The sequence below is a fragment of the Ursus americanus genome, chromosome 12 (genome assembly GCF_024610735.1).
Source record: "Ursus americanus isolate L20-20 chromosome 12, mUrsAme1.1.p, whole genome shotgun sequence".
NCBI lineage: Eukaryota > Metazoa > Chordata > Mammalia > Carnivora > Ursidae > Ursus > Ursus americanus.
In genome coordinates this window covers 65870694-66005028 of record NC_142138.1, presented here as the reverse complement: position 1 = coordinate 66005028, position 134335 = coordinate 65870694, and the positions used below count along the sequence as shown (strand labels likewise).

The 134335-nt window shown below is 45.3% G+C and overlaps 1 protein-coding gene across 3 annotated transcripts; it reads left to right on the top strand.

Moving 5' to 3' along the window:
• The first annotated feature begins 27596 nt into the window (after positions 1 to 27596).
• Positions 27597 to 130212, top strand: TBX15 (T-box transcription factor 15). 3 transcript variants are annotated; one of them, XM_045801395.2, is made up of 8 exons: positions 27597 to 28309; positions 83450 to 83663; positions 88033 to 88134; positions 89858 to 90029; positions 91097 to 91264; positions 102014 to 102078; positions 116110 to 116207; positions 127505 to 130212. In XM_045801395.2, the coding sequence occupies exons 1-8, from the start codon at positions 28105 to 28107 to the stop codon at positions 128287 to 128289; spliced, it is 1809 nt and encodes a 602-aa protein (XP_045657351.1). In that variant the 5' UTR covers positions 27597 to 28104; the 3' UTR covers positions 128290 to 130212. The 3 variants fall into 3 exon arrangements, with proteins under 3 accessions (XP_045657351.1, XP_045657353.1, XP_045657352.1); XM_045801397.2 differs by lacking the exon at positions 27597 to 28309 and adding an exon at positions 31141 to 31277; XM_045801396.2 differs by lacking the exon at positions 27597 to 28309 and adding an exon at positions 71878 to 72112.
• The last annotated feature ends 4123 nt before the right edge of the window (positions 130213 to 134335 follow it).

The following is a 134335-nucleotide window of genomic DNA, read 5'->3' as shown; positions in this document are numbered from 1 at the left end:
TTGGCCCACCAGGCTTAACAGGCCCCTGGGTGTTGCAGGCAGGTTAAATCCTGTCAATCTTCAAGAACCTTCCATGAGAGAGCTTATGTGGCCCCCAGAAGTCTCTTTCTTCTTTCTTCTTTTTTTTTTAAAGATTTTATTTATTTCTTTGACAGAAAGACAGCCAGCGAGAGAGGGAACACAAGCAGGGGGAGTGGGAGAGGAAGAAGCAGGCTCCCATCGGACAACCCTGATGCAGGGGCTCAATCCCAGAACGCTGGGATCACATCCTGAGCCAAAGGCAGACGCTTAACGACTGAGCCACCCAGGCGCCCCCTCTGTCTTTCTTGTAACTTTCTAATCTTTTCCTAATTTAACACATGGAGAAATATTTGGCAAACTATAACCATGTTACATCTTCACGAACCCATATAGAGCATAAGAATTGTTATCCCCATTTTACAGTTAAGTATTCCCTGTGTACCTTGGCATTAATTAACCTATTAATTGCACTTGAAATTTGCACCATAAATTACCATTCATTTATTGTATGTGTACTTGTTTGTAAGTGCCTTTGAGGGCTTTGCAAATTCAAATGGTTTCACAAGACAGATAACTATGTAAATTCATTAAATAACTTCACAAATATTTATTCAGCACTTACTATGTGCCAGGCACTGCTCTAGACACCAGGGATACAGTGGTGAATAAAACAGACAAAAATCCCTGCCCTCTTTGAATTGACATTGTAGTGAAGAGAGACAAACAATAAATGAACAAGGAAAGTAAATGTTAGGCATAAGGTGAGGAGCGATGTAGAAATATAAAGAAAATGAGGCTAGAGTGTGCTGTGGACTGAAATGTGGCTCCCCCCCCCGCCCCCCGAAACCTGAAAATGCCTATGTTGAAGCCCTAACCCCCAGGACCAGAGAATGTGCCTTTACAGGGAGACAGGCCTTTAAAAGGGTAATGAAGTTAAAATGAGGCCGCTAGTGTGGGCCCTAGTGCAATCTGACTGGTGTCTTGATAAAAAGAGATTAGGACAACATCAGAGGTGCTCTTGCACAGAGAAAGGACCATGTGAGGACATAACAAGAAGGTGGCCCTCTGCAGGCCAAGGAGAGAGGCCTCAGAAGAAACCAAACAGGCTGACATCTTGATCTCGGACGTCTGGCTCTACATGTTTTGCTGTTCAGCAGTTGGTGGCTTCTTATTATGGCAGCCCTACCCTACTCATACAGAGTGCTTGTTTTAAATAGGCTGATAAAGGGTGGCTTTGCTGAGGTCAAATTTAAGCAGAAAACTGAACGAGGTGAGGAAGACAGCAAGGTAACATCTGGGGTGAGAGCAGTCCAGAGAGGACATCCAATGCAAAAGCAGGAGTGTGCTTGACTTGTTGAAAGAGTAGCAAGGAAACCATTGTGGGTAGAGCAGGGTGAATGAGGAGGGGAGTGGTAGATAGGCTGGAACTCTATGCAGCCAGGGCCTTCCAGGCAATCGTAGGCTATTGGCTTTTACTTTAGGGCACTGGAACTGGAAGGCCGTTGTAGGCTTAAGTTAGAAAAGGTTCATGCAGGCTATTATGTTGAGAAATCTATTATAGGGGTCAGAGTTGGACATGGGAAGAGTAGTTAGGGGATTATTTTAATCATCCATATAAGAGGGAAGCCTTGGAGTGAGATCATAGTGATGGAAGGAGTAAGATGTGGTCAAATTTGGGATACATTTGTGAAAGGAGAGCTAACAGGGTTTGCTGATAGATTTGTTGTGATATCGAGAGAAAAAAAAAGAAGTCAAGGATACCTTCAAGGTTTTTGACCTGAAAAGTTAGAAGCATGGAGTAGCTGTTTACTGAAATGGGAAAGACTGTAGGGGAAGTAAATTTGGAAAGATCAGGAGTTTGGTTTTGACATGTGGAGATGTTTAGCGGGCAGTTGGATATTTAAAATTAGAGGTCAGGGAGAGGTCTAGGCTAGAGATATTAATTTGGGAGTCACCAAGATAGAGACAGCACTTAAAGCCACGAGTCTTGAAGAAATCTCTGCATATATGAGTGTGGACAGAGAAAAGAGGAGGTCCAAGGACTGATCCTATTTCAAGGTAGAAGGAAATGAGAAAATATGCAGCAAGGAGCCTGAGAAAGAAAGGCCAATATGACAGAAGAAAAAGCAGAAGAGAGTGTTACCCTGGAAGACAAATGGAAAAGTTGTTTTCCACAAAAGGACTAATCTGTGTCAAGTAAAGTGAAGGCTGGAAAGGACAACTGGATTTAGCAAGCAATGTGGAGGTCATCGGTGACCTTGATCAAAGCAGTCTGGGTAGATGGAGGGGTCAAGAGTTGAATATATTTAAGAGGAAATGGAAAAAGGGAAATGAAAGCTAGTGACCTTGACAACCCTTGCAGGAGAAATGCTGTAAAGAGAAGCAGAGAAATGGGACAGGAGGATAGTGATATGGAATCAAGGGGGGAGGGGCACGGAAAATTGCATGTGTGTATGCTGATGAGAATGGTCCTGTAGAGAATGAAAATGTGTGCTGCAGGAGAGAGAGAGGACAATTGCTGAAGGAACGTCCTTGAGTGATAAGGGATGGGATCCAGAGCACTTGTGAACAAGCTGGAGTTAGATGGGAGAGGACAGAAGAGGAGGAAGGATCGATGGACACAGACGCAGATGGATTTTTACGTGTGGTAGAAAAGCAAGTGGTAGAAAGCCTCTGTGTTGCCTTAATTTTCCTAGTGAAATAGGAATCAAGGTCCACGGCGGAGAATTAAGACAAGGAAGGACATGTTGGAGGTTTGAGGAGGGGAGTACAGTCGTGGGGACAAGGAAAGGGAATATACCAGGGAAATGAAATGGAACTGGCAGGCAGCATTTTAGGGTCTCTCTTGAGGCTAGGGAACATGAATTTATGAGGGCAGTCAAGGAAGTTGATTATCTTGCTCTAGCCACATTGCACTGTGTGAGTGTAGGCACAGTGCAGGAAAAGTTGGATTTTCTTTTTGAAATTTTTTATTTAAATTTAATTTAATTAATACACTGTATTATTAGTTTCAGAGGTAGAATCCAGTGATTCATCAGTTGCATACAACACCCAGTGCTCTTAATGCCCTTAATGCCCATCCCCCCTGCCCCCTCAGTTTGTTTGCTGTAGTTAAGAGTTGGATTTAACCTAGAGCTGTGCTTTGCTAGGTAATTGCAACAAAAGGTCAAAGGGGCAAAGGATCTAAGTGGGTTTAACAATGGGTTATGGCATCCAAACCAGGAGAGGGGAAAGTGAGGCTGTGAGGGGTATGGAAATAGTGAAAAGATAGCAAAATCAGTTGATTGAAGGTCCCAGAGGTGTCCAAGAATTGAAGGAGTGAGCTGGAAAGACAGGATATGTTAGTCTGAGAATCCAAGCTCATGGGCAGGTAATTCTTGGTATTGATAATCAAGTGTGAGGGACGGCCTGAGGAATGATTGCGTACATGGGGTGGAAAAGATGATCTCAAGAGAAGAGAAAGTCAAAGAAGCTAGGGTATTGTAAAGATCATTGACTTCAATGTGCAACCACAAAGACTTTGCCCAGAGAGGCACTGGAGACAGTGAGAGAGAGCCAGGAATAAAATCTTCAAGAAATGAAGAGGAGTGGTCTTAGGAGTCTGTAGGCTGATGGCACAAGTTCCCAAGCCAGGGGTTTTAGGCAGAAATGAGGGACAATGATCTGGAAATAACAATGAGGAGCAAAGGGGACACGTCCTCCACCTCCAGCTGCCAGAGTCATGTATAGGCTGGAGCACGAGATCCCCCACATTTCCAGCACCCCCTGGTAGCAGGCTTGGGCCGGGTAGCGACCACGGGTAAGTGAGCAAGGTAGTTTTTCCTCAGTCTGCACTTTGGAAGGTTACAGGGTGGGGAGGACTTTAAGCAACATGTGCTTGGCCATTGGGTTGTTACTTCTTAACTTATAAATGATCCATCATCAGTTAAGCCATCAGCAAACTTTTATAATTTCATTGTTTGGCCCTGCTAGTCTGATTCTTAGTCTAAAGCATTTGTTTTTATTGTTTTGTTTATTTTGTTTAGGGGGATAGCAAAGTGAGGGGCGTAGCAGCTAAATTAGTCCAATTCCTCTGAGACCTTTCTTTATTTTCTTTCTTTCTTTCTTTCCTTCTTTCTTTCTTTCTTTCTTTCTTTCTTTCTTTCTTTCTTTCTTTCTTTCTTTCTTTCTTTCTTTCTTTCTCTCTCTCTCTCTCTCTCTCTCTCTTTCTTTCTTTCTTTCTTTCTTTCTTTCTTTCTTTCTTTCTTTCTTCCTTCCTTCCTTCCTTCCTTCCTTCCTTCCTTTCTTCCTTTCTTCCTTTCTTCCTTTCTTTCTTTTTGAGAGGGGGAGAGAAAGGGAGGTGTGGGAAGGGAGAAATGGAGAGGGAGAGAGAATCTTAAGCAGGCTCCACGCCCAGCACAGAGCCCTACACAGAGCTCAATCTCACAACAGGGAGATCATGACCTGAGCTGCTTCACCGACTGAGCCACCCAGGCACCTCTCCTCTGAGACCGTTTTACAATATCTCAGACACTTCCACATGGGAAGGTTTTCCTGGAACAAGCTTTCTCTCAAATAAAGAGACCTAGAGGGGCGACTGGGTGCCTTAGTCCTTAAGCATCTGCCTTCGGCACAGGGCGTGATCCTAGGGTCCTGGGATTGAGCCCTACATCCGGCTCCCTGCTCTGCTGGGAGCCTGCTTCTTCCTCTCCCACTCCCCCTGCTTGTGTTCCCTCTCTCGCTGGCTGTCTCTCTCTCTGTCAAATAAATAAATAAAATCTAAATAAATAAATAAAATAAAAAGAGCCAGAATATCTGGGACTCTCCAGGCAGGCACACCCTCTTTAGAAATCTGCTCTGATTTCCTGGGGCTGCTTTGTTCTGGAGCTCTGGAGCCCCTGGTTGTAGGTGGGACTGACCCACGGTTGCTCTAGGGCTCTGCTTTGGTTGCTACATTTCTGCCACAGGGACACCATTGCGGTGACATACTTTCTCTGGGCAAAGATGTTGCTTTGTACCTGACACTCCTCGTTTTTAGAGTTACTTCCTCAATATGAGCAGCTTTGATTCCTAGAAGTGTACCCATACTAGCTGGCTAAGAGGAAAAGAATACTGGAGAAAGTGATGGTGCAGTCTTTTATGTGGCCAGTAAGCTATTTTTAAAGACGTTTCCAAAAGAGGCATTCCAAAAATGTTTTGAACAATCATTTGAAAAAGATAGAGAATCCCAGGGTATCTTCTTTGAAGGACAACTCCAATTTGAATAAATAAATTCTGGTATTTAAAAATATATATCAGCCCCATTGCTTTCTAGTCAGCTTTCCATCCTTTAATCCTTTTAAACAAATTTAACTGATCAAAGGAAAGAGCCCTGCCTTAGTGACAGTTGCTATTCACCATTGTAACAGGCAGGATGTGTGGCTGAGATAGAAAATAACTTCTGATTTTGTGGAGTTAGGAGCAAACTCAACACTGTTCACTTTCTAATTTTGCCAACAACCAATTCAAATATTTGAGACTTTTGAACATGTTAAGGCAGAAACGTAGTGAGGAATCAAAGGAGGAGCTCTTCATTATTAGGAAGGCCAGCATTTAAATGTCTGTGCCTTCTGCTCTACATCCAGGTACAGGGTATTAATGAGATGGCTCCCTAAGAAAGCAGAAAGTCTTTCTATTTGGAATGCCACAAGGAATGACCGACAACTTGACCTTGACTGCCTCAGCTTGCCATGGGGAAATTTGAAATGAAAAATACAAAAAGAGGTGGAAAACAGAAAGCTCCTTGAAAATGGGTTTTTGTCTTTTTTTATTACATGGTCTGACACAGCACATGAGCCTATGTGATAAGTTGGCTCCCTTGGGAAAATCCAATTAATCGGCACACCTTTTCCAAAAATACAACCGCCCTTGTGGATATATTAAGTGTGGCTCTTCCCCAGTTCCCTTTTGCCAAACAGCACATGTTTACCAAAAAGGCTATAAAGGACGTACTTGGAATAGGAAAAAATCAACTTATGCCCAGGTGGATGGAACCTTTGGGACTACCTCATTAGCACCCACATAAACCCACTGAGTTAACCAGTCATCTCAGTTTACAATGGAACAGCTAAAAAAAAAAAAAAAAAAAAAAGCTATGGCTGGGGGAGTGGGGGAAATAACACGGAAGAGTCATCTTCAGCTTAGCTCATTCCCTTCTCTGTTTCATAGCCTAATGTGGGAAGATAAGGGAGGAGAGGATGTTCGTTCTGGAGAGAATTTGGGCAGGAGGAGATCTGACCTGATTGGAGGAGAAATCAGAACAGAAACTTCAATACCTCTGGACTCCTATATATTGATATATTGATCCTTCAGGATACCTGGCACTGCCCAAAGGGATGTCTGAACATTAAATTTCTCTTAACATTTTCCATCTTAATTAATTGAGTCTTCTCCCTTCACCTTATTCTAAGATAATTGTTCAATATACCCAGCAAGATGTGAGATGTTGTATAAATCAAAGTATTAACCTTGAGTCTCTCATCTCAGTATGTTACAGTTTGGTAGACCAAAAAAAAAGTAAACCCATTAAACATGGTCTAGCAAACTAGTTTTGCTTTGTATGACACACTCGAGAAATGTGTCTTGGAAGAGTTTTTAACTGAATGTGGTTAAATATCTAATCCCTTTTGTGTACCTTTGTTTTATACTTCTCAATTTGTCCATTCACTCAACAAATATTTCAGCCTCCTGTTATGAGCAAGGCACTATGTTGGGCACAGAGAAAACCTTGGTAAACCTGATAACATATCAAGGATATTAATACTGATCAATAAAACCCCCTAAAAATGATTCACTGTGAAGCATTCTAAACAAATGATTTTTTAAAATGTGGTTATTGGGGCGCCTGGGTGGCTCAGTCGTTAAGTGTCTGCCTTCGGCTTAGGGCGTGATCCTCTGCTGGGAGCCCGCTTCTTCCTCTCCCACTCCCCCTGCTTGTGTTCCCTCTCGCTGGCTGTCTCTCTGTCAAATAAATAAATAAATAAATAATCTTTAAAAATAAAATAAAATAAAACGTGGTTATTATCGGGGCACCTGGTGGCTCAGTCGGTTAAGCGCCTGCAGCTCAGGTTGTGATCTCAGGGTCCTGGGATAGAGCACGCCCCCCCCCCCCCCCCCCCCCCCCCCCCCGTCAATGGGGAACCTGCTTCTCCCTCTCCCTCTGCAGCTCCCCCTACTTGTGCGCTCTCTAGCATGCATTCTCCCTCTTTCTCTCTCTCATAAATAAATAAAAAATCTTTTAAAAAATAAATAAATACAATTTGGTTATTATCTTCCCCTGCCCCTCCTGATGTGCCCTTTCAGTCCTACTATAAAAGTCCTGAAAATACTTTGGTGGAGCGGAGTACGAAAAAACCAAGTTTGCCGTGTAAAAGAGTAAATGAAATTGGCACTCCCTTCTGCTCTGAGAAACATGAGGACTTTGCCTGCTCTGGGGGCTCCTGTTCTTTTGGAAGCCCTCAGCTGGTCTTTAGCAGCAATGATGACATAAAGGAAAATTACATTCTGATGCAGAATTCAGCCCCTTCATCTTTCTCCTTTCTCTACAGCTTGAAGCTAGGGGCCCATAGAGGATCTAATATCAAAAGGAAGAGGGTAATACCACTACACGGAGAAAAAAAATAATTACCAAATTTCCTGAATAGTAAACAGCTTAAAAAAAGAAGAAGCTGAACCCTTTGATAGCTTGGCCCTTGGTCTGCCCGTGAATGCCTTAAGGATTATATCATCAGACTGACTCCAGCAGCCCGTGCTATTGTTTCAGAAGGAGGAAACAACGAAGAAAGGGAGGGAGAAAAGGGGATGGGTGGGAGCAGGTCTGCCCCTTGGGGAGGGGAGAGTTTGATTTTGAAGGTGCAGTTATCAAATGTTAATGTAGTGAGGCTAGAAAGACAAATTGAGCAATTTCTCAGCGTCTGTGGAAAGGAAGCTTCTCAGGGCCCTTTCTCCTTTTCTTGAGGGATTAACGTAGACGTTTGGATTCAATAACTTTCCTACCACAGATGACATTAGCTCAGAAGAGATAAAGCGACCTGAGGTTATCCAGAAAAGTTATTGCTGTAAACTATCACCTGGGGGCAGTCTTGTGACTGTTAAGTTTCCTCGGCCTCCTTCTCGCAAGGATTTCACTTACTATTTTCTCGATGGGCTCAGTTTCTTTAGCTGAAGTTAAGGAGTGAGAAAAAAAGGCAAAAGGGGAAGGACGCTCCGGAACGAAGCCTCACGCCCTTCTCAATCGGGCGGGAGGCGATAGCGCGAGACTGTGCAGGAGGTTGTGAACAGTCACAAAGGTTTTCCTTTGGGTCTTTGAAATGGAAAGCCTCAGAAGCCGAGGAGGCGGCGGGGTGGAGGCGGCAGACACCGGGTCCTGGGATACTAACGACCTCGGCGCGGATGGCAACAGCCAGAGGCCCGGGATTCCCGAGATTCCGGGAATTTACGGAGACCCCCAACCCCGACCCGGGCGCGCGCGCACACACACACGTACTCGCCTCCCCACCCCATCGGGCCGGGCCTGCCCGCGGGTTCCGAGACGCCCTGGCTCTAGCCCACGACCGCGCGGGGACTAGTTAGCAAAGGGAGGAGGGGGGTGTGGACTCTGCCCGGCGCTCACTGATCAACGTGGACACTCGCGCGGCGGCAGCCAGGCCTGCCCCTATCCAGCTGCCGCCGCAAGCGTTACAAGCCGTCGCTCACAAGCTAGGGCGCTACTGGGTCCGCTCCGGAGGAGCTGCCCGGCCCGCGCCCGGGCATCCACAGCCCACCACCCCCAGGGCGTAGAGCTGGCCCAGGTAGCCCGCCTTCCCCCACGGCTGGCTGGGGTCACCCGTTGCAGCGAGGAGGGATTGGGGCTCACTGGGCGCACTGTTGGCAGTCAGGGCTCGAAACTGTCTGAGCCCTGCGTGCTGTTTTCGACGGGGATCGTGTTTTAGGATTAAGAGCTCCTCCTAAAACCTTCCTGTGCTAGAGGCTAAAGTCGGTGCAAGGGAAGCCAATCGCAGCCTCTGCCTGGCGGGGGGCAGGAGCGCGGGGCCTAGACGGTTCCGTCCTTCGGCGTGCATGTGTTGGTGCAGCCCGGGAAGCAACTGAGCGCCAGTGCAGTCGGGCGTGCGAGCCCTGAGAGTGTAGAGCAAAACCTAAGAGCCCCGCGCCCGAAACAAAGCCAGATCCTGGCTCCACAAAACAGCGGTGGGGAGCCTGGGTTTATGAGGGAGGACTTCCTCGAGGCTTTACCCCCACAGGCCCACCGTGCAGGCAGAAGAAGGGGGGAAGAAGGGGGCACCCGCAAAAGTCAGGAAGAGGGGAAGCTTCCTGGAGGACTTGGCCTCGGCTTTAACCTGGAGCCGGCTCCGGAGGCCTCCTCCGGCCCAGGACCACACGCCTGTTTGCGCGGGTCGAGGTGTGCGATCCGACCCCCAGGGCACCGCCCGCAGGCTCGACGGAACTCGCGGCGCGGACCCATTTCTCCGGAAGTTGTGCCCAGAGGAGCAGGCCCTTAATGGAAAGGAGAGCGAGGCTGCAGATTTTCAAAATCCTTAAAAAAAAACAAAAAGTGAAAACTCAAGACGTCTTTTTTCCCCCTTCAGAAGACGGGGAAGAGGCATATCTGGGTTAAGGTGAACAAGGCGCCTCAGTCCTTCTTCATCTGGAGCCCCTAGAAATAAGGCGAGGGCGCCTTTTTACCCCCTCGCGGGCTGCCGTAGCCGCTTTAGCGGCCCGCCCACGTGGGGCATTAGCGCGGTGGGGTGCGTGGGAATGAGCCCCTGCTCGGAAACCTCGCGAGGGGGCACGGGACGCGGGGGAACCCGGGTTGAAGGCTCTTCGGTGTCCCTGTGGGTGTGAAATCCGCGGAAGCCTCAGTCCGAGAGGCGTGTTTGGACGCAGAGCTGGGCTTCCTACAGGGCCCTGGCCAGGCGCTCAGCCGCGCTGCTCCCCGCTCCCCCAACCTTTTCTCTTTTTGCCTCTTGCAGCCCCACCCGAGTTCCGCACGGAGCTTCCCGCCTGGGACAAAGGCAGGCGTAGCTGCCTGGTCTCCTGAATATCGCGGACGTGCCTAGTCGCACAAGGAGCTCCTGCGCTTCTCAGGGTGGGGACGGAGCCTGACCTAGAAGTCTCTACTCTCCTCCGCGACGAGTGGAAAGCGCAGAGCTGCAAAGGGTGCGTTTGGCACCCCTCCGCTTCGTGCGCTAGAGCGGCCGGCGGCCAGACTCCCTTTTCCAGCCACGCTGCAGCGCCGGTGGGCGGCTGGGGTCCTCAAGCAGCCTCGCTGCCTCTCCCACCGGCCCGCACCACTTTGGGCCCTGCCGCTGAACCCGGGCCGGGGAGGGAAGCTCGCGGCCACCCCTAGGTGGTAGCCGCCTGGCTTTGTATTTTAGCGATTCAACGCCGCAGGGATGTGAGCGTCTCTCACCTGTACAGGTGCAGTGAAAATGATAGCGCACGTTTAAGTCCGAGGCTACATTTCCAAAAACTAGGTGCAGAAATAAGAGCGATGTTCAGAAAAGGAAAAGCCGTTTGCTTCATTTGTTTAAGGTGAAAGTGAAAATGTTTGCAACTTGATATAGCTGGACGATTTTCTCTGTTGTCTGCTTCTCTAGATAAAGCTAAAGCGAATGGGCAATTAGGGAGGTCGCGTGCTTTATGCTTCCACTGATCCGTACAAGGAAAGGGTTCCGTTCGCAGTGCCCTCTCGTCGCTGCCTTCGCGTTGAGAGACTTGTACCCGCCTCGGCCGTTGGCGGAGGGTGTGCTTGAGCGCAGCCACATCTGGACGAGTTCGGGTGACGTTCAACCCCCCCCCCCCCCCGCCTTTGCGCCCCCCGCCCGTCCCTCCAGCGGCATCATTTTCCAAGGCATTTAGTGGTCGGCTTTTCTATCTTTTGAGACTTTTTATCTTCCTCCGTACTCCTTTGTCACACCCTACCCTAGTTGACCAAAAACAAAGGAGGGGGAACTTCCAAACTGAATGCCCGTATTAGTACCTCTTTGCTTGGCCTAGATTGTAGAATTCGAAGTCCCTACCCAGGAATATGCTTGTACATGCAAATGCATACACCAAGCCTGCAGAGCCTTGTTCACTAGCTCTGATACGTCTCAGAGGGTCTGAGCATTCAATACCAGGGAGTGCAGATCGGATTTTAACCGAGTATGGCACGAAGCCACAGGCCACTGGCTCATTTGCGGCTTCACGTCCAGGATAGGGCACACACTGATAAAGCAGATTAGTTAGTCAAGATGCATGAAAATGGTTGCAAAAAAAACTAAGTGGTATTTTGAGCTTACTTGCAGAGTTTCTGAATTTGGGAAGTAGGAAAAACTCTTCTGTTCCGCTTTTTTTGTAGGTGTGATTATACTGTGTGCAAATGACATTGTATGGTAATGTTACAATGTGTGTATTTGTGTGCACATGTGTCTGTGTGTGAGAGGGTGATATTGAAGTGTGCACCTATGGAAATTGCCCTAAACCAGTCTCTCTTTCTCTCTGGCATACACATTGAAAAGAAATTCTTTGGTTGCAGGCTTTATGATCCCAACCTCCTTAGACTGCTCCTGGAAGGGGAACAGGCTTTAGGAATGGAAAGCATTATTTAAAAGGGATTTAGCACACTCTGCTTCTCAGCATTTCCCCCAAAGGTAGTAGGACTGGAAGTTGGAGCTCAAGGCTGTCCCTCCCCCACTTCCACAACAGCACAGGAGGAAAAGTGTGAACTCCTAGGGCGCCAGCAGACTCGTTACCACCTCTGGCAATGACCCAAAGTGTGTGTGTATCTTGAAGTCTGAGCCCCATTGCTCTGATTGTTCTGAAATGAAAGTCTCACAAACCTACCATGAAGCGAAATCAGAGTTTGCTGGATGAATTCGTACTCAAACACACACACACAGTTTTACAAAGGAGAGCTTAGTAAAATGCCCTACACGTGGTAGACATTCCATGATTATTTGTTGAGTGAATGAATGAACTCATGTATATTTATTCTTTCCAAGGCAATTTTTAAACTAAATAAGCTTGTGTATGCATATGTAACATGTATGTAACAAAGAATTATGTGCCCAGAATATAGGGGAATTTTTGTATCTGTCCCTTTTTGTTTTCCAGTTTTCCCGAGCAACCCCCTCCCCCAAATCCCTGCCTGAGGCACAGGTCTCTGCAACTAGTTGGTAAACTTATCCGTCCCCCACCAAAGCCTGTCAGTTAGCCAGTAAAAGCAAATGCATTGCTTTGGTCACGTCCTTACTTCCCTCACAGATCACACTCATGTTTCTATAAAGGTTCTTCGGCTAATTTCATCCTGCACACCCCCACATTCCTTTATACTCTCTATAGGTGGTATAGTGCTTGGGTTTCACAGGCCTGGAAACAGGCAGGTCGCCTCTGTTAACAGACCTAGCCTCAGTCACATTTTCACAGAGTGGCCAAAGTTCCCAGGAAAGCTTTGGGTCTTAATATGGGAAAGAATTGCCAGTTCCGGGAAGGATAGAAGCCACTGTTCCCCATCTGGCTGAGACTAGTCTCATGCTCTAGGTTTGTATTATAAAAATGTGTATTTAATTGCAATTCTGTGTGACTTAGAAATTACAGACCTGCTGCCTCAGAGAAGAGAGTCCAGTGCCAGGACCTTTGAACTCAGTGGGTCTCACTACTGCTATCCAATAGACCCCAAGTCTTCATCTCTCTGAGGGAGATGGAGGATTCTCTTCTGTGCCCCAGCCAGCCTGCTGCCACCTAGAGGATGAGGATACCTTCTTCCTCCTGTTTCCCCATACCTTCTCTGAAGGGGTAGCAAGCTGGAAGGAGCAGCCAAACCAGTGCCCTAGTCACCACAGGGCAGGAGCCCAGCTAATTTCTGTTCTCTCTGAACAGAGTCTGTCTGAGCCTGAGAGACCCAGGAAAACAAGGACAAAGACTCTTCCCTTTCCCCTCCCTCATCTCTCGTTTCTTCCCTCACAGTCCCCCTAGCATTTGGAAGTCCAGAAGGTCCAGGAGGGGAGCTGTGTCTAAAGGCTTTGCCTCCAGGGCTTCTGTCTGCTTCAGCAGGAAGAAGAGTGGGGTGGGGGCAAGAAAGGAGTATTTTAAAACTCTACTAAAGCCAAACTAAAAAAAATAAAAACAAAAACCATACAAACAAACAGTGGCAGCTCTTTGGGGGACAACCACAAATGTTTCAGACCAAACTGCCAGCCCCCCAGGAAGGATATCTCCTCTTTCAATGAGATGAACAGTGATGAGGAGTTCTGCAAACAGACTGTAGAGGTGGAGGGGCGTGCAACTCATTTGTAACCGGAGCAGCTAGAAAAATGTCAAACTGTGGTTGCCTCTGGAGCTGCCCCATGGTAAGCAGGTTCCAGGAACAGGCCTGACCCAGAGCACAGTTCTCCCCTGAGGCTTTGGGCTTGGGTCAGGACGCTTGTGATCTTCTGTTTCCTCACCTGTCTGCCCCACCCACATCAGAGGCTAAGGCCCAGAGGGGCTTTGCGATTTGCTAGCGCTTTACAGTTTGTAAAGAATGAGAGCGGTGACAACCCAAAGGCTAGTCTAGCTCAGGGACCTGGGCAGCCTGCCGCCTGCTGCCTTCTTGAAGTTCTCCTGGGGCTGCTTTCTGAGTTGCCATTAAAAAACGAAATCAAACCCAACTCAACAGTGTTGAATCAGCTGCTCACTCTACCTGACCCGCCCCCGATGTGATCTACAGCCGCGATCGCTAATGGTCACCTAGGGACAAATTAAAGAATTGAAAATGCTGAGTTTGAGAAGCTGAATTCCGTACACTATCTGGGGTCGTTAATCACCCAGCAGAAACCAGCCCAGCAAGCAGGAAAAGTGGCTAGAGGGACAGAAAGACAGTGTAGGTCTGTGCGCTGGTGTTTGAGGGTCTCAGGTGGAGGGATTCCAATGTAGTTGTGCACACGTGTCCGATGTAGTTGTGCACACGTGTCCGATGTGTTTGGAATCCGCGCCACAGTTGACGGTCCCTAGGAACCGTAAAGCCCGTTTGGGCTGCTCTAATCGCCCTGATTTTACAAATAAATGTGAACTTGGTGATCAAGAGACTTGTTCATGGTTAGTTCGCGACTTGGTGCATCCGCTTCCCAAGAAAAGGCAGCCGGTTTTTTACCCGATGCGGCGAGAAGAACCGGAGATTCGCGTTCAGAGAGTCCGTGGGCCTCCTGGGAATCCACCTCTGACGGCGGGGAGGGGTTGGGGGTAGTGCACATAGCGGGAAGGCGCGTGCCTGGAAAAGTGGGACGCTCGAGCCTTGCAGACGGAAAAGCAAGTATCTGGGGGTGGAGGGGTGTAACTTCTGTTACACAAGACAAGTGGAAGCTTCACCACCCACCACTATCCAGGGTGGGGATCGCTACAAATTCAATGTCCGGGAAACCTGGCGCTTGGGCTCGGTAGTCTGGCACCAGGTCTTCCGAGGAACAAGCACTCTCCCAGGAGCCAACCGTTGCCCATCTGGAGCCCAGGAATCCAGGCGTGGACACCCCCTCCTCCTGGAGCCTCGACGCCGGCAGCGCAGTTCCCAGGCTGAGGCTCCGGGAAGCACGGGCGCTGCGCTTTTCCCTCCTAGCGGTTCCCGGGCGGTTGAGGGCTTCCGGCGGTCACAGTCCCCAGCGGGCAGGTTCCGGGCACGGGGCTCCTCCAGGGCCTGCCCAGGCCCGCTCTTGCACTCGAGCCCCCAGTTAGCCGCTCTTCTAAGTAGCTCCAGAGCTATAGGGACAATTTGGTGAAGCTCCTAAGACAATGGAAAGTTACGAGGTTTCCTGGATGTTGTGTTCGGGAGGCGGGGCCGGGACCCGCTGACGGCGGTTTCCCCAGCCCTGTTCCCCCCCCAACCCCCGCCCTGCCCCCTCAGCCACCGGGCAGCAGAAAGAGGCGGCCAGCCTTCTCCTGCCCTTCGGCCGGACGACCCACGGCTGCCGCGCCCGCCGCCTCTGCACCTGCCCGGCTGAGGTGAGATGCCCGGCGCGCGCGTTAAGGGCGATGCGCACAGGCCCGCGCCCAGCTTCGGGAGCCGCCGCCGCGACGTCCTCTAGTGACGGGCGGGAGAACGGAGTAAGAGGCGGGGGGAATCACCCCTCAGGGAGTGGGAAGAGTAAGAATTTTTAGGCGACCCGGGTAAAAAGTCCTACGTAATTTTGCCTCACAATAACTTAGGACAAATCAACGAAGTTTTAGGGATCTTGGTTTTCTTATCTAGAATTGAGGATAACATCAGGTTGTCCCCAGACCCCAGGGGAGGGACAACCCTCTGGTCGGAGTTGCAGTCCCCAGGGCGGCTGGGGAGAAGCGGAACAGAGGGCAGGGAAAAAGCAGGCGCGCTCCCCGCGGTTTAACCCATCCTGCTTTGGCAGGAAAATCTTAAATTTAAAGCATCAGAAATGGCCACGCAGGGACAACACAGATCGAGTACAATCGAGGTGACATGGCGCACTTGGTCTTTCCAGGAAAGGAAAGACCGCCGCGGTTTGGGAGCAGCCGAGTCTTCCGGCTTGCCCCCGGCCGTCGCCGAAGGGCGCGGGGAGCCCAGTGGGGACGTGGCGGTCCTCCTACACCTCTTGCTCGGGAGGTCGGTTCAGCAGACGCGCGAGAAAAAGCCCTCATCTCTGCCGCCTGGCTTCGCGATAACCTGGCGGCGAACGCCAAGAGGCGGCCGGCCCCTCCCCGGGATTCAACCCAACCGGGATTCATCCTCTTCCGCCGCAAAAATTCCCAAGCCCTGCAAACTCGCCGCGCGCCTCTCGAGGCTTCCGCCGCTGGCACCCCGACCACCCTTTCGAAATTTTGGCGTGGCGGATGCCAAGCTCTGCGCTTCACTTAAAGAAAGCGCGAGGGGGCTCAGGGAAGCTCTGGTGGCCCAATTGACCAGGCCTGAGTAATTGCCCAGTTGACCTGTTATGTAGAAACAAGTCCACAATCAAGATCTTCGCTACCTTCTGCCTGGAAAGCCTGGGACTGGCCCGAGTCCCTCGAATAATTCGAATCCTAGCCTAGTTCTCCCCAGTTCTTCCGGCAGAGCAGAAGTGACTTCCCAGCAGGAGCGAGAGGAGGCTGACAAGGAGTCGCTGGCAGCTACCTGGTAGGAACTTGGCGATTTGGTGGTGTCTCCGCCGTTTATTTGGGTATCTGGTGACCCTATGGTCCGTGATCAGCCACCCTCGCCCTCCCGCTCACCACGCCCCTGCGCAGTCCCAGAGTCAGTGTTTTGGCTGGAGCCTCAGGGCTCTGAATCTAGTGCGAGTGGAGTTGGTGAAGGAAAAGTTTCCCCACGCGCCCAGAACAAGCGCAGTTACGCGCTTCCCCACTGCGCACCCATCGAAGTTGGAAGAGGAAGAAAATTTAAAATACACTGGCCAAAATTCATTCTTGAGAATACTTTGAAGTTGGGTAACTAGGACTGCGCCACTCTGCCCCACTCCCTCCCCCACCTCCCCCATCTCCCAGCTCAGCCAGATGCACCAGAAATCGGCACTTTGATCTTGCAAAGCAGTAATTTATATTTCTTTAAAAAAAATTTTTTTTCTATAAAAAGATGATTGGACCGGGGAGAACATAATGCAGTTGCACGGGCGCGGGGCTGAGGAGCGGCTTTCCGGGCTGGGCCAGGGCTGGGCCCGGGATGCCAGGCACATCTGCTGGGCCCCGGTTTGCAGCGCATTCCTCTTCGCCAGGGTTTTTTCTTCCTCTCTCCTCGCGGACAGGTCCGCGTGATTCACCCCAGGCAGGAAGCTGGGCTTTATTTGTCTTTGACCTAGAGATGCTAGGAGAGGTGTGGAGAGGTCGGCCAGGTTGGGGGCCGGGGGAGGGGGAACGGGGGGAGGTGCTGTAGGAATAGCTCTGACTCGGGCTCCACGTTCCTTGAATTGAATTAGAAGAGAGGGGAGGAGGAGCTCAGAGAGTAAAAGCACCTCCTGCCTTCCCGCGAAGAACTCGGTACCCGCAGACCGAGGGTAAGGGGCAGCCGCAGACTCGGTGGGTGGAGGGCCAATATCAACCCTTTCCATTGGGCTTTCCCGCCACGGGGATTTACTAAATAAAACCGACGTGCAACCTTTTCTGGTACTTTGCCTAAAAACCTCAAATTGGATTAGTTTCTCGAGAATATTAAACTCCGTACAGAGCCAGTCAAACACCGCGGGCTTCACACCGACTCCTCCCACGCGCACACCCAGCAGAGAGGCCCTCCCTTTTCTGCCCAGGCGAAACCCGCAGAACTCCCACCGTTCGAGGGCCGGCTTGGAGTCTCGGATTCCCTGGGGTCCTCAGCCCGCCAGCCCTTTCGCCCCATTACTTTCTATTCGCTAATTGGAATCTCTTCTCTTTCCTCTCCCTGAGACCTGGGGACTGTGTACCCAGCAAGTCACAGCTTGAGGAAGCAGTGCAGAAGGCTTACCCATCTTCAGTCTGCAGGCGCGTTGACTAGGACACTGGGGTCTCTGTAGGAGTCTGGTTTGTTCTAAGAACCCTAAGCTAAGCAGTTGGCTACAGGGACTCTGCCTGAGGAAGACCCCATTCCAGGCCCCCTCCCCAATCCTCCTGGCCTGACTCACCCTAAATCCTACTTTGGGAAGCTGGATCAGAGTCTGGGACACTGATTTTAACCCGGCCCAGGCCAGGGTTAGGGTTTTAGGAGGTGAAGCCCTCCTGTCCTCTTTCCTTCAATTTTTCCCTTTTTCTTTTTTCCTCTTCTTTCCTTTTGTTATTTTCCCTTTCTTTTCTTCCTTTATGACTTAAGTTTTGTCTTGTCCTTCCATCCGTCCCTTCCCTCTTATGTTTCTCTGGCTTTTATTCTTTGTAGCCTTTCAGCCCTAGAAGTCCCAACCGGTTTCTCAGGCTCTGAGGGGGCCACTGTCAAGCTGCCCACCGGCGCTGCTAGGTCCTGCAGGAAGCCTGGGGAAGCAGGAGCAAAACAGAAGCTGACCATCTTAGAGTGCTAAGGACCTCCCAGGGCCTGAGGTGAAGGCCCAGGACAGGGACTGTCCCCCCACCCCACCCCACCCCCGCACATTCTTTTCCTCTCCTTTGCCCTAACACCCCCACTCACTCACCTCTCTCTCCACCCCACAGGACACATGTGAGCTCTGCTTCCAGTTACAGTGTAAAAATTCAGGAAAAATAGATGGAAAGGAGACAAGTGGGAGTCCCAGGCAGGTAAAAAAGTGAGCTGGGTCAGCTGGTTGTGTGGAAAAATGCATCTGTGGCACTGGGGGAAGCTCCCTGGCCGGAGAGATGGGGCAGACATTACCAGTGAGAGCACAAGGGAGGTTGGAGAGCAGCATGCAAGCTCCCACCTAGGGAAACAGCCACACCAAGGACTCCGGCGCTTCACTACATTGCCTCGACAGGAGTTTTCATGTGGTGTTTGCTCAGAGCAAGTCGGCCAGGGAGACTGGATTTGCCATCAGGGGGAGAGAAAAAATAGCCCAAGAAGAGAGGCTGCCAACATTCCACCAAGAAACCAAAATCAGGAAAAGGGAAAAAGGAGAAGGGATGGTCTGCCTGAGTTTCACCCTCTTCCCTCTTTCTGGATCCCACAGGAAGCGGCTGGCTGGGACCAGTGCCCCGGCCATCCCACGAATTGTTCTCTGTCTGAAAAGCTCCCTTCACTCCCACAGCCCCAACTCCCCAGGCCTGCCTGCCTTCACTGGGTGTAGGAGGAAAGAGCGAGGCTTGTGACTTGGGTGAAAGGAGGACGCTGCAGTCCCATGGACACCGAACCATGACTGGACTCTGTTTGAGTCCCACAGAGCCTGAGGGTTTCCTGGGACTTTGGTGCACCTGCTGAGGTGCACCTGCTGAGGACCCCGATGTTGAGTCTGTCTCCTACCCAAGCCTGGCTGGTCCGTGGCTCCACAGTGAGCCCTCCTTGGGCACCAGGGACCTCTGCTCTTCTCTCTTTTCCCACCAAACTAAACCAAAAAATGATTCTTCCTAAACCAAAGTATTTCTTCCGAACTCCAAAGTTCTCCCTTATGCTGGGCCTCAAGGCCTCAGGAGTTTTCCCTCTCTGTTCCGTTTTATGCGACAAATCTGATACCTGGGGCCTCAGCTACTTTGATGTATAAACTGCTGATACCAATCAGTGCTGGGGCCACAAGACCTGTTCCTTATTTGCATTTCAAACAGATCTGAGCTGAAGAAATGAGGACTAGAACATACCATGGACCTCAAAGTTGAGCCCTGTGAATATGCGTACAGGTGGGAGGGGCAAGGAGGTGGGAGGAAAAACGAAGCTGGAGAACTCACTCTGAAAACATTTGAGGGTCCACCATATGGAGCAGCATCTCCCTAGTAACCTTGGAGTTATGGCTCCTATGCCTGCCGGATGAACACACTCTGTTCTCAGGGAACTCCCAATCTGAGGGCAGAGGTGGTCTGCATGGCACTGGCTACCATCCACCACTGGGTGGAAAAAAGCCACTGGGCACGGACAGGTGTTTGAACTGAGCTGGGGCGGGGTGGGGCTCAGCTGCCTCCTAATTGCTCAGTTACCAGCCGAAAGTATTTGGGAGATCTGTGCCTGGGGGAAGGGATGGGTGATGTGCAGGCAAGATGCCTTCAGGGATTAGGTGGTTTAGGGGTTGAATCAAAGGATCCCAGCCATGTAAAACCCATGCTTCTAAAGTGAAGCAGCCCACTGGCCCACTGCACTGCTGGGCCAGGAGGGAAGGTCTGGGGTCGCAAGTCTGCAGGTAGAGGCTGGCCTGAGGCCGGTACCTCGGAAGAGCGATGGGAGCCAACCAGAGCTTAACAGCTTGATTTTAGGTGACTGAGCCCCACCAGAGAGGGCAACACCCCTACACCCCAGGTTCCCTTCTCCTGTGGCTGGTGGTGGTGTATCTTTTCTGTTCAGCACCTGTGGGGCTTCACCCTGAGGAAAGACAGGATGAAGCTCCTGCCCTTTTATCTCCTCCCTCACAAGGACCCTGCACTCAAACTGGGAAGGCCTTCTGTGTATATTTCAGATGGGGTGGGCTCTTTTCCCCCCTGTGTGAGACAATTCCATCAGTTCCTCCCCAGCCCAGCCCCCTTTGCTAGAGTCACTTAAAGGCAGAGACAACCTAAGTGTGTAAATTGCATGTTAGAGCATTTGCATGCAGAGAGGCTGAGGGTATAGGGATTAAGAATTCTGGCTGTAGAGCTATCATACCTGCACTGAAAGCTGTGAGACCCATGCCAAGTTATTTAACACCTTTGTACCTCAATTTTTTTCCTCTGTAAAATGGGGCTGGTAGCACTCGTTCTTGGTTCACAGGACTTGAAGTGGGTGGAACGAGTCAGTTTATGTAAAGCGCTTAGTACAGGGCCTGGCACAAAGTAAAAGGCTCAGTGAATATGAGTTCTTCATAAGTGGTGCTGACTAGAAAGAGAGGAGATCCAGAATGAGATTTGGCCGCATGAGAGGAAAGCTGTAGAAATACATACTTCTTAACTTTTCTGTCTGATTTTCCTGGAAGCAGGGGCCTCTGGATGGTAATGCCTCTGCTGTTTTTTGAGCTGGGTCAGAAGTTCTCATTTCCCGTGAAAGCAGTCAAGGAGAACAATATTGGGGGCAGGAGTTGGCAGTGTAGTGGCCCACCCTGGTGCCACTGCTCTTGGCCCGCAGAATTCTCAAACATCCTGGGCCTCTGGGGCTGCAGACACCACTGAGGATTGAGAGAATATGGACGCACTGATTGTTCTGCCCTGGGAATGGCCCTCATTTGCCTGGATTTGTTGACTGCCCTATGAAGTCTCTGGAAAGTGTGTAAAGTTAAGTGAATACTTTTCCTGCTTAGGGATAGATAGCTTTCTTTGCCCCTGGCTTCCTGGCTGAGGGCTTAAGTGTGATGCCCCCCTCCCCGCTGCTGTTTGAGCCCCACCAGCGTGGGACTGTCTCCCCTATTCCCAGCGGCAGGCCCTGTAACTCTAGCAATGTCAGCCTCTCCATGGACACTCACCATGTGTCTTTGTTCTGAAAGACCATTGTAGTTGGAAAACAACTATAGATATGCGTATATATGTAATTGGTTTTATATTATAGGTGTATGTTTTATGTATATAATAATGTTTTATACATATAAACATTTCAAGGGCTCATTTGCCAGGACAGCAAGGGTCCCCGTGTTGGTAATATCCCTTTGCCAGCCAATTTCCTTGTCACCAGGGATGTGATGCCTATTACCCAAGACTTCTGTATATTTTCCCACCCCTACTGATTTTGTTTCGCTCAAGAAGGGTGGAAGAAGTGGCTTATGAATTATGGACCAACACTGATGAAAAGCCTCCTGTGATCTAGCCAGCATGCTTCTTCCCAGCTCCTCCTTCCCCAGGCGGAGGGCAGAAGCAAGCACAGGTCTGGCCCCTCTAGCTACCCCTATCTCCGCACACCCAAGGATTTAATTCCCAGCCCCTCCTTGGAGCTGTGCAGTCAGAAAGCTGTTTTTCCCCTCTCTTTGTATAATGGACAATTCGTTCTTCACTCCTGAAGAGGGAGAGATTGGTCCATAAGGAGGCTGTAAACATCTACTTGTCGGCTTTTGCCAGTGCCGGCTCGGGCCCAACCAGCTCGCCTAGCTCTACCGAGGACATTTTCCTCCTGGGTGGCCGATTTTTATTAGTGACAAGTGAAATCCAAACACTTCTGGCAAAAAAGCCATCACATCAAGGCCCTAATGCGTCAAATCATTTGCCTTTAGCTGCTGGTCTTTGTGGGCAGCCCCACAAAGGTGCCCTTCTCCCCTGCCTCACTACCGCCAGCCTCAGTCCCCCATCCCATCCCCAGGAACCCCTGAGTATCCTCTGTAGGTCCCAGGACTTTGGCCCACTGTGTTAGAGTGTGGGGCCTGGGACTTTTCCCCGTCTTCACCCCCATAAGCTTTGGATAATCCTTCCTCTCAGTAGAAAAACCAAAGGGAACTCTTAACCTTGCTTACCCAAGCACCTGCAAAAACCAGCGGGAGAAGAGAGATGGAGTCACATTGAGGGGCAAACCTGGAAGAGCTGGGAGTCCGCATGTCAGAAAGAACTCAAAAGAAGGCATTGCTTGGTGTGGCTCCTGAAGTTTGGCATTCTGGCCCAAGGCAGACTGGCTAGAGGGTGGAAGGCGCTGCATGCGATTAAAAATTAAACAAGACAAAACCCCCGCTGCTCCCTCTGGGTGTCATTTCTCAATGCCCAGTCTTTCAGGCCCTGCTGGGTCTCCAGGGCTTTCTCACTCAGGCACCGGGGAGCTCTCCCAAGGGGTGAGGCCTAGAGGGTTGGTGCTCTTCATTTTCTACTTCTTTTGTCTCCTAAGAGACCTTGCCCATGGATGAAGCTCCATGCAGATGAAGGAGGAGGTCGTGGGACAGCCACATGGATTAAGCTTCTGGAGGCTGGGGAGAGCCCAAGGGAACTGTGGAGTTGGGAGAGAGATGCAATGGGCGGAATTCCGGGAGATCTCTGCAGACTTTGGGGCTGGCTGAGTGTGTGCCCGGAATGCTTCCCCCATATGGCTGTGCCTGATGCTTTGTACCCAACCCTGGGTTGTTTCTACACACGTTTGATTCTAGAAAGGCATGTTTGTACACACACAGTGCTGCACTTGGTGTGTCCACGCATGTGTATACTGCCAGACAGATACAACCATGGCTTTGTATAGTCATGCAAAATAGATGCATGAACCTTGTATGTACAAGCTTCTTATACAAGTATATAGTAGTTACTGATGTACCCACCTTATTTGGGGGTGCACGCTGGTGTCCTCAAATCTGCTGACTTTGGGTTGGGTTGCCTAGGGTTGCCCAGCAATCCTGAGCTCAGGAAGGTGCCCAAATGTTACCTTCCAGCCCAGGCACAGCAAGAGGAAGGAAAGGGGCTGGAGGGCCTTGCAGAAAGCCCTGGAGCCTCATGCCGCGTGCCCGCCTTTCCTAGCTCCTGGGTATGCAGAGGCAGGCTCCTCCCTCACCCTCAGTGGGCTCAGCGCAGGCTCGAGGTTTCGCTTCCTGCGAAGGCTGGCAGGGCAGGAGCGGGCGGCATCCATGGCGGGCGCAAACTGAAGGCGAAGGTCTGGCTGCCGGGTTGCACGATACGCCCAGGGAAAAGAGGCGCTGGGCCTGGGGGAACAGGATTTCCTCGCCTCCTGGGCGCGGCCGCTCTGGGCATGGCCGCACAAGGCCCCCTTTGTGGAGGGACCCAGCTCCTGCGCAGAGCGAAGGCAGCGAACAATAGCGCAATGTTGCCGCCCGCCGGGCCAGGCTTTCCCGGTTACACCACGGCCGCCGAAGGCGAGGAAACCGGGTGGCGCTTTTTTATAGTCACAAATATAAAATCGGGGCTTTCTCCCCTTTCGCTCGCCCCCTACCCCAACGCCGATAGAAAGCAGATAAATTTATGAAGGGCGAGCTAAGAGAATAATTACAGGGTGAAGGCCGTTAAATTTTATTTCCAGTCCCAAAGGCAAAACCTGCGATTTTATTGCAAACATCTGGAAGGACCAAGAGGTGGGCACGCTGCTGGTTTAAAATAAAAACAAAAGATTTTATTTCGCGAAAACAAAAAAACATCATTAAAGACCCCTTCGCCCCCACGGACATTTATTTTAAAAAGTGTGAGGGGGTGGTTGAACAGTCAACGACGCACGCCGGTCCCGAAGCGCCCGGCAACCTGAACCAACCCGGAGACTCGGGATGCTGGCTGCGGGCTGCGGGAGTGGGCCTGCGCAGTGTCCGCGGGGCTGGCATCGGGCAGGCGTTTCCAGAAATCGGCTCCCTCCCACGCCCACCCGAGGGCTCCAGGCCGGTTTTGCCACCCCGTAACTGGGCGCCAATTTGGAAGAAGTGAAAAGTGGGTACGCTGGCCTCATATTCCCCGAAGATTCGATCACAGCAACAATAAAACCTCAGGTCTGTTCCGCCTCCGATCGATTATCTTACCTGCTTTGCTTAGTTGTGAAGTATTTAAGGCTCCTTCATTCTGCCAGAGGGGAGACTGAGGCACAGGCCACGCATTGACTTGCCTAAGGTCACACAGTTGAGAGCTGAAGGGGACCTGTTCGCTAGGCTTCACCTGCCTTGGAGTCCGGAGGGTTACCTCCCACCCCATAGTCGCCTCATAATGTTTTATATCTAGTGCCTAGACAGGCTGAATTCATTGTAATTGCCTCACCCCCACCGGGTGTCCTGGCCACGTGTTTAAGGGCCCACTAATGTGTCCTGCTGGCAACTATTTTTAACTTTGTTTTCAATTACTCAAAACTGCAAAGTCCCAGCGTCTGTAGATCACCTTGTATCGAGGCAGTAGCAGGGGTGGTATTTAGTGTGGAGAAACAGAAGGAAGGCTGGTATGTGCAGGATGTAGGGGCTGTGTTTCCAGGACTTTCATCCTTACGCTGCAGAACTCTGTTGTTCCTTAGAAAGATCAAAATATCTGGGCATGGTCAGTTTCAGGTGAGCAGTCATTATGCTGCTTTTTCCTTCTGGGCGTTCCTCCTGTCAAGGCTAGGACTGGCCATCCATTTCCCATAGGTCCCTACCGGTAGTCAGTGGGGTCCTCTCTTCCTCTTTCCCCTTAATCCCCTCTGACTCCTCAGGTGCTCAATAACCTTCTCTTCCTCTTTGGGAAGGGCATGGGGGGGGGGGAGCTACAGCTTGTTCCTTTTCCATCAGCCTCAGGCCTGAAACAGAACTGTTGACTACACCCAAGACCTAAGGTTGGTGGCTGGGAAATCTGGGGATTGCCTCAGGAATTAGCCTCCTGCATTGGGCACCCCACTTTTATTCCCAAAGGTTAAAGGAGAGAGATACTGGGTCATGCGATTTTGAAAACCCTTTGATATAATGAGCGAAGGAAAATGAATAGCACACTCCCAGATTTCTACATTTAATCCCCCAATTCTCTTTCTTCTTCACCCAGTCACGTAAAACTATACACTTAAGTCACAGACATTAAACCATCCTGCTTAATCTTTCCCTAGACCTCCCTCCCCATCAGTATAGGGTCAGGAACCAAGGAATGCAGGCCCCTGGGGGGGGGGACTTAGATTGACCCCTACAGTCACAAAAAGAAAATGTCCCTGCCCCTCCCATTTACCTAGAGGAAAACTCCTATTTTCATGACTGATCCAAAGCAACCTGGCTTCCGACCCTCTGATTTATTTTAATGGCCTAAACCACAATTCTAAGATATGTGTATATATGGAATGGAGGTGGGGGGCAACTTATGTGTGACCTGAAGGAAGTGTGTAGGAGCTCCTCTGAGAACTCTATGCAGAGTGTGTATTTGGGGGTGAGGTGCAGATGCATGCTGTTGAAGGCAGTGCTCTCTTTTCTATGCATGTCTCTCCAACATGCGTGTGTGGTCACCTACATTGTGCAGGCTTTCTGGACCTGCATCTTGGTATGTGGGTCAACCAAAAGTCCTCTTTTTGAGAAACTTTCACAGCCGCAGGGTGGTTGTATGGCCTATGCTGCATCTACTTCGCCATCCAAACTAGGTCTGTGAGGGAAGGCCAAGGCAAGAGGCTGCCAGAGGGAGATGGGAGATACAGGCAAGGGGGAGGAGGAAAATGCTGGGAAGGAAGAGAGGCTGGCCCCATCGCTGCTATCGCACTGGGCCTGGTCCCAACAGGCCCCAGCCCCAGGCAGTGACACCAGAATCAGGAGCTGAAAGAGAGGTCCAAGCCGCAGAAAGGTAGCTGCATGCTCCTGGCCTGCCCTTGTCTCCAACTCTTTTGCTGAGGCCCTGTCGTGGTGATTGCGCTGTCATTTTCTGCCAGGGCTCCTGGAAGCAATGCTGAGTGGTGACTGAGGTGGGAGACACTGCGCTTTGCCACCCAGGTTCCTGGAGTTTGCCCCGCAGTGCAGCAGGAGACGTGGAGGGCCTTTGTGCCGGCTTCTAGATCCCAGGGTGCTTGGAGTGCTGCTCGGGGATCCCCAAGCCTGAAAGAGACTCCTGGAAGTCACCCGAGGCCAAGCCTGGCTGACTCGCACTCAACCGGTGGCTTCCATTATTCTTTCTGCCTTTGCTGCTGCCACTAGCTTCCTCTCCTCTGGCTGACGCTCAGTGTGAGGGGGCTCCAAAAGTGTTCTTTTTTTGCTTTCTTCGGGGGAGGCCCAAGGTGCCTTCAGGACACTTAGCGGTTGCCTCCAGCACCACAGCATTTCCAACTATAATATTAAGGACGAGATTTACCCTGCGGTCAGGAGGCGAATGTGTTGTTTCAGGGGCCCGACAGGCTCTCCCTTCTGGCACCAAGGTGGAAGGGCAGATGGGGGCTTGTTCTTGGGGGGCCTGCTACACGCCGTGGGCCCCTCTACCCTAGGCTTGCTGAATTTGTTCAAGGCCTGCCTGTCGGCGAGACTTGTCTGCTGAGCTTCTTGGTCTGTCACTGGCACTGCGAGCTGGCTCTTTCCTGCCTCTTCGCACGGGGATAGAGGAGTGTCGACCAGGGCATTGGGATGCGAAGATCACGCTGCGGTTAGGCCGCCGTCCGCGAAATCCGAGACCTTTTTTTCTGCTTGGCAGGATCAACTTCTCGGCCCCTCTGAACTGGCTCTGCGTTGGGCTGCGCTCGGGGTCTCCTGCGGCCTGCGACCAGTGGCGTGACCCAGGAGGGGGTGTGGGAAACGAGAATGGCCAGAGTGCTGGATTGTAAGTTCCAGAGAAATCCCTGACGACCGCTCAGTTCTGAAAGATTTTTTTTAAGGGTGGAGGAAGGATCAGTGAGCGGGGAGAGCCGGATTCCCGAGGTGATCAGATTTGAAGGGAATTCTGAAAAAGCTCTTCTGCTGTCATAGTTACTGGCTGCCCTTGCCCATCTTTTCTCTGTGGGTTCTCCAGAACAGGCGCCCCGAGCAGGCAACGCTCAGATCAGCATCCACGCGGAAGAGAAGGCGAGCGTTTGCTGCGTGCGGGCCGGGTCGGGGTAAGTCTGCGGAGTGCGCGGTAAGCCGTGAGCCCCACCGCCGGCCTCTCGCTTTGAGGGAGCGGGAGCCTACGTCTCCTTCTCCACCAGGTAGAACTGGAAGGAGGAAGGGATTATTACGTTTACAATTACAAGACCCTAGATAGTAACGGGGCGTCTTTATTTCTTTCGTTTTGCCTTAGCCAGAGTTGCTTAGAAATCTTACAACAGAAAAGTAACCTGTGTGGCAAAATCCCGGCAGAACCAGAAGAGCTAATAGCGTCCGGGCACAGGCACAAGATTATCGGAGTCGTTTTCTGGCGATTTTGGACAGGTTGAGAGCCCCCAAATTCCAGATCGGTAATTAAAATGACTCTGGGCTTGCAGCGTCTATGAGATTTAGCAGATTTGGGAGGAAAAGGTACGGATTTGGGACCGGCAGGAGTTTGGAGCGGCGAAGATCAGACCTCGACTTTCAGCGCTCCTCCCTCCCCCATGAAGAACCCGTGGGGGACCGGGAAGCCAGGGGTTAAAGTCGACCCAGGAGCATCCCCCAGACTACCCGCGCGGCGCCTTGGCCCGAGCCTCAGTCTCTCCCCTCCTCTCATTGGCCCGCGCTTTCAGGGTTTCTCCTGTTCCCTCCTCGCCATTGGTCGGGGGCTGGCTTTTTTTCCCCTCAGTCTTTCTCTTCCTCCCCCTCCCTCTCCCTCACCCCACGGACAGGAGCGCACCGCCTGCCCCCAGCTCCTTGGGAAGGGAGGAATTTAGAAAAAAAGTTTCCCAGAAGTTTGGATCAGAGGAAGGACGGGAAGACCAAGAGAGGAAGAGGGAGAGGGAGGAGAGAAAGGGAGAGGGAGGAGAGAGAGAGAATAAAAAAAGATGAAGTCCAGTCTGCACAGCCTGTGAGCGCCTGCCCCGGTGGGTGGGAAGCAGGACTCGGGCGCTCATGCAGCGAGCGGGCGGTGCTCCGGGCGCTCGTTCCTAGCGGCTGGGGCAGCTAGGGGCGCCGGTCGGAGCCGGCGGCGGAGGGCGGGGGAGGGCGCAGGGGGAGGGTGCAGAGGACCCGCAGGGCCGCCGCCTCAGTCTCGGCCGCCGCGCCGCCGCTTCTCCCGGGCCCGGCCCGGCGGGCGCTCCGAGCGTGAGGGCGCGGGCAGCTCCCTCAGTAGCGAGGGCGAGCGGAGGCCGGGGTGCGGGCGGCTAAGATGAGTGAAAGGAGAAGATCTGCAGTCGCCCTGAGCTCGCGAGCACATGCCTTCTCCGTTGAAGCCTTGATCGGCTCAAATAAAAAGCGGAAACTGCGAGACTGGGAGGAGAAGGGGTTGGACCTGTCCATGGAGGCGCTGAGCCCCGCGGGCCCACTCGGAGACACGGAGGACGCGGCCGCACACGGCCTGGAGCCTCACCCGGGTGAGTGCGCAGGACCAGACCGAGGGAGGCGGGCGGAGAGGGGACGCCGGGCCGCCAGCCGGCGGGCGGAGTGGTGTGGAAGGAGGCCCTGCTCGCTGACGCCCTGCCTTGCGCCAACGCGGGTTTCCTTTTCTTTGCGCAAACGTCTTGAGCCTTGCCCAAATCCGCCGCAAACAATTTGGGGGGAACTGAGCCTTGCATTGTCTTCGCCAACCTCAGGCAAAGAGGCTTCGCTCGCATCCCTTTCTCTTCTGAGAGCGGAGCGCACTGCTTTGGTGTTCACAGCTGAGCGGCCGCAGGCCCCTGGGGTTAAGGAGGGGCGCAGATCGAAGGCGACCGCAGGAGCGGAGAGGGGCTGGGGTTCTCTTCAGAGAGCCCTAGAGGACTGGCGCGGAGTTCTCGGGCTCGACACCCAGTCTCGAGAAGTCCCCAGTTTGTCCCATTTAGCCTTCGACCTCGGTCCTCGCCCTTCCCCCACCAACTTTTCTGGGACTCAAGTTCTTGTGTTTCCCGTACTCCGGGGATGACGGAGCGTAATTATATCTCTACTTCGTTGGCGCTTATGGAAAAAGGATGTATGTTAGACCCCTTACCCTGCGCCCCGGGGCACTCTTCAGGGCCCACATCTCTGTGTATTGTGGGGAGCGGAGCGATTAATTTGCGTCTCGGATCTATGCACATTGTATGCACACAACACGTAAAACACGGAGAGGATGTTGGCGTCTGCATTTTAGTAGAAACCTGGGCGGGTAGTTGGAGGGAGAGACAACTTAACGTTTTGTATTAAGTGCCAAGATTTCGACTGTGCAAAACAGCCCCGGGGAACAGCTGTTGTCGGAAGAATCTTGCGTGCGCGCGCGCGAGCGCGCGCTTACACACACACACACACACACACACACACACACACACACACACACACGCTCGCAGCTTGGTTTAGCGGTTTCAGAAACTTTCCAGCCAGGACTTCTGCTGCCATTCTGGAGGTGCTCATGCTGACCAGCTAGGGCTGGGGAGTAAACCTGGGTCAGCGCGCCGGAAAGCGAAAAGCCAGGGTGGGGGCGGCGGCCCACAAAGGGATGGGGGTGGCCACGGGGCCAAAGAGCTTGGGGACCGAGCTTGGGGCCCAGGGGCTTGGGGGCTGGAAAACTGGCTGACCCAAGGAGGGACAGCTGTCGCTTACATTTTCTCTTTAGGCAGTGACAGTTCGATTTCCATGCTCCTGAGGCTAATAATAACGCGATTAGCGGGTGACTTGCAGACACAGAGCTTTATGAATTCTCCGTGTTCTTGTGGCCCGTTACGGTATTTGAGTTTAGTGCTGGGGAATTATTTTTATTAGTCGATGAAAAGAAAATTAAAAGGAGATTTATTTCGCCCGCTCAAATCTTTCCTTGTATTTGGATGCGGGTGCCTGTCCACGCGGACCCCTGTGTGGGCAATCCAGAAAGGAACGCGTGGCTAATGTGTGTTTCCCATCTCTGGCTAGACCCTGTTTCCTCACCGCATTTCTATGTTGTCAAAATCTCACTTGCGCCTTCACACAGTTTAGTAGAAGTTCTTTCAGGCCTCACGAGAACTCATGGTTTGAAAGGTTAGTTTATTTTATTTTCCCGACGGTGGAAAAGATAGAAGTTGCCTAACTGCGCGTGGCAGACACCGTGTCCGCGGGTAGTTTTCTCTAGGGAGGGGTCCAGGTTCGCAAGAGCTGGTCTAGGGTTGCTTGTTCAAAAGGACCAATACGTGGGGTCATCATCAGAGACTCAGCTCGCAGTTTTCTCTTTCTGCCCTTGTCCTCAGCCATAGTGAGGAGAGATCTGGTTGGGGCAAGTAGAGACCAGTCCAGAAACATAAATGCGAGGACTTGTCCAGAATGCCGCTCTCCCGCTCCCACAGAATGGGGGTAGGGGTTGAGGACCTAACATAGGACTTTATGTCACACAGAGTTCAGTTGATCTGTTCCCATTTCATTATTTTGTTTTTTTAAAATAAAAAGATGGGCGTTTGTATTAGAGAAAACGAAATATGTTTGTGGGGTTGAGGCCCGGGAATAGGAAGAAGCTGAAAGCCGAGAGCCCTCGCGGGCCTTCTGCGGGGCCGGGCTATGAGCCCGGCCTGGCTGCGTCGTGCGCCGAGGGGATCTCCAAGTTGGAGCCCCCGCAGTGGCCAAAGCTTTCTTACGAACCGGACATAGACGAAGATCTTTCAGAAAACCTGCTTGGTGGCGTAGTGCCTCCGCAGTCCCCAGAGTGGAGGAGGCGGAGCTGCCGACTCTGAGCCCGGATGGTGGCGGAAGGCGGAAGGCGAGTCCAGGGCTTGGGGTCCTCTGTAGGCCTTTCTTTCTTTTTCCTCTTTCCAAATGCGGCGCCGCAACGAACACACCTTTACATCACCTTTCAAAGGTGTGTGTACGGTGGTGGAGGTCAGAGAGGGGCATAGGCGACTCCATTGTGCCCGGGGCCATGTCTCTGCCGTCCTTGGCCTCAAATTGTTTAAACTCTCTTCCCGGAATAGGACCGAGAGCGGGCTGAACCTGCCGCGTGGCTCGCCTGCGCTAGGCCAATGACAAGAAGTCAGGAATGGGGGAAAAACGACAACAGAAACAAAATTGCCACGGAGCTTGGGTTAGGATTAAACAAACAGGCATCCAGACACAGGACACCCGCCTAAAGCAACTGTGTTTATTATTTTCACCATTCCCTCCCTCTGACTGGTACCTCCGTTTCCAGCCCTCCCTGTCCATTCCTTAAAATCCCAGGATCCTGAGACAACCCAAGGGTTTGATTTTAATGTTAAACTTTTATTCAAAGACGTGGCCTTTTGCTTTTTCACAGCCCGTTTTTCTTTCTGCGTCCGGACAGAGCTGGCTTTAGTTGGCGCCGAGCGCCCGCAGCCTGGGGCGCCAACCTGCAGCAGCGGGGGACCAGCCCAGCCTGCGCGCTGTAGGAACTCACACATCAGAGGACACACAGTATGTATTTAAAAATTTTCCACCGAGCCTGCTGGTCCCGAAAAACCCCGAGGCCCAAAGGGCCTTGGAGAAGGGCCTGTGAGGTGCCCTCATTATTGCCAGAACTCCGCGTCTTTTGGAGAAGCCGCCAGGACGCAGCCGCCGCGGGCTCGGGAGGGTCTCCCAGGAGCCTGACTCTCGGGCCTGCTTGCCCCCGCCTCTCACCAAGCAGCAACAGGGAACACTTTTGAGCCAGGATCGCCCGGAACAGCTGCTCCGGCTGCGGCCTTGGAAATATATTTCAGGCACGCGGCGGCGCCATCTGCGCTCGGACCCTAGCCCCGGCTCCACCCGGCTTTCCCAGCTCGAGTTTGGAGATTGGGCCTTTCCCGCCCAAATCCACAGCCGAGTGAGGCCGAGGTCCGGTCTCCCGCGGAGCGAAATAATTCAAACCTTCTGCGAAAGGATTTCCCTTTCCAGGGCCTGCGGCCCTGAGCCTTGCAGCCGTGGCGGTCCAGAGGCCTAAGAAGGTGGCGGCGTACGCGGGTGGGCACACAAAGCAGGCACACTCAAGAACGTGAGGGCAGATCTGTATTCGCACACACGTGCACATAGGTCAGGCTCGCGCGTCCCGTGCACCTATCTGCGCAATCCCTAGTGAAATGAGACAGGAAAAGCCCGTGCAGTGCCCCAGGGCACTTTCTTCTTTCGAATTGCCGAGATCAACTGTTCACGCGAATTAATCTGCCAGTTTATGGCTTGTTTGTTCAGAGTCAGACTCCCAAGATTTTAATCCTGACATCACCCCTCCACCCACCCCCAATCCCCAATAGGGAAACACAGGGTCAAAACGGAGGAAGTGACTCTTCACTGACGTTTAAGTAATGGAGAAAAAGCGATGAGTTTGAAGCCAGTGGGGAGAATGTGCTTGCGCGGGCCAAGAACCAGCCAGGGCTCAGGCTGGAGCTTGGACTGCCCGGCAATGGTGTGGGGTGCGCTGGGCAAGAAGCCAAAATGTATGCCTGAAGTAGAGTCCGGGGCGAGGAACACTAGTTCCTCGGTGGTACCTGCGCCCCTACACCAGTGCAGGCCTCGAAGGCGCCAGGCCTGGACCCCGAGGATGAGCCAAGTGTGCTGCGTGCTGGACCTGCGCAGCGCTCTCGCCTGCCAAGTCAAAACGGCCTTCCGCGGTGGCCGCGTCCTTGGTGAGTGACCTTGTGTGAAGGGGAGTGAGGAGGTAGGCTAGATTTAAATTCATCATAGGCTGGTGAAGTTAGTTGTGCTCGGGGATGACTGCCAAACGCCCTTTTGTAGCGCACGTCGGACGGTGGCTAAATCAGACGCCCTCTGGATACGCGGGCCTGGGAGAGCGCACGGTAGGGGCTCCAGAGAGGTGGGCAGTTTTATGAAGATGTCCTGCGTAAAACACAGGCCCTGGCGCGGTGGCACAATAGAAGCCACCTGGAAGAAGGAAACAATTCTAACCCCCTCCAAGCCGTAGACGAAGCAAACTGCTGGAGGGCAGTGGGGAGGACAGGGAATTGGGAAAACCCTAATGCCCAGCGTTTGGAATGTGATGGAAGGGAGGCGGAGTGTGCAGCGTTTTGCACCTCCTCAGGTCATCCCCCGTCCCTCGCGCGCTTCACAGGTCCGTGTGAGGCGTGTAGAAAGCGCAGGGGTAACAGGCAGCGTGCGGGGTAACGGTCTCTCCCTTCGCGGCTGGGCGGTGCAAGGCCCCTTGCCGGCTCGGCCGACCGCCTCTGCCCCTCGAAGACTGGTCCGACGCTCCGGGAGAAGCCTCTCCTGGACGGATCAGCTCACAACCGAGGCTCGCAGCGCTTCTTAATCCGCGTCTTCCACGCCCTTCCCAACACCATTTCTTATTGAACACCTTATTTGGGTTCAGAGCTAGCCACTTTAGATTTTCTGATTTTATAGGTTAAACTCCCAGAAAGAAAAGTTCGTGGGGTGACGTTCATGCAGGGGGACGGGGGAATTAAATTTTTAATAGTGGCGTTCGTACTGAAATTATATTGACATATATCCGCTGTCGGTTTCCTGCCCCTCCCCCCGTTACTTCAAATGGTATCATGACCATCTTTTACATATTAAGCAAAATTAGTTTAAAATCTAATTAATACACCTAGCACATGAGGAGTGACTGAAGAACGGTGTGAAATGCCTAACCTGGGGGCCAAATCTAAGATAATAGGGTACTGGTGGTCTGTGTTCCCCTGTTTATTTGTACAATTCCCTGTGTGGACATGAGTTTAATGGAAGCAAGTCCTTCATCGTTATCCTTCATGTTGGGCCACAAGGGGAGAGGGACAAATACATTTTGGCTCAGAAGACCCCAAACATTTTGTTCATCCAAACTTCTCCAGCGCACTGCTAGTATTCAAGAGTGAAATATTCCAGTCTGTCACAATCGTTCTCTGTATTGCCAAAAATATTAATAAGATGAGGGGACTTTTTTGAGATCCTGATTACGAACTCGGTTAGAAGTTTGTTTGTCACACCCAGGAGTAAAATGATTACTTCTTAAATCTGTCAGTTCCTTCTCTAGGTGACTGTAGAGTTAAAAACAAAAACAAGGCTGAATTGAGCAGATTCCACAGGGATAAAGAGCGGAGAGTGGATTGGCATTTCACTTTCCTTTCTGGAAACGCAGAAATCCATCTAATGATTTTCACACGGTGGTATAGCCGGTTCTTGCTTTCTTGCTCCCAAAAGACAAAGACAAAGTAGTTCAGCAGGAGAGACTTTCTAAGTGGTTTTCTAGTTTTGACCTTTTGGGGTATTTTTCCACAGGGAAAAGTAGGGAACTGGTGGAATGTGGAATCTTTTCCCCTTCTTTCTCTCACCCATGTGGTTTATTTTTGCCTTGCCTCTTCTGGTTTCCAGTGAGCCCATGACTCGGATATAGGGGTCTGCACTGGGAATGGCAATTAGCAAATTTATAAATTAGGGTCTGTTTACACGTCTTGGGGCAAGGATAATCATTACTTAATTTAAGTGAGGCCCTTGCTCTAAGTGTCAGGATGGAAAATGAGACTCAGTAGGGAGGACAGGAGGTGAAATGGGAAGAGGTGGGGAATTAAGCAACTGGTGAGGACAAATCAACATTTATGCAGTGCCATTAATGGCTTCAGTTTGAGGCAGGACTTTCTGCTGACTACAAACTGGTGATGAGCTTTGGATACCAGAAGTGAAAAATAGGCCTTGCATTTGATACTCTATTCTATACTCTTTTTACCAGCCAGTCACCTATGCCCTTTATTGCATGTACTTACGCACAAATTTATGTGTGAACTCTACCACTCTGAATGAGACACAGATAATATCTCGGGAAATATCAGAAAAATATTAGAGAAAATAAATTGCCCCCCTTATTTGTGGAGCCAGTTAACAAATGGGGAACACCTAAAATTTGGGGGGCCAGAAATTTTGTCATTTTTAGATATCACTTGACAATTCAAGGGAATTCCAGATTTGAAACTTCTAGGTATCGGCATTTTCCCTTAAGTGTCAAATTAATTGAAGATTTTCACCAAAGTCTAACAGAAAACAACAGAAAATGAGACTGTACAGATGCAATTTAAGAGAGCAGAAAGAGTGGAATTTTTTTTCTAACTAAATCTGGCATTTAATTTTGTGAATAATGACACCTTCATTTCGGATGGGCAGAATGCTGGCTTGTATTGAAGAATAATTTCATGTTCTTCCATGCAGAGAGTTAACGGGATCATTAAGAGAAATCTGTTAATAGAAATAACGAGAGAAACTGTGATTTAGGGATAATTAACAACATAGAAATGTGTGCAAAAATCTTCTCCCTATTTGTCCTTTTGTACTTTCTTCAATATAGTTGCAGAGGCTAAATGAGCTGTTTCCAAATTCCCACACACTTTAGAAGATTAACAACACCACCCTCCCTTTCAAGTCTGGATTGCACACGTAATATCCTAATCTAGCCTTCTTTTAAAAACCGGAATACTACAGATAACAGAGTTCCCTTGAGAGGGATCATTAGAGGTCATTATTATGTACCTAGCCGGAGCCTTGGAGTTTTAGCGCCTAGCTCTCAACGCGGTGCACCGAAATTCTTACTCCCAACGCCCGCTGCGTTCTCTGCCGTCCCACAGCCCCGAAAGTCTGGCCGAAGCCCCGGACGGGGGCTCGGAAAGCAGTAAACCCCCCTTACGCTCCTTCCCCTCTTCTCCTCCCCCCACATCCTGTTCCCCTCCCCCCACTTCCTATACGCACGGTGAAACGCGTGCGTTTCAGAAAGAAAATATTTTTCTTCTCAAAAAAAAAAAAAAAAAATCAGATGAAGTTTCACCGGGGAAGGACTTGGGATTGCATCTCTTCCCGTGAAACTATCCCTGGGAAAACAGGGCGGCTCGGGTGACCTTCCCAAGTTAGAGAATTGGGCCGCAGCCGCGTCTGCCCTCTTCCGGCCCCTAGCCCGGCCTCGGCGGCGCCTTGGGGCGGGAGCGGCGGCGGCGTCAGGAGCGCCCGGGCCGGGCTACGGTGCGCGCGGCCCAGGCTCCTGCTCTGGCGCTCAGGGCTCGGTCCCCGCTGGCGGGTCCGCGCCGCCGCTGAAAACCAGGGAGTGCGCAATCCCGAGGGATGGTCGGTGCCCTTCTCAGCTCCCGTGACAGCCTGGAGAAATGCGGGCAGTCAGGGGTAATCGGGAAGGCCTTGGTAAAAGACGCCCCCCCTTCTCCCCGCAAAAAATTAAGGAAAAAAATCCAAACTAAAACAAAAAACAAAACAAACGAAACCCCAAAACAACCACCCCCCCAAAACCAAACCAAAACAAGCCCCCCCACCCAAGCCCCCAAACGGAACCCAAGGATCTTACACCTCGCGCCCTGAGGGGAGTTTGAGCATTTGCTTTCATCAGGCTGACCAAATATCCGAGGAATCAAGCGGACTTCAAACATTAGCAATTAGAAACCAAGGATCCTTCGGCCTGAAGAACTTTTAATCCCTAACTATTTCCAAATGGGTAAATTTAGGGTCAGTAAATATCATAGCCAGTCTGTTAAAAAGGAAAGTCATTCTGTCGGTTCTTCTAGAAGCAGAGGATCCCCAGGTGCCTCAGAGAGTCCTTGATGGTAGAGATGCCCCCTGCCCTCTAGAAACCCCCGGCATTGCTCAACCGAGACAAAGGGACAGCAAACAATTGTCCTTCACGCTATTCTTGGAGATTAAAAGCAGTGAAGTAATTCTTCTCCTAAAAAAAAGAAAAAAAAAGAAAAAAAAAGAAAAAAAAGAAACCACCCATAGAAATGACTACTAGTCATTGATTACTACCCTCTGTAAGGGCGGGATTCGCTTCCCTGCTACAGCTCCACCCTAGCTCAGAGGGGACTCTTCCCTGGAGGCACCAAAGTTTCAATCACACCAGGCCCCAGGGCCCAGAACTGTAACCTAGGGCTTGGGGAACTTGGGTGGTGCAGGCCTTGTGTTCTTGCTCCTGAAAAATATAGAATTAATTTTCACTGTAGGGAGGGGCAGGCCTTGGTGCCAGTAAGTGATTGTGAGCACAGCAGTGCTTTCTCTGGGTTTGACAAAGCTTCCTCCATTTAGTAGCCTTATACTTTGATTGATTGATTTATTTGGCTGGGGAGGGTTTATATACCTATGCACTATTTAGGGAAAAAGAGGGTTTATGAGAAAATTAATCCTATGAGCAAGCTTGCAGAAGAACACTGAATTGTAAAAACATTTCAGGAAACTTAATTGCTTATGTGCACATCTATGAGTCTTCGCTATACTACAAAGCTTTCAACACAGGCCCTCATAGTCTAGGTTATATCCATGTATTATAGGGGGCTCAAGGAAGAGCGCTCGACTAGCTTAAACTAGACTTAGAGTCTAGTGCTAGGTTTATCATTAATTTTGGAACCAGGGATATTTGTTCTAAAGGCAGACATATAAATGTTGAAAAAAATGTTTTAAAGTTGTTTCATACCCTCAGTTCCTGGTTTGTGAAATGAGGGAGAAAGATTCAAGTGACACCTGAGGCCCCTTTAGCTCCAAGATTCTGTGATCTTGTTACCATTTTTTTTTTAAATAACGTTTTCTCCTAAGGTACCTCAACCATCACTTGACTCATCCCTTTGTTGGAATAAGGGAAGTTTTACTGCAATTGTAGAAAGTAATAGTAATAGCAATACAAAGCCAAAAAAAAAAAAAAAAGATTTTTACTGCTAGCCTTAAGAGCTTCCCTAAAGCTCTTGAAAAGTTTTTAGATTAATATCACATGTTCAGAAGTTCTGGATCTAGTCCTTTCTGTTTGATGTAACCTCTTGTTGCTTGTATGACTTCCCGGGACCCTCCTACTTGGGAGAATTCTATGGCATTAGTGAATTTAAAGGAAATACAAGTTATCTATGCTTTGGACATTTTCTGTGCCATTCCCAGAAATAGCTGGAAAAACTATGCATTTGAAAAATGAAGACTGAGAAAAACAACTTCATCACTAGTCAATTGAATTGGTGGGACCGCCCCTCCCCCCAAGAAAATCAGTTGCCCCTCATTACTCTCTGAGCCTGGTGGAAAGCACTAGTAACTATTTTCCATGTCTCGTCTGCTAAGCTGAGGTCTTGATCTGGCAGAGATGTGAGAATGCTAAAAGGATGACTTAGTAACAGGCAAAACGCTTGTCAACAAGATAGATCAGAAGACAGCTTAGCATTCAAGACCTCTATTCATAGCTGCTGAACTTGAGGGCAGGGTCAGACAAAAAACTGGGCCCAGCAAACACCTAGGAGGGGTTCTCATCTTTCTATCTGTGGGACCGTTTCTCCTTACGGACTTCTACAGCTGGGCCAGTGGCAGCTCCCTGCTTGTATTTGATGCCCCCATTCTCTGTAGCCCTAGCCCCTGTGTGGACTTGTGTCATCAAGGAGCTTATGGATTTACTCTCATCCTCTCTCACTACCACCTTATAAACTGGTGTAGGGCAGGGATCTTGTCTTCACTGCTTTTGTATCTCCAGAGCCTAGCACAAGTGGCTGCACAGAGCAACACTTAATATATAATGATAATAAATAGCAACATTCGTTGAACAATATGTACCAGCCACTGTGCTAAGTTGTGTATTATATATTATAGTGATATAATATAATATACAGTTGTATGTAATACATATTAAAATATATAGTATAGTTATGTTATCTTATTATATCATACATAGTATAAATATTCCAAGCCACAGTATATGATAATCATGTATATTCTGAATAATACACAATTATATATATGGAATGTATGCGTGCGTGTGTGTGTATATATAGAATATACATAGTATGCACACACACATATTCCAAAGCATTAGTGTGAGATATTAATACTATTATCCTATCATTTCTATTTGGTGCAATGAATGAACGAGTGATACAGTATAGTGGTTAAAAGCTCAGGTTTTGAGCTTAGACTGCTTGTTTCAGAACCTGGTTCCAACACTTGCTAGTTGTATGACCTCGGGCAAGTTCCTTAATCTCTCCCAACCCCAGTTTCTGCACCTACCAAATTGTAATAATAAACATATTCATCAAAAGGTGGTTGTGAGGATTAAATTAATGCCCATGAGGAACAAAGGATTTAGCAGTGTCTGTTGTTCCTATCAATTGAATTGATAGTGATTATTCACTTCGGTGACCAGCTTGATAAGAAATTGTTGCAAATTGTAAATCTAGCAAGCACCGCTGCTCTCCCCCAGTCTTTTGCGTTAAATGGGGTGTTTGGGACGTGGAGGGAGATTGGTACCTGGTGTATAGCCTATGGTTAGAAACAGAGTAGAGAATCTGAGTAAGCATCTGTGGGAGGGAGAGAGGGCTTCAAGGGTGAGGACCAGCTGTCTGGCATGCAGTAAGAAGAAAGGGTAGGTGGAGGGTGGGGCAGGGAGCCTCAGCTTTACCAGCTCCTGAGGAACTAGGCTCTGGCAGAGGAAGAGGGGCCTTTCTGGATGTGGGCAAGTGGAAGAACACAAGCATGTTTCTCTGGTTAATTTCTGGTATTTTGACATGGATCCCAGAAACCCCCAAATGGTCAGGTTTTATCATATGGGCAATAGGGAAGATTCATTTCCGTAAGGCCTTTGTTTGTAAAGCCTGTTCTGATGGCCCCCAAAGTTGGGCAAAATGAACCAGTTGCATCCATTAATTGAAGCCGCATTAAAGGATTTGTAGGTGTTGCTTAGTTGAGTTAAAAAAAAAAAGAAAAGAGTAAAGGCACTAAATTTACTAAATAACTAAGTTGACTGTCAGGAAGAGGAGACTGGGAAGTCTTTTTTAAGGGAAAACAGCAGAAGCCCCAGCCGTTGTGTTAGAACTTACATCTGGCTATACGATTTTGCAGTTTTCTTCCTTCCAGCAAACAGAAGCCTGGATTTGATCATTTACTATTTTTTTCCCTCAAAACTAGTTACACCCCAGACTTTGTTTATATTGATTCCTGGTAGCAGAGGGGAAAGTGCATTCCCAGGGGAAGAGGAACGGAGAAGATCCCTCCCAAGGCCCCCTTCATGGAGCCCAGCACCCTTCAGCGGCAGCACTGAGGCCCTGTCTGACCATCCAGAGGAGAACGGAGCTGCTCTGCCCTGGCTAGAATTCAGGTTTCCGTCTTCCAAACAGATCTGTGCACCACATTTTATCTCCAAGACAGCTGTTTCATTACTTCCCCAATCTTACAAACATCCTCTTCTCTCAGAGTGCCCACAGTGCTGACCAATAAGAACTCGTATGGATTGAGGGCACACTCTGTACCAGGCGCTCTGCTCATGGTTCCATTCATACTGTCTCATTGCATTCACCCAATAGTCTGGGAAGGGAGGTAATTGTTTCCCCATTTTATGGATGAAGAAACTGAGGCACAAAGAGATTAAATTAAAACTTGCCAGTGTCCTTAACCACTACACCATATTGCCTCCCCCTGCAGATGGCTCTTCAGTGCCCTAGAGAGAGCTTTGAACTTTTATAGATGGAAATCTATGCTTGCTGCCTGTGCTGTCTCCTCAAACCGAAATTTATTAAAGCACAAATGAGAGAGAGCTCATTTACAGTTTTGGGGTCTCTGTCTTAAGGTACCTTCTCCATACAGGCTGGAGAAAGCCTCTGTGTGACAGTGATACAAGGCGGAGTTTCTGAGCCATGGTCTTTGGATTAGGGCATGTGCAGCCATGCCAACCTGAGTTGCTTTTCTTTGACTTTCATGCACAGAAATCTCAGTGTCTGCAATGTGGTGGCTACATATTGAATTTGATCTAAAACCTCCTCAACCTAAATCCCCTCATGCAGTGAAATTCAGGGGAAACTTTAACTGCCCTGTTTTACCCATTCCCTTCTCCATTCACAACGGGTTGGATGGAATCTCATTGGTAATTGATTCAAAATGGAACAGCTTAGAAACGTATCAGTTGCAGTGACGAGCAATTTGTGCGTTTCTAAGTACTGTTGATTTTTTCAAACTTAGCAATCACAGCTGAAATCCCTTTGCCATGGATTGAATTTACAAAGGAAGAGATTCTGATTTCCACAGTGGCTTCTTTTTAATGCCCGAGGATTAGGTAACCGCCTTGAGGACCCACAGCAAGTACACCCGCTCTCAGAGTCGCGGCTTTAACTTTAACCTCTGAGTGACTGCTCTGATTCATTTATTTTGTAACAGCTCTATTTAGAGCAGCCTTGTTGGTATGGGATCAGTTATCTGCAGAGATCTCTCATCCCTAGACACACTTCCACTCTGTGCCCCTTCACTCTTCTAGCAGGTTCTATGTGGATGTGCCCCCAGCAGTGAGTTTCAGGGAGCTTAGTAATGGGCTTCAGGGTTTCTGGTCCACCTGTTCACTGTCTTTCCACCACTTTTCCTCCCACTCCAAGTAACCTTCCTCTCTTAGGAAGTCTGATGTCTCTAACAGGGATTTGGAGAAAAACTATACCCCTTGATTTCAGTGTGTGGACTGTACATTAATGTGTTTCTTGGCTGTGTAACTGTAAGGTATGTCAGATTCCTGTTTGTTGTGCCCAGTGTTAGAAAAGTGGCTTTTTGAAACTAAAAAGAGAAAGACATAAAGTCGGTCGCTGTTTTAAAGCTTTGCTTTTTCCTACTGCCCACCCCACTCTGTGCAGGCAGCGATTGATGGGATTCAATATAATCTTGCATCAGCAGAAGCATATGAATCTCTGGGCCCATTTCCTTTCCCAAGGAACCCATGTGGAGCCAGACTCTTGAAATATAGAGTGTGGCAGAGGATGAGATGAATGCTGCAATCTGGGATGGTTTGCTGGATCTCACTCAAGAGATCTGTTCAATTAGAAAGGTAGATTCTGCAAGATATGAAACCAGCCAGGCCTTGGCCATTTCATTTTTTCCTCCAGCATTCAGAGCCTCGGTTGCATGGCCAGTATTAATCCTGGGAACGTTAGATCCCATCTGGTGCAACTGTGCATTACCCAGATTAGACTGTGACATCACAGAGATTTAAGGCATCTCTGTGATATTCTGACTGGGTGGTAGGTACTGCAGGAGGTGCTTCCTACAGACACAGGACAACTTGACGGCTGTAGGAATGAGCAAATAGTGAATGAAGCCCTGGCGAGTGTGTGTGTGTGTGTGTGTGTGTGTGTGTGTGTGTGTGTGTGTGTGTAGGGGAGGGCTGGCACGGGTGCTGAGGGGTGTTATGGAGAGCTGGGAGGAATGGTTCCCCCAGCCTGCGTGGGTGAATTGGTTCCGGATGTTAACATTTTTTCCTTGGGGCTTGACTACATTCTTCTTTTTCTTTGCCTGTCTGTTTTCCTGCCCAAGCTGTTCGGCCTCCACAGCTGTGTGGCTCATTGCTGGTGAGTGTTGAGAATGACAGATCTGGTTTTATTGCAAGGGCAATTTTCGGGCATGTGTATAGGTAAACTCTTGAGAGGTTTATATCCAGCATCTTTCATAAATTTTGAGAGTTTTTTTCGGGGGAGAGGCATCATCTTGTCAGCTTTGTACCAATCCTGTATTGCATTAGATGACCTCTATTGGGGATCAATTATGAAATGTTTTGGAAAGCAGACGGTCCTTCATATCCCAGAAGCAGAAGGAACTGGCTGGTGACTAAGACAATAGATGGAGGCCAAGGACGTAGCAGAACACAGCTGAGAGCATGGGGTGTGGGTCAAGTTCTGGCCCTGTGGCTTTGGGCGAGTGACTTCACTCTGCCTCAGTTGAGTTCATGGACGCTGAGGGTACCATTGCCTGCTTCAGGGCTGCTGTGAGAATTCAGTGAGATAGCAAATTCAAGGCACTTGGCACAGTGCCAGGCACATAGAAAGTACCCAATATTAGCGTCTGTCTTCTTTGATTGCACTTATACTTTTAGTAAATTGAGAAAACTCGGAAGCTCTTCAGTGTTATTAGAAACTTTTTGGTGAATGTGAGACACAGGATCATCCCAAACTACTCTTCTTAGCTGATTTCCACTGCTGCCCCATTCATAGCACATCCCTTCACATAGGCTGACTAATTTTTTAAGTGGACACATAATTGACATATACATTATATATACATTGTATACATATAGATTGCAATATGATTACTACCTTTTGTAGTGCAGAAATTTAAGATGTAGTCTCTTAGCAACTTCAAAGTATATAATACAATGTTGTCAACTATGTTGTCAATCACAATGCTTTGCATTTGATCTTCAGTATTTATCTTCTCACTGTAAGTTTTGTTTTCTTTGACTGATGTCTCCCTGATTCCCCCTCCCCCCACCCAGCCCCTGATAACCACCGTTCTACTCTGTTTCTATGAATTCAGCTTTTTTAGATTCCTCATAGAAGTGAGATCATGCAGGGTTTGTCTTTCTCTGTCTGACTTATTTCATTCAGCATAATGCGGTCAACATCCTTTCATACTGTGGCAAATGGGAGGATTTCCTTCTTTCTCTGAGTAATATTCCACTCTATCCATCTGCCTGTCAATCTAACATCTTCTTTATTTATTCACCCGTTGATGGATACTTGTTTTCATATCTTAGCTATTGTGAATAATGCCACAGAGAACATAGGAGTGCACATATCTTTTCTGAGATCCTGCTTTCATTTCCTTTGGACACAGGCTTTTTAATCATTCTCCATGCAGTTGCTCCTACTCCTCCTTCTGTTTGGAACACTTTCTTCCTCCTCCTCTCCAAAAATTCCTTGTGAAGAGAGTTTATCCTGCTTTCAAGACCCATCTTAAGCACTTAGTATGACAGAAATATTCCCAGATGAAAAAGGGCAATTTGATACAAATGTGAATTGACATGATGCACAGATGCAAACCTGTAGAGCTCACATACGGCTTGGGTATTATGCTAATGGAAGAAAGTTCTGGGATGTTACCATCTTTATTTTCACTTGGAGTCTGCTCTAGAGAGCTCTTCTTTCCGGGGTCTGTTTATGGTTTCCTCTCAAAATGGCGCCAGTGCCCTTCTGTCATTTTATAGTCACGAAGCAGTCTCAGCCAGATGATATTTGGCTCTCAAAGTAGTAGCCAAGACAGGAAACATACAGGGGTCCCTTGTTGGCGACCATCATCAGCAAAGTCTTCCTGAGAGGAGTTCTTCACCAAGTAATCTGATTAGACCATTTCTGAGCAAGGCTTCTGTCCTGCTTTTGGCTTCATAGACGGGAAGATTGCAGGCTTACCAACAGGCTATAATTTGACTTTAGTCTTTCTCTCCTTGGCAGGATATATGCCTGCTATCTTCTGATTGTCCTGTTAGATTGGCATGTACTTTTTGATTCCTGAGCAACTGATGCCTATAGCCAAGGAGACAGTGCCTAGCCATCTCTCTGTTCTGTGGCTATCTTTGCACACACACACACACACACACACACACACACACACACACAGTGCTTTTGAGTGCACTTCTCTACATTTTAAAACTGGTCACTGAAGAAGGGGTAAAGTAGAAGGCTATAAACTTAATGCTTTGTACCTTTCTTACGACACTTAAACACATTTTGCCTTGAATGATAACTTTTTGGAGAGCATGTTTTATAAATGGACTAGAGTGGAACACCCTGGGGACCACTGTGTCTTACTCATCTCTGAATCCCTGTTAGCTCTCTCTGAGCATTTGTAAAATGGAATCGGTAGTTGTCAAACTTTAGTGATGGATTTTGTAACTGTTGCGGCCACTTTGCAGATGATTTGGCTTCAAGATGGTCCTAGACGCCCAGCATGAGTTGTCTGCCAGTTGCCTGTAGGTGTGATCTTGGACGTGTCAATTGATGTCTCTATATTCTGGAGTCTCTCTATCTCTAATGGCAATAAGACTGCTGGATTTTAGTAAGAAGGAGTGGATATCGAATTGTGCCATTAACAAGGCAATTTTGTAGCTGATTGCTGAGTGCTTTCTGCATGGAGCTTATTTTGGAAGCTCTCTCCTGGTGAGGCATTAGCGTTTAGAAGCACGATTAGTTTGTGGGAGTACTTCGGCCCCATCCTACCCTATTTGTTTCAGGCCTTATGTCCATGGCAGCCTCTGTTTTCTGCCCAGCATGGGAGAAAAAGAAATAGAATAAAAGGCAATCTGAAAACCCTCAGTACTAAACTGAAGTGCAAAAATATCTCCAAATGAAAGACAGATTGCATGAGTTTACCCAAGAAAGAAGCATAGAGTTACGTTGAGCTGAAGCAGAATGACAGAAATTCTTCTGGTGGTTCCTTCCCATGAGCAGTAGGAATATGTGAGTGAACTGACAGGAGGTCCCAGCTCAGGGCTCGGCCCCAAGATGTGGGAAAAGGCAAATAATCAGGAGGAAAAAGGAGAAAATCTTCTGAAACATAAGGTAAGTTTTGAGCAGGGCAGTGGCCTGTGGGATGTAAGGAAGTTCTGTGAGAATGCATTTTGGAACCAGCACAGTCATAAAGAAGAGTCAGGGACCAAGACGTACAAAGTGCCAAGTACTTTTTGGAACTTGTCAGTTACATAGAAGATCCTTAGTACTGTCCTGAGTCTTAGTACTGTCCTAGTACTCAGATCATCAAGGGGGAAAACAGCCTCAGTTAGCTATTTCCTTTCATTCTCTATGCCTCATTACGTGCCTTATAGCTGTGAGTAGCTGGAACCTGGTTTAGAGGAAAAGGCTCTCCAAACTGGGCTCTCAGCTACCATGCCCATAGTGGCGGCCAATCACTGGGACCAACCCGGTGTCATTATGGGTTTCTCAGGGCTATTGGCTCCCAAGCCGTTATTGCATTCTGAACACAGCAAAATGGAGGCAAACGTCCATGGAGGTCAATAGACCTGAAGCTCCCAGTTGTGGGAAAAGAGAGCATCTCTGCACTTTATATGGAAACAAGTAGGATCATTTTGAGTCTGTCTTTCTCTGGTTGAATATCTTCGATCCTGAATCATGAGGCTACTTCTTCAAGATGAGCCTGTGGCCCCTAAATGTTAATTGCCAACAGACTCTAGGAATTGTTCAATGTCCTGGTGTCTTCTGGAAGTCCACCATTCCAACATAGTGCTTATTCTGGATCCTCTTTAGAAAGAGAATATGTTTCAGAAACTCAAACTTGGGAATGGGGCACATGGCAACTCACCAAGATCTAGTTGTAGGTCAGGAGGGACCCTATGGGCACACCTCTGAAGACAACAGCACTCTTCAGATGCTGTAGTGCCTCCTGTGGAGTATATATTATCTGTAAGAGGTTTAAAAGTTCATTATTCATGCATTGCCATCCTGATTCTTCTTTTTTTTAAATTCAGTTAGCCAACATAGAGTACATGATTAGTTTTTGATATAATGTTCAGTGGTACATTAGTTGCATATAACACCCAGTGCGTATTACATCACATGCCCTCCTTAATGGCATCCTGATTCTTAACTAAATGATAGGCTTCCCTTACGGTCTGTCATAGTCTAGAAGGTCAGGGGCAATAAGCACAGATAGTAACTCCAGAAGGTCACTGCCTTGTGGCCCTTGTGATAATCACACAGGTTGAGCTCCTTTCTTTTCTATTTCACAAAGATGTGGGGTGGAGGAGGGGATGATAGGATGTTGAGCTGTAGGATGAGGGGTAAGGCCTCTCCTTTGAGCTGCACTACAGGGAGTAAGCACCTTCATCCAGGATGCTAAAGAACTTGGCGCAGATACCCTGGGGGAAAGAGACGCTCTGACCATTGTGCCAGTTGCCTTTCATGACTTGCAAAGCCTCTCTTTAACCCAGCTCTTGCTAATAGTCCCTGGTAGGTGATGCAGTGCTTATGATATCTGGGCTCGTCTGTCTTAGGGAAACCCTCACATGGACTTTCTAATCTCACACATATTTATACTAAAAAAGAAAAAAAACCAAAACAAACCACAAAACAAACCCTGAAGTGCCTGGTACTCAAGGTTGAGTTTGAGGCCCGGTGTCTTTGTCTGGAAGGGGCTCTGGACAAACAGAGAAGCTCCCTGTGCCTGGCTCAGGGGCGGTGTTCATTGCAAACCTGAATCCAACATCCACATCGCTTGTTCTCTTTAGATGGGAAGTGTGGCACCAACACCCTTTTTCAGGAGCCCAAACCAGAGCCACCAGCCCCTCAAACTGGTTTCCATGCTTTGAGCTGCTGGGTCTTTCTTTCCTTGTGTAGCAGCATCAACAAAACAGACTGTTTACCTATGAGTGCACAATAGTATCAGCACCAACTCTTCTGAGATCTGAGTAAACCCTGTAAATAAATTCCTACTTAACTTTAACCAGTGGGACTTATAATTTAATTAGTGCTGCTATACCTTACTCTGAAATGTGTGTATTTTTGCCAAATAGTTAATAGAATTTCTGGATGATAAGCTTACTTTTCAATGTACAAAGGTTGTTTGCTGTTTTCAGGCATTCTGGAGTGGAATGCTATGCAGGACAAAAAATAAAAAATCCATTGATAAAGTAAAGGCAAATTCCTATCACTTCAGTAATGCCAGGTTTTCATATATCAAATTTGCTAAAAGTAAGTCATATCTCCCTGTAACAGATTCTGTATTTTTGTTGGGGCTGGAAAATGGCCCCGTTTTGTATATTTGATGACTTGGATTTCACCTCCTGCATTGGCCATGCTCAAGATTCCATGTATTACTGCTTGAAAATGAAAGTGTCCTGTTTCAGGGAATTTCTTAAAGAAAAATCAAAATACAAAGATCAACTTCAAAAACACTGCTTACATTATGGTTAGGGAAAAGGCCCTAATTCCATTTTCGGGATAGATTACTGAATGAAAAGTCTTTTTTTTTTAAATTTAAATTTAATTAGCCAACATATAGACCATCATTAGTTTCAGAGGTAGAGTTCAGTGATTCATCAGTTGCATATAATACCCTGTGCTCATCACATCACGTGCCTTCCTTAATGCCCATCACCCAGTGACCCCATCTCCCCAGCTGCCTCCCCTCCAGCAACCCTCAGTTTTGGAAAGTCTTCTTACAAGGGAAAAATGTCAGGCACCTCTTAGAAGTAGGCAACTGGCAGTCTAGGTAAATCATCTGCCCTCTCTGCACTCTTACTTCTCCATGCAAAAGGGAAGAAGGCAACGTGGCACCCAGCTGTCTGTCAGAAGTAGTGGAAAACAGCCCTGTCTGGCAGAAACAGGCTCTGGTTACTCTTATTGTTCTCTTTCAGACAACTAAATATTTTATTAGGAAATATTCTCAACATAGACGTACTGGGAGCCCTCCCGAGCCCTCCCTTCACCTTCAGTATCATCACCGTTCTTGCTGTACTTGCCCACCATCTCTCTTTTTTGCTGGAGCATGTTATTTATTTATTTAAGAAATATTTTATTTATTTATTTGAGAGAGAGATCTTGCAGAAGCAGGGGGAGCGGCAGAGGGAGAGGGAGAAGCAGGCTCCCTGCTGAGCAGGCAGCCCAACATGGGGCTCGATCCCAGGACCCTAGGATCATGACCTGAGCCAAAGGCAGATGCTTAACTGACTGAGCTATCCAGGCGCCCCTGGATGGAGCATTTTATTTTATTTTTTTTAATTATTGATATCATTTTTATTAATGTTAGAAATTGTTCATCAATACTTTTTATATTGTATTTTCTGGATTCTCTGACACCATTTATTATGTGAGGTATCACCAATTTATTTCTTTTTTTAAAATTTTTGTTATTGTGTTATGTTAGTCACCATACAGTACATCATGAGTTTTTGATGGATGGAGCATTTTAAAGCAAATCTCAGGCTTTCTGGTGTTTTTCCACTAAGCACTGTAGTACTTGAGCAGACCTCCAAAGAGGGTCATCAGCTGACCTAGATACAATGACATCATCACACATAACACAATCCATACTGAGTCCTTGATATCATCTTAGTCAATCCACATTCAGACTTCCTTGATGTGTTCAAAAACTGTTAAGCCCTCAGGGCCAACTTTTCTCCCCTGATTTTGCCCACCTGTTTTTTTTTTTTTTAATATATTTTTGTTTTTTAAGTTTTATTTATTTATTTATTTATTTATTTATTTATTTATTTACTTATTTACTTACTTACTTACTTATTTTAAGGATGCCACACACCAAACAAAGGTCTGTACTAGGCTGACTGTCTAATATATCTGAAGGGCGCATTTCTAGGACAGATTCTGGGACCCCAACATGGTTGACTTCTTTTAGGAAATCTGAGCCCAGAGGAGGTATTGAAGTCTGTGTTTTGGAGAAGTCCTCAGATGAATTTGATGGGCAACCAGGTTTGGAAACCACTGTTCTCTACCACTGTGTTTTCCTTGGGAATGCCTAGGAGACAAGGAACTGGTCACTGCACGTTTGGCATATGACAAGAATTCTCTGGAACCTGTGTTTTTAAGGCTATTGTTCCGCTAGCACCCAGATAAATGTCATATCTGAGAACATTTGTTACTGTAACAACATCAGAAAATTTCTTTTTGTTTAAATAGGAATGATGAGTGGCTATTGAAATAGTGTGGGCCTGTAAGTAATATCTGATTACAGGCTCCCTAGGCCAATAAGGCTCGGGATGTTTTTCTGGTTGTGGCAAATACAACTTGTTGTTTTATAGAGGTCATGGAAAATGAAACTGCTTCAGGGTTTTCATACTGGCAATAGAATACCATTCTGGAAGGGAATTAAATTAGAATTAAATTTAATTTTATGCAGGTTAATTCAGGGAGCTCAGCCCAACATTTGCAACTCTTAGAATGATATTTAGTCCCGAATGGAGCACCAGGTTGAATAAAACACAAGTCTAAAAGTGAAACATTTGGTTAACCTTTCGTCTGTGCAGCTCTAGACAACTGCTTGGTGTGTTTTATCTTCTACTTCTCAGTCTCCTCCTCTTAACTGATGCATGGGATCCACCGAGTTAGTGGGAGAAACACAGCTGTGTTTCTCAGGCATATGGAGAACATAAAACCTGAACTTGGTGGTGAACATATTTCAAGTTATCTTGATTAAAATATTGCCCAGTAATGCTGCTCCTTGCAGGTCATTTCTTTATTTTTTTTGAAGACTTTATTTATTTATTTGAGAGAGAGAGAGAGAGTGAGCGAGGATGAGAGGGAGGAGGGGCAGAGGGAGAGGGAGAAGCAGATTCCCCGCTGAGCAGGGAGCCTGACATGGGGCTCGATCCCAGGACCCTGAAATCCTGACCTGAGCCGAAGGCAGTTGCTTAACTGACTGAGCCACCCAGGCGCCCCCATTTTTAAAATTTTTACCCAGTGTTCCTATGACTGTGTAATCTGAAATGACCACCTGTGATAGGGTCATTTTTGGCCCTTTAGTTCTGCAATTGTTCAATGAAAGCCCTAAATCAGAATGGTACTAAAGAAATACTTTGATTAATATTCTGTTACAAAAGTTATTGCTAATCTCTGTCAGGTTCCTTCCCGAATACATGTGCAGTTTACTGAGGAGTTGTCATTCGTCCGTATACCTTGGTATTTGGTTTTGTCTGTTTTTGAGGGTTGATACTGTGAGTATCGCAGGGTCAACCCTTTTGGTTTTTCTCCTGTGGCATGTGCTTGTACCTCTAATAAAATGTAGTAGTGATGATAATGGGGTACAATCATTTGTTCACGTATTTCCTTGACTAGACCTGGCATTTTCTGTAAGTCAGGAGTCTGGCGTCTCTGTCTCTGTAGGTCCAGTCCTCACACCAGCCCTGCCTTTGAATAAGTGCTTAATTTATGTGTGTGGCAGTTAATGAATGAATCATAACTTTGGGTTTTGTTTTGTGATTGACTGTTTTGACTGAACCAACGGACTGCACAATGTAGTCAAATTGCTGGCTTTTCACCAAAAAGATCACTTGTGGAATACTGCTAGTATTTTACATTTGTATAGAAGTTTATTTTTTCAAAGCACTATCCGTCCTAGTGTGAAAACTCATGGTAATCTCTTTTGGTTCTCTCAAAACCACACAGAATGGAGTCACCAGTCACCTTATTTTAGGGGGGGGAAAGCAGATGAAGACAAGTTGCCCCAAATCATAGCCAAGGATGAGTAAAGCTCCTGGATAGGCCTGCAGATTTCCCGTGAACATCGTCTCCCACAAGCCTCAGTGCTCCGTTCTTCCCTTACACCTGCAGTGGGGTGAAAGGTGCGAGGATGGGCTGGAGGCAGGCAGAGTACTGTTTATGCTGTCACGGCCTCTGAGTGTGCAGTGGGCTTTCCTCTAGTTCTGTGGGGGTCTGGCTGAGGGCTACGCTCTGGGCACGTGGTAGTGATGTTGAGGGTTTCCTTCACTCTTTTTGAGAAGCCAGTGTTTCTGCCCCAAAATGTCTACCTGGTTGTTTCCTCAGCTGCTGCCCAGCAGGCCCAGGAGCCCCTGCTCTGCAGTATTTGTTAAATCCCTGCTGAGGGACGGAGATCGTCAGGTACCTCCTTCTGGGGATGGGCCTCTGGTTACCTCTATACCTCTTGAATTGCAGTCTGCTTCACAAGTGTGTTTGTGGGCTTTCCCTCAAAAGACAGAAATCAAAGTCTCACAGGATAGGTTCTATTTTTCTTTTCCCCTTAAAGTACGAGTATCTGTGTCTGATGAGGCTGACCTGCAAGATTCCATTCTCTAATAGGCTGTGACAGTTGTTACTTACTCTCCTCTTTTACTTACAAATTAAAAAAAAAAACGCTTAGAAAATTTGTACATATATTAAACAGTACCAACAGCACAAAAAGTAATTACTGAAAAACATAAAGTGAAAAGTAATCTCCCATCCCTGGGCCCCTAGTTTATGATCCCAGGATCTGTTTCCATTACCAGCGTCTTTTGCCTCATTTCAGATAGATGCAGGATGTATACAAGTCATTATATGAATGGTATGTATGAATCATCTGTAAGTACGTACGTACGCAAATATGCAAACCTTTAAAATCGAAACACTAACTGTGGCATATTGCACATAGCTTTGGACTTCATGACTTTGGTTTTGAATTGTTATACCAGCGAGCTTGAAATGGACATACTTAGGAGCTCCCCTCCCTGCTGTTTTAAAGGACACAGAGTATTCCATTGTGTGGGCCTATCATAGGTTTTATTGAACCTATGTTAATGGACTTTTAGGTTGTTTTCAGTCATTTGCTTCTGTAAACATAGCTCCATCATTATTTTGGGTCACCCTTGTGATCGCATTTATGGAATAAATTCTAGAAGTAGAGTTGTATAGTTGAAGTTACAGCATTTAGCATTTTCATAGATGTTCCAAAATTGCCCTCCCCAAAAGGTGCAATTGACACTTCCACCCACAGGGTATGACGGCCTATTTTCCCACCCACTTGCCAACAATATATTAGAAAATGTTTCCATCTTCACTAACTAATATCCTTGTCTTTGAAAAATCTTTGCAAATTGATCTTGTCATAAATTCTCTTCAACTCTACCCCCTGACTTCCCAATTTTTTCCAGGTACAGAGCGTAAGTTTATAGGTCTATAGGGCAAGTCCTTCTTCCCTTTAAACAGGCATAGGGTTTTGTTTAATCTCTCAGGCTTCCGTGCTCCTCCATTTACTACCAATCATTACTTTAACTTATTCTTTTAGGATCCTGGGGTGCAAGTCCTCAGTGCCGGAGGCTTTCAAGGTGTTGAGTAAATAAGAAATGGCAGCAAACATTTCTTGTTAGTGAGGGAGAGAATAAAAGGCATGTCACTCAGGGTTTCTGGGTGCAACTTTGGTTCAATTGTCTTCAGATGTTTAAAATCAAGGCTGTTTCCAGACCATTTCAAAGAACAGCAGGGCAACCTGCTGAGAACTGTGTGAAATGAACACCCTGTTACAACTAATTAGTGTTACTGTTTTCCTTGCAGTTGGGAGTGAGAGGAAATATATGAAGGGTGTTTATCCCTTCCTGTAGTAGGAAAGAATTGGGACCCCTGGAAAAGCCTGGAGGGGGTCCCAGGGTAAGGTTCCTACATGGCTATCCCCCTTTCCTCAAAGAATGGCTGTGAGCAGTCATGATCCATGGTGCTTGTTCGATCCCTGTGCTATGCTTTCTTTGACCCATGCACTAGCTCTTCAGGTTGTTTTTACAAGAGCCCTAAGACAAATAGTCCATTCAACTAAATTCAACAAGTATTTATTGAACACTTACAGTGTGCAGATGAGTAAGGAACAGTCCCTGCCCTAAGGACTTTAAGATGTAGGCACAAAGAATAAATGACTAGGTACTTGGAATCCCCACAAGATTTTGAGGAGAGTAGTGATGAGCTTAGACTGGTTTCAGTTGTGACCGTGTCCTTTACTGGCTCTGAAAACTTGGGCAGGTGGCATAACTTCTCCTTACTTCAATTTCCTTACCTATAAAGGTTTGTTTTTTAAGAATTACATAAAGTCGTCTGTAGTCCGTGATCAGTTAATTTCAGCAGGTCATCAGGACTGTGCCTTAGGAAGATTCATGTGACAGCAGCAAATACGATGATAAAGTATGGGATGGGGACAGAGAAGGATGGGGAGATCGGAGCTGAGTCAGGACAGGTCAGTCTGCAGGGCAGTGACAAACAAACCCTGAGTCACGCTCCTTTGTCCTAGCAGAGATGGCTGCCTTATCCCAACTGGTGCTGTGCAAACGTCGAGAATGCTCTACAGCCAGCAGCAGTCCCCACACCCCAGGGTCAGCAGAGGGAACGAATCACCCTCTTGTTGTAGCGGTAGTTCCTTCACTCAAGCATGAACCTCACAGCAAGCCTACTAGGTGCTGGGAGCAGAAAGGCAGATAAACACAGTCCCTGGTCTCAAGAAGACAGATGCGTCAACAGAGAAACGTAACACAGGTGATGAGTATTCCCACGGAGTGTCTGCAGAGTCTGTGGGAGCACAGAGCAGGGGCACCTGAGCCTGCCTGGGCTGGGAGGGAGCCGAGAGGTCATTCGTCATTTCTCGATTCCCCCCAGGTGTCCCAGAAGCAGAGCCAGGATGAAGGAAGACCTTGCATGAATTCCGGGTGCTTGTGGAGCCACCCCTCTCTGGCTGCCCCCACAGTCCATTCCACTGCCACCCCCCTCTTCTGCTCTAGCCTCTGCTGGGACTGCTGCCTGCAGGTCCCTGGCTAAGACTGCCCAGTGCCCATGACAGCAGCGGTAACAAATTGTTCCTCCCTCACGCTGACAGGATAGGTTGGACCAAGCCCAGGATGATTAAATTGCACTTTGAGCCACTGCTGTGTGGACCAGACCTCGGTTCCAGCCGTCCCTCCCCCCTTCGAAGCAATAAGTAGCAAGCATTTGATTGAGTCAGAGTGGCCGCTTGTCCCTGTTTCCTCATGCCTGCTCAGCTGTGGGACATGAAGACCCGATCCTGCGGGAAACTGTCGGCTCGCCCAGTAACCTGCTTGGGAGGCTGAGTCATGCCCTGTCACCCTGTGTTGTTGTGCAGACTTTGGTGCTTTTTGGAACTGGCTCCCTCTTTTGGGGATCCTGGGAAGCTGGTAGCTGCGGACACCAAAGCCTGGAGGAGCTCAGTTGTTGAATTTGGTCACCCAAGTCCGTCACCTCGGAGGTTGGGTGGGGGAGCCGGCTGGTGGCGAGTGCAGTGAGGGGCTACAGATGTTCTCTGCATATGATTTACATCGTTGTTTCCATCCAGTTGCAAAAATGCACTGGGCTCCCGAAACCAGAGCCTCCTGGTGTGAATCAGATGGAACCTGGACTCTGTGGCAGGTGGTTTTCCAGTGCAAGCCTATGGAGTGTACTCGGGCGGAAAGTCACGTCAGGCCCATAAGCAGCAAGATGGAGAGGCCGCCAAAAGCAGAGGCAGAAATAGGGGAGGGGTCCCCTCATTCCGCCTCACTCAAACCCATCAGCTCTTGCCAGATGATTCCCTCCCTTGCTCTGCCTTCCCTCTTTCTCTTGTTTTTCTTTCTCTCTCCAAGTTTTGTTTTGCTCCAGGGACTCCTCCGCTGGCCTGCAGGGCTGCAGTTGGCCTGATAATCTTGGAGTTGCTGGGTCTTTTTTTGGAGTGCAGGAGAGATGCAGAGAAAGCTGGTCTCCTCCAAGGATTTCTCCTCTCTGGGAAGCCACAGGAAACATGCCTCTCTGTTCCACCCCGAGGCAATATATTCCAGGTGTTTCTCCTACAAGGAGGAGAAATTGGCTCCTACCTCAAGTTTTAATCAGGGTGTTTTTGGAAATGTTGACTTTGTTGCAGATATTTGTGCTTACTCTGGTTTTGAAGTTGGATTTCATCTCTTTCTCATTTGGGCTGTAGGTAGCTCTCATAGCACACTGAACTGAGTTCATTCTCTGAGAAATGATGAATTAGGAGCTCGGCAGAGGGCTGACACCGTTCTGCAGAGCACAGCTCTGCATTTTGCGAGCGCTCAGAGTGGCAGGGTGATTTTAGGAGATGGGTAAAACACATAGCAATGAAACAGGTGCTGCCGTCGCAATAACTCCAGGGAGGGCTCAGCCTGGCTTGGCAGCCATGGCATGTGTTTTCCAGCTACAGAGACTGGAGCCCCTGCGGTGCTGACAGAGGTCAGGTTCTGGAAATATCGAGGACCATCATCTCTCAGGCACCAGCCTGAGACACCTCGTACATTTCATGTTCGGATGCAGAAGCGCACCTGGCAGACCACAGCTTTCTGCCTTCCAGCAGGGAGAGCTGATGGTCTCTCGCGCAGATGTCTATAAATACACGCTCTTATGCGCCTGAAAGCTTTCTGGCAGACGGGCAGAGTGATTCCTTCTCGGCCCAGCACTCCGAGGCGGGAGGGCTCAGGGAGGTAAATATGGGAAGCACCAGCCCAGCTCCTGGTGTGGAGCAGGCACTTCCACGTCAGCCTTCCTTCCTCCGTCCCACCTCCCTTTTCTTCTTCATTCCTACCTTCTCCCTCCAGGGAAGTCACCAGAACCTGTGTTTACTTTCCCATTATGTGTGTATGTATAATGGAAGACGTTATACTCTTTGATGACTGGTAGGACGTCTCTCCTGAGTGAGCCTCCCTATTAAGTATTGTAATACCAGGCTGCTAATCACTGTCTTCGACCCCCCGCCCCAATCAACTTGCCATCTCACTCACTGTTCCAACCTCTGTCTTGGCCCCCCTGGGGCGAGACATCTGTTTAATATTTTCCTTCTTTGGAACCAGGCCCTTGGAAAGCAGACGAGGCAGGGCTGGCCAGGTGGAATTGGCAGGGAGTTGGTGAGCACCTCAACATTGCCTGACGAGGCAAGACACTGGTAGAACACAGGCCAGGAACCACGGGGATTTGGCTACTTTGCTGTGGGAGGGCGGGCTGCTGGCAATATGTGAGGATATTATGGGGGGAGCAGGGTTCAGCCCTAGACTGTGTTTCCCAGGGCAGGGCCAGCACTCAGGTGAGGCAACGCTTACCTTGCTATCTAGGTAAGTAATGTTTTAGTGCAATATTCAATTAATCAAATTGAATGTGAAAAAATGCGTATGAGCTAAATATGAAAATATTGGGGTGACAGGAATACCGATCTTGTCTGTCTCAGTCAACTCGGACCACCACAACAAAGTATAGCCTGGGCGGCTTAAACAACAGACTTTTTTTTTTTTTTAAGATTTTATTTATTCATTTGACAGAGAGAGAGACAGCCAGTGAGAGAGGGAACGCAGGCAGGGGAAATGGGAGAGGAAGAAGCAGGCTCCCAGCAGAGGAGCCTGATGTGGGTCTCGATCCCCGGACTCTGGGATCACGCCCTGAGCCAAAGGCAGATGCTTAACGACTGAGCCACCCAGGCGCCCCTAAACAACAGACCTTTATTTCCCTCAGTTCTGGAGGCTGGGGGTCCGAGATCAAGGTCCAGCAGAGTCAGTTCTGGTGAGAGCTCTCTTCCTGGATTGCAGATGGCCCCTCTCTCCCTGTGTCTGCATATGGTGGAAAGAGAGGAAGAGGGACAGAGACAGAGACAGAGAGCGTGCACACCAGTGTGAGAACACACTCTGGTGTCCATTCCTAAAAGGGCACTAATCCCGTTATGAGGGCCCCATCCTCATGACCTGCTCTAGCTCTAATTATTTCTCCATGTCCCCATTTCCAAATACCATCACATTGGGAGCTAAAGCTTTAGCAGACAAATTGTAGGGTGACACAAACATTCAGTCCATATTTTATTTAATATTTTGATATTTTGTTCCACACTGATTTTTGTATTAATTTTATTTTTAAAAAATATTGCATTAAAATATTGTGTATTTTGATTACTGAAGTTTTTGTTGCTGCCTTCAATGTCGCCTTACTCACCTCATCTTTGTCCTGGCCCTGCTCTAGGGAAACTCCAACTCCTGGATCTGGGGAAGGGGCATTGAGTCAAGGCATCACCCTGAGCTAAAGGTCAATCACTCATTGGATTGGTCCAATGCTGACCAAATTCTTCACTTCCTTTTTCTTCCTTGATTACTGTCAAGGGTAGGGTTGCATTTTCAACAGTTAATTATTTCTATTGTTCCACAGGACTTTGCATTTCATTCAACACTGCAATAATTAGTTAAATATAATGTTCCATAATCAAATCTAATTTTTAAAAGATTTTATTTATTCGAGAGAAAGAAACAGAGAGAGCATGAGTGGGGGGTGCAGAGGGAGAGGGACAAGCAGACTCCCCGCGGAGCAGGGAGCTCAACGCGGGGCTGGATCCCAGGACCCCAAGATCACAACCTGAGCCGAAGGCAGAGGCTTAACCAACTGAGCCACCCAGGCTCGCCTATCAAATCTAATTTTTAAAATTTCTCATATAAATGGAGGTAATCAGGAACCAGAGAAACCATTCTTAATCTTCAGCTTTATTAGGCAAACTTTTGCTGTAATTTCTGTAATTTTGGTGTATCTGAAGATTTAACCTAATTTTAAAGACTATAAGTGTCTTTTTAGCTCTCAGATAATGTGACTTTTTTCAAAATCTTTTTGATAGTTTCCCCAAATTAAATATTTTTTAACTTTTGATTTTGATATAATATCAAATTTACAGGAGTGTTATAGGAACTGTATAAAGGATTTCTGTCTGTATACCTTTTACTCCGTTTCACTAATTGTTTATATTTTGCTTCATTTGCTTTCCCTTTCTCTCTTTGTGTATACACACACACATATGTACGAACACACACATATATGAGCACACACATGTGTGAACACGCCCATTTATACATGAGTGCACATAATACATATGAGCAAACACATACACACACATGTACATAAGTATATATACACACACGTGTACATATAAATATATAATTGTTTTCTGAAACATTTGTGAGTACATTGGAGACCTCATTCATTGATATAGTCTGTTATATAACCCACAGTCCATATTCAATTTTCACCATTTGTCCTCATGTTCATCACAGCTATTCCTTTTTCCTGGATCCAAGATCTAACCCAAGATCATGCATCACGTTTGGTTGTCCAATTCCTTTAATCTCCTTTAATCTGGAAGAGTTCCTCAGCCTTCCCTTGTCTTTCTTTACCTTGTTAGTTTTTAGGGCACAGTTGTTTTGTAGAGTGTTCCTAAATTTGGTTTGTCTGATGTTTTCCCTTGTTTAGATTCACGTTACGCGTCTTTGGCAGGAATACCACAGAACCACAGAGTGTGACGTATCCTCAGTTTAACATATCAAAAGCCTATGATAGCGGTTTATCCCAACTTTGGTGATGTTGACTTCCTTTTTTTTTTTTTTTTAAAGATTTTATTTATTTATTCGACAGAGATAGCGACAGCCAGCGAGAGAGGGAACACAAGCAGGGGGAGTAGGAGAGGAAGAAGCAGGCTTCCAGCAGAGGAGCCTGATGTGGGGCTCGATCCCATAACGCCGGGATCACGCCCTGAGCTGAAGGCAGACGCTTAACCCGCTTAACCGCTGTGCCACCCAGGCACCCCTCCTTTTTTTTTTTTTTTTTTGAAGACATCACCCAGCTGCTTTTTTTCTCCCACTCGTATTGAGATTTCATTGACATATAACATTGCGTAAATTTTCGGTGTACAGTGTGATAATTTGATACATGACTGTATTGTGAAAGAATTGCCATGGTACAGTTAGTTGCACCATCTTGGTCACTTGCTGAAGGTAGTGCCAGATGGTTCTCTCCACCGTAGTTCATTTGTTATACTTTGAAATTAATAAATAATTTATAGAGAGTTATTTTGAGACTGTGTTTTGCTCCTAATCAAACTTTCACCCACTTGTTTTAGCACCCATTGATGGTCGTTTTCCATTTTCATTTTGTTCAAAGTATTCAAAAAATTCTCTTGAGATTTCTTCTTCGATTTATGTGTTGTTAAGAAGGGTGTTGTTTACTTTCCAAGGATTTGGGGGATTTTCCAGCTCTCTTTCTGTTATTGATTTTTAGTTTAGTTGCATTGTGGTGTGCGAGTAGACGCTGTCGGGGGAGGGCAGTACTTTGTAGTGTCCCCTGATTGGGGCACAGGTGAGCCTGTGCTCTTGGACCGTGAACTTCACCAGTACCTCTCGGGTTCCTCCTCCCTCCCCCGTGGTTGGGGCAGGATGGCTAGAGGGGCGCCAGAGTTGGGTATTTCCCTTCCCCAGGTAGGTTAGGCTCTGGTAAATAGTTTCTTTTGAGGGCGGGCCTTGTCAAAAAGAGAATGTTGGAGCATATTTCAAAATGGTTCCTTGTTTTCTCCCCAGACTGAAAACACAAGGTGATTTTTCTCTGCCAGTTGTTGTGAAGAGCTCCTGGTAGAGCTCCTGGAGGGAAAAGTCACACGAGTGTGTTTCCCCCCATGACTGGGTCCCCCTGGAGTTTCTAATTCTCACACTTGTCCAGATTAAACCTCTAGCAATTTGCCAATTATAATCAGGTTTTCTGAGCCTGGCACTGTTCCTGCAGGGTTTGTGCTCATGGGTTTCTGCTCCAGTAAGTTGTGAGTCTCAGTATCTGCCTGTCTGTCTCTTCAGTCCTGGGGGGGAGTGATTTGCTCTGTGACCTCGTTTCTCTGACACATCCAAGGAGAGTTTTTGGCTTTTCAGTTTGTTCAGGTTTTTAGTTGTTGTTAAGATGAAGTGATGACTTCTAAGCTCCTTACATGCTGGAACCAGAAACCGGAAGCCATTGATGATGGTATTTTTATTTCCATCATTCCTTCTGTATTTATTAGTTGACTTTCAAGTGCAAGGAAGAGCTTTTCTTTTTTATTCGTTAATTAAGTAAAATACTTATGTATTTATTTAAATGAACTCACGGACTCATAGGTTTCTATATCATTTAATGGATTATAATCTGTGGTTATTTATTTTGATACTCAGAGCACTCCTGACTTGGCCAGTGGAAGCCTTTTCCAATTAGTTCTTATATGCTTTGACATATTAACATTTTTTTTGAGCACTTTCTTACTTTCTGATGCAACAAGATGTTCTGGGCTTGTCTTGTACTTTTCCTGCTCCAGCTAGAACAATATAATTAAATTTTAGCTCATTAACTACTTTCTTTTTTTGGAGAGGTTATTCCAGCTGAAGATAGAGTTTGGTCTCCATGTTATTTGTTATGTTCACTCTGCTGTGCGGTGTATTCTGTATGTGACGTCATCAGCATTTCCTTTGAAAAGGTGTTATCAGTTAGTCTTCTTTGAATCCATTGTTCTTCTTTGGTTTAGCATTTCAGGTCTGGTATAATTTACACAGGTGCATTGATGTATCATTTTGATTTAGGTAATCGCTTTATTTGGGTATTTTTGTTAAGGACTGCTGTTAAACCCCCCCAGTTAACTCAATATATCTAGTGATGGTTGGTTCTGTGCTTTAGTCCTTATTGATTCTCTAGAGCATAAAATATGGTCCCTGCTCCCAAGTAGTTTCTAGTAGGGAAGAGCCTACATTAAGCCATGGCAGATGCCACATGAAAGTGTATAAATCGTCACTGCATTATATGGGTGCCAATAGTCCGTACCAACTCTTATGGATGAGGATGGAGAAGGCAAGCAAGACCCCACAGCTCATAAGCATTAGAACAGGAAGTCTTTGCAGACCTAGGATGAACTCTGCACATTTGCCTTGCCTAGAAAGATGAACTGTTTCATAGATGACATTTTAAACCCGGGCTATAAATCTCAGTGGGACGCACATAGGGAAGAATGAGCTGCTATAACTAAGTCTTGGGTCTCACTGAATTTCCACACATAAGTATTCCTTGGGGCCTAGAGCAGGGTAATGGAGTTAAAGTAGGAGAGCATGACCTTATGACATTCTCTGCCTTTATTCACTCCCGATTTGTCCTAGAGTGGGGAGCTCTGAGTCTTTGTAAAATTGCTCTTGTGAGCAGTGTTGCCAGAATCTTGCAGAAAGGATATTACCTAGTAGAAAAGCATGTCAAGGTTTTTTTCTGGCCCCCAAATTTTATATCTCCATGCTGTCTGCACTCTAGGTTGTAAATGCCTTGGGGGCAGGGACCTGCATTATACGGATTGGCATCTCCCATTGTATGTGCATAGGAGTTATTCACTGATTGATTGTTTTTCTGAAAGAACTGCATGCAACTGCTTTGGGATGTGTGACATAGGAGATACAGTGATGAGATTTTTTGAGTTGTATAAATTTAAAGCTCTTTTTGTGTGTGTTAGCTTAACCTTGTGGCCCTGGAGTGGCTCTAGACTTTCCCTTGTAGAAGCAAAATCACGATAGCAGTTCCAGACCTCACTTTTCCTAAACTTTTTTTTTTACCCCATTGTTCCTTATTTAAAAAACAGATGGCCTTTTAAAAGAAAGGGGCTCCTATTTATTGAAAAGTCTCTTTTAAATAAAAATAAAAGTATGACCTCGATGATCTTCAGTGTTGAACTATAGGCAAACTTAAAACAAGAGAGGCCTTCGTGGCAATCCTAAGATGAAGGCATGTAGGTGACTTCTCTGCTGCCCCTGAAGATGGGTCCTGGAGAGATGGTTTACATTCTTTATGCTCCCTTCTTGGGCCTTACTCTTGGGCCCAGTGAAACTTGAAGTTTGCTATCTTAAAGTTCTTCCAGCTTGGGATTCTGCCCTCTAAATGGTAGGGGTAGGTTCTGGTAGAACTCCAAGGCTCTACTGAGTAAGGAACTATCAAATCATGCAGTGCTCACAGCTGGGATGCCCATGGGCATCAACTTTGGAAACCAGCAGTTGGATTAAGGAAATCCCCCAACCTGTAATGAATATCGGCTTGAGTTATGAAGCCCAGAAATATTTCCTGTCTTTGAGATTTGCTGGTAGGCCATGCTTGCCTTAAGTTAAAGGGCCAGATTTTCCCGTAAGCACTTGAGCTCTCTTGCTATTTTGGGTAATCACCTCTCCACACATATGCTTAATCAGGAGCTGGAGCATAGGGACTTTCGTCAGCTTTGTCCTGTGCTGCATTAGGATCCCTTCCTTGGCCAAGTGAATGCTCTGGATGAGTTCGCCCCCTTCTGTGATCATGTTGTAGGGCTTTTGATTAGACATTGTCGTATGTAATCCATCTCCATGTTAACAGGCATTCCTCCAAGTGACGACAAGATCTGGCCTGCAGTGGATGATGGCTCTCCCCTGGGATCTCCTGGGGACAGGCTGGTGCTTTTAGAACTGCCGTGTGCCTTGATCTTAATTTATCTGTTGTATTCAATATCATTGGAAGCTGGGAAAAGGCCAAATACCTGACCTCTGTTCCAGGGCTGTGATATTGCACCCACTCCAAGCTTCCTTTGATCCTGGCTTTGGCAAGCCAAGTAGGGGAACTTCTTGGTCCCCAAAGGTTCATCTGACTTTGTCCGTTTATGACATTTAGTCTTCAAATTACAGTTTGATTCGATTGCAGCTTGGAGAAAAAGAAGGCTTTGACGGTCTACTAGAAAGTAGCTGATCACACTGAGGCTTTTCCAAGTGTCCACATGAAGATAGTATTCCCCGCAGTCATCACCTGGCTGTCATGTGAGAACTCTTGAGGGACAGGACATTGGGCTTTGTTTGGGCTTCCTGGTTATGAGACTTGGAAAGGTGGGCTAAGCCTTAATAGACAGCCTGCAGTGTTCATGTCAGGGCCACTCCCACTCCAAATACAGACCACTTGTTTGCCGTTTTGCTTTTCGAGTGTTTACTTAGAGTGAATTCAAATCTGGGGCGCCTGGGTGGCTCAGTTGTTAAGCGTCTGCCTTCGGCTCAGGGCGTGATCCCAGAGTCCTGGGACTGAGCCCCACATCAGGCTCCTCCGCTGGGAGCCTGCTTCCTCCTCTCCCACTCCCCCTGCCTGCGTTCCCTCTCTCACTGGCTGTCTCTCTCTCTCTGTCAAATAAATAAATAAATAAATAAATAAATAAAATCTTATAAAAAAAAGAATGAATTCAAATTTGCTGAAATAATGTCTACCTTTGTAGGGGGCAAGAAAATATTCACCAATTTTTATTGAAAAAATTTCATGAAGAGAATTGTGGACTTACTTGAGCATGAAGGCCAATAAACTGAAAAGAAAAAAAGAAAGAAAAACTTGAAACAGCCTTTTGTGTAAAATATTAGTGCTGAGTTAGGAAGACATGAGTTTCAGACAATTCCCATATGTGTAACATCATACATATTATGGGCACACGGCTTTTCTCATGCATCTTCCATTTCCATCTGAAGTCTTATTGTGTGAACTGTGAAATAATGAAACTGCATTTTAAAATGTGTTTTATAATTAGAAGCAGTGGCCTTGATGAATTTTGTCACAAAAATCAAGTCTTCACACAAACACTCTCAGTCTTAAAGAGAACAGGCTGGAAATCAGTCTTGAGCAATGTGGAAAAATGTCAGGACTGGGTCTATATACTTTAAAAAAAAATGAAATTCCTCCCTTTCTTCCAACGTCCTTTTGGGGCTGCTTTCTCTGTGTCTCTACTGCTCTAAGATGCCTGAGCTGAGGATGGATCTAAGCTGGGGGATGTGCCATTGCTTAAAGCGCTAAGAGCCTTTTCCTGGTGGTGTCCTGTGCTTGGTGTTCTGAGACAGCAGAATTTCAGGTAAAAGAAGTCCTTGATTTCTGTTTTTTGAGGGCTCTAGGGCAGGTTCTTGGGCAAGAAAAAAGTCTTTGTCAGCCTTCCCAGAGCCAAACAGTAACTATGATTCTATCTATGGTGTGTCCTATGGCTAGCCCAGCTGGGAGGTTCAGTCGTACTTCGTGCAGGCACCCAGTCTGGACATTTGTAGGTGTTCAGGACTGTGTTAGGGCAGGCTGCCAGGGAGACAGAGGGGTTCAACACCTGGCACTGCTGGTTGGCTCCAGGATTGTAACAAGGCCTTTAAAAAGAGAGTGTTGAACAATGTTGCCTCTCGGTAAGGGCCCATCTGAGAATTGAGAATCTTGGTTTCAGCCTGAAGACCTGGTTGGTTTTAAGCACAGAGAAACTCTGCTCTTTGTAGTCCACTTACATCATCTGCCACCGCAGCCCTACATTCTTAGGTGCTGAAGGCACTGCTTGAGAGTCCCATTCAGATTTCTGACACTACTGGGGTCAGGGCCCTCTCCCACGTGCAGCAGGGATGGCCCCAGTAGGGGCTGTAGGTCTGGAGAAGCAGCAAGTCCCATGTAGGGATAGGAAGCATTGACATCAAGCTGGTAACCTTTGGAGTGTGTGGTGCAAGTTGGCAGGGATGGGAGCAGGAAGCAGTTTTGGCCCAGGCCAATGGTGACCTTCAGGACCCCCCTCCTCCCCCCCAGGGTCAGGAACAATGGGGTGTTGCAACCAAAGCCATGAGGAGGAGCAGAGAATGGCACTGTGGTTGCAGCAGGTGAACTTTGATGACTGCCAAGGAGAGCTCAAGAGCCGCTTGGAGACCCTGCCAGCCAAAGGGGGAGGACCAGGGCCTGGGATTCTGTAGACCTCCTGCCCCAGGCTCGGAGCCAATGACTGGTATTATTGTTTCTCAAAACCCCTCCAGTGGCCTTTCTCCAGCTGGGAGAAGGAGGGGTGGTCCAGGTTACTCCTATTCCTTAGCAGAAAGACATCCCTGATTCTTATTCTGGGGGACTGCATGTGAGCAGCTGACTGTATGTGGAACTCCACCGAAGTCAATGTAGGGCTCTACGAAGAACGTCGAATACCAAGCCAAGCAGGGACAGTATCTCCTACAGTGGAGACATAAACGCCCTCCCCATGATTTTGTTATCCTCTGACAGCTGGAATTTGGACATTTGTAATCTCTGGGTAGGAGATTCATTTTTCTTCTGTCAAGGAAATTTATTCCAAACTATGTGTTTTATCACATTATGGATGTAGTTTTTTCCCCCTAGTCTTTTGTTTTCTGGAATATTCCATTCTTATTGTATATAGCTAAATGACATCTGAGCGGTGTAATGATTCTATCTGTTCTTAAAAAATTTCCATTAGTTGTAGTACGAACATTGCTCACGGACGCTACTTTTTTGGGTGGCATAAACGCTCGCGTTCATTTGGAGTGCCCCTGTGACACGCTGGGCCTTCCTGTTTTGACTGCCTCCCTGGCAAAGACCCAAGGTCACACATGCTGATGTTGAGGATGACCGCCTGGTCCTCCAGTGAGAAATATGGAGCACACCGTGCTTTCATACCAGCAAGCGTTGAGAAATTGAAGCTATTCTTTCTTACTCTTCTCAGTAATGAATAGTGTTTGAACTGTGTGTGGTACTCTGATTAAAGCTTACCTGTCGGAGGGTGAAGGGCAGGCTCATAGTTATCAAGATATGAGTATCAGATACTCTTTTAAAAAAACAAAACAATAGCAGCAAAACCACAGCAGAGGCCGTGTATCTCAAGCCCGTGCCACTTAAGCAGGCTTCTCTGGGAAGGCCTCAGGCCTGGAGCTGTAAGCGAAGTTTGCTCTGAGGGAAGGCACTCACGTATCTTCTGTGACAATTGGCAGCTTCTTCAATGGTCCGACACAGCTCTGGCCTCCTTAAACTCTGTTTAAGGCCCCAAACGAGCCCATATCATGTGAACTTCTGCCCCAGGGATGCATGCAGCGAGAGGTTCCCTTCATGCGAATGCGTCTTGGCTCTGCATTGGGCGGCTTTGTCTTGGGTCCTTCATCCTCAATCCTTTTTTGTTGCCTCCCGGTGGAGAAGAAGTCAGGTGTGGGCTTGCCTGACGAAGCCGCAGAGGCATCTGTCCTTCACCAGACCCCAAGGCTGTGTGACTGCTATAGCTGAGGGTACTTTCTGTTTCTGTCCTGGGAGAGCAGTCCTTTAAAGTGTTTTTTTTGAAGTTGTGCCACTTTTTCCTTCATCCTCCCTACCCACTGCTGCCAGTTGTGCCATCTGGCCAGAATGTGCCGGATTAAAAGTTAAGTATTTTATTGTGTACTTAATGCTAAGGGATGGTTTTTCAAGCCAGAATTTGGGTTGTTATCTCCTATCTGTATATTTTAAATGCAAAGGTATTTCAAGAGCCATAGGATGGAATATTTGAAATTAGGACTGTCTTAGAGAATCTGGGCTGGGGGCTTGCTACAACCATAGGGCATAGAAAAGAAGTTTAAGATAATTTTTGCTTTGAAGTTGTTTGGAGATTTTGTGAAGTTCACGGAGAGATATGGAGAGACCTGAACTGTTTCAGTTTCAGAGCATCTGCGTTTTTCCTTCCATGTGCTCCTAGAGCTCAGGGTCCTGGCAATCTAGACCACCTCATGAACCAGTGCTGCCCAAGAGGCCGAAAAAGTAGCAGCTGCTTCTGTTACCTTCAGCCTCAAAGGCCGAGGCTAAGGACCTCACTGCTACGTGCCTGCCAAGGCCTTTGGCTTTCTTGAATGACTTGATCACACACTGATGTTTCAAGGCTGGGTGCTCCCCAGCTGGAGCCCTGAAAATGCTTGCATGGCATCCCTAGAGAAGGAAACTAACTTGAAAGAAACTCCCACAAAGTAAATCACCAGGACCGGATGGTTTTCATCCAAGAGTTGGGGAAGGAAATGAAGTGTGAAATAGCACAGATACTGATGAAGACATTAGTTCTCCATTAAAACCACAACTGTGTCAGAGCAGAGGAAGTTTGCTAACATGATGACCTTATTGCTAGAGGAGAGAGATTAGTGGCCTATCTGCTGCCTCCAGAAAACCTGGTCCATTTGGAAAGAATGGCACAAAATGTGAACAATAGCACGATAGCCTTTATTCCCATTAAGCAGGTAAGAGGGACAGTGTGCTGATTCGTGTGTGATAGCTAAATTTTAGTAGAAGCCTTGGAATGAATAAAATAGTGAATATGTCACACCTAGGCTGCTATCCCCTACTTCCGTGCCCTTGGCAGACATCGCTGATCAATCTAGTGCTCTTTCCTTTGAGCTTGGATTGGGCCTCATGCTCCTCAGTTTTGTGCTCCTGACTGCCCCCTTCAAATGACCAGAGTTGACATATGTGTTGAAACTCATTTTCCCTCCTTGCTTAAGGGGGTGTATTTTATCATGGATCACAGTGGTTCATAATTAAATTACAAATAATGACAAGAAGGAAGTCTTTCACAGGTAGTTTAGTTTAGGGCCATGACAAGAAGCATGTCACATTCTTTCTTCTGAAGACTGAGTTAGCAGAACTCCCATCTCCACAGATAAATAGTTGTGTGAAAACTGAATCCAGATGTGTAATCCCAACTCAAACCACAGTAAGGTCTTTCTGGAGGAGAGAGATGTCACTTCCTCTCTGGCAACAAGCAGCGTGCTCCAGAAAGTTCTTTTGAGGCATGAGAATCAACAGCAGCATCCTTCATTAGGCATCTCCTTGCAGAGTTTGTAAACGCTGTTGAGTGCTGCCATAATAGCGACTCAGTGGGGCGGAGAAGTGAGGTATGCTTTGAGAGAAGAGCTACACTGAAGTCCAGAGAGAAGAGAGACAGGAATGTGAGAGCCTGGAGAAGCTGAGTAATTTTGTGGAAAACGACGTTTCCCTGGGACTGGCCTTCATTTCACACTAAGGGAGCAGAAGGCCAGTTCTGCTGCAGGTCTGCAAATTCCATGGGCCTATGCAAAAAATGTGTTGCCATTGGAATGAACAAAGCCTCCCGTCACCGATAACAAAGCAATTGGCTATAATGACTGTGCTACAGCTTAGTGATCTCCATATAAAGGAGTTTGTGATAGAACAGATCTCCTGGAGTATATAATGTAATCTGGTCATTTAAAGACAACTACCTGCCTGCCCCGTTAGGGCCTGGGCGATTTTTCTTGATCAGTGAGGAGATGCTACATACTTTGATTAACAGAGACTCAGAATATAGTAAAATGCACACATAGCATGGAGAGCCCCTAAGTCTACTATGATTTCTCCTTTATAGTTTAGGATCTTGTCGTGCTTCAGGGTCATCACTGGGGCAATGGCAAGGTGTTGTAGCTCAGGGCCCATGGCAGCAATGCTATGATGGGATCCATTGGTCAGCAGACCTGGGCACTAGTCCCCACCCCACCATTAGGTACCCTGAGACCTTGCTCAGATCTAGCAGAATCATAGGTCATGGAATGAGATACTGGGGAAGGCATTTTGTCTAGATCTTTGCCTCAAGGAGCTAAGGATTCTCAACAAGTCCATTTTATTTATTTATTTATTTATTTATTTATTTATTTATTTATTTATTTATTTGACAGAGCAATAGACAGCGCAAGTAGGCAGAGCGGCAGGCAGAGGGAGCGGGAGAAACAGGCTCTCCGCTGAGCAGGGAGACTGACACGGGGCTCGATCCCAGCGCCCTGGGATCATGACCTGACCCGAAGGCAGACGCTTAACGACTGAGCCACCCAGGCGGCCCTCATGAAGCCCCTTTTAAAGCGAGGTAGTAGTTGCTCAGCGAGAGTAAGTCAAGTGCACAATGTGGGGGAGGCGTGGGGGAGTGCGAGGAGGGTGCAGGCTCCCCACCAGCAGACCTTCTCATGTCACCACTTTGCTTCTGAGCCTCAGTTTCCTATCTTTAATGGGCGTGGACACATAAGTGTGGGTTTAGCACAGTGTTTTGAGCACAGGGAGAAATCTCCAGGGGTTAAATGATGAAGTGCAGTGCTGATGACTTATATTTCGAAGGCACACTGCAGTTGATAAAGTGCTTTCATCTGCATGATTTCACCCTGCTGAGGACTCATCAAGCGGGGTAAGCAGTGGGATTCCTTATCCGCTTTCTACAGATGCCTCAGCTGACACTCAGCGGGATGCAATGGCTTCCTTAAGGTCAGAACCAGGGGTCAAACTTCTGCCTTCTGGTTCTGAATCCAGGGTTCCTTTCACCACAGAATGATAGATAATGGAGAGTTTACTCTATTTATCATTCACTTTTGTGACAGCAGAGTCTTCCGCGTCATAACATGGTAAAAATAGACAGTGAGGGCAAGGAGGTTCTCAGTAGCAAACAAACTGAGCTCACCAAAATGTTCTCGTGGGCAGGCTCGGTTGCCGTGGCCTTTAGGAAAGCCTTGGCAGGCCTGCAAGCGGGCAATGTCACCTACTCGCTGTGCCCAGCCTTCCCTGAGGAGCTGCCTCTTGCAGGCACTGCCCTAGAGGACACAGGGCGGGGTTGGGGGGTGGGGGTTTGGGAGGAGGGTTTCTTCTGAGGTATGGGAACCACTGACCTGGAGCCCATCCCTGGTGAGCGGGCCAGCCTCTGTGTCCCACAGTAGCAAACTTACTGTGGTTTTGGCACACAGAAGGAGAAACGGCCTAGTGAGCCTGGGCTTCCTTTGCCAACTGAGGATTTTCTTTTCTTTCTTTCTTTCTTTTTTTTTTTTAATAATATTTTTTATTATATTATGTTAGTCACACCATACAGTACATCCCTAGTTTTTGATGTAAAGTTCCGTGATTCATTACTTGCGTATACCATGCAATACGTGCCCTCCTTAATACCCATCACCAGCCTATCCCATTCCCCCACCCCCCTCCTCTATGAAGCCCTCAATTTGTTTCCCAGACAACTAAGGATTTTCTGAGAGGCAGGGGGAAGGAGAGCGAGGGAGTACGAATGAGTAAAACCAGCAAGGCTGAGGAAAAAGCCCCATTTTCATTCACTTAATGATAATTTTTAATTCCCCCTACCTCCCCAAATGATTTTTAAAAAAAATTTATACATACATGTATATGTGGTTAAAATACAGATAAATGAGAAATAAGGAACCATACAGAGAAAGTTTAACACTCGCCGAGAAACACCACCACCTTGTCTTTGTAAGGGAGACAAAGAACGTGTTTTTGTGAAGATGCACCGCTAGTATTCTGTGTCGTATTTCGAATATTTCTCCTGTTGAAAATAGCTGGTGAAGGGGAAATGCTTTACATTGCAGCAGAAGAACTGAGAGATTGGACATTTTCCCCACTTGGAGAATGCCTCTCAAACCAGTGGTCCTCATCCTTTTAAAGTCATGGATTGCTTTGAGAATCCCATAAATACCATACATTCTCTTCCCAGAGAAATGCAAGCTCTTACAAATTTAACTTATGACTTTAGGTCATATAAACCCCCAAAGCCCATCCACTGACATTAGGTTAATAACCTCTTCATCGAAAAATTAGAAATTAACATTTTATGAAACAATTTTTCCTTTACAAAAAGATTCACTGCATGCAATTGAGATGGTTATAATTAAAAGGTAGGCATACGGCTAGTGTCACATAAAACATTCTGATTTATGTGAAGTTCTGTAGCCTATAACATTTGTATTTTACATCTGTAGTCATTTCACATTCATATATATATATATATATATATATATATATATATATATTTTAAGTAAGCTCTACGCTCAATGTGGGGCTTGAACTCACGACCCTGAGATCAAGAGTTACATGCTCCACTGACTGAGCCAGCCAGGTGCCCCCACATTCACTTATAATTTTATCTTACTTTTTTATTGGTTCTTTTAAAGATGCTGTGTAGTGTGTACTCCATTGTAATTTCTATCTGATAACACATGTGATATTTGGTATAATAAAGAAAATCTGCCTTCACTGTTAAATCAATTTTGATTACACATAGAATATGGTATATAAAAGTAATAGTATATACAACAGCCCACACGCCATCAATAAGATCTCATCCTTCAGACTTGTGAATTCTGGGAAAAAATTACTTCCACATGTTCCTAAAACTACTTAAGATTTTTGGCCGGTTGGTGGTCTATTGATTCTAAATATCTGACCTGTCAAAACGCCATCTTTAAACTCCAGTGATGCATAGAGTCTTGGAATTAGCCAGGGCTGAATTTATTACAGAACAAAGGGAGGTGATGATTAACACACCCATCTGAGCAGTAGGGGGGAAAATAATCCTTGAATGGATTAGATGCCATGATCCTAAAACCACATTCTCTGAGTGTTGGGTCCTTGCCCAGAAATGGGGAGAGGCCAAACACTGATGCCTTTTAAATGACAGGGTATCTCCATGGGACTCTGGTCAGGGACACTGGTGCAGAGAGTTGAGGGTCAATGGGGAAAAAGCCTTTCTTTCTCCCATGCTCTAGCAGAATTGAGAACTAGACCCACTCCATGTGCAGGAACCTTCAAAACTGACAGCCCACCCAATTAACGTTACAAAATTATCAGTCTGCCTCTCTGGGTGGAGATTACATTAAAGTGTAAATTAAAAAGGTGTGGGTTTTTTTTTTTTTTTTTACCAGTAACCGGGAATAATTTACAATTCTTTTTTTTTTTTTTTTTTTGGACTCCAGTAGGCTACTTTCAGGATGGGCATAAAGGCTGCCAAGAAGATACAGTGAATTATTATGGAAGGTCCCCAAAGAAGTTAAGAGTCCTAGGCAGGCTTTCCCTGTTCACTGGCAATATCTGATAGATTCTGTGCACTCCCAGGATATAATTCTAGAGAAATTTATGTTTGTAAGAATAGTCCATGGACAGACCACTAAACCCATTTTCTGATAGATTTCCCCATTATTCTCTCTTTCCTCTAATATGTCTTATAAGATTTATAAAAAGTCTGAATTTTTAAAATAGCATGATGTGATAGCATTGATGGAGACTGTCTCTGAGAGAGGCCCCCTACAGATGGGTACCCTCCTGAGAAGGAAACAGACCATTCGGAAAGTCCTTTTGACCCCCATTCCCTGGAGGGAATCACAAGCCCAGGTGCTCAGGAAATCTCCTGTCACTCTGAGATGGGCCGGGACACGGTGCCATGTCCGAAGCTTCTAAATACAGTTCAGGCTGGGTCATCATGACAGATGCTGAGCTGGCACCACCACGGGGACTGAAGTGGGAACTCTGACAGTGCTTAAATGCCATGGCCCCTGGGCTTGAAGTCTTCCTGGGCCGGGACAGGGAGAGTCAGTGCAGAGCTTTATGCGGAGGAGGGTAGGAGCAACTTTGGCAAGGAAATCCTGCTGCCTCAGTGACACCACCACTCCTTCGGAGAGCAACAGTCACCCAGCAATAACACACCAGCTATTTTAGAAGCTGTTGGTGTCTGAATTGCTGACACATTTGGAGGACACTGTCTATTCAAGAGTCATTCTGACCAAGGTAGGTAGGCCTGGGGGAAAACAGAGGCATGCTGTAGCCAAGGTGTTGGCAGAGGAATGGGTGGAGTTAAGTGATCTGGGCAGGATTCCTCAAGGAGGCAGGAATGGAGTTAGGAATAACATGTTGACTTTGGGGTTCCCAAATCATTCTCTACGCAGAAGACCGTGTTAGGCAATCCCTTACCTTGCCCAACCCTGTTCTTGGCCATCACCAAAAATCTGCCCTAGGGTGAGCATCCTTTGACAACTCATTCTCTTCTGGGGAGAGCTTTAGAGGGAAGAAAGAAGATCAGAAAAGACAGGAGTGGGGCTTTTCCTGGAGGGTTCTGGGGACTTGGGATGTGAGGATGGGATTCCAAGTTTGGTAAGTGTCTCTAGCTGGGGTTGGTGAATTGTAAATATAAAGACACTGCCATAAATATGATTAATCCAGGGTGCTTGTTTCGCTCTCAGCACTTGCCCCAGACCTCAAAAGTGGATTTTTTTCCCTTGTCAAAGCATTGGGCTTCAGGATTACTGACTGAATTGTGGCACAGTGGATGAGTTCAAGCTTCAGAGCAAGACCTGAGTCCTTTGCTTCTCTCTGGTAATTCTGGGTGGGTGGCACTGGGCAGGACACCTTGGCTAAGTCTCAGCTTTAGGGTTATAGTGCACAGCTCTCCTACCTCATCCCATGCTCCCTGGGAGACTCCTTTAAGCTCTAGATCTTTCCTGCCTCCTCAGTGTGTATTTTCCTTGGCCTGAGACAGAGGGTGAGTGCTCTTGATAAGGGTGTCAATTTAGAGTCAGGGGATGCCATGGCCTCCCGACTCTTTCCTGTGTCCCTCCTTCTTGTGGAACAGTGCCCTTGGACTGCTTCTCTAGCCAAGGTTGACCAAAGTCAAGGTTTAACTTTGCTTCCCCAGCCCCATTTCCTTACTGAAATTCCAACATACATCTTTGCCCATTGGTATTCCCTATGGTCTCTTCTTTCAGATTCTAGTGATTTTCCTTCTCAATAGTGTGGCAGCCATTGTTGACCAGGGGAGCATCACGTAGGCAGACCCTCACAAAAGGAGGCTTTCTTAGCTGACATTTTCACTACTTCTTTGGTTTCCTCCCTTCTGACTTTCTACCATTTCTTCTAACACCATTCAGTTTTGATGGTTTCTGCTCCAGGCCCTGAATTATTTTCTCACCATGTGATCTTTTCCTGTTCTACATTTTACATTTTCTTTATTAGGATTTCCTTTTCTCTATTTGAAAGAATACAAACCTTTCTCTCTTTCAGATATGGACAGGGAAGTGATTGGGAAAAGATCTAAACCTTGTGGTCACTCCCCTTTCCAAAATAATGGAAGGAACTAACATTTAATATACTCCTGCTGTGTACCAGGGGCTTTACTGAGAGTTATTGGCATCTGTATTTTAGATGAGGAAATTGGCCTAGAAAGGTTAAGTCGCTTGCTCAAAGTTATACATCTGGGTCTGTGTGATTATAAAGAAGGACTGTGCTTTATCCCCTTCCTGGCTGCATCTCTGGGAACCCTGCTTTACAGTAGACAGCACAGACCCTAGCTGAATGGGGGTGTGGAGGGGGCAGAATTCACTCTGTTCCTAAAGGCAGGAGTCACTCTGTTTCTGAAGGAGAGGGCTTGTGTTCCACCCTACTTCTCTCTCAGCATCACTAGCTTTAGCACTTGAAGGCCTTACTCTTTTCCCCATTTTTATCCTCATGACCACTGTCACCTTCTCTTCTTGAGTTGCTGTGGGAGGAGAGTTAGTATCTGAGAATTTTCCAGATGCTTGGCTGAGAGCACTACTCACAGAAGTGACTGAATTCACTGAACTCATTTGAAGCCTATGAAAAACTTCAGGTCAAACCTTGCCAGTCAGCTTAACACAACTCACAGTCATGGAAGGAAAAGTGGGTGGGATTCCAACAGTTTAGGTTATATGTGGAGGTGACCCTGTTGGGATTTCACTGGGAACATGGCATTCAATGAAGATACCTCATTACCAGAAGTATCTTGGTCTCTGGAAGAAGATCAGAAGATGAATAGCGTTCAAGATTCTTCGCCTGGCTTCAGTCTACACTTCCCAGCTGTTTGGTCACATCTCTTCTCTTGCCTTGCAAAGCATACAGCATTTCATTCATTCACTTATTGAACAAAATCAACATTTTATTGAGTGCGTGGTAGGTGCCAGGTACTGTCCCAAGTGCTGAGGAGATAAGAGGACTAATGGAGATGTGTTCTGATTACTTGCTGTTCTCTAAACCTGTCTGATAGACTACTGCCATGCCTCTACCATAAAGTTCCCCTTCCCTGGAAGATCTTTCTCCTCCTTCCCCCCATTTCTGCCTTTTTATCTTGCAGACATCTCTTCATTTGGCCCAGAAAAGACCACTGGGCTGGAAGAGATTCTTCTCATCTCTAAACTCCCATAGCATTATATTGATATTTCTCTTAGAGCATAGTACATGAAAATTAGCATTTATCTATCCCTTTTATCATTTTACTATTGATAAGATATTCACATAAACATACATACATGCTGGTTAATGATTCACACAGTAGGTACTAATGATATCCTCATTTTAGAAATGGTAAAACTAAGGCTTCAAGAGGTTAAGTGACTTGTTCAAGACTAGACAGTTGGAAAGGAAGAGGTGAACTTTAGAACTTGGTCTTTTGAATTCCAGATTCCAATCCCCAGCGTGCTATGTGCCATGTTGGATTTTGACTTTTCTCTTTTTATTACATTATTTATTGACCTATCCTGTCTCCTAAGTGATTTTGTAAGTTCCTGAGAACATAGATAATTTTTTATTCAATGTTGTGCCCCTTGTAGTACCTAGCATATGGCTAGGTCCAGGTGAGTTAATCAATAATTCTTTGCTGAATAAATAAATGATTTATCAAATGGATGGATTTAGAAGATTATTGGGGAGGTTGTTACATAGTTGCCAGCCATGTAGCTTTCTTATAGTCCTTAAACAGGATGGTTCTCTATGTTTGGCATGATACGTTGGGTTTTAAACTTAGTGTAGCTGGTGGTCTCTTGTGTATAATTTGAAGGCAATTTCATGTTCCTGGTTGTACTCAAATGTCTATCCTACTTACATGTTTGGGATCACCATCTCCAAGGGCACTGTCTCTGGAAGTTAAATTATACTTATTGCTTGAAAATTGGCTGTTTACTTCTTCCCCTTTATTGTATTAGCATGAATTTGTTTATTAATTGGTGCTCAGTGAGAATATCCTAACAAGGTATAAGGCAAGTTTTTCTAGGGCCTATAGGAGAAAGGCTCCTTCTCACTTCATGGAAATTAAAGACCACAATGGCAGATGACTGATGGTGCTGTGGCAGTGGCCAGGGTGGTGGTGGTAGGTTAGAAGTAGTTGTGGTTGCAAAGAGCAAACAAGCACTGGCTTGGGGATGAACTAATGTGTCACTTCACCCAGAAAATATGCCAAGAGCCTCAAGGAGGGGCCTGTGTTGACAGCTGCTGGCTCAAAATTGACTGGTAAATATTGAAGACCACCCAGTCAATTAGGATCAACTTTTGGAGGACCCCTGGTGTAAGAGGTATTTAGATAGAATATTGCCATGTGGCTTGTGACCAATTTTTTATTATTCTATTTATGCATTTTCTGTGCTTTCCATCAGGAAACCAAAAATCTGAACCAAAAGTCAATCTCAAAAATTTTAATTTTATAGGGAGAATGAAATAAAATATTTGGAATTAGAACTGTTCCAGGAAACCCAAGACCCATATTTGTCTTTATTTTTTCTTGGTCTTCCTGATTAACTTCATCATTTGTATGTAATCTTATATATTAATTTGATACTTTACTGTTTATAAGTGCTTTCACATACATTGTTATCAAATGAATTCTGCTCAAATATGGATATCCATTGAGGACTATCAAAAACTGTTGGGCTGTGAACTGTGACCTGAGTTAAGCCTAAATAAACCAAATTCTAGGGAAATAGGAACTACCTCAGCTGCCTTTTCTTATCTTTCAGTGCTGTCATTACACATTTCTCAAAGTCCAAACATTTTCTGAGTACCTTCTAATGTTTTGCTTATGGTCTAGGCCACAGTGAAAGAGTGACTTGACATTGACAGTGATTTTCAGTGACCTATCTGTCACCTTTGGATGTATTACACAAGGGGGACTGGGGACAGGAAGTAAAATACAACAAAGAGTTTTGTACTTGTGCTTACTTATTAAATAATATTAAGTTGGTGAAGATATCTCAAATATTCTTCAACACAACTGCCCGGCTACTGAGAAAGCAAAATTCCTGTCTGACTTTGGCTTGAATTTTCTCCTCTCCCCAAAGAACTGACAACGTCTTAGTTTCCTGAGAGCTATCTTCTGACTGAACAGCCTGAACGTTAGCTCTGCATTTCCAAGTTCAGTGTGGGAAGCACCCAGCTCTGCAGGTCTTGTTCTGAAAATGGGGAAAGAGTGAATAGTGGAAAGAGCATCAACTCTAGTGTCAGGAGGACTCAAATCCCTCTATGACTAGTTATATAATGTGAGAAAGCCTCTCAGTCTCACCAAGCCTCAGTTTCCTCCTTTGTAAAATGGCAACAGTAGTGCCTACTTCATAGGGTTTTCTATGAAAATTGCATGAGATAATGTATATGGAATATCTAGTGTAGTGCTCATAACTTCTTTTCAAAGTATGCTGGAGCATTAGAGGCAGAACCTTTCATGACATTGAGCCTTTGTTTGATCAACAAGAAATAGATATAAAAATTACTGTTGCCACTTCTTTGCAAAGCCTCTTTAAAAGGCTGAGTTCTCAGGGATGACTTTGGGTCCTTGCCTCTGGTTCTGTGTATCACTGAGAGAGATGCTGGTTGTCAGGTGGAGAGTGCTTTAGGCAGCTGAGGGATATGTGCTTTTGGTCTCCTTAATTGGCTTACTGGCATAGGAATTGAAGGCTTCAGGTTACCTCCCCACTTTTCCCAAATAGAACTTGGAGGGCATGGAGAGCTCAAAGACTTCATTCCATCACTAAAGTCATCTAACAGCCTTGTTTGAGTGTTTGCTATCATCATAATTTTACTTTAATCCAACCTGGGTTATAGTTCATTCCCTTGAAGCTCTGTACTGGGTATCAAATTTGGGCTCAGTCCGTACTCAGGTCAGTGCCAAATGCTCTGCTTCTGTCATATTTAGAATTACTCTATGAAAAGTTTCATCACCAGATTTTGCTAATAAGCTACCTGATAAAATCTGACATCCCAGAACTAATTTCCACTGCAGAAATCCTCTAGAAATAGGAGTTTACTTGAGCCTGGGTTCAAGTACAGAGAGTGCTGCCTGGGTTATAAGCTTCTGATGTTTGTGCTGGTGCAGATGGGAGCCCTTAGATGGCTGTGGAAGTCTTGGTTTTGGAGACTTCAGGACTTAGGAAATAGACCAAGGAGTGACTGCCCCACCCCTATCAGATAGGAAGTACCACTCAGTATAATCATGTTCCAATTATTGGTAGAAAAAAATATGATTGTTTGATTATCATCTGGGTTGTGTCTTTCTCCTTTGTTTCAAACTATTTTCTTCCTTGGAGTGAAATGTGATAGCTGAAGCCAAGGCTTATAGAAGTGGCACTGTACATCTAATTTCAGAAAATTCTGCATCTTTTTTCTGACTCTAAAGTAGTCTTCTGTGACCCATCTCCCACACTGAAACCAGGCTGTTGTACATCATTCATATGGGAGATGTGACAAAACATTAAATTCAGCTTGTGGAATTCATAGTTTAGAAGGGAAGACAGAATTATCACCACCTCCACTTAAAAAAGACTTTGGTATAAAGAAAACAAAGTCTAAACGCCGTATTATGACACCCAAGTTCCTCCTGGAATATAAACTCCATGTGGCCAGAGGTTTCTTCCCCCTGATGTCTCAAGGATCTAGAAGAGTGACTGGCACGTAGTAAATGTTAAATAAATAGTCATTTAGTTGAGTTTGAGTTGAACCTGACTTTCCACTTTATCTCTTATCTCACCTCCCCTCTTCCCTTATGTATTTTAAGCTTTGGCCATATCAATGTGCTTGTAATGCTCTAAAAATGGCAAGTCCTTACTGATGCCATTCCTACTACCTTCAATTCCATCCCCATAAATTCTTTGTGTGCTCATATTGAACTTATATTTCAAGTCAATCCTCAAATGTCACCTTGTGAAGTCTTCTTGATCCCAAATCATTGACTTGCTTGCTCTTCAAAGCTCCTTAATACCTTCCTCCTATATCTGTTGGAACACCTATCATAGCCAGTCTTCTTTAACAGTTTGTGTGTCCTTTCCATCAGATCATAACATCCTTCAGAGCAAGAACCTATTTTATCTGTCTTGGTCTATTACTATATAACCTGATCCATACAAAGCAGAAATGTTTGGTGAAATAAAAGTGGAATTAAATATAGTCTCACATGCCTTCAATCCTCAAGAGGTGGAGCTGATGTAACCTGGATTTTGGTGTCAATAATATATAAAATGGAGATAATAATAATAACTCTTAGATTTCTTTTATTAAATTATTTTATATATATAAAGACTTAGCAGAGCACCAGATACTTAGTAAGTGTTCAATAGATGTTTTCCATTAACACTTTGGTTGGGATAGTTTTTTGGGGTTTATATAAAGTCGGAAGTTCATAGCATTGTTATCAACAGAATCATTAATTTCTGTTTTATCATAGAGCTGTAATTTTCTAAGCAAGAAAATATCTTTCCCCAGTCCCTAATAGTAAAGATAAGGAAATAGTAGTAGATAAGATAAGGAAATAGTAAAGATAGAGAAACTGAGCCTCTGTGAAATGAAGTGACTCTCTAACACCCCACTCATGGTGAGTAGCAGAGCCCCAGGAGTAAATGTGCTCTGTTCATTGTAGTAATGAATTATTCCTCAAAATTATTAGTTAAATGGAGATGAAAATTGCCTGGAAGACTGTGAAATATGTTTTAACAGTGTCTGGTTTTGATATTAAGTCAAAATACACATATATTAGGCATTTTCTGTGCATGGCAACCAACTCAACTTATCATGGTTGAGTTGCTGTTGTTAGACTTGGTGGTCTTTAAGCTGCACTACTAATCCATCCACTAAACATTAGACTTAAAAGGGACTTTATAGCACCTCTAATTAAATGTGCATGTGCTGTGCTAAAATGATTAAGGAAAATGAGGGCCAGAATATTTATGTGACTTGGCCAGGATCAAACATATTAAGCCATTTCATTTGTAAGGATGGTTACAATAGTTGAGGGTTATGACAGAATTGCTGGCTGTTTTGGCTAGGATTGAACCTAATATGATCTTGGGAGAGACCTGATCGTTGGATCAGGAGGCAGAAGAGCTACCTTCTAGGCCATGTTGTTGTTTTTAATTTTCTTAGTCCCAATTTCCTCATCTATATAATAGACATAAAAATATGCCATTTGTACCTCATCAAATGGAAGGATATATTAAATAATGTGTAAAATGTAAATTAAGAAACTTTTTTTTATTGCTATTATTTTGCATGAATTGAGAATTGAACTTGGCTGTAAGCTAAACTCACCTTCCAAGGGAACTTAGTGTTACTGTGTCCATTTTATCAACACAAAATAGGTCAGAGATAGAAAACAAGTGACACTATGAGCCGATGGTTAGAATCTCTTGTTCAGGGATTTTTTTGGGATGGTAATAGATATGTTGGTTTGACTATATGAGTAACACGATGTTCTCCAGTGGCTTGTAACTGGATCCATGCAAGTTCTCAAAGTTTTCTTTAACTTCCTTAGTTATATATAACTTTATCATTTATGTTCCTGATTTGCTAAAACTTCCCTTGTTCAAATGCTGTCCACAAGAGACATCTGACAGCCAAGAAGGCTTTCCAGGTCATTCAAATGAGTTCCTAACGATTATTTTTTTGAATGCAGGAAGTCACAAATTGCCAAGAATAAAAAACTTGAAAACACAGAGGTGTTTTCTGATATTCAAAGGACTGTTTGTATTTCTGAATGGGTGGCCCTATTTGATTGAAATAACTTGTTCTGCATTTCTTATATTCATGACTTAGTTAACTTGATTATACATTCTGATTCATAGCTGAAATAAACGATCTGGTTAGCCTAAATATTTTATATAACTATGATTTAGAAACGCATTTTACAAAGGATTAAATTTTATTTTTGCCTAAGGTGTTGATCTTAACCCTATTTTAAGGGTATTATAGGGTAGCTTGATTTATGTTATTGAAAATGTGGGCTGGTGCCTGTATTCTGCATATAAAAGTCACTTGGGCTGTATTTTGTGAGAGAGTGAGAATCTAGGAGTACAGAGTACTTCCAGGGAAACAAATAACTGTGTCTGAAAATCCTCTTCATGGGCAAATACTGCCTATGCCTCCATGTCTTGTACACTTCTTTTCTAGTATGCATGAGTTCCCCAGGACTGTTTCAGTCCTCTCAGATCCCTCTCTGCTGGATTCCTGTGAGACATACAAGGCAGTATGTAATGGTGTGGAAAACTGTGTGGTAGTATTTGTCTTGGTCTTTGTTTGTGAACGTGCTCAGTTTCCATTCGTCCTGTAAATACCTTTAGGTAGAGCCTCATTCTGTACTTTGGTATTTCCCAGGATCTGGCACAATGCTGGGCACATAGTAAGCACCCAATAAACACATAATTAATCAACACTAACTGGGAAACTTCTCAAGGTCTGGGATTCTGTTTCAAATTATCTACATGGACCTCATATAGGGCCACATGCTGATAGGTGCTTATTGATTGATTTGATTGAAACTATAAACAGAATACCCACTGATTTCTTTAATGTCTATGATAACGTGAATCTGAGCCCCCCGTCTTTTTCCTCATTTAACTTGCCTTGCCCAAGCAGTTTTAATTGATGCTTCTAATTGAGGTTGCCTGGATTATCACTGAAAGTTGCATTAGAAAGTATGCATTGATACTCTTCAAGTCCTTAGAGATAGAAGAGATTATAAAAGTTTTCAGCTCAATCCTTCTAAATGCATGATAAGGAAATAGGTCCATTATAGTTAAGTGACTTGTCCAAGTGATTCATTATTAAATGGACTAATAGTCCATTTAATATTACACTTTGAGCTCCCATTTTATTTCAGATGACACAGTGAGTTAAAAGTAGAGTCTCTGGTTTCCTAATTCTCCAGCCACAGTCCCCATTCCAATCCTAACCCCAGTTTGGCCACCATTAAAAAGTTATCACTTAGCATAGTGATATCTTTCCCTTCCCTCCCTCTTCCTAAATACTCATTGGAGAAATCATATGTCCAAGATTTCCAACTTTTTCATAATTGTAGCACATTATGGTAAGCAGATTTCATACCACTTTGCTCCCAAAGGTAGGACAAGACTATTTTTTAAAACTCTTGCTTTGAGAAGTTTTCAAAAAGTTTAAGATACTTGTGATAAGTGAGGAGCTCTTGGCATATCACAGAAGCAATGGGAATTGGGAATCCATGTCTAAGGGGATCAGAATTACTGTGTTTGGCTGAGTGTGGGATGATGATATAATGGCTCTGCAGTGGAAAGGCATATAAAATCAGGCTAGGATGGAGATTTGTCACTTAGCAGCAGCTCTCTTCTTAGATACGTAGTTCCACTTTTCTATGGTTGAAGGAGACCAAAGTTAGCCCCTGTTTAAATAGCTCCAAGTTTAAAATTGCATGCTTAGACATGTAAAACCTACATATATACATATATATATATATATATACATATATATATATTTGCGTGTGTGTGAAGATGGTGATTGGACTAGTGATTGTGGATAAACTAGATATGGGGCAGAGACTTTCCTGTTATTTTGGAGCCTGGTTCAGTTCTGCAGTACCCTGAATGTCTTCAGAAGTGAAGGGTGAGGAACTGGGGAGGATGGAGAGAAATGTCACTTTGCTCCCTGTGGGCACTGGCAGCGTTGTGGGAGACTTGCCAGCAATGCTGCCTGGGTTTGAGAGGGGAACACGTCAGGGCTAGAAGGAAGGAAAAGGGAAGGTCTTGTGGGATGGATTTTCATAGGCCTAGCCAACTGCTGAAGGTAAGTGAGGATGACAGCAAGGTGGTCTGACTTTCTGTCCCATCCTTCTTCATCCTGCTAGTGTCAAGGACTGAGGCCCAAAAGGCCATGACCTTTAACAGCACTGACCAGTCAATTTTCAGCATAAGATACTGCTGTTTCCAGCCTCTATTCATGTATGTATTTATTTACAGGGGAAGCAGTCAGAATCCTAGATGTTAAGGGAAGGTTGGAGAAATAGGTTCTCAGGCTTAGCTCGCAGTATCATTTGACCTAAGAAGATTGTATCAGCTAATCTGCATTTGGAAAATCTTAGGAGATAAGATTCTTGGCATTGGGCCTCTAAGAGCAAAAAGTTTTAAAAATTACAGTAAATTCCCTGGTAAATCTGACTCCAGCCTTCTCTATCACTCTACATCACCCCCCACTCCCGCCCAAAACCCCTTCATGAGTACAGAAGACACAGGAAGAAAACCATCTGGCACAGCATGCCAGCTTTTTATTTGGTTGCTCTCAATCCTACCTTCCTGTTTGGGTCACCCCTCCCCCCTCTGCTCATACTTCAGAAACCAATCAAGGTGTCTCCTGAACTCATTTATTCCCTTTGTTTCAACCGCCTTCTTGGGTAACTTTTTCCATATGCTTACATCCTTGCCTTACAACAGACATTTTTTTCCCCCTTTTTCATCCAAAATGACCTGATTGGACTCTTAGGAAAAGCCATTTACTCAAATACATGACAAAGTGCTTCTAAACAGCTTTTCATTACTTTTGATGACCAGGATATATAAATAGAGGAAAAATTGCTTTGTTTAAAAATTACTGGCTGATGGGCAATGATGCTGAGTGGTAGGACATTAAAGAATACATTATTATTAGCATTGAACTTCCCCCCACCTCAGCCCCCAGTGAAATTGTCTAGATTTGGAGCTGTGGTCTGTAATTACTATTATTTTTTTAAATTTGGCATTTATTTTATTGTCCCAGTTTGGATTCTTCCCTTCACCGTGGTGATATGTGGACCAGTTTTCTTCAGCTGTTGCTAAAATGCCAGATGTCATGTTGGAAATGCAAAACCTAAAAGATGGTCATAAATCACAAAAACAAACCATAAAAAAATAATAAAATACCCCGAATGCTGTGCTCTGGAGCTTCCCAGCTTTAAGTCTCCTTTTGTTCACCGCCCCCTCCCTACTCAACCATGCCCCTCACCCAGCCTCCCATCTTTTAGGGCAGTGGGGGCAGGGGAAGCTCAGCAGTTTCTCACCTAAGACTTGATTGTTTATTTTGCAGATTCCGAGCAAAGCACTGGTTCAGACTCTGAGGTGCTCACTGAGCGGACTTCCTGCTCCTTTGACACTCACACTGACCTGGGCCCTGGTGCTGCAGGCCCTGTGCCTGCTGCCATGTCTTCCATGGAAGAGATTCAGGTGGAGCTGCAATGTGCTGACCTCTGGAAGAGGTTCCATGACATTGGAACTGAGATGATCATCACCAAAGCAGGCAGGTAAGGACAAGTTCCTTTGAATGGCCAGATTCCAAGAATGGAGGACCAAAGTAGGAGCTGTTACATTCTTCTTTTTAACTTATTTGTGTTAGGTAGCTTTGGTGAAGCCAAAGCAGCTTGTGCTCACCTTTCTGCATATGGACATCTTCGTAAAGTGATCTTGTGTTTACTATGATTTTGCTGTTTTCCTCCAAGGGCCATTCCAGCCTCTAAATCACCTCTACACTCACAAACATTTTCTACGTACAAATGTATTTCAGCCCATATGGGAGATCGATGTTACATAAAGACCAAAAGGTAGATTTCCAAAGCAAGTGTTACTTCATCATCCAGTGCTTTCGAGAGAAAAAGTTTGCTCCCCAAACAACAGCTTGCATCTCCTAAAGCATTAAAAGCAGCCAGATGTTTTTGTAAGATTTTTTTTTGGTAAGGACTGGGTTTGGTACATGTCTGAGCCCTGCTTATTGATCCATGTGTTTTATTGTTGGCTTGAAATTATTACAAAACTTTAATGGCAATCCATGGAAACTCTTGCAAAACTATGTAGGATGATAAAAGTTTTTAAAATACGGTTTCTCTTGAAATAAACACTTTTAATTAAGCCATTCTTTCACTGGCATCTTTTAGTTTTCCATAGTTAGGCATCTGTTTTGTGCTGGATACTCAACATATGTTATGTCATTTAGACATCACAGGAATCCTATGAGATAGGATATAATGATCCCATACGTGGGTGAAGAGGCAAAGGCTGAAAGAAGTTAATCATGGAACTTTACATCAAAAGCTTAGGATGTACTGTATGGTGACTAACATAACATAATAAAAAATTATTATAAAAAAAAGAAGTTAATTAACTTGACTAAGGTCACAGGGGTAGTAAAGGGCAGCTCCAGAATTCCACACAAATCTGTCTGGCTCTAAAACAATGGTCTTAACTATTTATAATTCCACACTGTTAAGAAATGGTTGTAGTTTTTGCCCCTTGGATTAAAACTGAAAATGATTTAAATACAAATAAATTTGGACTAGGCTTTTGAGTATATAGGAATAGTTAATTAAAGTAAAAACAGTTATGCTGCTTTCATATTTTCAAAGCCAATCCACATAGACTCATGTCATGGGGACCAAAAAGACCCACCCAATTGGTCATAAGTTGTCTTCATGTAGATAAAGCTCCCAATACAATAATACATCACAAAAACACAAGGTCAAAATGAACCCAAAATCTTGTTCATTTTATTTCTCCTTTGGAACCTTCTTCCTTCTCTAAGTTTTGGTAGTGAATAAAATGATTAAAAGGCTTCTCAGGAGGAGCAACTCTGAAGGGGAATTATTTCCAATACCATCTCCTTTTTGTTGCTTGGGTTTCAGGTCTATTTCTGTTCCACATTTTGAGATGTTATGGCTTAGAAGGAAACAACAATTCAAGGAAAAAGTTTTTATTCTTCTTAGTTTTTGGCAAGGGGGTTTGTTTGGAGAAAGGGGAAAATATTACTTTTTTTTGTCTGTAAGATTTTCCAGTTTTTTGTTTTGGGTTTTCACTTACTACTGTGGATTTTGTGTATTCCAGTCATTTTCATCTTTGATATCATTCCCTCGTTCCCTGCACTTCAATGAATTCAGTTCACCCAAACACCTTTTTCACAGCTTTCCTGTGACCTCGTTTCATGATTTGTTCGGTAGTGTTTTCATTTCCACATCTCTGCCTTCAGAAATTCACTTGATACCTGGATATACCCGGATATTCCCAGTACAAACATATACAGCTTGTTCTTTGTTAGGGTTTAGATATGTTATTCATTGCTTCTTTATTGCATTGCCTCAGCCTTTGATGTTGTTCCATGTAACTCTGCTCAAGTAATTCCAGAACAACTCGAACACATACAGATAAAGCTTTCTCTTCACCTCCTCCCGATGCCTCAAGTCTGTTTCTTCCTTTTCACTTCATTTTCCTTCCTTTGTAGTATCCTTTCCAATTTTAATCTCAATTTTCATTTTCTTAGTTACATTAGTTTTGTATGACTCTCTGTTCTTTTTCCTGCTCAGATTTTAGTCACCATCTACTTCTTCTCACTCTCCAAACTGTAATCCTGTTGATTCAGAGCTATTGCAGTCTACAGAGCCCTCAATCTTTGAATGTACCAACGTAATCTGTAGAATCAGCACCATGGACAGAGGTGCTTGTAGGGATTAATGGGTTTGGAAGACACAAAAATTGGCCTAAATTTAACCATAAAATTAAAACCAAACACATCTCATTTTGTGAATATGAAAGGTTAGTTTTTCCCTCGGGTGTTATGACTTCACTTGATATTCTGTGCCAAAATACTGGCAAAAAGAAAAAGCAACTTTTGGTAAGTTTTTAAGAAGAAAATTCAAACGTAGTCATAGAATTTCAAAGCAAGAGGTCACTTTAGAGATTATATAGTCCCTTTTCTTGGTTTTATAGGAGATAAGGTTAAATAACTTTTCCAAAGTCACACATCTCATTCATTTAGAACTTGGGTATTAGTAAGAAACTGGTATCTTCACTCAAGGTCATGTGAGTGTTCCAGACAGAACAGGTATTGAATTTAAAAACACCTACCCCTTTTTCTTGGAGTCATGAAGAAAAGACATTCATCTCTTGCAGTGTAACACAGCCTCCATAGATGGCTGAGAGGAACCACATTTTCTTACCTTAGATAGCAAGTGAGAGGACTTTTCTTTTCATCCCTGACAAGGTCCTCTCCCACCATTTATAAGTACAAGGCAATCATAAGTCATTGTTATTAAGAAGGGGATTACGGTTTAAATGTAAATGTATATACATTAAGGTTTCCAAATTTTTGGAGGGAATTAACGTGGATCAAAGTGCTTAATCTGTAGTGAATGCTTGATTTAGTCATAATTAGAAGTCCACCATTGGATTTCATTAGCTCACCATAAGACTAAAATATAAGGCTTTCTAATTAAACTTGTGAGGCTAGAGGTAGAAAATCCAGAATGATATACCAGCAGAAGCTTCTGAAGAGTCATAAAGTAGGATAGAAGGAATGGTTGTGCATTATTCTTTGTAAATATTTAAGAATTAGCCATCATTCCTATTAAAGGTCTATGGTCTCTCTTGTGCCTTCCCCCAAATATGATTATGATGCCATTGACCTACTACACAGGATACTTGCATTTTGAGTTGCTTCTGGTGAGCAGTGCAGTGTGTGACTAGCACAGAAAGCCCCTCATGTAAACTAGGGCACATATGCACGATGGCTGTCTAGGGTCAGGGTATGGTCTATGGCCGTGAAATGGAGCAAAGCCAATTAGGCTGTATGTGGATCAAGCCTGTGACCTTGACCTCATTAGCACCGTGCTCTGCCCAGCTCCCTAACTGGCCCCAGATGGTTAAGCTTAATGCAGCATTTTGTGTACAAGTACCCTAGAGCACATTCAGGCAATCCAAATTTTTTGAACTGAGCACTTTTTATGTCTGACTTCTAAATGAATGACATACAAAAGAGTTTGATGTTTTTCTTCTTTCTTATGGTTAAAGAAGAATGGAGAATTTTATTCTAGATCCTTGAAACTCAGTACTCTTCTGGGTTGCTCCCTCTCCTCCTCTTCAATTATGAGAGTAGTTGTAAAGTGCCATATCCTGACCTCGCTTGCTTTGGCAAGTTTAACAAGCCATTGTGGTAGAAACAAGGTATTGCCCAGAGGCCACTAGAATTCATTTGGTATTTGCTCCCTATTCCACAGGGTCTTCCTTCTGACACACATGTTGACAGCCTGAGAACTTGCAGAAATTTTTCTAAAGTCTTATGCATTAAAAAACCCTCAACTTTGTTGGCCCTTTGTTTGGGGAATGGTAGCCTCTTCCTTTTTTCCTCTTTTCTTGAGAGATTACTTTTAAATAGATTCATCAATCAAAAAATATTTCATCATCACCTCCAATCAACTGTGATAAGCTACTTGAGTAATAAAAGCATAAGTTATTCGAATATGTTAAGTGTAAGAGTGTAAGTATTTTCAAGAATGTTATAGTCTGATAGGAAATATATGTGTGGATACACATACATTGTTTATCTGCCTATCTATCTAATCACATTAAAGATTAACTAATAATATAAATCGGTATGGTATGAGCTCTTGGAGTGTATGAATCATCAAATAGGTCAATTTAAGTTAAAAAATAGTACTATTTCAACAATGAGTCCTCAGCATATTTTATAGTAATAATTTCCAAAGTGTAAAAAAAGCAGCCAACTTGGGAATTAGTGGAGTTGGACTTTGGTGTGCTTAACGTTCTTGATAAGAAGAGACTCTTTAAGCTTTTATTCCTGCTACTTCTCCCCCTCTGATTGTTGAGCTTACTGCCTATTCCCCTTCATAGGAGGATGTTTCCTGCCATGAGAGTGAAAATCACTGGCCTGGATCCACACCAGCAGTATTACATAGCAATGGACATTGTGCCTGTGGACAATAAAAGATACAGGTAATGAAGACTCTGGGGTGTGGAATTGTGGACATCACCAGCATTCCAAGACAGTTCTTGAAACTCATTAGATGAAGCATTTTCACAGTGCACTGTACAATGCACTATACAAGGAACAAGGATGGAGGATATGCCAATAGCCTGTAGCAAAGCGCAATGCAAGAAGTAGTCACTCATGGTTGGAAATCAGGACTTAGTAATGGTTTGGTCTGGAATCCTCCCTATGTCTCTGGAGAAAGTGGAACTATATAGTGTCTGCCAAGTTACAAAAATCAAATGGATATTAGGTCTAAAATGAATTCAGTTAATATTGAAAGTGATTAACATATTGAATGATTTCGTTTATGAAATGCTAAATGAGTTGAGATGATTTATTTTGGAGAGGTGGAGGAGAAGTGGACCAGTGCAGTATATTGTATCTTATATCTCTGATGGATTACCCTGTGGATGATGGAGGGGATGAAGAGGAGAATTGGGTAAGATTTCAAGAAAAACATTTAGTAAAGGAAAATTATTGTTTATCAATATGGGTTGTGAGCAAGTTTGTTAAATAACTTTCCTTCAAAGTCATTACAGTCCAACACAATGTATTTGTCTCTTGGATGGTTTACACATAGTTCTTGTTTGACACAAATTGTGGCTTAATCAATCTGTAGAGATGTCGATCAGATCAGTGAATTGTGGCTCATTTTTGAAGTGTTTGAGAACTTGGCGCCAAACCTATGAAGTAGAAGGGGTGAGATGAATAAATGGGAAAGACCGGGCCTAGTATGGTAGAGTGAGAGAGCTGGCCAAGAAAGAAGTTATCTGGATGCAGAACTTAGGACAGGAGATGGTTCCAATCTGTTTTAGAGGATCTTGTGATTTGGACTGAGTACTTCTGTTTGCTAGCATCCAGGTCCTGGGTGGTCCTCTATAAGTGAAAATCGGGGAGGTGCCAAATCCATAGAGAACTCTTCAGAAGTACAGGGCAATTGGCAAACTCTGGATAACTGACCTCTTTTGCTACGAACAACATCTCACTTCCAGTGGCTTTGTGGGAAAATAATGTGGATGATGATGATATTCAAAACTGGGTTCATCAAAGAAACACTAAAACACTAACTGGGAAGACTTGGTGGTATTTTGGGAATGGTTGCACTGAGGCAGAGACCCTCCATTTTCATAGAAATGCCTCAAAATTCAGGTTCTCAGCAAGGAAATGGTTAATAAGTGAGAGGCTTGGAGGGTCTCTGCACATGGCTGTGTTTTATAGGACAATATGGAAGATGTTTTTAATAAGGAACCAAATCCTGAACAAGTGGCCAACGGATTATATGGTTTGCATTTGAAAGGTGAAAGGTTGCAGTAAAATACCTTTTCCATAGCTAGACACGTGGGTTCAGGATGCCTGTGTGCACACAGGGGTGCAAGGCAAGGAGAGGGAGAAGAAAGAAAAAGGACTGTGGGAATGTTTTCCTTGTGAGGGCTGCAGCTTTGATGATTAACCACAACCCTTTGCTGCCCTCCCCCACCCCACCTCTTTCTCCGTTTTCATCTCTATCTGATTGTCCCTGGTTCTCTACCCTACTTCTTTTCTCTCTTGTATTCTCTGTTTAATCCCTCCAATTTTCCATCTTGTCATCTGTCTGTTTCTCCTCTCTCCTGTCTCTACTGGTTTTCTGGGCCTCTCTTCCCTCTCTGTATCTGTCTCTGATTTCTCCTCTCTCCCTCTCTGCCTCAGATATGTGTACCACAGCTCCAAGTGGATGGTGGCTGGCAACGCGGACTCCCCTGTGCCCCCAAGAGTTTATATACACCCTGATTCTCTAGCTTCTGGAGACACTTGGATGAGACAGGTGGTCAGTTTTGACAAACTCAAGCTGACCAACAACGAGTTGGATGATCAAGGACATGTGAGTCAAAGAATCCCATCCATCTCCCTCTTCTTCCCCTTTTGGCTCTAGAGCTGGCTAGCCCTAGGCTTTTTGAAACAGGTAAAATAAGAAGTTCCATGCCATTGTGAGTCATTTTAAGTAAGTAGGCATATAAGTTCTTTTTTTCCTCTGGTGAAATTTCATTTACTACAAATCCAACATTTAGCAGACATCTGCAGTGCATCAGGTTGTGTTTATCAGACAGAGTTCTCATGTTCTGGGAACCCACAGTCTAGTCAGGGGAGAGTTTGAAGACAGAAACACCAGACAAGTTTAAAAATGGTGAAATCACAACATTCAGTGGAATAACTCACAGGGCAATAAATTCAGCGAAACAATGGAAGTGACAGGTTGGGCTAATTTGTCAAGAAATTTATGCATTTTTAAGAGAGGACTAGGTCATAAGACTTTCTAGGTATAATGAGAGCACTTGATGTTATTAATTTATCTTTAGTGGCAAGACATACATAGAACTTTCACTGAATGCCAGGATCCAGACTGGGTGCTACAGGAAAATTGAAGAACTGAAACCATGGCTCTTATCTTTAAGGAAATGGCATTTTTCAAAAGAAGGGAGAATGCAAGTATACCATTCACTCTCACAGTGAGTGGGCATACATTTGGTAACAAAGTGCAAATAACACCTTATAGAATTTAAAGACAGCATTAGGCCCATGATGAAACTTTGAAGCAGGAAGGAGCAACTGTCGCATAGCAGAGGTTCTGAGACCTGCTAGTGGAGTGTTGTCTTTTAGTATTAGGACAATTGTTCAGTATCGTCCAGTTAAGGCAAGCATACGGCATCCACCACCCATGATTGGGATACTCTGATGTATGGGTCCATGTAATGCTATCCGGTCACTTAGTCCTTCCTGCCGCGGGCAAGTACACTGACTTCCAGTTTCTTGTACATCTCCCCCCCTTCCAACCCCAATCTGTGTTTTTCCTATAATGCTTCTATCCTGTGGTTGTATTTGCATGAGAGCTTGAAAAGATGTAGGGACCTTTGAACAACTCTGGCATAATGTGGCCCCTTCTCATTTCAGATCATTCTGCACTCTATGCACAAATACCAGCCTCGAGTTCATGTGATCCGCAAGGATTTCAGCAGTGACCTTTCACCCACCAAACCTGTCCCTGTTGGGGATGGAGTGAAAACATTCAACTTCCCTGAGACCGTCTTTACCACAGTTACAGCCTACCAGAACCAGCAGGTAAGAGGCTGCCTTTGAGAGTCTCCTGCTATATCTGCTTTTAAAGGAGCTTATTCATGGCTTTGGTAAGAAATACTTAGTCCTTCTGCATGACACTGAAGAACTGGAATGAGAGATGCCAGGCTTGCGTGCAAACACCATGTTGGTGATGACAAGGCTGTGATGCCTAGTAGCAGCTGGTATAGTCTAGATTTAGATCAAAGACAAAATCTTTGACCGGGAGGACCAAATCTCCTAAGTCATTTTCATGTCTCTCTGTACTTGTACCCATGTTCATGGTCTCTCCTGCATCCTGGCAAATGTTCCTCATCATTTGTAATTCCTTTTCAAGTACCAAGGTTTGATTCATTCCTTCCCTCTTCTCTGCAATTTTCTGTGTATCCCTGAATCGGCTACATCAAAGTCATCAAGTCTCTTGAACTCCGTTGAAGACCCACTGCTTCCATTTACACTATCAGACTAAATTTACCTCTGTGTGACCACCAGCCACACCCTAACATCTGTGTTTTTATGTCAGCAATATGTTCATTCATTCCATAAATGTTTGAGAACTTGAGAGCTTTTCATAGTCCAAGCTTAGTAGAGAAATCGAGCAAATTAGGACTTATTTCTCCATAAGCAAAAAAGAGTTTTAGGTAAGTGAAAGACTTGTAAATGCTTAATGATAAAACAATGGAATAATTTAATGACAGAGACGTGGACAGGGTGTTCTTGCCTGGGGGAAGTTTTGCTGGAAGAGCTGATGCTTTCTCTGATGATGAGACACACTTAAGAATTGGCCAGATTGGGGTACCTGTATGGCTCAGTTGGTTAAGCGTCTGCCTTCGGCTCAGGTCATGCTCTCGGGGTCCTGGAATCAAGCCCCATGTCAGGCTCCCTGCTCAGTGGGGAGTCTGCTTCTCCCTCTGCCCCTTCTCCTCCCCCCCTGCTTATGTGCTCATGCTCTCTCTCTTTCTCAAAAAATAAAGTCTTGAAAAAAAAAGAATTGGTCAGACTAATGGGGGAAGTATGGGAGGGTGGGGTATGGAGAGAGGGAGAGAGACACCAAGTCTGGAATTGTTTTTTTTTTTTTTTTAAGATTTTATTTATTTATTTGACAGAGATAGAGACAGCCAGCAAGAGAGGGAACACAAGCAGGGGGAGTGGGAGAGGAAGAAGCAGGCTCATAGCAGAGGAGCCTGATGTGGAGCTCGATCCCACAACGCCAGGATCACGCCCTGAGCCGAAGGCAGACGCTTAACCGCTGTGCCACCCAGGCGCCCCACGGAATTGTTATGGGCATTCTAGACAATGTTCTTTTTTTGTGGAGCATGAGTAGATGGTTTTATAAGTGATCTCACTTTATGCAATTCCCTGAAAGTTGCATATGAATCTCATTTTTTTTTGCAAATTAGACTGTATTTCATCTTTTGACAATTTGTCTAATTAATAGGATCCTGAAGTGAATCCTTTTCTGAAAGTAAGAGTTTTGCTTGATTATTTTGCTTGAAAGTCTGCACATTTTTATTTTGGGCCCACTTGGAGCAAAATTAACTTCTACCATAATATTGAGATATCTACCACAAAAGGTATCTTTTGTGTTGGTTACTATGCTTAGTGCTCTGACAAAGAAAGAAATAGAGGAAAAAATATTCATTTACTAAGTATTTATTGAGTGCTTACTATGTGCCAGGCAAGTGAAGGTGAGTCATATAATCTTTGGTTCATATAGAAAGATTATTTTGGTCTTCCATAGTGCATTTCTTAGATGTTCTTTGCCTCCAGAGGAATTTGGTATACAACCACCCTTCAGTCTGGTAGACAAGTACTATATGCTTGTTGGGCTTTCTCAGCAGCTGTAAAGCATTCCCAAATTTAGATGTTCCTTGTGGTTGCCACATTTGATCTAAAGTAGAAGAAGAGTTTTAGTTCGCTTTGGGTGCTATTTAAAAACTATTGAACCCCCTCAAACTCCTTAGGTAGTAACAGAGCAGAGGCCACAGAGGGTCCTTATAGGAATCTTTAATAATCAAGATTTTTCAAGCTCTGAAACAAGAAGGTGCAGCAATATAGACATGCCCTTTGGAGCAGCTGGAACCTTGGGATTAACTGTGGTTCAGAAGAGAGGGAGCACAAGTCTAAGTTCTTTGAATAACTGATTGGACTTTTTCCCAAGACACCCAGCCACCATTTTAATCATTAGTTTCTCATGAAGGCAGAGATGTGGCGACAAATATTGCAACTTTAGAATTTAGTAGGGCAAACTAGAACACTGGTAAGTGAACATTCTGCTGCCTCACTGAGGTCAGTTGTAGAAGCCACAAGGGTCAGGACTGTCACCCAAGCTGAAATTAAAAAGGTACAACTCACTGTGACAATGTGAAAGAAAGAAGACCAAACATGGCTGCCTGAAATCCCCTCTTCTACCTTCTCTCACAGCATTCCTGTGTCTGAGGACATTCTACTTGTATGAAAATTTTCTCTTCATCTGGACTGGGTTGGGGGCAGTGGTGGTTTGTTGGGGGTGGGACACCATGCCTAAATTCGTGGGGCTTGGTAGTAGCCTACCTGGTTTGATTTCTGACCTTTCCACTGACGAATTGTATGACCTTGAGCAAGTTTCTTAACTCACTTAATCAGTGTTTCCTGGCCTGAAAATGTTCTGGCCTCATCAAGTTAGTGACGAGAACTAGATGAGGGAACACGCATAGAGTCACTGGCACAAACTCGGGATCTGATTACTAGTAGTCAGCCTACACTTGTCAACGGCTGGGTCTGCACAGGCCTGAAGAGGAGTGGGGAGTAGAGGCAATTTTACAGAATAAATTGCTTATTAAGGAGAAAGTGGATCGTTGGGAATTGGAGGACCTGCATTGGCTCTTGAAGGTATTATAATCAATAGGTAACCAGTTTGATCTTTCTGTTCTCATGTCATGTTGGTGAATTCATGATGTGCTGACATTCAAAATAGATGAGTCATGCATACTCACTTCTGCCCTGTTTGAAATTAAGATAACAGCTTTTGCCCGTTTAACAAGTCTTCGGTCCCCAGATACATCAACAAGCACGATCATTTAACATTCCCTTTGGCTGTGTAGATATGATTTCATATAACACAGTGTCTTCTAGTAAAGCAAATTAACCTCAGGACTTTTCCCCTAGGAATCTGGGGGTCTGCATCCTGTTACCTAGCAATCATTTTCAGACCTGTCACGGAGATGCTGGGCAGCATAAACCATTCTCTTTTGTGAGCTAGATAGATCACCTACTACTGTGTTTTTATTTCCCTCAACTGTCTTGAATGAGAACAGTTACTATTTTATGGCAAAATTATTTACTTCATGTATTTCTTTTAAGGGAACTGTTAGGAGGCATGAGAGACTAAAGAGGAAAAGTCAGTGGGAGGGGGTCCTCATTGTTCTCAGGAGCACAATGAGGGAAGGACAGTGAAAGGAATGGAGTGAAGTGAAATGTTATCCACTTTTCCTAAGGAAAGGCAGTGGGCTAGCCCTTTGGAGACCTGGGGTTTTGTCCTCAATGTCCCACTAGCTACTTGTGTCACTCTAAGCAAGGTATTTTCTTTCTGGGTTTTGACTTCTTCCTCAAGAAAAAGCATTTGGCCTCTGTTTTCTAAGTTCTCTGTTAGCTCTGAAATCATAATTTCTTCCTCTTTTTTTTTTCTGGCATGTTTTTAATTGAGAGTGGGGAACAGTTTATTGTTTTCAAGCAGAGACAATCAATACACACAAATATTGAAAATTATTCGACTGTTCAGTCGTGTCAACTCTTTTTTAACCCCTACAAGAGTCGAGACAGTAGAGATGTAGCAAGCCCACACTTGAAAGGTGGAAACTTGGTGTTTTGTTGCTGGTAAACAAAACATTCCAAGCTATACTATTCATTTGTCACCCTGGCCAGTCCTCTCCATAGTTAAAGCCTGTGTTTCCTGTTGGCTTCCACCTTGCCAAGGCTGGCTGGACACCTGACTCTCCACACATCCAATCTGCCACTAAACTAGGTTGCTTCTACTGATGGAATGTTTTCTTCTTTCTCATCTTACTGCTTTTGCCCTTGTTCTGGACCTGCCCTCCCTCCACCTTAGGCTGTTGTGACAACTTCCAGCCGAGTTACCTGGACTACAAGGTTAATGTCTCATGAGCCATCACATGTATTCACTGAGGGATGGGTCTTTCTAGAGCACAGCTCTGATTGCATCATTTCTCTGTCAAAAGTTATTGACTCCTCAGTGCCAAAGGGTGTATATATACTCCAAGATCCCAAGTCTTTCCTTTAAGGTCCTCTGTAGCTAGTTACCAGCTGCATTTCTAGGCTCATTTCCCACTAATCGTCATCACGCATTCACAGGAGTTCAGCAATCTAGTTAGAGTTTTACTGTTGTTTGCCCTTTGTAGCTGCTTTGCTTTTGGTTGTGCTGTTGTCTTTCCAGGAATGACCTTTCTGTTCATCTTTATCTGTCTAGCTTCCTTCTATCTTCGAGTTCAGTACAAACACAAACCTTCCCGACATTTCCCCTACAACGTTCCTTACATTTTTCAGCTGCAAATGAGCTTTCCCTCATCGAACTGTTAGTGCTTCGTATGTCTCTCATGACCCTGTCACATTCTACGCTGTGCACGTGACTAATCTTTCTCTCAATATTTTGAGCTTTTTGAGAGCCAAACATTGTGCCTCTACCAAACCCGGTGTGATACGGTAGAAAACAGCAGGACGGGCGTTAGAAGACTCAGGTTCTAGACCCAACTCTGCAGTTGACAGAATGTACTGCCTTTGACAAATCGCTCCACCTCCGAATCCTCATTTGCAAATCGGTGGTTTGCTTCTCAGCTACCAGTCTACGGAGACATTTTTTATAGTCCACTGAAAGATGAGAAAAATAAAGGCAGAATAGGGGCGGTTTATACCTATAAGCACTCACTTAAATAGACTGGATTTTATTTTGTCCTTTTAGATACTAAAATGTCATTTATTTTATGAAATGATGATGGGAGGAGATCGTGGGTAGGTGTAATTCTTTTTGTTTGATAGAATAAAGACCTGGAATATCAACGTTGATCCTTCAAATGTTGGAGGGAGGGAATTAGAATTGTCCTGAAGCCCAGAAACCATGAATTAAGAAGAAGGACCCTTCCATCTGTGTAATTCTAAGGCATTTGTGTGTGCTCCGTAGTGCACAGCACTGAATATATGCTTGGAAAAGGACTGAATGAATAATTAGCCAACACACCTCCACTACCAGTTTCCTTACATAGATGTGGTCCCGCTTCTTTGGATATAAGTAGTCGTGAAATGTGAAGAAAGAGTTTCTATTTTCATGAAATATTTTATGCTTTTCTTTCCCCCCTTCCCATTCCTTCCTCCTACCCTTGCTGACTGACCCATAGACTCCCAGGGCTGCTAGCATACTGAAGTTATTATTACTATTATTTGCTCTTGGAGTGCCAACTTGGCAGGCTTAGGGCCGAGAGGAAGGTACACCATGCCCAGCATCTCATCATGGAGAATAAAGTGGTAGAGGTGGGAAGAAAGGTGACTCTACAACTGTATGCTTTTTCTTGGAAGAAGCTGACGCCAACATGTCCTCATGGAATTAGCAGGAAATTTCCATTGCAGAGTCTTTGTCTTCTCTAAGGGGAAAAGCCTGCTGAACCTTGATTTTTTTTTTTTTTCCAAACAGGAAACTAGATTTCAAAAAGACACAGCCTTGTTCTCCTCAGGTAACACAGTCTTATTTCTTGATGAGAATTGGCTACATGAACCAGATAGGAAGTCTGAAACCACAGCCAGGTTTGTGTAAGCAAATCCAATAGGAGTTCTGAGCCACTCATTATATCCTAAACTATTGAGCCAGTTGTGCTTTAACTTTCCAATCAAATCAAGGCAGAGGTTTTTTATTTTTTATTTTTCATATGGGCTGTTTTTTTTTTCCTTCCCTGATGAACACCTTTCAAAGCAATATGGTAAAAAAAAAAAAAAAAAAGAATAACTAAGAGAGTGTTAATAAGGGAAGGCCTTTTCAGCCTTGGTATTGTAAAATCATACTCAGGATATTGAAGTTTCATTTTTTTTGTAGGTTGTGCAATTTATATCTGCGCTGTGCACTGTGAGGTGTACCTCATTTATTAACTGCCTGGACGTTTCTAGGCAAAAAGTCAGTGAAAATGATTAAAACCAAAGGTGGCAAGCCAGCAACCACCTCTTTGTGTTCTATGGTCTTCGATGACTCAGACTGTACAAATCAGGATAATGGAAATCAAATCAGGGAAGAAAAATGCTTCCCCAACCTCTGAGCTTTCTCCTCATCATTGGAGCAGGTTTGAACATGACTGCTATAGAATAGTTTTAGGTCCACGGACAGTTACTAATAGACCTTGTTCTGGCCAGGGGGACATTTGAGACTTCTGTCTGTGGTGCTGCAGTGAAAACAGATAGGATCGAGGGAGTTGTCTGGTCTGTATTCTCTAAGGCTTGTTGTGGCTTTGGGGCTGCTAATCCCTGTTTCCCACATTATTCATTCATGCACTCGCTTACTCACTCTTTCACTTGCTGAACAAATATTCATTGAGCCCAAAGAGCATATCATGTTAGGTTCTTAATAAGATGGTGTAGAAAATAGGCATGGTTCTTATCTGAAAGCATCTGATTTTGGAGGGATGATCAAGGAAGATCTCTCGCAGGAGGTAACGTTTAGATTGAGACTTAGGACGAGGCATCAGCTGTGTGAAGGGCACAGAAAAGAACATTTTGTTTTTGACTGGTGGTGGAGTGAGTGTAAGGGGCTTGAGCAGGGAAAGAGCTTGATACACTCCATCACTGAGAGCAGCTGAATTTGGCGGGGCCTGTGGCCCAGGTGTAGAAGAGTGTGGGTGGGGGTGGATAGCCAGGCAGGGATCCTGCAAGGCCAGCCAAGGAGTTTGGGTTGAGTTTTGAGTAGAGTGGTAGCCACTGCTGAGAATGACATGGTCCACGTACGTGTTAACCAAGATCACTTTGGTTGCTGTGTATACCAGACAGGGATAAGGGTGGAAAAAGAGAGATTTGTCCCAAGGTTATGTAGAGTAGTTTAGTGAAAAGATGACTGTGTTCTGGTCGAAGGTGGAGAGGTGGAGACTGACAGCCATATTTGTGTCTAATTGATAAACTTAACTGTGGAGTAGTGTTGAAAATTAACTATTCAAATGAGCCTCCCGCACTACTCCAGATGGCCTCTAGATGTGTGGTGTGTGCGCGGGGCAGAGGCACTGGGGCTTATGAGTCCTCATGTCGTTGCTTGTAGGTCCCTTGCTGTGGGCCTCGCTGGCCTCTGCTGGTGACTGTCATGTCTGGTCTGGGCCTTGGGTCCCTTGTGTAGACAGGCTCTACTGATAGAAGACTGCTGAGCTTGTGCTGTCATGTTTTTGCCTCAGTTGGATCTCCTGGGCCTTCCTGGCTGGCTCAGCCTCACCTCAGGGCTCATCTAGGTCCTCTGTTGGGCTCCTGCCTAAGCTGTAGTGCCTCTGTGTTAGGGTCACCCTGCCTTCCCTGTCATGGCATGTGAGGACCTCTAAGTCCCTGGCCCACCACAGAAGGATGACAGGAGGCATGGAGATGCTAACTTGTCCTCTTCCTGATTCCTCAGGCCAGGCGGCATTTTTACTTTGATGCAGCTGGCCCTGAGTATGTGTGGAGCTTGCCCTGCCAGTTTGCCTCTGAAGCTCCCTACCCGCACCCCTGGATTTTGGTTTGAGTAGGGAGCTAAGGCACATGTAAGTCGACCTGCTTGCTTCTCTTTCATCTGTTTCCTCTTTTTTCATACTCCACTGAGGGGGAAGGGGAAGATCTTTTACTTCTTTTCCCACTTGATAAGAATTCACCTTAAGGGGCGCCTGGGTGGCTTAGTAGTTAAGTGTCTGCCTTCGGTTCAGGTCATGATCCCAGGGTCCCGGGATCAAGTCCAGCATCAGCATCAAGCCCAGTATCGGGCTCCCTGCTCAGTGGGGAGTCTGCGTCTCCCTCTCCCACTCCTGCTGCTTGTATTCCCTCTCTCACTGTCTCTGCCCATCAAATAAATAAATAAAATCTTAAAAAAAACCTGAAGAATTCACCTTATGTCACATCCTTGTCTTCCACAAGACAGCAGGTTTTGTGCCCCTGCTGTCATTTGCATCCCCTTTCTATGTTATGCAAGATACTAGTAGGAGCTGATGCTACCCGACTGGCTCTTCATATGGGAATCACAGAACTATGGATTATTGAGGTTGAGAATGCTTTGGTTTATTCCTCCAAATTATTGTCCTTGTTACCCTGGGGATTCGTAGGCGTCGCCCAAGTTGTCAGCACGAGCATCAGCTGGGATCATTGCTAAAATCGCTTTCTGCCTATAGGGTATGTAAATGCCCAGGCAGGACAATAAAGGCTTTCTGTGATATGTCTCAGGGCAGCCTGTCCTGCCTCTGGCTGCCTCCCTTCCCATATTCTGTGCTCTGGCCTAATTGGACTTTTCGGTGCTTCTCATGTGCACTTTATTCCGTCGTGCTTCTCTACGTCCACGCTCTGGCTTCTGTAGGCCATGTCTTATGAAATGCTTCCCTTGTTCCTTTCTCCCCTTTTTGCACTTTTCACTAAAGTCCTACACATCCTTTGAGGCCTGGCTCATGTGGTGTCTCTGAGGTGAAACCTCAGAGCCCTTCAACTTGGAACTCATCGCTGCTCCCTCTGAAGCTCTCATTTGCCTTTATTGCAAACCTTACCAATTCCCGTTTCGTGTTAGTGTATTAGTGTATTTGTCTGCTTTTTTCTTCTAGATTGTAAGCTTCTGGGGCGGGGGGAACCAGGCAATACAAGCCCTGTATGGACTATATATCACCATCACCTGTGCCTCCTGTCACCTTGCTTTGCACACAAATGTACTTGATAAATAAATAATGAGTACACAACCACACTACATAAAGCTCTCTAAATCTCACATTAAAAGCTTTCAAACAAGTACCGGGGTGCTGTTTTTCCTAACATTTGGTGGCACTTTTCTATTAAATCTCCACGCAGACCTCTTGGCCTGAGATAGAATGAGCTGTGGGAAGCAGGTTTTCAACCTTTTCTCCCAGGCCCATGAAATAGAATGTCATTTTATTTACAGGGGTCTGTGGAGGCCCCCAAAACATGGCTGCACAATCATATATCAGAAACCCCTATCATAAATGAGCCGGACAGGATAAGCCAACTTGAAAGAGAAAATAAAATATTATAACCCCAACTTGAAAAGAAAATATGGTGTGTGGTTTATTGCTGTGGATTATGGAGGAAGAAAGAACGGATTTTAAGTCAAAAACAGAAAAGCAGTGACAGTCTTTAAACTCAATACAATATCCACAGGGCAGACACTCGACTTTAGAGAGCCGAAGCTTCAGGCTCCTGCTCTGGGCTATAAAATAGATGTAAAATTGCTTTTGCGGCATTATTAGTGCTACATTATTAGTGTGCCATTCTAGAGGCAAGGAATGTTTTAGGGGAAAAAAATTAACTTTGGTACTTTCAAGTCAGAGTCTGTTGGTCAGAATCTCACATTGCATTTTAAAGACCTTTAAAGATTGCGGCACTGGGAAATTCCACTCTGACTAAGTGAGATGGAAGAGGGACTTGGAAAAGATTCACAACATAAGAAATAACGTTAGCCACCCTGGTGATAAGTTCTGCAATGATCAGAAATGGGAAGGTGGTCTTCAATAATGAGATTCCCTTCTTTCTACAATCACCTTCCCTTGAAAGTGCCTTGCCTCCTTTCCTGAGCTCCCTTGCCCCCACCCCGAAGTCTCTGTTGCTTGAAGACAGTGAGTCATTAACATCTGGTTTAGACACAAAAATATCAAAAATGCCTCCCATGACCAAGGCTGAAAATGGAAACGTAAGAACACATGTGGAACTTGTTGGTCAGGCTTGGTCTAGTCTGGGGGCACGGCGTGGTGTGTACAATCCTTGCTGAGTGCGAGGGGGCTAAGAAAAGATGTGACAGAGGGGCTTATGCTCTAAGTGGAGGTTGAGCCAGGTGGCTCCTGGGGACCCATCCAGCTTAGGTCACACAGTCGTTCGTGTCTTCTGATTTGCTGGTGAGCCTTGGAGACAGGGTGTAGCCAGCCCCACCGAGTCCCTCGTTTATAGATTTTCCTTTGGGTACAAACTTGATAAAAGTGTAGCTACTTTTAGTGTCTTTTACAAGACAATTTTAGGTCATTAAATGAACACTCTCGAGGGGCAGGGAAGGGACAACTAAAGTGAAATGTAAGTTTAGTTAATTACATGGTTCTCTCGGGCTGAGGTAGGTTGGGGGTCCAATTCCACTGGATTGGATTGACTGAATCCATTTGTTCACTATTCACTCAGTTGCTCACTTACTCATTCACTCAGCAAATGCTTTTCAAGTGCTTCCTGTGTGTCATGTCCCACAGACTTGACCATTGCCCAATTTTCTATTTCCGTGCCTTTGTATGTCTAGGCATGTGATTTATCACCTTTTTTTGGGGCAAGAAAGGTGAGCAGAAGAGAGTTTACAGTCACATACTGGGAAAACCTCAGGTTTTAGGGAGAAGTGGGTCAGGTGGGTCAGACATCTGGGTGCCAGGCCCAAGTCCTATATCAACTTCCATTTAAATCTCAGACTTCAAGGAAACTAAATAAAAACAACAGCTGTTACGAACAGAGTGATTTTTGTTAATTTTCCAGGAGCAACCAAAAAAGAAATCAGTTAATATAAATACAATTTATGTTCTTTGTTTCCAGATCACCAGATTAAAAATTGATCGGAACCCTTTTGCTAAAGGATTCAGAGATTCTGGAAGAAACAGGTAAGAATAATTGGGAAAGAGACTCTCTGACATTTCTTTTCTTCGCGACGTTATCCCCTCCCCCCAAGCACCTTTGGTGGCTTTTGGCTCCTGCTTTTTGGGGAACACTTGCACACTATGCCTCTGTGCTGACTCAAGCAAAGAGAGATGGATAGGTGACCCGAGAATCAAGAAGCTGTTCCCAAAAGGTTGAGTTTCCCAATATTTGCTATCACCAGACCAGATCCCTCATGGTGTTTTTCTCCCTACGTCATGCTTGGTAATCCAGTCACTTAAACCAGATTTTATGATGATTTATTATCATCAAAAATGGCTCCTTTTTCTGCTAAGTACTCTAGGTGGCCACAGCACCTACAGTGACACCTCATTTACTCTGTATTATCAAACGAGGAACTGTGGACAAATAAAAATGATCAGAAAATTAGCACCTTAAAGATTAGCTAAAAACTTTGTTAAAAATTTAGCCATTTTTCTCCTAAGAAATATTCCCCAAATATATGAGATGGTGCCTGCCTTATAAAGACAGTTTCTAGAACACGACCTTTGTTGATGCTGCAGCATCATCATTAGGTTGTCATGTAGGGAAACTCTTAGGAACCCCTGACGTTTGCAGGACTATTTGTCCTTGTTCTAAGAGGGCTTAGCAGCTGTGGCACTTTTCTGGTTAATTCTGCTTCTTTCTAAATCCTTTCTTTCCAGCCCTTCCTACATAAAATTAAAATCTGTTATCCAGAGAGCTGGGGGAGAACTGAAGTTGCTAGGGAACACAGATCTATCTAAGGTTATTCGGTCAGAAAAGCTCACTTTATATAAACCGTACTGAAACCACAAATGTGACACGTGTGTCTTGTAAAGTGTGTAGGCTTTGCAATAACTATTTACGTTAGCGTTCAGACATTTTCCTCATTTGGGGGCACTTCTTTACATCTGAATGACACAGACTGTCAGGAGTTACCTTTGCTATTCTCTCTGCAAGAGTTTTCAGATAAACTCTCTAGTATTATATTTAGAATCACTTCATAAACTACATAAGAGCACATTCTATTAGAACTCAGATTTATTTAATTTTTAAAAAAGATTTTATTTATTTATTTATTTTATTTTTTAATAATATTTTTTATTATATTATGTTAGTCACCATACAGTACATCCCTAGTTTTTGATGTAAAGTTCCATGATTCATTAGTTGCGTATAACACCCAGTGCACCATGCAATACGTGCCCTCCTTACTACCCATCACCAGCCTATCCCATTCCCCACCTCCCTCCCCTCTGAAGCCCTCAGTCTGTTTTCCAGAGCCCATAGTCTCTCATGTAGAACCCAGATTTATGCTAAAAATCATCTGTAGTGATCATTTCCTTTACAAAATTATTTATGGCAACACTTCTCTCTCTTTTTTTTTTTTAAGATTTATTTATTTACTTGAGAGAGAGAGAGTGAGGGCAGGGAAGGGCAGAAGAAGAGGGAGAGAAAAACTTTAGCAGACTCCTCACTGAGCTCAGAGCCCAATGTGGGGTGCAGTCTCATTATCCTGAGATCGTGACCTGAGCTGAAATCAAGGGTCAGGTGCTTAACTGACTGCACCACCCAGAACCCCCTGAAGCACTTCTTTTTTTTTTTTAATATTTGTTTTTTTAAAAATAATTTTTATTTTGTTATATTTATTTGTGTTTTAAATTCCACTATAATTAACATACTGTGTTATATTAGTTTCAGGTGTTCAATATAGCAATTCAACAATTCTGTATATTACTCAGTGCTCATCATAAGTGTGTCTTTAATCCCCTACGGAAGCAGTTCACTATGAAACTCTTATTGTATATTTAAAATGCATTTAGATTGCTATACAATTTTATTTGCCTCAGAATTTCTTAAGGTTATATCTACTGAGTAAAGGAAATTCACTTAAACTTCTAGTTTGAAAATGGCAGAATTGCGTAATGTGTCCTAGATCAAGCAACCAGTTAGTGGTGTGGCCACGCTAGAACTCAGGCACGAGAACTCTGGGCCAAATGCTTTTCTGTTCAGCGAAGACCTTCATCTTCAAAATTTAGCCAGTGAGGGATGCATACTTATTCCTTCCATTTGGGACAGTTCTCTTCCTGCCAGTTAGTTTATATTCCATGCTCAGGTCGTGGAACTTGCCTGTGAGCTGTGTCCTGTTGCTTCCTTTTCAGGGCTCTGCAGTCTAGGTTTGTGGAGGACCTTGCTAGTGAGGATGTGCTCAGAATAGAAGCTGGCCTTTCATAAAGAAGCTGCTAGGGTGTTTATGATCATTAGCTTGGAGTCCATGGATGGATTTCCAGGGTTCTGTGATTTCCTGGATATTATAAGGAAAATTGTGTGTGGATGAGCAGGTGTGCATTTTTCTGGGGGAGAGGTCTATAGCTTTCTCCAGATTTTTGAAAAGTTCCATGACCAAGAGTTAAGAATTTCTGCCCTAGACACTATGAGGGGTCAACCCTAATGACTTTAGTTATTCAACTACTTTCTCTTTCTTTCCCCCTGTATCTCCAGTGACATTTAGTATTTGTTTATTTTCTTCTTGGAACTCCAAAGATTGTTTTGATTTTTTCTTTGCTTTTTTCTTCCACTGGAGTCCTTATTTTTCAGAGGCGTGACCTAGAACAGAAAATTGGAATAGGCAGACTTTACTGAGCAGCATTGGAGCTCTGCTCTGAGAACTGGAGCCACACTTTAATCTGGGGAATACGACCATGTATCTTGAAGCATTTGCCTCTGGTTAGGAAATTGTGATGACATCTTGGTGCAAGTCCTGGGGTCCTCCTGTCTCCTCACTGGGCTGCAAGGGACCTTGACACCTCATTTGGCCCTGGCCTGAGTCTGCTTTGGGGCTGGTGAACGTCTTCCTGCTCAGGACAGACAGTTATTTGTTTGTCCTGTCTGGTGGGCTACTCTTCTTTGTAAGGACTCCACGAAAGCAGAACTATGGATCCTCAGCCCATTTCAGTGCCTTATTTATTTATTTTTCTGGATATTCTTCATGATGTATGCCCCATTAAAATCTGCAGGCTACTTTAAGTAACATTAGTAATTACCGAAATTATCTGTGATTGAACATTTACTGTGTTCCAGACCTTTTACTTAGGTTTTTTTTTCCTAATCTTTAAAATGACCTATATTTTACAAATGAAGAAGCTGAGGCTCAGAGAGCTTAAGCAGCTTCGCTAGTGTAACACAGCAAAGCTGGAGCACGGAGTAACTCCTGGGTTCACCTGACTTCAGAGCCTGTGAACCTTATGCTCTATCATGCTAACAGTTTAAACTCCACTTATTTTGTATTCAACAGATATGGAGAATAGAATGCTTCCTCTGAAAACCGTTCATTTACCTAAAGATACTATTCAAGTACCCAGAACCTTCTCTTTTCCAGATAAAACAACCTGTATGTTCTCCACCTGTCTTTGTAGCCTTCCCCATGTCTTTATCATGTATTTGCTGTAAACAAGGGGTTCCCTAGTAGAGGACAGGAAGTCAGGCTGAACTTCTGTAGCAGGTGAAACTGTGACATAATGACCTTGAAGTCCCCTGTCTCGTGAGAGGGCAAAGATGAATCATTCAATATACATGCCATCTTTGTCCACCAGCACTCTGGAAGGCTGGATTAATGTAGACCCACTGGGGGGCAGGTACAGGGGCCCTTGTCTTTAGTCTTTAAAAAGCTCAAAATGACCTGATAATGAGTCTTGAAATCTCACTCCCTGCGTGCAGGATCTGATGAGGGCAAGAATTATTATTGTCATTTTGCAGATGGGAAAGATTGATGGATGAGGATATAGGGGATTATTTATAAATCTTCTGGGATCTGGTGGTTCTGGGCCAACACCAGAATCCAGTTCCTTACTTTCCAGCCAGTGCCTCACCTATTGCCCTTCTTGTGCTAACAGAGTTCTTATAAATCTGTGATCATCCCCATGCGTTTAGACATCAAATGACTCATATGGACGAGCATGGTTTGATGAGTTGCATATAAATGTACCCAAAACATACGGATTACATTTCCTTTAAAAACACATGGGCTTAAAAATTAGGGGGGGAAAGTGCTTGGCCAATGTTTTTCGGTTTTGCAGAACACAAAACATTTGTGGAATACTTTGGAGTTACAGAATTTGCCAAACCTCAAACCAAAACACGTTTAGGTTTGTCGATCTCAATCTATCCCAGTGCGATCCAAAGGCTCAGGAAGGGAGGGGTGTGGAGGGAAGGTGGGGAGGACACAGCACCCGCTGTACTCTCTTCCCATGCCTCTCCTGAGTCTCTCCCGCCCTGCCAGGCTCTGACTGCCGTGTCCTCTTGAGTGGGGCCGGCCAGGCGACAGCAGTGTCCTGGGCAAAGAGAAGAACTCAAGGGGGCTGGGGTGAGGATACTTATTTCCATTCCTCATATTTCCATGTAAAGAGATATCCATGGAGAATACTCCTGGCTTCTAGCCCTCTCGCTTTCTCCGTCCCTTCATTGGGCACCAGAGTGACCCGTCTGATTGCTGAGCCTGGGAGAAGGAACTCTTGAGGACCTGCTTGCCTGCACATGGCATACATTCTGGGCTCTTGCCACTGTATGGGAAGTTCAGCAGAGGAGGCCTGCTGTTTTGGGGGACTGGCTTGCTTCAGGGGGGTTCTGGCCCACTCATTCAGCCTCCACACCTGTGCCAGAGCGTCCACGCACCTTTATCAGTAATGAAACTGGTATTTCGGTCTTCATGGCTTCAGGCTCCTAGGTCTTTCTCGGACTTTATTCTGAGTTCAAATGAGGACAAAAGACAACATTCATTGGGCCTTTCAGAACCCCCACAGAAGCCCTGGTGAGTCCACAGTGTCAGCCCTGTGGTGTCACCGTCACCAGAGCTTGTTACAGTCCTCTCTGCTTCCTTCAGAAGTGCCATTAACACACTTCAGTGTGAGAAGGTCACCACTCTTTAAACTGTACTTACTGAGCTGTTACTTTGCCTTCCCATGTAATTGTGTCCCTGATTAGAAGTCTCCACCAGAAGTGTGTGTGTGTGTGTGTGTGTGTGTGTGTGTATGTGTGTGTGTGTGTGTTCATGTTGAGGCGAAGAGTGGTAAACAGCTGGTCCTTTTGGATGGAGACCCTGTCAGATTTTGCTTCCAGGCATTGTCTCTGCAATGGAAGGACAATTGTGTTTACTTCTAAATTGTCCCTCCTTCTAGATCTCTCAGAAATTATGTGGCCCAAATCTGGCTTTGGGTAGATCCATGTATGTTTACTTTTCATCAGGCCTAGCCCCAGGGCACAATATCCAGAGTTACCTCTGGGAGATTTCTCCTTCCAGGAGGAGACAGTAGCACCTTCCTATTCCTAGGGAAACAGATTCCCTCAGCTTGATGAACTGATGTCTTGTGATCTGTGTTCCTGGGCTCTGCCTGCTGCTAGAATGTAAGTTCCTTGAAGACTGGGACTGTACCTTTTTCAGGCTTCTAGTCTTAGATTATTTCCTACAGTGCCAGGTACACAGAGTAAAATAATAATTGTTTACTTAGTTACAAAACAGCAAACAGAGTTGATGAGTGGCAGAGAAATTAAAAACCAGGAACTCTGGAGTGAGAAAACCTTACCCTAACCAATGGTGAATAGGTGTAGCAATAGCGGGGAGCTAGTTTTAGACACCAACTAAGAAGGGAAGAAAGAGTAAATCTATAAATAGGCTTAGTTTGAAGACTAAGGGCAATTTTGATTCAAATCTGGGATGGACTGATACTGTGGACACTGATTTTGCCTTCTCCTAGATTAGGCATGCACATCCTTCAGGCCATCAGAGCTATCTCTGAACAGTGGGAACAAATTTATGCTGCCTGGAGAAAAAGAGGATTCCCTAGCAGTTTCAGAGTCCATGGGCTTCAGGTCCCAGAGGCTGAGCCCAAGCAGAGTGAGGTTTAGTTGACAGAGGTCGCTCAGTGGTGAATGGAGAGGTGAAATTATGTCTTTATGGGTGGCCACCCCAGTGAGCAGCACATTCCAAAGAGAAGACAAAAGTCGTGGAGCTGAGGAGAAGCAAGAGTGTTTGCATTGAGTCCCATGGTCAAGAAGCAGCCTCGGGAGGTCCCTCTGTCCGCATGCCTGGCGAGAACACTGTGCTCAGCTAGAGGGAGCATTACAACTGCAAAGACCTTGCACTTTAAAGGGACAGCAGAAGGAAAGAGAACACTGTGGGTCTCTCAGTCCACATCTAATGCCTTGTCTCTGCTGGAAGTAGCTGCCAAGATTTTACAGAAGGCCCAAGTTGGCTTGGGAAATTTTATATAATTCCCAGGGACTTCCTCCAAAACAAACGCATACATAAAAAGGAGAGGATTAAAATTATGATCTGTCTGGGGAGTAAAGGTTCTATGAACTTGTTTTAAAGAGTGCCATGGAGTGCATGACTCTGGTTTCTCTCAGCACCCTTCATCCTGTCTTTGACCTTGGGCTTTACCCTTACTCCCAGCCTACATTGCGTCTAAGGCAGCTGCAAGGGGGACTGTGTCATGTGACATGGTTTCCTACAGATACTCCTAGCTGGCATGGCGCCCCAGAAGCCACTGCTGTTGGTTCCACAACAGGCTCTGGTTAGAGTGGCTCTTCTGCAGTGCAGGAAACTGGTACAGCTTTCTGGAAGGGGACTTTTTCCTCTATGGAGGCCACTCTTGGAGGCTTAGCCATAACACTCAAACTCCACCACTTTGGAACTGACAGAAAGGAGCCAGTGACAGGCCCCGTATCATGGGGCGGTTGGTTCACATGGGTAACTAGCTTTAATATATTGTCCCTCACTGAGAAAACAGGAGGGCCTGCAGGGTGCGGTGTACGAGGCAATGTGAGTCTGAGCTAATTGTCCGCCAGCACTGCTGTTTGCTGGGAATGTGGCTGGTGGCAGTCCTCCTTGGTACCTAGTGTCCCTTTACATGTTGCAGGGTAGAGTGATCTAAAAATGGAGCCATTAACTGCATTACGGGAATGGATATATTTGCTTGCTGGAGGAGGATGCTTAACGAGGCTGATATTCAACCCAAAGGAAGGAATCTCCACTGATGGGGAGGAAAATATTTGGGAGTAAAGGATTCTCCTGGGACCCCCTCTTAAGCAGCTGCTGTCCCAAGGCCGTGTTCATAGAGTGAAGACCCACCTCTTCGGACACAGACAGGAAACCTTGCAAAGGCCCAGCTCCTCTCAAAACCCTGTGTGGAATCAGAGTGCTTCCAGTTAATGGATGTGAGAAGGAAGGAAAAGGAAGAGTCAGCTAGACAGCAGCCCCAGGGCCAGGTCATTTGTGCTTGGATCTGAAAGAATCCATTTTTCTTTGTGAGTTGGGAGAGAAGGGTTTGGGGTGGGTCTCAGTTAAAGTTCTGTTAGAAGAGGTCTCTGTTATAACCAAGTGTCTCAAATCTTGTTCACCCCCTTACCTACCTACTAAGCTGAACATATGAAATTACTACATTCGTGGGTCCAAGAGGTGAAATATTAGCAATTTCATATAGTTCAACCTTGTGTATTTATTTCTAGGAATTCAAATCCTAAGTATACAATAATAATAGTAATAATCATTTCACATGGTATCTGCAGTCCAAGTAGTCCCTTTTTGTCTCTGAGCTGATTGGTATTGCTAGAGCGTTTCCCATCTTATGGGTGCTAAAACTGAGTAGAGTGAGCTACTGGCTTTCAGAATTTGCAAAGCCAGCCAATGGCAGCATCCAGAAGGTGATGTCACTCCCCCTCCGTGAGGCACGACTTGCCAGTCAGCAGACAGCCCTGCCCTTGCCCCTGTCCAGGTCCCCGTTGCTCCTGAAGGCTCACATAGCAAGCCGAGAGCCGGTGAGCGGACCCCTTGCCTTCTTTCAACCAGCACGACTTCCAAGTGTCTCCCTCACTTTCAATTTTTATATTTTTATTTGTTCTCCCTCAAGCCACCGGCTGTATTTTTCCAGCCAGTCTCATCCTGTTTGTTCCTGGCAATCCTACTGGCCCCTGTAGATTTTGCACACTCTTTTGTTATCCCTGGCATGGGGGCCTTTTAGCAGAGCGAAAGTAAGTCATCAGCGCGGGGCTCCCTCTCAGGAACCGCTGCATCTATAGCTTGAGGTAGCTGGCCCTGTACTAGACTCCAGTGGCAGCATCCTGTCAGATTTCCCCCTCTTCTTCCAGGCCATGGCAGGTTATCACGTCCCCTGGCTTATGGTCTTCCAGCTGATATTTGACATTTTTCTCTGCCTTGTTATTTCTTCTCCCTCCTCTGTCATGAACCTTTTCCGCCATTGTCCTCTTGGCTGTGCGGGTTTGCCAGGGAAAAGTTGGCAGTTGTTTTATTATCTATGGCTCTTGCCCAGGGATGGTGTCATCTAACAAAGTGACGTCTTTTTAATGGCTAACATATTGGAGCCTGAAATATTTGCAAGATAATGAGGCCTACAGAGGCTTGAGGGACACGTTTTTGGTTCTTTGAGGAGAGAATGAGAAATGGAATTAGGTAACACATGGGTCCCTCCACATTGAGTCTGGAGCCAGAGGGCTGACACAGGTTTGGATTCCAGGGAAGTAAGAATGCTTTCTCCTGTTACAGGTCACAGCCTGACCACAGCAGATGGTGGTGGCGTTTCTTTTGCTTGAGGTAGTCCAGTGGTCCTCAAGCTTTCATTATGTTTTTTTTCTCTTCGATATATTTTATCTTTAATCCTGCCTTTATTATAACAATTAGGAGGGAGTAGTGTTATCTCCCTTTTATAAGTAGGGAGACTTAGGCATGAGAAGGTGATACAGCCTGGCCGAGATTGCACTGAGAAGCAGCAGGATTCCGATGTGAACCCAGGCAGTCAGAGCTCTTGCTCTTCTTCACCACAATGCTAATCTGCCCCTCGTGCGATTTAGTATTTCCTGATTAAAGTCAGACCATTCCAGTGAAAGGCGAAGAAACTTCATCTCTTAGTTAGCCTGCATGTGTTGTCAGGGATTTTTCTCAAGGCAATGAAAACTCCTTAGGGACTGCCATTGCTACCTGTTCAGACACCATGTGGGGACACAGTTCCCAAGTTGGGAATCACTGGGTAAGGAACAGTTTTGACTCAGCTCTAAGCATCTGTCCACTGGACACCTGTTCTTCCAAACCACTGTAAGGCACACCAGTGACAGCCAATTCATCATGTAGATACACTGATTGTACCATCTAAAGCCAAGTTTTGAATGGTGGCTTTTTTTTTTTTTTGGCCAATTTGCAGACCTCTGTTGGGAGGTCTTTTAGAATATTCCTGGACAACAAATACGTAGGAACCAATTTCAGATCCAGGGAAGGAGAAGGATGTGTGGAAGGGTTGACTTCACCTCAGTGGATGGACAGTCTAAGAAAGAGGATTAGGAAGTTGAGATATAGTAATTAGATCTGAAAGAACAGTATATTCTGGTTCTGTGTCTTTTCAAGTGCTGGAACAGGAAGAGAAAGGAAAGAAGATCAGAGGTACAGGACCGCCCATGGGATAAAATCCAAGCCCCTAACATGGAATAAATATCTCTGGTATCCGCCCCACTGTCTCATCTTGCACCTGGAGCTCCAGCCGCCCTGAACTATTTTCAGTCCCCAGAACGTGCCTTCTCTTCCATACCTCCATGTCTTTGTATATACTGTGAACTCTCCTGGGAAAGTTCTTTCTGCCTCTTGTCCATGTGGAAAACTGCTGAGTACCCTTTAATACTCAGCTGAAATAACTGGCCTTTTATGGAGTGTTCCTGGAGCTTTCCAGGTGTATTAAGTACTTCTTGCTCAGTGCTCTGTTTCCTCTTCTATGTATCTTCAGTGTAACATTCATCACACTGTTCAGAGATTAGTGATTTACATGCTGTTCTCTCTTTGTTGAACAGGACACTCCTAAATTAGGGTAAATTAGTGTCCTTTTTCGTCTCTATAATCTTCTGGACCTAGCACATTTACTGGCTGGAAAACTTCTTTATGATTTCAAAATCCCATCTCTGTAGCCCTTGACTGTCTTCTGTTGACAGATGAACAATGGCCTCATCAATCTCTAGCTTATGTTCCTTTTGTTACCAAAATCACCAGCCAATAGCTTGGGGAAGAGTTAAAAGTCAGAAATACAGAGAAAATAAATGGAAGGAACATAAAAAGCAACCCTCTATCTCAACACGAATAAAACACAGAATGTATGCAGCAGTGTGCTATCTAATAGGTTCATGAAGATAGTCATAATTGTTGTTATTATTATCAAATATTTGCTGAATTTCAAAGGAGGTAGTCCCACTTTTTTTTTTTAAATGAGAAGTTTGGAAGAAAAATTCTCTAGAGTCTGGCTATTTTTCCAAATCAGTTGATCTTGACACATCATCAATTTCCAAAAGAGATCTTTGGCTTGCTTCCTCTCCTTCCTTGTCCCCCCCCCCCCCCAAGCACGTTCCATTGGTTTGGCCAGTGAGCAGACTGAAAAGTCTAAAGAGAAGAGGCTTGGAAATCAGAGAGGTGATTCCAGCCAAAGGACTGAACAAAGAGGGATTGGGATATGGCCTCTCTTGTCACTGGAGCAAACAGGGAAAAGTAAGCAAGAGGGGAGACACTTGCCAATATGATCATCTCTGATTGGAGACCTCAGACATAGGGTCTCTGGTGTGCAACAGACCCAGAGAAGCCCACCATGTGGAACATGTTAATGACGTGAGGTTATCTAAGACCCCTTTTTTTAATCTGTTAGACAATGAATTCACTTTTAAGAACGTTACAATAAAATTTTATAAAGCTAGGGTAGAATGATGATGAATTAGTAAGCAATGTACTGCTCATGATAAACTTTGAATAGACATCCAAGTGGCTGAAGATGTTAATGGATCGTTGGCAGAGACTCTTGTAAGAGAAGATGAGGGTAGAAATGACTGGCCCCTGAGAGGGGGACTCAGACTGTTGCAGGTCAGAAATTCCGTGACCAGAACAGAAGAAAAGGAAAACTGAAACCCCTCTGAGACCTGAGTCAAGAAAGGCACAAGCAGCTATAGAAACAATTCCCAAGTCTCCAGTACTAAAGGATTTTTGTATGCAGAGTCTTGATTTTACATCAAGTTGTTTTTCTCGGTTTTAGGCTGGCTAAAATTCATGAAATAATGGTGCAGTAATAAAACATAGGGTGAAAATTTACTCCTTTATTTATTCATTCAATGCATGCAAACTGAGATCTGACCGAGCAACAAGCATCACCCTAAGCACTGGGACATAGAGAAACATGGGATCCAAAGTAGACATGCTAGTGGTGAGGAGAGCTGGATTATCTAATTCTTATCTTGCCACAGCAGGTCACCAAATCCTGATATCTAGCACTAGTACTTTCTAACAATTAGATCTATCCAATGAAGCTTAGTGGAGTTTGAGGACAAAAAATGTGTGGCATAGAGTAAACAAATAGGATTAATTTTCTAAAAAGAGATATGCTTTGAATATATAAGTAGATTCAGGAAGTATCTGGGATAAATCTATGAGAGATGGATCCACAGCAAAGTGTGGTGAGGAATGTGTGGTCTCAGTCATTATTTTTCAATAGTCATGGCCCCTCTCCCACAACTCTGCCACCAAAATGAACCTTCTGACAGACCCCTGGACTGGATGGACCATAGCCGTGTCCATATGTGGCATCTTGCACATTACATTCTTAGCAGCTGGGGAAAGTCTTACTGATGAGGATGTGGAAAGCGTCTGTCGCTGTCACCATTTACTCATTGGCAATGGAACCAGAGAGTACAAGTTTCATCAGAGATTTCAGCCAAAGGTCAGAAAGAACTTTCTAACATCTGTTAGAAAACTGAATGTTTTCCTTGGGAAATACCCCAGCAGAGGCTGGATAACCCATCCAAGATGGCATCCCAGGAAGTGGAAGTAGGTGATACTCGTGAACTTTCCCAATTTTTAAATCTATGATTCTACAACTCAGTCTTTCCGTTGGATTTTAGATTTGGACAGATGGGTAAATAGTCACTATCCTATATAGTGTTGATGGCTTAAATAAAATTATGAATACCTTTGCCACAATCTTTTTGCCTGTTATGAAAATGAAATCAAAGTTTTTCTATTTCTTGAATAAATATGATATGGGCAGTATATCAGTATGGAACTGTTACTTCACAGTCGTCTGTCACTTTATTGTGAAATGAGAAGGGACTGTTCTTTGTCCTTGAGCTAATATTTTGTCCCTTGTTGGTACAATGTTCCTGGGAAGAATGGACTAGGAGATGGAACAACAAAGACCTTGCTATTTGCAGTGAGCCTCCGTGTCATTAAAGGGAATCCTAAGATGTTCTGGTGGGTGGCCAACATTCCAGAACAAGACAGTGAGATCCATGCCTGCCCTTTCTCTTTCTTATAGTCATCAAAGCTCGGGATGGCTTTATCTGCCTATCCTCTTATTATTCTGAACTGCCTAATTGCCTGGACTCTTTCTCTCCACAAATAGTTCCATGTACTGTATTCAGCATTAATGTAGGTGACTATGTGGACATGTCTTCTATTCCTACTTTTAACAGATTAACAGCTAATAAACACCATGCAACACCCTCTCTTCTCAACCTCTTCTAAAAATACAGAGTTTGATTTGCCAACATTGGTGTATTTAAAGCCTCCAAGATTCCAGGGAAGACTTTAGAAAGTTAACTGTGCAAGTAAAGCCTGTTCAGAGAGGAAATTTTCCAACACAAAGAGCCAATCAGTGTATCAGCAGCTCATCTGAGAAGAACCTCAAGGGATCTTCTAGTCATTTATAAGGAAGGGATATTTGTTCTCACTTAAAATAAAGCTTCACCTTTTATTCTTGGTTTGCAGGACTGAAAAGAACTCTGGAAATTTATTGCCTAGGGAGGAAGACAGGCAGCATAAGTTTCATCTCAAGAGGGAACACTTGCCTTTGCAGGAAGGGACGCCATGTTACCTTCTAGTAACTTTGCAGTGAAAGGACAGTGCCACCTACTCTTCTCTACCCTCCTTGTCCGTAGGCCCTGTACTTCTGCTCCATCCACTTAGATAGAAGTGGAGCGGTTAGTTTTAAAAAAAAAAGTCAATAACCAGAAGCTTTAACAAAGTTGAAAGTTCAAAGCTTTAAACAAAGCCCCAACCGATACTCTGTTTTGAGGATATGGAATATCATCAAGAACATGACTGAGACAACTTGGATAGTTATGTTGAAACGATGTCCTTCGGTACCTCATATATATGACAGAGAATTTACTGAAGGGTAAAGTAGGCAGTGTGTGCGTATTTTAATTAATGGAATCTCCATTATCAATGAAACAAAAACCTTAATGTATTTGTAAAATGCTGGATGTTTCCTGAGGTCTGACAGTCTCAAGTATGTGACCCTCAAAGACCGGCTTGATTATTAGATTATAAAATACAGATGAATATTTACAGAAATGTATTGGTCTTTTTGCCTGAGGTATAATTTCTGGGACCAAACCCTTTATTTGCCTTCAGGTGGGAATTTTTTTGTTGCGGCAGAAACACAATTGTATTTGCTTGCTTACCTCTCCTTTCATTTCTGTTGCCCTGCTTGTCTCTGTTGATCTGAGAAGCCTTTAAAGCCACAGTGATTTGACACTATCATGGACTCCACATTCCCACTGGTGGAGTTGATTCTGGGGCAGACTGTCTGTGCACTGTGGTAATGATGATGACATCGTCCTGTGCTTGAGAAGCAGTCAGTGCTACTCTGGGCTCAACTCTAGTCACGATATTAGTGACCTTGAGCTTTAACAATTAATAGTTTCTTTCATGCAGACCGGACCTCCTTTGAAGAAAGCTCAGAGTCAAATTTCATCATAGTTATGACTTGCTTGCACATAATCTGAATTGGGTTAATTTCTTCTTTCTTATGCATTTCAGTGTCATCTGTTCCTTGTGCTCTTCTAGACTAATTTCCCCAGGGGGTGATGTCTCTCAGTGCCTACGTATATACCACTTGTCAGACAAACCACTGCAGGATCTTTAAAAAGTCAGTGCGTTTCTTGGCATGATTTACAACTTCCTTTGTTGGCTTTTCTCTCTGCAGAACCGGACTGGAAGCCATCATGGAGACTTACGCGTTCTGGAGACCCCCCGTGCGCACACTCACCTTTGAGGATTTCACCACCATGCAAAAGCAGCAAGGTAACATCCTGGGCCATGGCCTCTTCTTAGGATCGTGGTGGGGAGAGAATGGGAGCGGAACTGAATATAGCACAGCTGTCCCCAAGCCAAGGCGTGGGTTACACCAGTTCTTCTCGAATGAAGAGTACTCGATAGCTCTGTAAATAACCAAAGCATAACCACTTGTGCAAATGAGGCGGCTCCAGAGGCAGCGTTCTCTCCCTCTTCCGAAAAGCAAAGTTATGTTCATGATGACGATGGGGGTGAAATTATTATTTCTATGCCTAAGCATTCACATAGCCCTTGGTATTCGAAGACATAATTCATGATAATTTCATTTACTCCCCATGGCAGCCTTATCAGTTTTCTTATTCTGGTTTTGTAAAGGAGAAAAAACTCAGTCCGAACAATAGGACTGAATTGCTCAGATCTGACAGTGAGGAGGGAACCGCTGCAAGCCGATCGGAATCTTGCAACTTGTGCTCCCTCCTTTTTTGCTGAACACCTGGACAGACACAACACCTGTCTCAAGTTGATGGGCCGGGTGAACTTTTTCCTTGCACTGCTTTGTGCTTTTCTTCCAGTTTCTCCCTTCTCTGGAAGCTCAGGTTGGCAAGAAGCCTGCGGCCTTAGCACAGATGGCTCGTGGGCTGACCTCAACTCTTTTCCTCAGTCAGTGGTTCTTCCTAGGGCAGGACCCTTTCACCTGAGGAAGTTTCCCAGAGTGTCAGACACTTTATGAATCTCTCTCTTCAACCTCCTCCCGCCCCAAAGTGACACCGGTCAAAATTGCAGAGCTTACTCTGTTCTGTCACATGGAATGGAACCCTAAGTTTTGAAATTGTGGCTCCGCCATATGGGAAGCCCTTCTAGGACTTGATAATACATTATATTACATTCCCCTCCCAGAGGAGCTTCTAGCAGTTTGCTCACTAAATTAGGTTTTGTAACCTAAATTATTGAAGTCTCTTAGGTTTTAAGATGAAGAAGGCTATTGAAAGGATAGGGACTGGGGTAGACCACTTGGGTTAGGCTCTTATCACTGCTCCTTCCTAGCTTTGTGATGTTGGCCAAGTTCCCTGTCCTTCCTGCCACTTAGTTTTCTCATCTGCATAATGGAAGACTATAATAGAATTCTTGTGAGGATTAAATGAGACAGTGCATTTAAAAACAGAGTAGGCAGTCACAACATGCTAGTCATCATCGTCATCACCCCCCCCCACCACCTTCTCCACCCCCTCATGTCCCTGTACACAGGTGCCTGAGAAGAAGATGCCTCAGGGACAAGAGATACTGCCTTTCTGATGATTAACTATTTAAAGCATGATTAGACCATTCCTCCTCACAGGGAACTGGTGAGGCAAGTGATGCAGACTTTCCATCTGTCTTTTTAATAAATGGCCGAGAAATGGAAGCCCTCTGCAAGAAGCAACTTTCTCCTTGTAATTCTGTGAGAGAAGCAGGGTCAGGACATATTCAGGGTGCTCTTGCTCTGAGGCCCTCATGGACCTTAAGAGGCAGGGGTGTTATGACCATTGGGAGATCTGGGCCTTCATCTTTGATGGCCACTAACTCTCTATAACCTTGGGCAAGTTACTTCTAGTGAGTTTGTTTCCTCACCTACCAAAAAGGGGTAATTTTCATGAGCTCATTTATATGAACATGCTTCATATATGAAAATGAGTCACTTTCATGCAGACACTTGATCCTGTTTATTTCTGAGGTGGCTTCTTGCTTCTCTGCCCTTGCTTTACTCGTTGACTGTCCAAGCTCGAGCTAAGTGGGAGTTTGTATCATGGAGGTTGGTGTTAGAAAGTTGGCAGGGATGTTGCCAGTTCCCGAGAGCAGGCATTGGTGGTGACATTGTGTTCACTGCTGTGCTCTCGAAAACTGTCACAGGGCCTGACAGCCAGGAAGTACCTAATGACAGGAGGTCACTTGGTGGCACTGTGGCTCAGGTTAGGCAGGGTCACTGACACACGGGCCTGGAGCACAACCACGTGGTATGTGTGCAGATATGGATGTGGAGTGACGATTGGGGTTGACAACCTGCATTTCACCAGCATGTGGGGTGGTTGGGCAGGTGTTGACCCTTGGAAAATAGTGGTTTAAGAGAAACTGAGCTTTCTTTTTTTTCTTGTATTTTTAAAAATTCTTTTTTTTATTTTTATTTTTTAAAACTTATTAATTAGTTAATTAATTAATTTATAAAGCACAAGCAGGGGAGGGGCAGGGAAAGAGGGAGAGGGAGAAGCAGACTCCCTGTTGAGAGGGGAGCCCAACAAGGGGCTTGATCCCAGGACTCTGGGATCAAAGTCAGATGCTTAACTGATTGAGCCACCCAGGTGCCCCAATTTTTTTTTTTAATTTAAATTTAGTTAGTGAGCATACAGTGCAATATTTGTTTCTGGAGTAGAATTCAGTGATTCAGCACTTACATACAACACCCAGTGCTCATCACAACAAATGCCTTCCTTAGTACCCATCACCCACCTAGCCTTTCCCCCCACCCATCTCCCTCCATCAACCCTCAGTTTATTCTCTATCAGTAAGAGTCTCTTATGGTTTGTTTCCCTCTCTCCTTTTTTCTTTTCCTACTTTCCATATGTTCATCTGTTTTCTTTCTTAAATTCCACATGGGAGTGAGATCATATGGTATTTGTCTTTCTCTGACTGACTTATTTCACTTAGCATAATACTTTTTAGTTCCATCCATGTCATTGCAAATGGCAAGATTTCATTCTTTTTGATGGCTGACCAATATTCCGTTGTATGTATACACCGTATCTTCTTTATCTATTCATCAGTCGATGGACATTTGGGCTCTCTCCACAGTTTGGCTATTGTTGATAATGCTGCTATATACATTGGGGTGCATGTACCTCTTCAAATCTGTACTTTACTATCCTTTGGAAAATGCCTAGTAGTGCAATTGCTGGGGCATAGGATAGCTCTATTTTTAACTTTTTGAGGAACCTCCAAACTGTTCTCCAGAGTGGCTGCACCAGTTTGCATTCCCACCAACAGCACAGGAGGGTTCCCCTTTCTCTGCTCCTTGCCAGCACCCGTTGTTTCTTGTGTTGTTGATTTTAGCCATTCTGACAGGTGTGAGGTGGTATCTCATGATGGCTTTGATTTGTTATTTCCCTGATGATGAGTGATGTTGAGCATCTTTTCATGTGTCTGTTAGCTATCTGGATGTCTTTTTTGGAAAAGTGTCTATTCATGTTTTCCGCCCATTTCTTGACTGGATTATTTGTTTTTTGGGTGTTGAGTTTGGTAAGTTCTTTATGGATTTTGGATACCAACCCTTTATCAGCTATGTCATTTGCAAGTATCTTCTCCCATTCCATAGGCTGCCTTTTAGTTTTGTTGATTGGAGAAACTGAACTTTAGAAGCAAAATGTCACACTTATTTAGTGACTCCATTTTTTATTAGTGGGGGGGGGATGAACTAGGAATTATTGGATACATATGGTAGTGGGACAGGGCTAGAGGAAAAGCCAAAATTCTATTAAATTGTTTAATTGGAATACATTTTTTAACTATACACTGAACTTGATCCAGATTCTCATTATTAAAAAATATGTGGCTTGGTTTCTTGACGTTAACAAAGGACGTAAAAGAAACAACATCCACCCCCTCTTCCCTTAAGAACTAAGAGTTCCAGTAACTCTGGACAGTATCACTCATAAAATGAAGAAAAGAGACAGAGCCATCTGTGTTGAACTGTTTTGTGTCTTAGAAGAAGTAGAGAGTGTTGAACTTCTAGTGGAAACTTCAGTGGCAGACTGAGTTTGGTAGTAATTCCCTTTTGTTGAAGAGAGTATTGGCAGCACTGGCACCAGACTTAAGCTCCACATAATGATTGACTCACCGGTGTCCATATACCCTCATCGCTTCAAACACATGAATACCTGGCATGTCAAATCCACAGTCCTAGGCCAGTTTTGTGCTCCTGCTGCTGCTGCTAGAGGCTGGATCCACTCTTCTGTCTGTGAGGTTAAGGGTGCTGCTTTTTTCATCCTGCCCTTGCTGTCATTTTAATTTCTCTTTCATGAAGACCCATTTGTGGATAAAATGTCAAGGAAAGCACTTTAGTTGAATTAGCCACCATTTTGCAAAACCCCAAATCTTTCTATTTTAAAAAATATGTTGAATGGGTATTCTGTACAGTTGTTTTCTCCAAAGGAGAAGAATGCACGGAATCCCTCATTCTGTGCCTCTTACACAAAAAGAAACCAAGGCACAGAGCAGTCTACTCACATGTCTGCAGCTAAGCGGTGGCAGACGTGAGTTGAGGATTCTCACATGGATCTCATCTCGAAGGGGCACTTTCCTTTCCACCACTTTCTTTTCTTCATTCTTACTTACTAGAGCTTTAATTCGCCACAACATTCTTTTTTTCTTTTCTTTTTTTTTTTTTAGTTTACTCTTCCACTTGATATTTTCTTGTCAAGAACTTGAGCATTAACTCTAAATAGGTCAGTATCTTATTTTTATCAAGTCAAGCATATGGTCTTACCTTCAGACATCTTCATTTAGAATCAGCAAGGGAGTTTATACGTTTGGAGAGTCTGGAGACAGGGATTACATTTCCGGAGTGGCTTCTGCCTGAACACTGCTGGTGGTGGGGACAAAATGAACTAACCCCGAAAGTGGTGCTTGAGGGACGTTGACTGAGGCAACACAGACAGAAGAGAAAAAAGAAATAAGAGCCCAGGCCAGTAATGGCCAAGTGCAGTCCTGTTGTTCTGATGATATATACTGTAGAGCTGTTTGGCCCACACTGAGGGAGCTTCTGTGAGCACCATCCGTCTCCACGGGACCTGACAACTGTCGTGCAGTAAGGAACCGTCCTGGACCAGTGACCCCAGAGCTGGAAGGACATCTCCATCTGCAGAAGTAAAGAAACCCGTCATTTACGGAAACCCTCCCTGCTCCCTCAAGTGGTAACAGATGAAACCAGAGGGATTTCAACACCACTGGGGCTTTTTAATGTTTGTCAGGCAGGTGAAAGGATGATGAGCATCTGTCAGTGTTGGGCTTTTCATCAGTTTGATTTGTAATAATTACAAATTATAATTACAAGGTTGGTCCTTGAAAGGGATTAGATGCTGAGAAATTCGTACCAGTAAAAGACAGAGAAAGGAGGACAGTTCGGTGGACAGCTTGTCTTTGCTCTGCTGTAGGTCACTCGAATAATTCAGAGAGAGCCACTTAGCAGGTCTCATTGATCACTGAGATCAGGAACGATGCCCGTGAGCAGCTCACGACAGGGATAGGAAGGCATCTCAGTTCAGCCCACTAAAACAGTGACATATTCTGTTTTGTCCCAAAGTTCCTTATGCTCAGTGTATCCAAAATTGAGTCCACGATTTACCTCACAGACTTGGCGCCCTCTCCTGGGGGAAGGACACCGCTATCCACTCACCATCCTGGGTGTTTCCCTCCCTCCTTACCCACCATAGCAAACCGTCACCAAGTTCTGGAATCCATCCACACCTCTACTCTCCCTTGCCACTACCCTGCTCCAGGCTCCCACTTGACTTCATTCTCAGCTGCCGCCCTATGGTGGTAACATAGTTGCCAGCAGCCCTAGACCTCCATCTTCTTAAGTTTAATTCTGATGAGAAAGGTCACATGTCCCTCTTAAGTTTTCTAGCAAAATCTCACTGAGTCTCACTGACTCTCTGTCACCTCTGAACCAATTACTGAGGCGGGGCCGGGGAATATGATGCTTGGACCATCAGCCGTTAGTCACCTGCCTTCCCTGGAGGTAGGGTGAAGGGCTGAGAGTGGGGAGGGGGTTTCTCAGTGGGAAGCTGGGGACTGTGGCGAGGAGAGAGGCAGATCAGCCCTAAATGGCAATCACAGCTGATGTGTACAGGACAGCAGGGAAGGCAGTAAAACAAGTAGCAGAGAAAACAAACCAGTTAATGGAAGGGAAAAAGATGGGGCCAGCCCACCTGGGGCAGTGTGGCAGGTGTGAAACAGGGCCATCCAGGAAGCACAGAGACTCAGAACCTAGAGGACCAACGTGAAAAATGAGAATTGGGTGAATATATTCTTTTAAAAGCTATTTTAAAAGAAAGAAGTTTGGGTCCATGTATATCTTTAAACTTTATGGAAGAGGATGCTTTAGGAGTCTTTCTAAGATTGAAACCACACAATTCTCCTTAGCACTGTAATGTTACACATCTGCATTTTAAGAAGGGTACTCTTTTCAACTAAGGGTAGTTCCTTAGTAGGGATGGACAGAGCTGTGTTCATGACCATTAAACTTTATGGCCTCTGGGTTTGTTCCCTGGATGAGTCCATAGGGTGCTGACTTCTTACCTTTTACCTGTTTGAAAGCCTTAAAGAAGGCCACTCAGGGATACAGTGATTCCATATTCTTCAGGGACCCATGCCACCAAGTTAAATGAGAGAAGAGTCTGGCTGATGGAACCAAGTAATTACATGAAAATTTATTCTTTACTAGCCCAGATGGGGTATTGTTTTTACTGTTTTTCAATTTGGAGGGGGGGGATAAATCACCACAAAATAAACCCAAAAGGAAACTGTATGTGAAATCCTCCATATTACAGTCTGGAAGTGATCAATTTAAAGATGCACAAGTCAGCAGGTTTGGTATTCAGGATTTTCATGGTCACATTTAACTCATCTTCATGGTATACAAGTATATTCTAGGCTATTGTCCTCGTATGGAAGCACTGCTAAACATGTATTCTTTTTGGCTGGTTTGGCCGTGAGCCTTGAATCTTGGAACAGGCTAATGTCGACTATGTATTTCAACGAGTACCTACCTCCTCACTTGGGTACATGGGTAAAACAGGATGCAGGGACGTGGGGTGGGTAGGGGATTGGTCCTGGAATACCAGAGAGTTTTCAGCTACTTAGGGCATTATATTTTAATCACCTCTCAGAAGTGAATTAAGACCTCTGAGGACAGTGGGAAAGACACCAACCTACCGACTTGTGTTCAATTCCACTTGCTTGGCCTGAGAAGAGATAGAGACATGGAGCATCGAATTGCCATTTTGGGCAGGGGTGATGGGAGACGGAAAGAGAGTCCACAGAGGAAACAGAGTTAGTTTAGCTTTTGGGAAGATGGGCCTAATGGGCCCATAGTGGTCAAGGGCCCGGCGCTCTATCGTTCACAGCCACGGAGGCCCCCCCAGCCTTTTACATCTGGGCATGTAGCTGTGACAGATGCTCACTAGTGTGCGGGGAGGCCACGATGCTCAGCTCCGTGGACAGGAACCGACACCTGAGAGTCTCCCCATCAGAACCTGAATGCCCTAGGATTCCTTTCTCCTTCCTTCCCTCATTCTTCACTTGCAGAAGGGAAGAGCAAACCATATTTACAATGTATTTAACATTGACTAATATTAAATGCCTATGTGCACTTTGTATTATATGTCACTTCCTCTGTTTCTCCAAGTAGCCCTACAAAGGTAAACACTCGAAATTCCACTTACGTAGAGAGGCTCACTTGCAAGATCCCATACTCAGTAAGAGCGCCGGACAATCCAAATCTCTACAGTCCATGCTCATCTATTAAATAAGGTTTAAATCCAGACCCTTCGAGCATTCAGGACGTGGCCGATACAGAGGGGATGCAGCGAGAACGTTATGCAAGAAAGGGAGGTAGGCTTTTCCTTTGAGAGGCAGCTCTGACCCCTCTGTGGCAGTGGCGCCTGGCCTCCCACTCCACCCTAGCTCTTCTGTGATGCGAGGCCTCAAGGCATCCCGGTGTTGAAATGCACCGCGGAGGGCAGCCTGCCTCCTTAGCACTTGGCTGGCGCTCCCGATCGTGTGTAACAGCCGCCAAGCTGTGAGATCATAAGAGAGTAACGACTTCTCAGTATCTCGGTTTGCTTCTCTGCAAAATGAGTACCATAGTCTTCTCTTTCTATGTGGAACTTTGAAAAATAGCTATTATTGGTACTGGGTCCTCTAAGTGCATAAGAGCATTTCTTCAAACGTTAGTTCATATGGGGGCTCCCACCCCCTGTATGCAGCAGGCCACCAAGTCTCATTTCCAGTGAGTGTCATTTAAAAGCCAAAGCAAGCTGACTATACACTTTTTAACATGTACCTCTCTCATCTGCTCAGCAGAAATCCCTGTAACTTGTTAATAGTTCCCTTCTTGTTTTTTTGTAGTGAAACCGATTGCGGCCTTAGATCGGTACCATTCGTTCCATCTTGGGCCATCTGAGAAAACCATTTAGAGCTGTAAAAAGTCATCTGCTGCATCTTGCCCTTCCTGCGGCAAGGCCGGTGCCCGGGCTGACGGAGCGTCCCTAGAGCAGGGTAGTGCAGTGTGCTGAACGGGAGGTCTCTTCGGGGACCACATAAACACCACCAGATCTGGGGGAGAGCAAGGACGGACTTTCAAAGAGAGGAGACCAGATACATGTCCCATAAAACACAAATCTCTTTACAGCTGGAGTCGAGTTTCTCCATTTGTGCCATCACATTTATTTCACTGAGGCTCATAGTGTTTAGGGTGGAAGAGGGGAAAATGTGTAGAGTGCCGCTTGCAGAGCATGAATCTCTGAATTTCCCGTAAGGCCCTGTGGGCTAGGCTGCTCAGGGGTCCAGAAACAAGAAGTGGGAGATGTTCTTCCTCATCCTTCTCAGCCGTCCCCTTCCCAAACTCCTTCTTTATATTAAAATGCTTCCTTGAAAAGTCCTTGCTATTGGCCACTCACATGTTAGCATAAATTTAATCCTCAGACGCCAATAGAATTCTGGGAAGGACAGAAACGGAAGCCTCTCAGTTTGAGACCCTCTTTCACAGATGGGGAGAATGAAGAGGTAGCCCATGTTGCCCGTGGTCATGAGCTGGATGGAGGCCAGTGGACCTAGAATTAGTCTGGGTGTTCATCCTACCGCAGTCAGCTGCCGGCTTACTTCTCGCCATGGTATATATGATATTGGCCTTATCTCAATTTGTGGAATAAAACTCTTTTTACCTCTCTTAAAGGAATTTAAGGCATGAAGAAAGAACAGGAAGGAGAATTTCCTGAAATGACTCTAAAATCAGCAACTGTTTATTGTTCTGTTTTGGAAGTTCATTGGGGGAATTCTTTTGACCAGGGAAGAGATGATATTAGTTGGGTTTTTTTTGTAAAAATTTAAATCTGAAGAAGCTATTAACGAGCTGAACTTGAACTTCCACAGTCAGTACCACTACCATATTTGCGGATGTAGGCTGAGGCTAAAAATGAACTTTGGGTTTCTCTTTGAGGTATCTGCCTCTCAGTTTGCACATCTGGACCCTCCTCCCTGGCACACTGTGGATCGTTTCTCTGTATCCCAATATCTCTGGAAGCCTGCCGGTTTTCTTCACATTTCTCTCACTGATAAAAGCCTTATTCCTGCTTCTTTCCACTTAAAATGTCCTTTACCTTTTTATGGCAGCTCAGGTTCTAAGAATCCTCACAAGAGTTGTGGATGACCTAAGGGTACCATGCTCCTTGGGGGAATTGGGGCTCTCAAGGACTCTGGGAAGCTCCCACCTTGCCCTGAAGGAGGAATTCCATGGTGGGAGGGTACCTATGGAAGCCAGAGCAGCCTCCCATTCTGAAATTCAAATGAGAGGTCCTGCAGCCCCAGCACTCACCACTGCCTTTAACTGCCAGTGGGCGAGGCAAGAAATGGCTGCTGCCCAGCTGCTTGGTAGCCCTGGGAAAAGAGAGGCTTGGAAAGGTCATTTTTGCCATCTGAAACTATCTGAGAACACATGTGAAGAAGGTGGAGTTGAACTGGCCCTTCATCTGTTGGTGCATCAGCCCCCAGTCCAGTTCTAACAGCCACATGACAGAAGAGCAACTCTGTCAAATACAGTTTCAGGACCTTGAGGAGATGAAAGGGACCTGGAGGTCCTCTCACCCCAAGTGTGGTGTCCAGACCAGCAAGCAGCATCAGTCTCAGAAATGCAGATTCTTGGGCACTGCCCCAGACCCGTAGAATCAGAAACTCTGGGGGTAGAGTCATTGATCTGTTTTAACAAGCTCTCCAGGGGCCCCTGGTGGCTCAGTTGGTTAAACATCTGCCTTCGACTCAGGTCATGATCCCAGGGTCCTGGGATTGAGCCCCGAGTCAGGCTATCTGCTCGCTCAGTGGAGTCTGCTTCTCCCTCTGCCCATCCCCCTGCTCACGCTCTCTCTCTGTTTCTAGAGCTCTCTCTCTGTTTCTATCTCTTGTTCTCTCTCTCTTAATTAAATAAATAAAATCTTAAAAAAAATTAAAAAAAATAACAAGCTCTCCGGGTGATTCTCATGCACCTTAAAGTTTAAGAATCACTCTGCTGGGTGCTTTGAAATATGGAATTTGGGTGGTATCACTGGTTTTCAACCCTGGCTGCATATTAGAATCCTTTGATTCTCATTTAGTTGGTCTGAGGTGGGATCCTGGAACTTAAAGCTTGCAGCTTCTCCTGGCTTGAGAACTAGAGATCCAATCAGTTTCTCATCTTCTGGATAAAGAAACAAACCCAGCAAAGATAAAGGATGTGCCCAGGGTCACATGGAGGGTTTGTGTGGCAGAGCTGTGAGAACGGAGATCTCCTGACTTTGTGACCTGTCTGGACTCTTGCCATCACAAATACCCAAATCCGCAGACTACATTTACAGCCTTTGTTCCAATCTCTGAGACAGAGTGTAGGCTCTTCTAGAGGGAGATTAGCAGAACCTCTGAATTATAATGGTTTAGTTATAGGTTAGCTTTGCTTTATGCTAACCTAGCTCTTCTGGTTGTGCTCGTAATATCTTTCATATGACAGAACTTTGGTCCCATACCTCACCTCCTACTACCTGGGCCCCCCTGCTCAACTTTCCCAGGCCTTAACCTTGACTTGGCACCTTGCCCCAGTATCCCCTTTCCTCTGAGGGTGAGAGCCTGAGATTTGGTATGCTGTATTTTTAGCTGGAGAACTAAATATGGCAAGGTCAGCAATAGTCCCAGGTGACAAGTGAATTTGATGGTGAGAAATGGCAAAGTGAATGTTGGAGGGCTTATTTTTTCTTTTAAACAAGACTTTGAAGACCCAGAAACAAGAGTTCAGTGTTCTTTTGTGTCAGCTCTTTGTCTTGTCTTTCGGACCGTGTATGCGTGTGTGCCTGTGTATGTGTGCACAGGTGGAATCACTTAACCTAAGTGTGATGAGTTAAGAGCAAGCGATGGTTCTGTAAAAACCAGCCCATCTTGGACAGTTGAGGGCCCCTCCTGCCTGGCTTGCATCTGGCCTGCACAGACTCCTCTCACAAGGCCAATGGCTCAACAATATTCACCTTTTATTTTTTCAGGGGGCAGCACAGGCACCTCCCCGACCACGTCCAGCACTGGGACACCATCCCCTTCAGCTTCTTCTCACCTTTTATCTCCATCCTGCTCTCCTCCAACCTTCCATCTGGCCCCCAACACTTTCAATGTGGGCTGCCGAGAGAGCCAGCTGTGCAATCTAAACCTCTCCGATTATCCGCCCTGCGCCCGAAGCAACATGGCGGCCTTGCAGAGCTACCCAGGGCTGAGTGACAGTGGCTACAACAGGCTCCAGAGTGGCACTGCCTCAGCCACTCAGCCCTCTGAAACCTTCATGCCTCAGAGGACTCCATCCCTGATCTCAGGAATACCGACTCCTCCCTCGTTGCCTAGCAACAGCAAGATGGAAGCCTACGGTGGCCAGCTGGGGTCCTTCCCCACTTCCCAGTTCCAGTACGTCATGCAGGCAGGCAATGCGGCCTCCAGCTCCTCATCACCACATATGTTTGGGGGCAGCCACATGCAGCAGAGCTCCTACAACGCCTTCTCGCTCCACAACCCTTACAATCTCTATGGATACAATTTCCCCACTTCTCCTAGGCTAGCTGCAAGCCCAGAAAAACTGAGCGCCTCTCAAAGCACTTTACTCTGTTCTTCTCCTTCCAATGGGGCCTTTGGAGAGAGGCAGTACCTGCCCACGGGAATGGAGCACAGCATGCACATGATTAGCCCTTCGCCCAATAACCAGCAGGCGACTAACACCTGTGACGGCCGGCAGTATGGGGCGGTCCCAGGCTCCTCCTCCCAGATGTCTGTGCACATGGTTTAATGGCCAGCCTGAACACCGCGGAGCCTACTGCAGCCAGGGCCCCAGAGTCTCCATGGGCAGATCCTCCTTTTTGGGAGCCCCAGCCTTTGAAAAACGGGAACTGTGTTTTGTTTTGTTTTTTTTTTCTGGAGGAGGAAAGCACGTACCCAAGAACAACAAAAGACATGTAAGCCACTGAAGGATACTTGCGATGGAATCATCTCCGACTCAGTGGCCCTTCTCCTGCCTTCCCAAACCTTAGTTTTATAAAGCATTGTCTACTCCAGAGTGGCCTTTGAAGAAACTGAATAATCATTTTATAATAACGTTAAGGGAGATGCTAGCATGTAGCAGCCATGAAAAGTTACCCCCACACGAATACAGACCTACCTATACATACATACATACATACATACATAGTGCATGCACACATACACACACATGTACTCACACGAATACAGACCTACCTATACATACATACATACATAGTGCATGCACACATACACACACATGTACTCACACGAATACAGACCTACCTATACATACATACATACATACATACATAGTGCATGCACACACACACACGTACTCACACGAATACAGACCTACCTATACATACATACATACATACATACATAGTGCATGCACACATACACACACATGTACTCACACACAGACTCTTACACACATCAACATACACGCACACTGACTTAGAAGTGGGTGAACTCTGTGGAAGGGGTTCCGGGGTGGGGGTTTGCCAAGAATCGGTCTATGTACAACACTAGATGGACTGGGCCAGCAGTGGCTGTCAACCTTTCTCCCCCGCAGCCTACCCTATTTCTGGAATGAACCGTCTATCCTGGAGCCCCTTCTGGTCCATGAGGGTAGACAGACATCAACACTACAACTGGACTTGGCTTCCTGAAAACGATTGCTTTTGAACTTTGACTCTCCTCGTTCGGTGTGCTATCACTGACGTTCCCGGGGGTGCCTGTGAAAAGGGAGTAAGAGCAGCCGAAGGAGAAAGGAAGAGAAGGAGTAGTGAGCAAGAGAGAGGCAGAGAGCAAGACTGAGCGAGGAAGTGTGAGCAGTGGTGAGAGTTGTAACGCACCGAGGAAATTGGTTTTGGTTTTGGTTCTCCCCCTCTACCCTGAAGGTTCTAGAAAGAATCGTGGCATCACTGAGAAGTAAACCTCTCTGGGACACTGTGCAAAGTCAGGGCACTGGTGACAGGGACCCAGGCAAGGAATGCACTTCGATCCCACAGCTCTGACCACTGTGTTCCAGAAGAGGGGTACCCTGTGTGGGCAGTGCCAATTCCGGAGTGTGCGGCCTGGCAGGGGAGGGGGAACTGAAGGAGTGTGAAGAAGGAAGGGTGTTATAACCCCGACAGATGATACCAAGAGCAGAGGCGACTAATAGAGGCCTGGCCTTCTGCATGCCAGATCCAGACACCTGACCTGGATCGCCTGTCCCATAGCCTGTGTGGCAGCAGAAATCCGGGCACGTCCCAGGGAATTGCAGATGGGCCTTCTCCATCCTTCCACCTGCACTCAGATCTCCATTTTTATCAAATAGTTTATTGCATTTTGAAGTTTTGGGTTTTTTCCTTCATCTTTCCCTTCCCCTTCAAATCCTTTAATGTTAAGAAAACAAGTGAAGTTCGGCGCAAGCTAAACTTTTTAAGTGGTGTGGAAATGCAAATAATACCAAGTAAAATAATACAGATATTATTAAGATTTTTGGTTTTGAGGTGTTGTAGATAAATGTATTTATGTGCCTAGTGGGGAATCCAACATTATGAATATTAAAAAAGGGGGCAATAAAAAGGGTATGTAAAATATGTATGAAGTAAAGGTGTATAAAAAATTTGCCCTTATGCACGGAACTCTGTTTCTAAGTGCCAAGCACAGAAAGCCGCTAAATAAAATCTTTGCAATTGTATTCCGCCGTGTTTGTACGTAAAAAACAGCAGTGTATGCATTTGCGTTGTGCTTTACAATGAGCACAGCGCTCTGGTCTATGCTGCTTGATGTGATCTTTACGTAGACCTCGTGAAATCGATTTCGCCGTCCTCATTTGATTAGTGTCTGAGCCCCGGAGAGGGTGAGTGGATTCTTTGGGATTGAAGAGCCCGTCAGAGAGGCAACGAGGACTTGAAACCAGGTCTGACACTAGTGGAATGTTCACTTTGGAGCTAGCGGCAGAATCCAGCCAGTCCAACAACAGTCCTCATCCCCGGCCATGTGCCCCCCGCGCCTTATACCATTCTTTAGATGCGTATCTCATCTCGGCCCCCCACAATTCTGTGAGATAGGTGTTATTTTGATCATCATTTCAGAGATCTGGAAACAAGCTTTAAAAAGAGTGAGTACTTGATGCTGGCCCTCCGGGAGCAAGTGATGGAGCCGGCAATTTGACCTCCCGGTCTGTGCGGTTAGCACCGAGTCCCGCTGCCGGAGCCTCTGCAGTTCCGTGAGGCACGTGGCCAATCAGGAAAGAAGTTTCATCCCAAAGGAGTGAGGTGAGCTTGCCTGTGAGGCTGTTCAATCATAAATGTATACGCTCCCCTTTAAATGCGCCCCCACAGCCCCAGTGGAGTGATTCCGAATTGCCACGTACCAAATGACGACTTAGACTAATAAAGTGCCTCGGGCTGTTTCACTGAGAAGCACTTTCTCATATTCTCTCTTTTTTCCTCCCCTATTCGCTCATTTGAGCCTCACAGTAACCGTGGCCGATGGACAGGGTAGGAAGTATTGGTTTGCAAATGGGAGACGAGGATTCTTTTTTTTTTTAAATAATAATTTTTTATTCTGTTATGTTAGTCACCATATAGTACATCCTTAGTTTTTGATGTAGTGTTCCATGATTCATTACTTGCGTATAACACCCAGTGCTCCATGCAATACGTGCCCTCCTTAATACCCATCACCGGTCTATCCCAATCCCCCACCCCTCTCCCCTCTGAAGCCCTCAGTTTGTTTCCCAGAGTCCATAGGGCAGATGAGGATTCTAAAGGCTGTGACCTGCCTGTACTTCAGAGTGGCTGGGAAGCAGCGGAGCCAGAAATTGAAATCTCTCGCTCGACCTGCATCCTGGGCTGTTTCTGGTAGACAGTGACTCTGGGAGCCCGCAATCCCATTTTACCAGGGCTTGATTTGGGGGGTCAGGTTCTCTACTACCACACCCATTCACTGGAAATGGAGCTTGGTTTGGGGAGCAAAAACTTTAATCATGACATTGGTTTTATAGATAACTTCAAAGACTGAAATGCTGGATAATTCCATCAGCTATTATACGGTTGCTGAAATCGATGGCTGATGAGAGTCTCCATGGATTGCAGGTGTGACACGTCTCAAGACTTAAAAAGGCACTATTGATGTGGCTTCATAACGCGGACTGAAAACAATTACATATAAAAGTTACAGTCATTCCTTTCTGATTTAGCAGCATACCGAATATTAGGCACTGGCCTAATAGTGTTTGATGTTTCAGGTAACAGAAAATCATCATATGCCAAGGAGCAAACTTTACATAGAAATTTCCATATTTTCATTTACTAGAATAAGAATTTCACTGATCATTTGAGTGTTAAGTACAGAAAATTTCTGTAATTTGGATTAATAAGAGCAATCCAAGTCAATTACATCTCAATTATGGCATGTGTCTCTATCTATAAATGAGAAAGTAACGACAATATTTATTTTAACAAACTGGATAAAAAATTGTCAAGAATATACTCTACCCAATTCTCTTTAATGGAATGGTGAAAATTCTTCATAGTTCGCGCTGATTATATACAAAGAGCTATTAGAAAGCTATTCTGCCCTTACTCGTACTTTTGGAGGAAAGTCTGTCTTGTTCCTCTTTGCATCCTCGGAAAGTTTGTGGCCTAGTACAGAATCTCAGTACATAGTCATTCTTACTGCTGAATTTGTTGACCAAGCCCATTTTTCAAGAACAGTGCAAAATGGTTGCATGGCTGAATGATCATTCACTCCAAATTAATGGCCCAAATGAACAAAGATTATCTTTCACATGGCATTCCATGGAAGATTAATGTAAATTTAATTTACATACTAGCTTGCCAGGATCCACTAATATGTAATGAAGGGGTTAAAAAAATGCATGTCATAGTTTCTTTCTTGAAAGGTTCACTTTTCAGGCAGTCATGCTCTTGTGGGGCAAATGATATAAAAGACTGAAAATTCAGAGGTGATGCTCAGTGTAAGAAAGTGAGGTTGGAACTGTTTTTTCACTAGGGGATAGAACGTGATTGAGCTTTGAATGATGCTCAGAATTTTTATAGCACGAACGGTGGATTAAGAATGAAATAACAACTTAAGAGTCAATCAATAAATAAGTTTTGGAGGAAAATGATAGCATCTCAATTCAAGCCTAGTAATTTAATAAAACAAGAATTCAGAAGCTTAGTGTAGCCCATAGACTAATATCCCCTTCTATGAAATAATTTATCATAAGTGAGTGTATAGAGGGTTGAGATGGAAAGGCAGAGCTGCTTGGCTGATGTCAAATGTTTGATTCATTGCTTAGAACTTGAAGGATTTCACAGAAGCTCTGTTGTACTGATTTGCATTCAATAAACTAAAGGAGAGTTGTCCTTCTAAGGAAACCCAGCCATAAAGATAAATTCTCACAAAGCATTGGTGCTTATGGTTGTCTGGTGGAGATCTGATTTCCAGAGAGGGCTGTGACCGGCTTCATTCATTCACCTGGTTCAATGTCAATAAACATGAATTTCACGCCTCCTCTGTGTCAAGCACTGCCCTCCGTATGAGGACACAGAGGTGAACAATGAGACATGTTCCTACTCTGAGGAGTTCATGGTCTGGTGAGAGACTGCTACAGGATACCCCAGCAAACAAATGAATAATATAACTTCAGATCGCGAGGGAAGTACAAGTAATAGAATGATAGAGAGTGATTGGAGAATGAGGATGAGGGATCATTTAAATAGGGTTTTCTAAGAGGGCTACTCTAAGGAGATGGCATTGGAGCAAGTACGTAGGCGGACGTCGTCTCAGAATTTGTTTACTCCAACTTACACCCAGGGCAGCTGTATCCTCACGGGAGGGTGTTCTCGTCTGGTCCTGCATCGGCTGAGGCCAGGTATTTTTGTTCTTGCAAGGGCTTTGTAGCATTGATTCTTATTTGCTGAAACCTGGCTGCTGGCCTTCTGGGACTGGGGCTGTTTAGAGACTCCTCAAATCTGAATCTGTCCTCTCCATGGCCTCAATAAAGTCCCTATTTTCATGAATTCCTTGGTTGAGGACGAGTCATCCATCCCTTCTATCTGACTTTGTTAAAAGGTTAACACTAATGATCAAACTATCAATTAATTAATAGCAATCAGATAAATTATGAACAACAATTAATAAAAAAAGTACTAAATGTATCTTGGTTTTCTGTAATTTTCTCAGAACTGTTCTACGTAATATGGAGATGTAGAAAATGTCCTACCATCGAGGAGATTTCAGCTTAGGGGTGCCTGGATGACTCAGTCGATTAAGCGGCTGCTTTCAGCTGGGGTCATGATCCCAGAGTCCTGGGATTGAGCCCCACATTGGCTTTGCAGGGAGCCTGCTTCTCCCTTTCCGTCTGCCTGCCGCTCCCCCTGCTTGTGCTCTCTCGCTCTCTGTCAAATAAATGAATAAAATCTTTAAAAAAAGAGAAGATTTCAGCTTGGTTGAGAAGTCAAGGTATGTGCATATGAAACAGTGAACAGTAAAAGTATTACATTTGTGGTAATGACCATATATTCCACAGATCTTTAGAAGGAAACACATTTTTATTGAGCTTTTATTACATTTTACACATTATGCAAGTTTATCCTTTAATCCTTGCAACTACCCTACAGAATTTGTATTTTAATCCCTATTTTATAGATGGGGAAATAGAAACTCATAGAGATTAGCAATGTGCACAAAATCACAGAGCTTGTAAGTAGCAAAGACAGGGCTCCAGCCCAGGTCTTTCCACTATTATGTTTTTCTAAAAACGCGATTCAAAGGGACAATAATAAAGGGAGAAGTGTTCGTGGAGG

What these genes read in the sequence shown, in the direction of transcription:
- TBX15 (XM_045801395.2), top strand. Translation starts at nt 28,105, where the DNA reads ATGAGTGAAAGGAGAAGATCTGCAGTCGCCCTGAGCTCGCGAGCACAT. An exon ending in AGTTGGATGATCAAGGACAT is followed by an intron (nt 90,030 to 91,096) that starts GTGAGTCAAAGA and finishes TTCTCATTTCAG; the next exon opens with ATCATTCTGCACTCTATGCA. An exon ending in CACCATGCAAAAGCAGCAAG is followed by an intron (nt 116,208 to 127,504) that starts GTAACATCCTGG and finishes TTATTTTTTCAG; the next exon opens with GGGGCAGCACAGGCACCTCC.